This window comes from Pagrus major, chromosome 18 (genome assembly GCF_040436345.1).
Source record: "Pagrus major chromosome 18, Pma_NU_1.0".
NCBI classification, from domain to species: Eukaryota; Metazoa; Chordata; class Actinopteri; order Spariformes; family Sparidae; genus Pagrus; species Pagrus major.
The window spans coordinates 11,366,110-11,510,288 of NC_133232.1; the positions used below are offsets into that span (position 1 = coordinate 11,366,110).

Here is a 144,179-nt window from a genome sequence, read left to right on the forward strand (position 1 = left end):
CACCAAAATCTTCCATTCCATACATACAGTACAGTTTTATATTTTTACATTACACTTTACACATTTACAGCTGCTTTGGTATCCAATCCAATATATACTTACACATATAAAAGAGACAAAGTAAATTAATAAAAAAAATAAATTAAAAAAAAGGGTAAAACTAAATAAGACAAAAGTACACCATTCTTATTGCATTAACAGACTCAATACAGGGCTCCATCTCTTTATAAATATGTGTCTTTGTAGCCTTATTGCATATGTCATTTGTTCCATCTCATACAGTTCCCATACTTTTTTAAGCCATATATTATATGTTGGTGGTTCCGGTTTCAGCCATCTTATTGTGATGCACTTAATAGCAGCCCCCAATAGTTTTTGTAAGAGATAGATTTTGGCTCTTCCCTCAAAACCTTCTGGGATTGAACCAAGGAGGACTACCCTCGGGTCATTAGGGATATTTTGGTGAAATACTTCTCTCAGGGCGTCTAACACTTCATTCCAAAAAATACTCAACTTCGGACAAGACCAGAAAATGTGAGTGTGGTTTCCACTTTGTGGCCCACAGTTTCTCCAACATTTGTCTGAGGTGGTCAGGACCCACTTTGCGGTTATATGTGGTGTCCGGAAATATCTCATTATGACTTTCCATCTAAACTCCCTCCAGATATTTGCATTAGTCATCTGATGCGCCTCTCTGCAAATCTCTGTCCAGGTATCTATTGAGATAACTGCATTCATTTCAGCCTCCCATTTCTCCTTTATTTGAAAAGTGTTGTCTGGAGTCATTAACAAAAAAGTCGAATATAACTTAGAGATCACTTTTCCAACCTCATTTCCAGCTTGTAATTTTAAAAAAAATTCTTCAATTGGACTGGGATTTTTCACTTTTTCCCATCCCTTATGTGTTGTAAGAAAATGCCTCAGTTGCAGATATCTAAAAAAGTCAGTCCTTGGAAGAGTAAACTCCTGCCTTAATTGTTCGAATGACTTAAGCTCTCCATTATGAATGAGTTGATACACATAACACAGTCCATATTCAGACCACTTTTTGAAGCCTGCATCCATATGTGCTGGTATAAAACCTTTTAAGTAACTTATACCGCCTGCTGATGAGATTTGCTTTGATAGGTTAAAGGCAGTCTGTATAGCTTTCCAAATTTTTAGGGTTACTCTAGTCCACTCCCCCATTTGGGCATTTTTAAGATTAACATCTAGGAAGGGAAGTGCTTTGAGGGGTTTTGGGCTGAGGTCCTTTTCAATATCAAGCCATTGTGTATATGGCAAATCCTTAATCCAAGAAATTAGGGGTCTCAGTTGTGCGGCCCAGAAGTAGTATCTAAAATTTGGAAGTCCCACACCCCCATTTGGTTTAGCTAACTGCAATGTTTTTAATCTTACTCTTGGTCGTTTTCCTTGCCAAATAAATTTTGAGACCATTTTGTTTAATTTATCAAACGTTAATTTAGGAACTTCTATGGGCAGCATCTGGAATAGATACAACAACCTGGGTAAGACGTTCATCTGTATACTCTCTACACGACCTATTAGGGATAGAGGAAGTGTTGACCATCTCTCTAGATCCTCGCTGATGTGTTTGAGTATTTTTTTATAATTAGCTTCATAGAGTTTTTCTGTAGATGGGGGGATAAGAATACCCAAGTATTTGAAACCATCCCTAGTCCATTTAAACCCACTGTTAAGTTTAACCGATATTGAAATTTGGCCATTAACATCCATAGCTTCAGTCTTATCCATATTAACCTTGTATCCTGAATAGTATCCATATTGGGAAAGAAGATCTTTTAAACACGGTATTGTCGTTGCAGGTTCCGTTAAGAACATCATTGGCGTACAATGATAATTTATGCTCTTCACCATTGATAGAGATGCCTTTAATATTGCAATCATCTCGGATAAGTTGGGCTAGGGGTTCAATACTGATAGCAAATAACAAGGGTGAAAGAGGACATCCTTGTCTACAACCCTGCTCTAATGCAAAGCTTGCCGATATATGACCATTAACTTTGACTGAGGCCAGTGGACGTGAATAGAGTATTTGTATCCATTTTATGAAACCTGAACCAAATCTGAACCGTTTAAGGGTTTGGAGTAGGTACTGCCAAGACACCCGATCAAATGCTTTATAAGCGTCCAGTGATAATAATAACGCCTCCCCTCCTTTGGATTGTGAATAGCTCATTATATTTAATAATCTGCGAATATTGTCACCATAATATCTCCCTGTGATAAAACCTGTTTGGTCTGGATTTATAATTTGTGCAATGATCTTATTCAATCTCTTTGCTAATATGGCTGTTGAAATACGTATATCGCCATTCAATAGAGAGATGGGCCTGTATGACTGGCATTCAGTAGGGTCTTTACCTTCTTTGTGTATTACTACCACAGTTGCTTCTCTCCAAGACGGTGCCAATGTGCCAAATTGTAGAGCATGGTGATATGCTTTTAATAGAAGGGGGGACAATATTTCTTTAAAGCTTTTATAGAATTCATTAACGTAGCCATCGGGTCCTGGACTTTTATTATTTTTCAGGGATGCGATTGTCTCTTTAATCTCCCACTCCTCAATGGGTTCATCCATGTCCTTTGCCATTGTCTCCGATAACTCAGTTAATTTGATATTTTCCAAGAATGATGTTAGGGCGTTACCATCAGAGCAGGTGTCGGTATTTTCGTACAATGATTTATAGAATCCAGCAAAACATTCAGCTATTTCCACTGGTTTTGTAATGGGATTAGGCGAGTTATTACTTTTTAGCTTTTTCACTACGTTTGACGACCGCTGCTTTCTCAGTCTAAATGCTAATAGTCGACTAGCTCGATTACCATGCTCATAATACTTCTGATTGGTAAACCTTAGATTGCCTTCAATTTTCTCAGTGACCAGACTATCATATTCCCTTCGTGCATCTCTAAGATTAGTTAAGAGTGTAGGAGTTGAGCTTTGCTTATGTTGTTGTTCCAATTTTATAATCGTTTGTTCTAGTTCCTGTCTTCTAGCGTCCCTCTTTTTCTTTCTGGCACTTGTGAAAAAGATAATACGACCCCTAAGGTAAGCTTTTGCACAGTCCCATAATATAAGTGGTGATATTTCTGGGGAGGTGTTGGTGTCCAGATAAAACTTAAGTTCTGTTGTAATAAGGTTGATGAACTCTTTATCATTAAGGAGAGATGCATTTAACCTCCATTGTTTAGGTGTTGACTTATGTCCTATGTTCCATGAGAGTTCAATAGGTGAATGGTCAGAAATTGTCATTGGTAAAATCTTCAAGTCAGCTATTCTGTATAGTTCAGCCTTGGGGGTAAAAAAATAATCGATTCTAGAATAGGATGCATGCCTATGCGAATAAAATGTAAAATCTCTACAATTGGGGTATTTGCCTCTCCATGCATCGACAAGTCCCAGTTCTGTAGATTGATATTTTTATGTTTTACTCATTCGAGAGAGCGGAGTAGTGGAGACTGGCTGTTTATCCATGAATTGTGACATAACACAATTGAAATCTCCACCCATTAGCAGGATCCCAGAACTATGCTGTGTTATCACGTTGAAAACTTTTCTAATGAAATCTGGGTTGTTCTCATTTGGAGCGTATACATTCATAAAAGACACATCTATGCCATCAATGGAACCATTTAACAAAATAAATCTCCCTTCTGCATCCTTATGGATTGTGACCAAACTGAAATTAACTTGTTTATGGATCAAGATAGATACACCTTTCTTTCTCCCCGACGGATGAGAAGAGAAGTACACTTTATCAGCCCAAGATTTCTTTAATTTTTCGTGCTCCATGTCAGACAAATGCGTTTCTTGTAGAAATGCTACCTGACACTGAGATTGCTTCAGCTGACGTAGGATCTTTTTCCTTTTAAGAGGGCTGTGAAGTCCTTTAACTTTATAACTTATTATCTTTAGTAACCCCATTCAAAATTTTGTGTGGTTGTAATAGGAGTGAGGGATGGGGCAGGGGAGGGGCGAAAAACTGGGAGGGAGAAAAATAAAAAATAAATGAATAAATAAAAAAATAAAAAAATACATAAAGAATAATTAAATAACCAGCAGCTGTGTGACAAAGCCATAATATCAATACTAGGCATTAGGATATTGGTGAGTCTGTATTCAGGAACGATCTGCCTCTCTTACCGCTTTTCTTAACGTACAAAGATCCCAAGGGGAACACTGGGATCAAAACAAACAGAGCAACGGGGAACTCTCTTGGACTCAAGAACATGAGTGTCGAGTTAGTTCTTTGGGACCTAGTCCCAAGCTGCACAAGACGAACAAGCAGCTATGTAAGCTGTTCTTTATACTAAAGTAAATACCTATTAGGCTACAGTATGAACTAGTAATTGTCTGTGCTTACAGATCCAGATATGGACAGGGGTTGTCAGGTGTGCACTACACAGGCTCCTACAGGACCACAATGTAAGATAAAAGTAAGGTATAACAACGGCACCACAAATTATACAGATCCCAGACTGTTTCCTGTGTGTGAGGGAAAGGCATGTTCAGAGTATCTAAACTTAAGGCCACACAGGTTATAAGATAACATTTTACCTGAGGACACTGTGGGCCTACAAAAACAAATAAAATAAAAGTGTTGAAGAAATCAGGCCGTCTTAATTTGGCGCAAAATAATCAGATTACTGTCAATAAAATGCACTCATTACAACACTTTGATCAGACGTGTGCACCTGCAACGGCAACTCACACACAAGCGTGTGCACATACACACACACTAGTTACATTCTCAATGTGCCGCTACAGTCACTCTACTTTTCCTACATGATAGAGTGATCATAACTGTATATGAATACGAAACGGAGAGTCAGTATTTCAGAAATGGAGTACATCTTACTTTGAACTGTCCCTTTTGATGAGCTTTGGTCACAAATACTTTACCTCCGCAACAGTAAGTCAGTCAAGTCTGAGAACATCCTTACTAAGGGTATCAAACATAAGCTATAAACATTGTTAGTTATTGCCGTATTGGCACAAAGTTAACTGGAAATATCAGCACAGAACTGAAAACAGGTTTGAGAGGATTTAGAATCAGTGACTTCTGTTCATAGTTTGTCCAGCAGAGAGCACTGACAAGTTTAGTTTACTGTAAGAAGTTTTTGTTTTTAACAATATTTCATGACCAAATATGTATGTATCACATATGTAATATATGCTTTTTCTTACATTTTATAAAATTAATGATGAATTGATGAATTAATTAAAGAAAATCATCAGATAAATCAGTAATGTAGAATTTTTTTTAATTCTGCCCAAATCAAACAGTACTGTCATCAACATATTAGTAGTACTAGTATCAGTATTGCTGATGAAGGTTCTCAGTCATCCAGGTCATGGTAAAAGTGCTATATCGTAGGCAACTGGGGTTTTATGAACTGAAGAAGCCTCTTGGATGAGAGATGACACATCTTCAAGAAACTGAAACAAGTCAGGTTGCCTATGATATAGCACTTAGTAGTGTCAGTATTGGATATGCTGGTGTACATATACACAGATCACCACAACATTAAAACCACTGACAGGTGACGTGAATAACATTGATCATCTCATCACAATGCGATGTTCTGCTGGGAAACCTTGGGTGCTGGCATTCATGTGAATGCCACTTGACATGCACCACCCATCCAAACACTGTTGTGGACCAAGTACACCCCCTCATCACAACAACACTAACCAGATGGCAGTGGCCCCCCAGCAGGACAATGTGCCCTGACACACCGCAAACACTGCTCAGGAACAGCTTGAGGAACACAATAAAAGGCCCGAGGTGTTGACCGGGCCTCCAAATTCCCCAGATCCCAATCTGATCGAGCATCTGTAGGACGTGCTGGAGCAGGTCTGATCCGTGGAGGCCCCACCCCCCAACACACAGGACCCAGAGGATCCACTATAAAACGCCCTGGTGCCAGACACCACAGGACACCCTCAGAGGTCTTAAGTCCATGTCTTGACAGGTCAGAGCTGTTTTGGCTGCACAAGGGGAACCTTCACAATATTAGGCAGGTGGTCATAATGTTATGCCTGATCGGTGTATAAGGTATATTCATGCACTTGAGCAAAGAATATAGTTTGTATTAGTGCATCAAATCCAGCATGAAGTGAAACTATGACAAAGCTACCATTCAGCAGAGAGGTAGAGTTTTCACAGCGGTCGCAGCAGTTCGTAGCAGCTGTGTGCAGAGATGTGCATGTTCAAGATGTTCATAAGCTGTTGATTTAAACTTATCACTTCTTCCACCTGCTTCACAGTAAAAGACTTGCATCAAGCTGATAAAGTTTTTTTTTGTTGTGAAGCAGTTATTTTTGTTGTCAACTGTCAGCTGTATTTCAGTTTGTTAATCTAAATGAGGTGTGTTGTGGTGTGAAGATAATGAAGCGCATGCTGGAGCAGCTGAACAGCAGCAAGTTGTCTACAGAGCAGAGGCTTAACGTCCTGCTGGAGCTGGAGTACCTGGTGCATCAGGTAACACGGAACACATCCGTTCATCCACTTTCAAACTTCTCTGAAGATGTAAGCTTATAGATGTGGTTCTAACTTTGTGTGTGTGTGTGTGTGTGTGTGTGTGTGTGTGTGTGTGTCTGTGTCTGTGTGTGTTAGGTGGATAACGCTCAGACCCTGTGTTCGATGGGGGGTCTCCAGTTCATTCTACAGGGTCTGAACAGCTCTGACTTCAGATTACAGGAGAGCTCTGCTTTTGTCCTGGGATCTGCTGTGGCTAGGTACGAACAGCAACATGTTCTTTTAGCTAAGACATATCTGCAAGGTAAATCAACACTTGAAGTGATGGATGTTAGGTTTTCACTTTCACGTTCACTGGTGTTTGCAGTGAATAGATAAACATTTCAGTATTTGGATAGAGAAAGAAGAGTTTTCAAGGTGTGAACAGATAAACATAGAAAACCTTAAAAAATCTAAAAGTAATAGAAAATTCATGATTGTCTCAGCACTGGTCAGACCACCTGACTAATGAATTAGGTTTAAATGGTTAAAGTTGTAAAGCACTTAAAGGAGTTGTTCAGAAACAAACACACTTGCTCACCCATGTTCATCAGGCTGAAGATACTCCACAGGGGGGAGCAGTTAAGTAATGTTCAGACCGGTTTTACGTACACCGATTAGCCACAACATTAAAACCACTGATGGGTGAAATGAATAACATTGATCATCTTACAATCCCCCTGTGGAATGTGTGGCAGGCAGCGGGTGAGGGCCGGGACCTGGATGTCCTGGACTAGCCCTTGGTATGTGGAATGTCAACTCTCTGGCGGGGAAGGAGCTGGTGTGGGAGGTAGAGATGTACCAAATAGATATAGCTGGGCTCACCGCCACGCATAGCACTGGTTCTGGAACTAAACTCCCAGAGAGGGACTCTTTCCTCTTAATCCCCTGGCTGATAGGGGAGTTCTCCCCGAGGAACATGAGGGTCACCTCTGAGGTACTGAAGTCACCAGGGGAAGGGCTCTGTTTGTGCTTATCCACTGAACGGCAGCTCAGAATACTCTGCCTTCTTGGTGTCCTTGGGTAGCGACCTGTAAGGGGTGTCATCTTGGCCCCATATTTCTTCTGTACGACTTCAACCCTCACATGGAGAAACCTTGAGGGGGGTGATTGGGAAGAACGGCCTCCCTGATCTTAACCTCGTTAGTGCTTTGTTATTGGACTTTAATGCTAGTCACGGACTGGTCATAACAATCACCATGTCTGAGCATGAGGTAGTCCATAAGTGTACTTGGTACCAGGCTACCTTAGGCCAAAGAACGATGATCGACTTCGTGGTCAGAGCTGTCAACTGATCACTACCTGGTGATGAGTTAAATCAGGTGGCAGGGTAGGCTGCCGGCCAGACCTGGTAAACCCAAACAAGTTGTGAGGGTAAATTGGGAATGTCTGGCAGAGGACCCGGTCCGTTAGGTCTTCAACTCTGTTGGGTACACTGGTAAGGCAGGTTTGGTTATTAGAAATTCATAATTATTAATAGTAATTATTAAACATAATAGAATAATTCTCAGTGTTAATAAATAATTACTGGGCACCACCCTGGAATCAGGGATAACAAAAAGAGGGATGTTCACTTTAAAATGCGTATACTGCTTTTACTACAACACACATGCACAAATAATCACAGACGACTGCTCTGTACAGTATTATAATGTTTGTTTAACATTAGCCAAATTGATAAATAATCAGTAATACTTAAATTAATTAATAACTAGTAACAGTAACTACAACTAAAAACTGCAGTTAACTCAAGCACCAATTATCAAACATGTGGTGGTGGCAAAACTAAATCTTTGATCAACAAAATGGAGAAGTACAAATCAACTTGTGATGAGCACAAAGAAAGGCAATCTGCAAGTACACCAGTATTCAGAAGTAGCACATATACAGGACACGGTGGTCCACAAAACTCATAATACCTGCAGCCAGTGTTTCCCCTATATACAAATAGCAACAGTGGTGTGCCGCTGCTGAGGAGAGGAGAGTAGAGGAGAAGGAGAGAACACTGAAGTTGTATTTTTTTCTCTCTACTGATGCTTCATTTCTAGATCAAATCTCACATGAGCAAAGCATTAATCATATAAACGAGTAATTTTACACTCATCTGAATATGACAGCTCAAAGATTGTAACAACAATGTAAATGTTACGCTGAAATAAGCAATGCAGAACACGGAGTCAGGATCATTTTTCCCGCAGAATATTGCTGCCTCACATGAGCATCGCACAGTGACATTACAGCAAACGCAGTCATTTGTTAAGAATACGTGAGTAAACACTAATGTTGATATAAAGACCGTAGGTATTGCACATGAACAGTTTTCTTTACCCTGGCTTACTGGGCACCATGATGTGGCAGCTGTCAATCAAGAACAGTTGACGGGTTCAGAGATATTAATGACTATCAGCGGGCTGATGGTGGTTCTCTGCGTTTAGCGAAGGAAGCAACTGAGTCAAAGCGGGTTAAATAAAACTGGGCTCAACAGCAGTCTTCTTCTCTCTGAGAGAAATTCCTCACTTCTGCAGGAATGAGAGGCTGGGTTGTGCAGCATCTCCACTGGATCCAGAACGTGTTTAATCAACACAAAAACAGTCTGTTGCTTGTCTTGCGAAGTTGAAGACTGACCCTTCTGGTCACTGCTGCACAGAGGTGAAGCGAGTCACAGAAGACTTTAGTGACATCATGGCTGACATCATGGCTGTCCCACCGGAACCAAGGTGTGTTCAGGTACAGCTCAGACAATGGGAGATAAGAGTTTTTAATCTGGAACAACCTAATAACCTGGTGTGATTGACCCCTGGGGTTTGGTGGTGAGGATCCAACAACTCCCATCTCTGGAGGATTTCTCACTCAAACCAGGGGAGGTTGGGGATATGGAAATCCAAGGGGGCCATGTTCAAAGCCTCCAGTGTGGAGACGGCTGCTATGAGCTGTGACATCTGCATTCCACAACAACAACAGGATTTCAAAACATGAAACGATAACAACCACAGCTCATGAGATTAAGTGTTTGTGTTTATCTGTGTTGAGTAAATTTATTAAGTTGATTTTAGCCATGATTTCATCTTAGATTTAAAATCAGTGAAGCTACAGCACTCTTTGATGTAACTTTGTACTGAGATCCAAAAATTGGTTGCTCTAACAGAGAGGGCTGATTCGCCAAACTCAGAAGATCTGCACTGTATTGCACGGTCACTTCTGTTTGTCATCCTAGTTGTCCTCCCATTATCTGAGCGTAATGTTATGAACTCATTTATAGATGGAGGACCCAGTTCATCACTTTGCACACTCAACAAGTATCATTAAGACACACAATTTTAGGTTAGGTTAGGAGGTTATAGGTTTGAATGATGTTACAATAGTTGTTACTTGATGGCTTTTTGTCCAGTGTCTCGAATGTGTGCTTGTAAAGTGTTACATTTGTAATTACTTTGAAATTCAGATTGTTGGTCTGCTTTTTTATATAGCTTTTGTACTTCTGATGCTATAGAATGCAGATATTTTATTTTTTTTACACACGCGGCATCAAAAAATGATCAAAGTAATGATACTTTGGAGTGTGTCCCTGTGTGTCACTGTTATCTTTCTAACAGTTGTGCTTCTGTTCTCCAGTAACCCTGTGGTTCAGGTGAAGGTTGTGGAGAGTGGTGCTCTGCAAATGCTCTTAACCATACTGGCCACTACACAACCAGTTAGAGTAAAGAAGAAGGTACTTATACATTTGCCCATTACAGTGTCAGAAGAGTACATACAAGCAAATGCACTTCAGCAGTAATGTTTTCTGTGTCTGTCTCTTGTCAGGTTTTGTTTGCAGTGGCCTCCCTCTTACGTCACTTCCCCTATGCACAGCATTACTTCCTGTCACATGGAGGTCTGCAGGTCCTGTCAGAGCTGTTCAGGGCAGATGGAGGTGGAGTTCTGCGTACACGCATCGTCACCATGTTGTATGATATGATCAGCGAGAAGGTACAACAAACAAACAATATTTTAGGTTAATCTAGGAGCTAAAATCTCATGAATAATAATTTTCATTTTCTGCCATGGACTGTCAGGGTTCTACTGGCCCTACTGGGGATGCAGAATATGACTTCTCAGATGATACTGATGATGCTTGTCTCTCCTGCTCCACCAGGAGCGCATAACTCAGGCAGGTCTGGATCCGATGCTAGATGCCTCCCATGAAGAGCGGGTGCACCAGTCCTCTAAGGTGACCCTACAGGGGGAGCTGCTGGAGAAGGGCTGGTGTAGTCTGGTCCCGCAGCTGCTGGAGTCTACGGAGCATGACTGCAGAGAGAAGGTGGACTATATTGAAGATGAAAAGCAAATCAAATGTTGATAATTAACATATATTTTAAGCAGTTTTAATACCAAGTTGAAGCAGAATTAACCTTCCAAGGTCCCAAATGGTTGAAAATAAGATTGCCTGTCTTTTTTACACTGCTCAAAAAAAATAAGGAAACACTTAATCGTCACAGTATAACACCAAGTCAGTTAAACTTCCTGACTGATTCTTCTCTATTTTTGTGTTCTGCTAGTGTCCTTATCACTACTGGTAGCATTAGGTGGTACCTGCAGCCCAGTCAGGTTGCACAGGTAGTCTAGCTCCTCCAGGATGGCACATCCATAGGTGCAGTCGCAAGAAGGTTTGCTGTGTCTCCCATAACAGTCTCAAGAACATGGAGGAGATACCAGGAGACCGGTCATTACACGAGGAGAGCTGGACAGGGCTGTAGAAGGACATCGACCCAGCAGCAGAAAGGGTCTGGGGACTCCGTGGTGAACGTTTTGCTCCCTGTAACATCATCCAGCATGACCTGTTTGGTGGTGGGTCAGTGACGGTCTGGGAAGGATCGCAAAGACCTCCATGTCATAGCCAACTGTACCTTGACTGCTGTTAGGTACTGGGCTGAAATCCTCAGAGCAATGTCAGACCTTATGCTGGTGCATTGGGCACTGGGTTCCTCCCGGTGCAGGACAATGTCTGGCCTCATGTGGCCAGAGTGTATAGGCAGTTCCTGGATGACGAAGGCATTGCTGGCCCTCTCATTCCCCTGACCTAAATCCAATTAAGCACCCATGGGACATTATGTATCGGTGCATCCGACGCCTTCAAATACCGCCACAGACTGTCCAGGAGCTCACTGATGCCCTGATCCAGGTCTGGGAGGAGATCCCCCAGGACACCATCCACTGACTCATCACGAGCATGCCCAGACATTGTCGGGGGTGCGTACAGGCACGCAGGGGCCATACACACTACTGAGTCACATTAAGAGTTGCTGTGATAAAATTCACGAAAGTTGGATCAGCCTGTGATTTAAATTTTTACTTAGATTTTCAGTGTGATTTTGAATCCAGCCCTCAGTGGGTTGATGATTTTGGATTCCATTTGACCATTGTTATGTCATTTTGCTCTCAACAAATTATACAATGTACATCAGTCAAGATTTTCAACCTGAATAATTTATTCATCAAAATCTCGCGTGATTAAAGTGTTCCCTTAGTTTTTTTGAGCAGTGTATTATAAAGCAGTTCTAGTTACTACATAAATACTGTGAAAGTATTAAAAAACCGATAGAGATGCACACAACCCATATTTAAAAAAAAAAAATTGCCTTCAAATAAGCTGTCAGGATGGCTGTGGGTGCATCGGCAGAGCTGATGTGGAAGCAAGGTGGGCAGTGCCTGCTCAGGCCTATGATAGTTGACCATTCAGAGAATACTGGGCTTTTCCGATAGGGGACCTTAAAGAGACACTACAACGAAGCCTTTAGAAGCTTCCATTTGGTGACGTATGTCTGAATGAAACAAGAAAGGCAGGCGGGACGTAATTTTGGGAAGAATTTATTTTGATGGTATACACTGGTTGGATAGCAGTAGCTATCAGGGAGAGAGAGACGAAGCCCATTGTATGCTCCATAAGCATGTGTAAGCACATGTCATATTTAGCTTTACAGGATGAAAACATGACTGGATTTTGACATCAGAATACAACTTTATTTTTGCACAGTAACATCAGGAATGTGATCTACAATTGTTAAAAAGGCATTTTTTTCATTTCAGCTTGACTGTCTTCCTAAACTAATGAACATATAAAATGAACCTTGTTCTAAGTGTTTGTGTCACTTTTCTTTCAGGCTCTGCAAGCTTTGTTGGCGATGGCCAATGTGTGTTTGGAACAGTACCATTCAGACAGCTTTCTGCTGGGCTCTCTGCTCTCTCTTAGAGACCAGTACGAGGAAATGATCCTGTCAGAAATGATTCCCGGAGAAGAGAACAGCTACTTTGCAGAAATCGTAGAACTTATAGATGCTCTGCAAATCAAAATAAAATGATGAGACAATTGTACAGTGTGGTGTTTTGTATCGCCATATACTGCCAAGAGGAGTACACTGACTTATAGACTGGGGATGAAACAAGTGCACCAACCGCAGAAGAGCAAAGTTCTTAAGACAGGAGTCAGTTGCATGCAAGACATGGATACACTTTTTACACAGCTGTTGGACTGAGCCTGTAGATGCTGGATCCATGGGTTGGTCAGTTTGAGCTTGGGCAACTATGATTTCATTTGTGGCTTTTGAACATTTGTGGAGATTGGTGAAGCTTTTTTTATTTGTATTATTTTATTTGAAGAATAAATACATTATTTTAAAATCATTGTGTTTGTATGTATTTTGGAGCAAATGGGTTTGGGGTTCTTCTGTAGGGTTATCTTGCAATTAAACTAGAAATTATGGTGTTGGAGGCTGACAATGTAGTAGGTGTAATTACACTGTATGTACAGTGCATTCAGAAAGTATTCACACCCCTCCACTTTTTTCACATTTTGTTATGTTGCAGCCTTATGCTAAAAGTGTTAAATTAATTTAATCCATAATGACAAAACGGGAACAGAATTTAAGAAATTTAAATTTATTGAAAAGAAAAACTGAAATATCACATTGACATAAGTATTCAGACCCGTTACTCAGTACCTAGTTGAGGCATTTTTGACAGCGATTACAGCATAGAGTCTTCTTGGGTATGACGCAACAAGCTTTGCACACCTGGATTTGAGGATTTTCTGCCATTCTTCTCTGCAGATCCTCCTCAGCTCGCTTGGGTTCAAGTCAGGGCTCTGGCTGGCCCACTCAAGGACATTCACAGAGTTGGGTCATTGTCCTGTTGGGAGGTGAACCCTGGCCCAATCTGAGGTCCTGAGCGCTCTGGACCAGGTTTTCATCAAGGATATCTCTTTACTTTGCTCCGTTCAGCTTTCCCTAAACCCTGACCAGTCGCCCAGTCCCTGCTGCTGTAAAACACCCCCAAAGCACGATGATGCCACCACCATGCGTCACCGTTGGGATGGTATTGGGCAGGTGATGAGCGGTGCCTGGTTTTCTCCAGACATGATGCTTGGAACAATCTTGGTTTCTTCAGACCAAAGAATCTTGTTTCTCACAGTGTCCTTACGGTGCTTTTTTGCTAACTCCAAGTGGGCTTTCATGTGTCTTTCACTGAGAGGCTTCTGTCTGGCCACTCTGCCATAAAGCCCAGATCAGTGGAGTGTTGCAGTGATGGTTGTCCTTCTTGAAGTTTCTCCCATCGCCACACAGGATCTCTGGAACTCAGCCAGAGTGACCATTGGGTTCTTGGTCATTGCTCTTACCAAAGCCCGTCTCCCCTAATTGCTCAGTGTTGCCGAGGGGCCAGCTCTAGGAAGAGTCCTGGTTGTTCCAAACTTGTTCAATTTAAGAATTGTGGAGGCCACTGTGCTCTAAAGGGGCCTTTGATGCAGCAGATTTTTTTTATAGCCTTCCCCAGCTCTGTGCCTAGACTCAATCCAGTCTTTGAGCTCTGCAGGCATTTCCTTCAACCTCATGGCTGGGTTTGTGCAAAATAATGGAAATCACAATATGACAAAGTGCAATATCCAAATCGCAAGAACTGCAATTATTTTATAATTATTAAGTAAAATGTGTCTCAAAACAGTGTTTTAATGAAATTTAGTAGTGCTGCAGAGATGCTCTGGCCTACAAAGTTTGTTCTCCAGCTGTAATAAAACATGTTTGTTTGGCAGAGACTGGGAGAAATGCCACATCATCATGATTTTACTAGTTTTTCAATGACAGTGAAAATTGTGATGTAAAAATGTAATCATCAATTAAAACTGCAAGCAGTGATGAACGGGCCCTCGACCCACGTACGTCAGGCTGTGGCGCCGTCGGAGGGCGCATGCATCCTACCTAAATAGGAAACGTGTCACCCAAACCTTAACAGTGAAATTTGCAGTGACTTCCTGTGTCCAGTGGGTAGCGCTATGGAAATTGATGCATAATCGTACTCAGGGCAAACCCCTCTAAATGTGTGACGAATTTGGTGTAGCTGGGAAATTGTATATTAGAAACAAGAAAATGGCCACACGGAATCCAAGATGGCCGACTTCCTGTTGGGCCGAGAAAGATCGGAGAAAGTTGTTGTTCACATGACCCGGCGTTTGGGGGCACTATAGATATGACACAGTATTGATGCATAGACGTATTCAGGGTGAACCCCTCTACATGTGTGAGCAATTTGGTGTAGATGAGAAATTGTATGTCGAAGTTATAAGGACTTCCTGCTTTATGGCGAAGGATCAACTTTGAATAAAAATGGCCGACTTCCTGTTGGACTGAGGGTTTCGGTGCCTGGAGGTATTTTGTGCGTCTGGTCATGATACATATGTATACCGAATTGCGAAATGCGAAACGCAACAGTGCAACCTAGGGGACAATTTGTGTCCAACACACACCATACATGACGATGCCTCTTACAATGGGCAAGCATCGAAATTGACTGCACTGCCATGCCCACCAGGTATATCGGAGGTGAAAGCTTTTAATAAGTTTTCATCTTCAAGGTCTGAGGATGATCCTGAGTGAATGTGAAGTCAGTTAGTTAAAGTACGAGTCATGGGCCAAGTACAGAATGGGAAAAGGCCATAAGGGGGGCATTAGGGGGCGCTACTGAGCTATCGTGCCGCACCTGAGGGAAGTTGTGGTATCGAATTAACGTACTCATGGGTTAGAAGCTATGGGCCAAATTTTGTGAGTCTGCGAACATCCTAAAGTCTCGAAAACAGTGTCGGAAAAATGCAAATCGCCGCACGTCATTCAAGATGGCTGACTTCCTGTTGCAGCAAAAATTCCAACAAAAATAATTCCTGGCTAAATCCTTGAGACCCATGAGTCCTGTAAATTTCATGACAATGCATTACAGATACAATAGGTCCTCGCGCTGACAAGTACTCGGGCCCTAATAATAACCATGAATTATATCGCAATCTCTGACAAAATAATCGCATCATTTTTAAGCATATTGTGCAGCCCTAATGTCGGATCAATTGAATTTACCATAGGTGGACTCCAGTCAAGGTGGAGAAACATCTCAAAGATGATCAAGAGAAATGGGAGGCACCTGAGCAAAATTTCAAGCGTCATATCAAAGGGTCTGAATACTTATGTCACTGTGATTTTTTTCACATTTTACTTTTTAATAACTTTGCAAAAAATTCTAAAATTCTGTTTCTGCTTTGTCACCATGGTGTATTGAGTGTAGATTGATGAGGGAAAAAAATAATTTGAACGATTTTAGCATAAGGCTGCAACATGACAAAATGTGCAATGAATGCACTGTAGATGTGCACAAACACAAACTTTCTTTTGGTAAATGGTAAATGGACTTGCATTTCTAGAGCGCTTTTCTAGTCTACAAGATTTTAGATTGTGTTTTGTTTCTCCCACCTTGATGGTCATCTGTTAATGATAGGACTAAAATTTAAGGTGATACAGCAAATATTTATCACCCCTGAACCACCATCAAACACATCATAAGAATGTGATCTAAGAGTGTGCCTCTAAGAGACAGTTAGAGCAAGAAGTGTATTGTATCATTAATTTTTTTACACTACAGACTTGAGGTTAAGAGCAAGTAGATTCATAAACAGTAAGGATAGTGTGGCGTATCGATGCTTTTATTCTGAAACGTCGAAGCGGTAGTACATGCAGCCAACGGAAATAGCGTGTGTAGCCTACTGCAGTGAGAGGGAGCTAACATTATCTAGCTACAAACTATGAGAGGATGTTAATATGGAAACGGAATAAAACAGCGGCCGTACATCTAATAGCTTGTGTAGTACGTGGACTTCGAGTTACTTTGGTCACTTCGAGCTAACAACTGGATAGTTTCAGTATTTTAAAAAGCAAGCTGCCAGCTGGTAAGAGGTTAAAGGGACAGGCTGTGTTTACATTTGTTAGCATTGAAGCAGCTAGTAGAGTGTTACCCTTTAAATTGATTTCAGTGATTCCTTTCCAACGCAAACTGGACTTTAGTACACTGCGGATAGGATTTATATAATAATACTTAATTTTGTTTTTTAAATTTCATATGAATGTGGAAATATGTAAATTGTAAAAACTAATTCACTTGAAATTAGCATTTTAAATTTGAGTAATGTGATAAATGTAGCTAGTAGGTAGAGGACAAGGATAGAAAACCTTTCAATATCAGTACCATCGCACTCTAACTTAGTAATATACTAAATATGGTAAAGTATAAATGTAGTACAGTTGCTTTTTAAGCATCACCATCAACACTTTTATGGTTAACAATAGGGGTACACCTTCTGTAACACCTTAAGAATAAAGTACTTGTTTTAATAATCCAAGACAGCCTTTAATTACCAGAGATCTTGACATGGTATACAATCTCACCGTGTGATCCAGTATTTTATTAAGATAGCAATACTTCCATATCATTTTGTCTTTCTGTTGTGATTCAGACTCCACTTTTTAGATTTATAGGTGTTTAAACATGTCTGCCTAATGTCTTGTATGGTTGGCTGGAGTTCAGGTAAACTTCTTGTTGTAAATAGCGTATTACTGTTGACAGGTGTGTTAATGAATAGTGATGGAGTCGTCTCAGAGGGACAGACTGTCGGTGCTGGTGGAGGAGCTGACCACATCAGGACAGCCACAGCTCAACCAGGACAAGATGAAGGAAATCAAAAAGATCTGCAAGTATGTCACTAATTGAAAGACACCTGCCTCCTCAGAAAGATACTTCTGGCACACGTAACTGTGTACCATGGAGGGCTGAGAGTAAGCTGATTTACAGGTTATTTCACATACTAATTCCTTGTCTAAAAGAAGCCAAAACTTAGAAAAATAAACCAAAACAATAATATTTGGTTAGGGTTAGACACTGCTGCACAGTTGCCATTTAGTGGTGATTGAATGCAGTTCTGAATCCTCTTCAAATAATTCTCAGAAAAAGACAATTTACTGTCACAGCAAAGCACTCAACTACCCATTGTCTAAGAGACTAAGGGTCCCAGGTTCACTGTGTGGTAACTTAATTTATTCTAAATTTGTTTAGTAATATGTAGGACTGCACAATTAATCAAAACATTATCAAAATTGCAATCTGGTCAAGTGCAATATTCATATTGCAGAAACTGCAACTTTTTGATGAGGGCTAAATTTGTGACAAAACAGCATTATAATGAAGTACTGTAGAGCTGGAGATATGTCCTGACCTACAAATTCTGTTTTCCAGATGTAAGACAACAGGTTTGTTTGAAATTTGTGATCCAAAAGGGATCATACCCGACTAATCATAAATTATATCACAATCAGAAAATCCGTCAAAAATAATCTCAATATGATTTCTTTTATTTACCATATTGTGCAGCCTTACGTATTACTAAAGCACACTAAAAACAAAATGGTTAGGACCCTCAGACTTGAGGCCATGTCTTGATCCCAATATACTTAATTAATTTCTTCATTTCCTTCCATTCAACTGGATGGAATTTTCATTCTAGCTGGTGGTTTTAATCAAACAGACCTCAGAACGATTTTACCTAAATTCAGCATGTTCAGATCACCACCAGAGGAAATATATCCTGGACAATGTGTATACAAGTATTCTAAGTAGCGACAAAGCCCTCCCATGTCCTCACTTTGGCCTATCAGATCATATTTCTCTGCTTCTTCTGCCTACTTACTCACAGTTGATTAAAAAAGGGTCAACCCATCATTTAAAACTGTTAAAAGTGTGGACAGATGAAGCTACAGCAACCTTTAAAGGACTGTTTTTGAGTGTACAGACTGACAAATGTTCAGAGATGTTGCCACTCATGATAACAACAGCATCAACATCAGAGGATTATACATCTGACAGTGACATCATATATCATCAATGTGTTGATGACGTGGTGAACACAGGGACCGTAAGATCATTCCCCAACCAGAAGGCCTGGATGAATGGAGAGGTGAGGGCTCAATCCAGAGCAACAGCACTAAAGATATAAGATAAGATGTACCTTTATTGATCCCTCGTAGGAAAAAATCGATTTGGCACAGCAGCAAAAGGGAACAAACTGTCAAACTGTCAGTAACCATAGCGGATGTGAGAAAAATCCTGCTGAGAGTGAATATAAATAAGGCTGCTGGTCTAGATAATATCCCTGGCTGTGCACTAAAAACACGTGCAGATCAGCTAGCTGATGTTATTACTGACATTTATAACATCCCACTCACACATGAGACTGTTCGTATACCTAGAAGTCAGCTGTGCTTAGTCTTGACAAGTTCCACCCTGTGGCTCTCACCCCAATCCTGATGAAATGTTTTGAGAAACTGGTTCTCCAGCACATCAAAGATATCATCCCTACCAGCCTGGACCCTCACCAGTTTTCTTTCAGAACCAACAGATCAACAAAGGATGCTATATCTTCTGCCCTTCAATCGGTCTTCACACACCTGGAGAAGAAGGGCTTGAGCACAACACTTTGCAGCTAGATATTGGACTTGTTCACAAGCAAACCCCAGAGAGTACAGATTGGCAGTCGCACCTCCTCACCATTAGTGCTCAGAACCGGAGCCCCCCAGGACTGTGTGCTTATCCCCCTCCTGTTTACATGGTAGACCCATGACTGCACACTAGAGGGTGACACGGGAGTGGATTTTCACTCCTGTCCCATCCCACTCCCACAGAAAAAAATCTTGTCCCGGGCCAGAGTAAAAAAAAAATTCCTGTCCCATCCCACTCCTGGTGAAATGACTCCCACTCCCATCCCACTCCCATTCAGAATGACTCCCACTCCTGTACCGCTCCCATTTTTTTTTTTCTTCTAGTCTTTAGGCAATACATTGAATTCAATTTGATCTTCTCCCCATTCTTTTTAGATTACTTTCTGCAGTGTTATTTCAAAAGATATGGCAACAGGAACAGTTCATCTGTGGTAATATAGGGAGGCATTTATTGCCTTAATCCAAACAAAAAACCTTCACTAAAGGGCACAAAACATACTCCTGAGAGTACACCGAGTAGGACAGTTGATATTCCGACGGAAAGTGGTGGAAAGCGGCGGCCGGAAGCACTGTTGGCTTCTGGGCCGTGTAGTTCTTTTGACTTGCGTAACAGTGTAGGCTTATGGAAAGAAAACTACAAAGTGGCGGCGCGCCTGTCCTATGTTTTTTTGTTGTTGTTGTCCTATTGGTTGGTTCCCGCTCCCGTCTGCTCCCGTTAACTTTTTTATCCTGTACCGTCCCAATCACGTGATTAATAGTAAGGTTGACTCCCATCCCGCGGGAATCCCGTGGGAATCCCATGACCCGTGGGATTCCCGAACAAATGTCAGCCTCTACTGCACACCCAGACGTCAAGAGAGCTCTCTTGTAGAGTATGCAGATGACACCAGCAAAGACTGGTCAACTTTTACAGGGGAGCAATAGAAAGCATCCTGACTGGAAACTTAATAAACTGACATGGGTCATGCACAGCCTAGGACAGGAAGGCTCTGCAGCGGATTATTAAAACTGCCCAGAAAATCACTGGTACCCATCTACAGAGCATCAGTGACATCGGTCAATTAGCGATGTCTGCACAGAGCCCAACGGATACTAAAAGACAACACCCAGCCCAGCCACATTCTGTTCACCCTGCTGCCATCTGGCAAAAGATACAGAAGTATCCGCTGCCATACCACCAGACTACGGAGCAGCTTCATTCCCCAGGCTGTGAGACTCCTCAATTCATCATCAACACCCCCTTTTCTAAAATAGATAGCTCTGTTTTTGTGAACATTGTGTTTTAAAAAATGACAATAACAATAATTTGCCTTGTAACCTTGTAATTTACCTTGTTTTTTTGTCATATTATTACCCAAATAACTGTCGGTTCTGAATTGAGCTTGAGTCTCAATTTTGCTGTGGGGCCTCTCTGCAGTTTACTCAAACCATGAAAATGTTTCAGTACATCTCTGATGTTGCAAAGTATGCTCTGTAGTCATTGTAATATGTCACAGCATTGTTTTATTTTGGTATTTGTTTTTTTTTCTTGATTACTTAATCAAAAAGGTTGAGTGTACACATGTCACTCAACTACAAGAGAAACATTTCTAGTGGGTCATACCCCTGGTTTTGTCTTTTGGAAGATGAAATTAAAACATGCATATTGTTAGCACTCAGTGGCAAAAAGTGATCTATACTTGTACAAAGCACTTGCGAGCAAGGTGAAATGAAGCAAAAAGTGGTAAAGAAATAATCATACATACTGTTATATGGAATTGAATGAAAAAAATCACTGATACGTCTTCACTCGATGTCTCTCATTCCTCCCAGAGTGTCGAATGACTGCATAGACCATGTGTACCACTCAATGATGTCACAGCTTAGCCAAGAACATGCTGAGGTCCGACTGTCTGCCTTCCAGATAGCCAGTGAGCTCTTTACCAGATCGCATCACTTCAGAATGCTGCTGGTGGACAATTTCCAGGTACTGGCATTACGTAGACATGTAGTTCATCTCAGATATTTCTTTATACTATGTACAAAATTACATCACCTAATTGTACTGCGTTAAAAGAATTTGGAGCATAGTTTTCATTTTGTTTCCTTGGGAGTGTAAGTTTTCAAAGTTTAAATGAATTTTAGAATTTTCATTTATAAAGTTTAATAGTGTATGTTTCTGTAAGGGATGGTGTTGACAGGACAGCTCTTGCTGACAGTATGTCATGTTCCAATCCCTTTTCGTTTCTCTCCCTGTCCCTCTCAATCCTTCCTCTCCTGCAGGAGTTTTTGGAGTTGACTGTAGAGACTGACTCAGAGCAGCCCCTCCCCCCCCCTAAACAAGTAGCCAGGAAACTGAGGTCACTGGCCATCCAGACTGTCCAATCATGGCAGGCCTCGTATGGGATGGCCTATAAGAAGTTAGCTCTGGGCTACCACTTTCTCAAACAGGTCAAGAAGGTGAGAGGATGGTAAACCAGTACAATACATTTTTTCTTTCATTTTGTGAATACCCATGAAATACATTTGTAAGAATAATTTATTTTTGAGTCTCATTCCCAATGATGATGATGGTGATCAATGATGATTGTAATACTGAAGATTAGACAATTTTCTGTGGAAACAGGAAGGTCCTATTTGTTAGAAAACTTGATTTTTGAGTCCTATTCCCAACTTGTCAAAAACTGGGCTTTGGGACGGCAACCGACACGACCTACAATCCCAAAGTGTCAGTATTTGATGAGTTGTAGGATGAGTAGGACCTTTTAAGGCCCTGTCGGTGGTGCCCTACTTGTTTCCACAAGTAATTTGTCTAATATCTTCAGTTTTACAATCATGTTACATTGTTGTTATTACAGAAAATCAATTTACACAATAGCCTGGCTGCTTTGTTTACACTCCAATCCGATCAGCTGACCAATCATAAACAGATTTAGCGGTTGTTGGCATCTGGGAAAAAAACAACTTCTGCCTAGGTAACACCAGTGGTTCCTCTGTCCTCTCTCTGAGCTTCTCATCTCCTCTGAGACACAGTTAAGGGACTGGAACATCCTCCATGATGGTAGAGCTTGAGCAGTTTCCTGGTCACAAGATGGAGGGAGAATGGTCTAGACTCTATAAACCACACCCCCTACAAAACACAGCCATTTCCTAGCAACTGAGAAAGTGAGGCCACGGTCACACATATGCAAAATTAATATCAGCCTCTCGTTCACTTCCATTCCACCTCAAGAAAAGGGACAAAAACACAAATAAACCCAAAGATACTAGAAATGGTAGTAGTAGTTATAGTAAGCGCAGTAGTACAAGAAGTAGTAGTAGTAGAAGTAGTGGTAAAGTAGTAGTAGTAGTAGTAGTAGTAGTATGATTTTTTCAGAAGTTTTTCCAACTGCTCTCCACTCTAGGGGTCACGTGACCCACTCCACACACCCATTGTAAAATCTGAAGAGGGGCGAAAAAACCTTAAAACTAAAACTGTCATAATTTCAAAACTGTAAAAGATTTTAAAAAGCTGAAAACAGGCTGAGTAGTTCAAAGTCTTGTTACTTTTTAAAAGCTGGAATGATGTCTGTAGGTCAAACTATGAAGGAGAAGAAGAGGTTGAAAGTCAGGTGGGTTTGACAAGGATTTGAAGATTTTTCCATTTACTTCCAATCTGAATCTTTTTTTGAAAAAGCTGAGTATTTGAATAAGCTGAAAAGGCAGAAAGGTTGAAAAGTACAAGGCTGAAAGAGCTTAAAAAGCTGAACATTTTGATGGGGTCAGGGTTCCGAGTTAGGATTAGTAAAAGCTGGAAGAAAAACATACAGAAGAAAAATAATAATATGAATAAATTCTAGAATAGTCACAGCACACTTAAAAATAAAGAATACTGTGCATAGAAGAACATATGTGGTGAATGCCTCCAGCATTCACAACATATGGGAGAGGGATAGTTCTGAAGAACTTGCGGTTGTGAATGCTGCCTGTTGAGAAGCTGAAGCCCAATGCACATTGCTGGCTGTGAAAACTTTGTCCAGAATAATGTCCAGAATATCTAAAAACTGTGGGAATTTAGGGTTTGTGGAAAAACTAAGGCCAAACTGAATTGGTGGTGTTAATTTATTTGAAGTCTCGTCTGAAGACAATGAAGCTTCCTAGTAGTTGGATGAGAATGAAGGATTAAAAATAAAAGCTAGCTAATAAGCTGCGAGCCAGACTGCAATGCTTGCTAGAATTTGTGTGGAAAAGCAGCTGATGGAGTATGAAGAGATGTTCAAGTGAGAATGAATCAAATACTGTGAATGGGACCGAAAAATTAAATAAATCTCAAAGTATCAATGATTGGGAACATTTAAGTATTTAAATGGAGTTTCTGTCTGTATGTGCTGTTGTGACCAAAATATAAGTTTGCTGTGTTCATTCGGACTACAGAGTCCCTATTCATTATTTTATTTACTTCATAAGTGTAGGTGCAACTTTCAACCCTCGGCTACAATATATATGAACATGAAAATTTTGTTTTTGGCATCTTCAGTCCACAAGCCATATTTGGAAGTTCAACTTCCTTCACGTTCATGCTGTGCCTGCAGCTGGATATACTTGGAGGGCAGAGTGAGGACAAGAGTAAGCAGAATTGGCAGAATGGAATGCAACCAATGTTTACCATGCTCACCATCTTAGTTTAGCGTGTTAGCATGCTGACATTTACTAGGTATTTGGTCATAAACTAAACTATTAGACACATTTTGACTTAATGAGGCCACTAGTTGATATAAATCTGCTATGTTAACTATTAGTCATTCCCCTGCTACTATTACTGTTCATCACTTGTGAGTGATGTCTCCATGTTATCAGGTGGACTTCCAGGATGCTGAGGCCAGGACAGTAGCAGAAAGGAGGAGGGAGGAGGAGAGACAGAGGAGAATGGAGACAATTTACAAAGAGAGAGTGGAGGCAGCCTCAACAGACATGGAGGGTAAATATTACATCTTCAACAACACTCCTGCTAGTCATAATAATAACAGCAGTAATAAGGACAAGTGATTTTGTTGATGAAGGTTCTCAGTCATCACGGTCATGGTAATTCTAAGTGCTATATCTTAGGCAACTGAACTTGTTTCATTTTCTTGAAGATATTTCACCTCTCATCCAAGAGGCTTCTTCAGTTCTCACTAACTGGAGGGTAGTCTCAGGCTTTTAAACTCTGTGTGGGAGTGTCCGTACAGAGTTGTTCAGGACATGTGTGAGCTCTGAGTTTCAGAGTCTTTAGGGCCACTTGTGGGTTGCTAGGGCTAGGTGAGCCCAGGTGTGCCCCGGTGTGAATGGTTGTCAAGCTGTCTGGGGAGGGAATTAAGTACTGTATTTTAGGTGGGTGATAGGTAGTGTTGTAGGCCACCTCCTCTGTTCAAAGAAGGTCGTTCCAGTTTGACATGGATGGATTCTTTGCTGAAAACAATGTCAACATCTTGGCCAGAGGAGACAGGTGGTTTGAAAGAGGAGTAAAAGAATCCATCTATGTCAAACTGGAATGACTGTCTTCGAACAGAGGAGGTGGCCTACCACACTACCTATTACCCACCTGCAATGCAGTACTTAGTTCCCTCCCCAGACAGCTTAACAACCATTCATACCTGGGCTCACATAGCCCTAGCAACCCACATGAAAGCCGGTTGGGTCAACGACCTACTAGTGGCCCTAACGACTCTGAAACTCAGAGCTCACACGTGTTCTTAACAGCTCTGTAAGGACACACCCACACAGAGTTTAAAAGCCTGCAACTCCCCTCAAGTTAGTTAGAACTGAAGAAGCCTCTTGGATGAGAGGTGAAACGTCTTTAAGAAACTGAAACAAGTCCAGTTGCCTACAATACAGCACTAAGGACAAATTATTTTGTTATTGTGAAGAACTGGACTGGACCAAATATTCTAGTTTTGACTCATTTTGTCCCAGTGTGACAGTCCAGCATTCTCCTTTAAGTCAAAGTTTTTTTGTTTGGCAGTTTCCTGAGCAAAAAAAGCAAAAAAAATCATATTTTTGTAAATCTAATTTTATGAAAATCTACCTAAATTTTGTGTGTTTGTTTTAAATTTCAGTTCAGTTCAGTTCACTTTTATTAGTACCCGTAGGTAGATTTGTTGTGCAGTGTTGGGAGAGAGAGAGGGCATCTCACAAACATTGATGACAGGACAAGTTAACACAGTACGGGACAGACAAGACATGAGTAGAGCCGTTCACTAAAAGAACATAAGATAAAATACAATGCAATGCAAGGGACAATAAATATATTTTAAAAACCATACCAAATAAATTGGTCGGAATAAATAAATAAATAAAATAAACCTCAAGGTGCATTAGGACTGATTCAAGAGGGAAACAGCAGCAAGCCACAGCAGGGCAAAATAAAACAGATCCATGGCAGATCGGCGTTGGCTGCTTACTCAATTTGGTAGCATAGAAAGATTTGTATATAAACAACTTTAAATCGGGAGCAGAAAAACAAAAACTGGCATTAAAATGTGTCTTTTTTATGAAATATGCAGAGTATAACTTGTTATTTCTTTGTCAGAGTCATACCAGGAAATTAAGGCAACACTAACAGAGATGGAATCCTGCATGAGGCTGCTTTTCCCAGAGTTTGACCAGACAGACATCCTGACCACCAATAGTAGCCCTTCAAACATCCAACCAGCCAATGATTGTCCATCAGTTGGTGAACAGCCCTGCTGCAGCAAAGATGTGAGGGATGACAGGAGAGAAGAAATGATACAAGAGAGAGTGGAGGGCTGGGAAGAAAAGAAAGGCAATTGTGAGGAAAAGAGAGGGAAAGAAGAAAAGGGAATGACAGGGGAGAAGAGGAACCACGGTGAGGAGATAAAAGAGAAGGAAGAGAAGGAGAGGTCTGAGGATGAGGTGAGGGAGGATAAAGAGAGGAGAGAGGAGAAAGGGAAGAAGAAGATGACACAAAAGGGGGAAGAAAAGAAGGTAGAGATGGAGACAGCACAAAGGGAGGGAGAGGAGGAGGAAGACAATGAAGAAGAAGAGGAGGAAAATAGTGAAGAGGAGGAAGATGCTGATGATGAAGACTTGTTTATTCGTAACTCTGGACTCATCTCTCACTCCTACAGTCTGGACCTGAACATCAGTCCTGGTGGGTGCAACTCACTGAATTGACACTTCATCTAGTGCACCCACACATTATAATACTATTAATACTGTAACGCAACATATTTTAGCTTTGTGAAGCCTATAATGTTCAGTTATATTGATGGCATGCTAGATGTGTTGATTCCATTTTCCATTCCGTTGGGGACGCACAAAATATAAGAGACACATTTCAGCAGAATGTAATACAGATACAGCACTACAAACTATGTACCTCTTATTACTCAAACAGCCCCTCTGACATGCTCATTATCTCATAATGGAACATTACAAATGTACAACGTTTCTCCTTTTATTTATTTTATTTTATTTTATACATTTAGCTAGGTATTCCTAATAAACTGGCATCTTAGGGCACAAAGTTTCAGAAACTGGCGAGTGCTGTCAATGGGGACAGAATGTTATGTCAGATTCAGAATCTTGATTAGGAGGAGAATAATCTTTATCTGATCACATATCATACAATGTACAACTTAGTGAAACTGGTACTCTGCATTTGACCAATCTTGATGGATCAGTAGGCACAGGTTAATCCCTGCACCCGGGGGCCACCTCCAGATCTTAGCCAGTGCCTTTGGTCAAGGGCTGGAGAATTAACCTGGTGTGCATGTTTTGATGGTGGGGGAAACCGGAGTAACTAGTGTGTAACCCATGTAAGCATGGGGAGAACGTGCAAACTCCGCACAGAAAGGCCCTGCCCCATCAGGATTCAAACCCAGAACTTCCTTGCTGTTTGGAACAGTTCTAACCACTGCACCAGCATACTGCCTATGTATTATGATTATTTATTCTCTGCTCAGATAGTTCCTCATTTTAATGATTTTTAGACTATTTATTTAGGCTGAGTCCTTTTGTCTCCAACTGTCTGCTTGTGTTTAAACAAAATTTATGGGACCTACTGGTGGCTGAGAAGTTTAAAGCTAATAAAAGGGGAAAAAGGCCCCCAAAATTGTAATAAGAATAATAACATTTGAGAACTTTTGCTTAAACATACTACAAGCAATGTTAAACTGGTCATGAAACGGTCTAAGTTTAATACTGATGCTGCTTTATGACCTACATAAGCAAACAAGACTCAATGAGAAGGTTGGCTATTTCAGAGGTTTAAAAAGTTAAATGGTTCATTGAATTATCATTTTACAACACAGAGTTATAGAACGACATGTAGGTTGCATGCTACAAAAGAAAAAATAAACATTTTTTCATGGTGGAGTGCTGAGGATAAATTGAGGAGGCTCACAACCTGAGGAAAGAAGCTGCTCTGTAGTCAGGTGGTACGGCACTAAAACACAGTTGACTTTGTGTTGCATTTGATTACAGGTACTGCCAAAATCAACAAAAAATGAAAATTCCTTGTTGCTGCTTTAACATAAAAAAAGGCTTTTGTAGAAAAAGTCATTTACATTTCTCCCCTAAAGGTATTGAACAAGTACCGTTCTGATACTGGGATAGAAACTCAAACAATCAAACATTACCCATGAATACACTCATGGGTCAGTCTGTTTAGGTACCCCTGCTTGACATGTAATATAGTATTTTACTATACAACGCATGCAGACAGTATCAGGACAACTAAGACTACTTTTACACAAGGTAGGGGTTTGGTAATAAAGATGATTCAAATCTAAATGTACCCTTTGATTCTTTTCATGGTGATTTCATTGAGGCCTATAAAGATCAGTTTAAACCAGAAATGTAATCACATATTTTGAATGAGTATAATAAATGAGAAGCTTACAGCACGAATGTATGACCCAACACATCTACTGGAAATTCATGAGACTGTTTAATCAACAGAAAGTAAAATCAGTGAGAATGTTTCCAGGGTCTTCATGACACCAGGCTGTTCTTAAGGCTTGTTAATGTGCAAGCTTGCTAATTAAGTGGCATCAGTGTATAAATTCTATGTAATCAGGAATTATTCACTAGGAATTAAATGCTTAATTGCTGTATGGTAAAGTGTTCTATTTTAATTTATTTTCCTTCTCCCTTACAGGTCTTCAAGTTCAGGAGACAGAGGATAACGAGGCAGTTGTTTCCACAGTAATAGACCTCCATAAACTGATAAAAACCAAACACCTTCCAGCTGTGCATGGCTGGATTCAGGTTGGTACAAACACACAGGCCTCAAATATGTAGACATGTCATTGGTTATCACATTAAAGAGGCTCTTTGGAACTTCTGTGTTGTGCTGGAAGCCGGTAATTAGTTTGTGTTAGTGGACCCCATTTCTAAACTAAAGTTAGCTACTGTTGCTCTCTGTTAGCTGAGCAGAGAGAGGCACTGAGACGAGGCACTCCAGAACATGCATAAAGTCACATCCTTTGGACTGTTGCTGAAAATCCTTCATAAAGAAATCCACAGTCAAGCAGCATTAAACAACTTAAACAAATCATCCACAGGCTTGTGTAGACAACTGAGAGAGGCAAATCCCATTTTTTACATCATGCACAAGTGCATCTAAAAAATTTTTAATATCATGGAAGAGTTAATTTTTTTCTGTAATTTAATACAATAAGTGAAACTTTCATATGTTCTAGATTTATTACACATAAAGTGAAATATTTCAAGCCTATTTTTGTTTTTTTTTAAATCTCAAAATATTAGAATATTACATAAGACCAATCAAGAAAAGGATTTATAATACAGAAATGTGGACCTTCTGAAAAGTATGTTCATTTATGCACTCAATACTTGGTTAGGGCTCCTTTTGCACAAATAACTTCCTTAATGTGGTGTGGCATGGAGGCGATCAACCATTTACACTTCTGAGGTGTTATGGAAGCCCAGGTTGCTTTGATAGTGGCCTTCATCTTGTTTGTAATGTTGGGTCTGGTGTCTCTCTTCTTCCTCTTGACAATACCCCATAGATTCTCTATGGTCAGGCAGGTGGCTGGCCAATCAAGCACAGTAATACCATGGTCAGCAAACCAGCCAACTTGCCTGACCTGAGTATTCAGACCCCATCACTTCTTCCACATTTTGTTATGTTGCAGCCTTATGCTAAAATCGTTTAAATTATGCCCAATTACTGCACAACTGTCACAGTAACAGGTTTGTCTGTCTGTCTGTCTGTAGGTCTTCACCAAGTCAGGTGCTGAGCAGCAGCTGCTAAGGAGAGCGCTGGATCTGAAGCAGTCTTTGGAAGCTGCCCTGCAGAAGCACAAAGAACTTCACATCAATTACAGAACCAGGGTCCGCAAAGTGGTGAGTTATTGACTGTCTGAAACAATGAGTATTTATATGTAAAAAAAAAAGAAATTAGGATTATCTCTGTTATTCAATTCAATTCAATTAAAAACTTTATTTGTCCCCGGGGGGCAATTAAAGGCACGTGGAGTAATTGTACACAGACACAAACAAGTCAGCACGTTCAGGAGTTTAGGCACTGAACAGCCTTGGGAACAAAGGTTGCTCTTCTCCTCTGTGTCCTGCAGCCCGGGCAGCGGAGCCGGCGTCCCGAGGGGAGCCACTCAAAGGCTGGGAACAGAGCGTGGGAGGGGTCCTGAAGGATCCTGCGCGCTGTTCTCAGTGTTTGCTGCTTGCACACAGTGGAAAGTGCTCTGACCGGCAGTCCAATGATTTTAGAGCAGATTTTGACTGTGCTCTGCAGGCGTGTCCTGTTTTGCAGGCTTATGGAGTGGAACCAGCAGGTGATGGAGAATGTGATGACACTCTCTATGAAGGAGTAATAAAATGTCCGAAGAATGTTCTTATTGACCCCAAAAGTGTTGAGCTTCCCCAGGAGATACTGCTGCTGCTGGCATCTCCTGAGGATCTCCTCAGTGTTGGAGGCAAATTTAAACGTACTGTCAAAAATTGTGCCCAGGTATTTGTACTCCTCCACAATCTCTACATTCCTCCTGTGGATTGTGCTGATAACAGCTGCAGCCAGCTCCCTCTGCTTGCTGGAAAAGGTCACCACCATCTCTTTGGTCTTCTCCGTGTTTAACTCCAGGGCCGATTTATCACACCACTCCACAAACTCATGCAGCACTGAGCTGTGGTGATGTGAGGGGCCTGAGAGCAGGGACACGAGAACTGTGTCATCCACGTACTTTACCAGTCTGGATGGCTGGACCTGCAGTCATCGGTGTAAAGGATGAAGAGCAGAGGTGAGAGGACACAGCCCTGAGGGGAGCCTGTAGAGGTGACTGAGATGTCGGAGAAGGTGTTATTAACCAGCACAATCCACAGGGTCAGCTGGTCGTCCAGGTGGAAGCGGGTGGAGAGTTTCTCTGCCAGCATGTGTGGCTGTAGGGTGTTGAATGCAGAGGAGAAGTCTGCAAACAGGAGTCTGGCTGTGGTGTTGGGGTGTTCCAGGTGTTTGTGTACCGTGTCCATGATGAGTGTTTTGGCATCATCAACCCCTCTGCCTGCACGGTATGCGAACTGGAGGGGTCCATCAGTGGGTCAGTTACCATGAGTTACCATCTCTTTATGACTGTTAGAGGTGAGAGCCACAGGTCTGAGGTCGTTCAGAGCTTTGACTGAGCTCTTCTTGGGAATGGGGACCACTGTGGAGTGCTTCCATAGCTGGGGAACTGTGCCGCTGTCCATGGATCGTTGAAACAGGAGCTGAAACACGCCCCCCAGCTGCTCTGCACAGCACCGCAGGACATGGCCACTGATGTTGTTTGGGCCATGTGTTGTGTTCTCCTTGGTTCTCCTGAGGGCTCTCACCACCTCCTCCGTGTTGAAGGAGAGTTCAGCTGCTGCAGGCTTGAGGGAGGAGATGATTGCTTCTAGCTGGGTGGTGTTGTCTGTCTCGAATCTTGAAAAAAAAGAGTTGAGGTCGTTGGCGAGGGATGCTGGGCTGCTGCCGGCCACCTGGATTGTCCTGTAGGTAGAGGGAGCAGTGTTCACAGCGGCCATGTTCTTAATCCCCTGCCAAGCTGAGCGGAGGCTCCCTTGTGTAAAATTTTCCTCCACCTTGTTCTTATACTTCAGCTGATGATGTTATCCACACAAAAGGAGATGTATGAAGACACTGTGTCCACTTGCTAACTGATGTTGCTGGAGGGGGCAAGAAGGTTATCTCAGTCTGTGGATTCGAAGCATCCCTGCAGAGTTACAATGCTGTCGCTGGTCCACTGCTTGATGTGTTTGGTCACCTTCTCTGTCCTCCTAATGACTGGGGTGTAGGCTAGTGCCAGCAGGATGGTGTTGTGGTCAGCAAGGCCAAGGGGGGGGGGAAGAGCAACTGATCTATATGCATCTGGAACGGATACATAGCATTTATCCGGAGTCTTTTCCAAGCGGGTGGTACTGGTGACATATTGGTGAAATCCTTTCAATGACTTGTCAGCTGAGCAGTGGTTGAAGTCTCCCAGGATGAATTTGGGAGAGTCAGGGCATGTAGTAATATGTAGTATCATGTAGTAATAGTTAATTCCCTCCATTATGGAGGGAATTAACTGATGGTTAGTATTCTAGGAAAATATGAAACAAAAAAACAACACTTTTTATCATAGACACTGTTTACAAAACAACAGTCAGGTTGGTATAGTGCAGTGCCAGCAGATGGCAGCATCCTACTACAAATCATGTAGGGCAACAGCCTCGCTGTAGTCTGTGGTACATATAGGAGTGATTTATTTAAAGAAGAAAGACATTTCTTCCTTTTTAGCATCTTGTGAGCTCTATTCCTTAATAAGCTTGTACCATTTTCATGTTCTTCATTTAAAAAAAATGTTATATCACATTGGGAACATTTCAAGTCCAAGTTGGGACTTTGTGAGGATCAGAGGAATCAAGCAGACTTAGGTGTGTGTCATTGAAAAATGATCTTTATCATCTCTGTAGGTGTGCCTCTAACCAATTGGGTGTCTGAACACCTCCAAGTCTGGGTCTTTAAGTCTTTTCTAGTTCCAGTATTACTCCAAGTTGGACCCATGTTTTCATTCACACCATCTAGTGGTGATTTAAAGCACTGCTGCTTGAGATGCTTGCCTCTAATGAAGCATCGTGTTTGCTGCTTCAGGCCATCTTTAAGCTGTGGAAAACTTGACGGTAACAAGTCTGCTCACATTACAGTCCACTTAAGATGTCACTGAGCTACAACAATTCATAGTTCACTCACATAAAGGGTTCTGGCTGAAATTGTTAAAATATTAAATAAATAAATAAATAAATAATCCTTTATTGATCTCTGGCAGGGAAATTCAAGTGTTGCAGCAGCACAAAGACAAAGTAGCAAGTAGAAAATGTAAGCACAAAAATTTTTTTTTTAAATAGGATAGATAAGATAAAAATATACGTAAAATAAAATAAAAATAGGAGGTAACTACAATTGTTAAAAATGGCAAGTTAAAGTGGCAAGTAATGATATAAAGTGACATGGTGTGATTGGTAGCAGCAAGTTGTGTAAACAGCAGGGTACAGTATAGTGTACCCTGTACCTAAGCATAAGGCATGGAAGTTAAATGACCATTACAAATTGATTTGTCTCTTTCCATGATGTGCTATACACCTGAGACTTATCGACACATCCCATTGTTATTATTGTGTATTAGTTTGCATGGCTTTAAAGAGTGTCCTCTTCTTGTTTTCTTTTTTTCTGTGGGCTTCCAGAAGGAAGTACCATAATAGAGACAGAGAGAGGCCGGATGGAAATATTAATAGTAAAGGCATTTGGGAGAGGTGAGATAGCAAGGCACAGCCATAATGCATCATGCATCAGAGACAGAGAGAAGAAATTGGGGAGCAAGGGGGAGAATTTACCCATTCATTCGCTTCACTGGCACTAATGTGCCCCATGGCTTGACAGCTGATATCTCTATCTGGCTGCCTTTATATCTAGCTTAGCATCATCATTCTGCTGTTGTTTGAGCCAGCCCAAAACAGAGGCACAAACTAACCAGACCTGTCTCGTCATAAAGGTTGTCATTTGGAAACTCTCTTTTTCAAATTATAGCTTATTTGAGAAGGTTTAATTAGTGCTGAATTGTCTGTTTTAGAGATGGGTTGCCTCTGCATAATTACAGTTCTGAGAATAAAGACAAGATGAAGAAAATCCAAGAGCCATGGACAGCAGCATGCAGTTGTAGGTGTTTAAGGACCAATGAAAGCAAACTGCTGTATGCCTTTGAAGAAAAAAAGACATAAAAGTTGTAGGGTGTGAATCCATCTTTAGCCGAACAGAGCGGCAGAGTGACAGTGACAGAGCGCCGGGCGTCTCGCTCTGCCTGGTTATCACTGTCAGGGACCAGTCTGCTGCACCAGCAGGCCCAGCACTGTGATAACCACACAACTTACAGCCCCTTTATCATAATTAGCTTTTCCTTTTTAGCCTTAAAAGGCCTTCCATTACTGGGTCCTTCTCTATCGGGCCGCTTACAAACCACACGATTGGTTTCTCTCTCAGCGGGCCTCTCAATATAGTCTCCCATAACGGGGGAGCTACAGAGAGGAGAGGAGTGTTTTAGAGGCAGATAGAGAGGTGTGTTTATTGAATGAGAGAATAAGATAGAGGGAGGGTTGATTGAAAAAGCATTTCCATGAAGTTGGAAGACTTTGGAAAATAAAAAAATGCACAAGGCCTTTTTTTTCATAGCTGGCTGGTGAGAGCATTGACTCATGGACTAATATTTGATTGTTTGGTGTTAGATAAATTCATTTTCCAACAGCAAGCCAATAAGGCTTTTCATAGTCTTAGTTTCAATCAGGTGTTGTCATGCAAATCACCAGCCATGTAGCTGGTAGAACTAGCTAGATAAAAAACAGCTACTTTACATTGAGACTCCTACTTTGTAAATTTGCTTTCCTCAGCCATAGGATTAGGCCAACATGATGACAGGAGAATTTTTTAAATTACACCATCTAGTGGCTGATCTAAACTGTAACTGTAAGTGATGGCTGTGCCTAAATGAAGGACACAGTTCTGACACCCTTAGATGGGGCTACTCTGAGCAACCTCTCAGACGTCTGTACAAAGTGCAGCTGGCCAACATCTGCCAGCTCCAGATGCTCTGGAGTCTGACTAGTTTGGATCTTTTTTAAGTCCATTATTTCTGTAAGTGTTGTTTTACCTCCAGGGCATTTCAAGTCTCTTACTATGTAGGGATGAACCAATTTGAGTCTTTATGCCTCCACACCAGCAATAGCAGTGACTGGAGGCATTATGTTTTCAGTTTGCCATCCATCCCATTCTTGTGAAGGCTATGTCTCAAGAACACCTTGAGGAAATTTCTTTAAATTTGGCACAAACATCCACTTGGACTCAAAGATGAACTGATTAGATTTTGGTTGTCAAAGGTCAAGCTCACATTGACCTGAGGTCCTTCCCATTCTCGTGAACACATTATTTCAGAAATGTCTGGAAGGAATTTCTTCAAACTTGGGACAAAACTTTTGGCTGATATTGAGCTCCAGGAGATTGTTGTTGCTGCATGTGACAAAGCTATCAGTCCTCTGTACTTCTCTGTAAAAATAGTCTCTAGGGGGGTGATCACACAGAGACTTGTCACTACAGTTGCAGTCACTTTAAAAACACCTTGGAAAAGCGTGGTGCACCTGTGGAGCGGGGCTACATGCGCATATGGCCATCAAATGTATTTAATGTAAAAAGTGTTTTAGTGCGTAAAAAATTTCACCAACGACTACATTTACCTTTGATTAAATGTCTTTATAGTCTTCACAACACAGGCTTTAATATATGAGTCCGTACAGACATTGATGTAAACTGCAACTTGACTGGTACGTGGCGGCATACAACCACAAGGCTGAAAATTTAGCTGTCTCTGATGATTCCAGTTTTAGAGTATCTGTTGATACCAATACAGAGTAGTAATTTGTTCCCAATTTTAAAACGTTTTTTTTTTAATATATATATTCTCTCTGTGTTCCACTCATTGGGATGATTCCTATGTAAGACAACATTGGATTGCTGTGGCACTTACTGTAGAAGGTTGGCTGCCCACTGTGACTAAACAAACAGCTGACACAGATTGACAAAGAGGCTGTGTTTAATGTGGATCATTTTGCTGTGATGCCAATCTGGCAGATTGGATTGTGCATCCCTACTTTCCAGGTCAATGCCTACTGTTGGCAACCGACCTGTAGACCTATGGGTGCTGCTGAGCTGTAGTACATGGCAGCTTTGTCAACACTTTTGCATTTAGACATGGTCAGACTACCCATGGTCCAACCTTTTTTGTTTGAAACATACTAACAGCTTAATTGATTAAAATAATTGTGTATCTTTCTGTTAAGCTTCCCTTTAAATCAGGAATTGGACAGCTTTCACAGTGTCTTGTCTTTCGAACTTTTAGGAATGGTGAACATGTTTGAAAGGAGTTTTCAGTGAGAGCCTTGACCAGGAGAATCCCATATGCATCCGCTGAGTGTTGCTACCTGAAAACATGGGCTTGTGTTTAGGAAAGGATAAGACATGCAGACTCATTTGAACATATCTGTTTTTAAGAGTGTATTCAGTCACTCCTGGCTCCATTCATACGGCCCAGGTCTTGTTTACTGCTGATAACCCATCTTATCACAGCACAATGGATGTGGCCGCCTGTTTCTCACTGGAGATAAACAAAGAAAGACTATCCCTCTATTTCTCTCCGCCAACCCTCCCTCCTTTTCATTAGTACATTCATTCTCTGAATGTGTCTCCTTCTGTACACAAGATATATGTTTTCCTCTTGCTCTCTTTGCCTCTATTTCCCTCTCACTACACATTATGTTCTCAGGGAGTCATGGCTTTGTGTTTTTGCACCGCAGTAATTCAGCTGGAAGTGTGGAAATACATATAGTGACTAACACTTGAACGGTAATTGCAAGGAGGAAAGCATTTTAGTGAAGAATAAGACAGTGGGTGAAAAAAGGTAGCTAAAGTGAGCCTAGTTAGTTAAACAAGCCCATTTAACTGGAAGCTACTAAGCTAGCTAAGGCTAACAAGCGATCTGTGTTCACAAGTAAAGCTTAGTGAATTACACTTTTTTATCATAGAAAAAACAACAACTTTGTGCTGTCTCTTGCTGCAGCTATTGACCACTTTAATAATCAAGTATTCCTCCGATTATTCCAGCAAGTAATCAGATAATAAATATTGTGCGCTCAGCAATTTTTTCTATTAAATCACTTTTGCTCTATTTAAGAGCAATAGTAACATACAAAAGATGAAACAAGACCGGTCTCTTAAATGAACAATTAATTGGTTTCCTTTTTAGTTAGATTGACATTTTATTGCTGGAATTGCAATAATATCTGTATCTCCAGTTTACCACTAAAACTGTCGACAAATCAAATGATGCACCTGAAGTTGCATGTGTCTTTATTGTTTCTAAAGCAGCAACATCATATTTATAACAGCAAAATCACTATTAACTCATCAACATGTCTGTGGAAACAGGGTTTGGTTTCCCATTATTAGTCTCATATCATACCAAACTGGGTTACTTGGCTCCTCAAACTCCCAGGGGTCTTTCACGCACCATTGAGGACATTCCAGATGTCGTCCCAGAGATTTCACAGGTCCCCAATAAAATGAAGAATAGCACTATGTAATTTCACTTTGGTACTAGGTGAGAGTGTATCATAATGACTGTTTTGATCACAGATTGAGACAGGCTGGAGGAGGAACTAAACTAGGCAGCTGAGAATAAGCTTGTTGACAGCGAAAGGTTAGGGAAGCTCTGGGCTGGCTAATAGACCTGCCAGGCTAGGTTAGTGACATAAAGATGTCACCCTATACATCATATAAGCTGACTGCTCCCCAGAGACAAAGGGTGCGCCTATGCTTGTGTTTGGGAGTGTTGGGGGTGGGGGAGTATAATGGGATAAAACAGTGGAAAAGAAGCTATAGAGGGAGAGCGAGGGGAGTGGAAAGCCTTCTTTCTCATTAGTGAAGGATCCCCTGGGATCCTTTCAAGGTAGTAATGAATAGGAGTGCAAGGTGGTCATAGAGATGTGGGATGTTCTGGCAAATCAAGGCCTGAACAGGTCAGACTATGTGGAAGCTTTAGTCCTAATTACTTTGTAAATATGTTGAAATCAATCAGTGACAGTGGACTTCCAGTCACTGTAACACAACAGAGAATAGTATAGTAATAATATCACAATGGTAATGATGAAAACAGAGTCACAAATTGATTTGCCATTGGATACAATAAATAATTTAAATTTGATAAATTTTTTAAGATAAATTTGTAAAAATTAGTAATGATTATAAAAGGGCAGGAAGTTGTTAGCTTGTACCACATTTGCTGAGGCCTTGATCAGAAGATGATCACCAAATATTTTCATCAGTCCTGGCTGGTGCAATAGCTAAAATGTAACCTGCATTTAAGAGCACTGGTTATTATTTGAAAGTAATTTATAATAGTACTGATAGTTTTTGTACTGAAATACTCTATACCTGACTTTATTTTTTTGTGTTTTTTAAGAAAACAAAGCATCACCTAATGCCACATATCACAGCATTTGTAGCATAAACTAGTGTGCAGCACCCATCCCTAGATTTACATTACAAACACACATAACAGGAAAATACAGAAGCCAAACATCAATACAATAAAAATAGTTAGAACTCAATGAAAACAACAACAAGAATTCCCAATAGATGACCCTTAAGTTACTGAGCCAGAAAGGGTTTGACCCCCAAGATTTAATCGTGCTAAACCCATTAGTGATCAAAAAGGTGTATATTTAGTTTTCTGAGAACATTACAGTGGTGAGATTGAGCTTGTTTCCAAAGGTTTAATTTCGTGATTCTGGATTGTCCTGAGAGGCCTGGTTAGTGTAGATGCTAGTGACACAGTAGTTTAAATGTGAAACTTGTCAACTCTTGTTTCTTGATAGTTTTAAGTCCTGCATACATATTTTGGCCGTTTTTACCTTTAAAGTTTTGAGGCACGTGACATGCAGTAAATTCTGCACACAGGTTCTTTACCCGGTCCAAATCAACTGCAGTATTGTCAAGTCCCTGCTGCTTTCTGATGTTCCATGTTTTGCTGGTGCGATTGTGATGAAGAACATGATACACAAGAAAAAAAAAAGAGAAGAAGAAAAAAAAGGGCCAACTTGTCCACTGGCAATGGGAACAAAGTCAAATGCTTACTTTGAACAGGTAAAAAAACAGATATATGCAATAATTTTGGTGTAAAAGTGATATTAGTCATCTGTTGCATGCAGCCACTAAGATCAGGATTGACCTTTGACCCTCGCCACCAACACCTTTCCAGTCAGGTTAGGTATTTGAACTCCTTAGCAATCAGTGGATGCTGATTTTTCAAGATGCATACAAGATCAGGAAGTTACGCCTTAACTTCTCATATCTGTGTGTGTGTGTGTGTGTGTGTGTGTGTGTGTGTGTGTGTGTGTGTGTGTGTAATTTATGTATAGTATTCTCAGTAAGATTACTGTATGTTTTATACATTTGTGTATAATGTGTTGATTAAGCGTTTTTCACTTTCTGTCTCTTAAGGAAAATGTCTTGAGATAATGGTGGCATTAGAGACACTTGGTATTCCCAAAAGACATTTTTCAATTTTAACTCTAAATGTAGAATGAAATAATCTAGTCACTGTGTGTGTGTGTGTGTGTGTGTGTGTGTGTGTGTGTGTGTGTGTGTGTGTGTGTCTGTGTGTGTGTGTGTGTGTGTGTGTCTGTGTGTGTGTGTGTGTGTGTGTGTGTGTAGCCAGCTGTAGAGCTTTATTAACTTGTCAGGGAGACAATGGAGACATCTCTTAAGGCTTTTTCACCTCCTCATGTTCTCCTCTCCTCTCCTTCATTCCCCCTTATCCCTCTGCTTTCACTTCCTCCTCCTCACTCTTTTTCTCCTCCTATGTGTGACTGTGTGTGATGGTTAACCTCCCCTCTCTGCCATACACCTGACTTATGGCTGTGCAGTAATAATTTGCCAGACCTTGGCAGGCTGAGTGTACATTAGCATATAAATAGCAGATGCACTGAGTGCCCATCACAGTCGACTACATTTAATTTTTGGTTTATAAGATTGAATGGGTTTTTAAATGCAGCACCATCAAACTTGCCAAGAGACAAATGAAGTCAGGAGAGCAGTTGTCCCAGGCAGCGCCCTGACATCATTTTTATAAAGGATAAGAATCTTATTTAGGGGCCAGGAGGGGAGAGGAGGGAGCGTGAGATGTTATAGTAGCTGAATAAGCAAGACACCTGTGGAAGCAGCAACAAACTTCAGTTTCTAATCATGTTCAGACATTGCTTTTTTTTATCCAGGTGTCAATCTTTCTCCCTGCTCAAGATACATTCTATGACTAAAAGTATGTGGACACCAGGGGCGGGCTGCCATAGGGAGGTTCGAGAGTATTCCCAAACGGCCGGTCTGTTCCAGGCCGAACCGGACTGGGACCCAGACTGGGTCAATCTAATATTTTGCATATTAGGGGGGGATACGAGCGGCCCCTCCCAACTTGAGCTGATCCTTGTTTCTATTGAAATGTGATTGGCTCAGACGCTCAGTCAGTCATTAAACCGTTATTTTCCTGTTTAAAAAAAAGAAAAAAAAGAAAGAGGAGCGGGATAAATTCAAATTAGCAAACATGCTAAAAAGAAAGAAGCCGGAGAAAGAGATGGGTGGAGCAGAAAATTTAAGGACAAAAAAGAAAAAAAGGTTAATATAGGATGCAGCCAAATGCGCCAAATTAACAGAGCTTTTCCGTGGTGGAGGGGCCAAGGTCAGCGCGGCTAGTGTCAGCCAGGCCAGTGGCGACACAGGACCCAGCAGCTTCGGGCAGACAATTAATGCCGGTATGTCGGGCTGCGTCAGGTCGGGTTGTAATTTTCAGGCCCATTGAGAACTCTAGTTTGTGTTAAACAAACAAACAAACAAACAAAGCACAGTACACACACAGTAGTTTTGATTGTTGAAAAAACATAGTGTGTGAGTATAAGTATGCATAGTATGTGTGAGCATATGTACTTCAATACACTCTACTGACTGACTAATCTGTGTGTGTTGTGTTTAATATCATTAGATTGTTTTTATACTGCAAATAAAGTATTTGTGTTAAAATTACGGTTCCACTTGTGCCCGTCATGCGATTGGATAAAAGGCCTCTCCAAACCAAGCTCCCGGGCTGAATTTCAACCCCAGCCCGCCCCTGGTGGACACCCAGACCATTGCACCCATATGTTAACATGAACATACAAAACCATGAACATGAATCTGCTTCTATAATGTCCAACACTGATGTTGGGCAATAAGGTCTGGCTGAGGGTGTTGGACAGGGTAGGGGTCAGGGCCTCCACACAAACTGGGAAACACTTTCCCAAGACTTTTGGTGAGTTTTATTTGATTTATCTTGAGTTTGAATGAAGTAGTTTTTACAATTAGTTATTGAGGCGATTAAGTTCACCTTAGTTCAGTAAAAGAAAGAAACTTGAATTCAGAAAGGGTAAGGTTGTATTTCTGTTCTGTGAGTTTAAAAGTTAAGAGAGCTTGTGAAAAGTAATAAGCATCCTGCTTGCATATAACACTGTTTCCCAGCTGAAACTTTGGCGGGCTGTGCTACTAAGACTATGGCCTCTTGCAGTACAAAGTGGCATTTTATGGCAGGATTCATTGTAATCCTTGTGTTCAACATTGACCGTCAAAGTAAATCCACTAAAAGTGCTTGTTTTTGCCACTGACAAGCTGATTTTGTTATTCTGGCTGGTGTCTGACAACATTAAAGGATCTTTACAGAGATACAAAGACACAGAGTCCGATCCTTTTTTAACCAAAAACTGCCACTACATGACTCTCACCAAATCCATCAGACTCCATTTACAGAAAGAGTAATATAATAATAATATAATATGTATGTTGATGAATGGTCTCAGTCATCCAGGTCATGGTAATTCTAAGTTCTATACTGTAGGCAACTGGACTTGTTTCAGTTTCTTGAAGACCTTTCACTTCTCATCCGAGAGGCTTCTTCAGTTCTTCTGTCGATCTGATGGTGCTCACTGTCTGATAACTAAACAGGTCCATCACTCAACAAAATATAGAGAAATGTCCCACAAAGCAACGTTACAGGACCAAACAACAGTAACGTAGTAACTGGTTGTGTCTTTGGCAACTTATATGAGGAAAAAAATACCGCAGTTATACGTGGAGAAGCGTCCGTCACCCTGTCGGTCCTACCAACTCTTTGTCACATTTCTGCCCGAAAAACAGCATCTGTCCCCGGCAAAAAACTTTAACTCACCAACTGTTTGTCGCAGTGAAAAAAATCACCGCGACGGTCAGCCCTCCACCAAGACTTCAGTGAACTTTCCCCCAGAAAACAGCCTCCCTCCCCGCGAGTGACAGAGTCAGACAGCATCCAGTTTACTGATGGCGATTATGTAATTATGTAATTTAGAGAAAAACGTAACTTTGTCAATTTCCAGGATGTTTGGTGGGTCAGGATCCCAATCACAACACATTATAACAGCATCCATATAATTATAAACAGTCAGTGTGTACATGTTTAGATTAACAGGTAAACACCGGGGAAACACGTTGAAAAAAACACACTTCATCACCATGACGCGTATCGTCACGCCTCTTTTGGAGCCACGGTGCCGGCTTGCTGTGTAAATTACACTCTGGTTCGTCTTTTACGCCGGAGCTGCTCGGCTCTGTGTGAACAACCAACAGCGGAGAATTGGCGAACCGCCGCTGCGGCGATAATGCGGCGTCTCTGTGTGAAAAGGGCTACTGACTGGAGGGGAGTTGCAGGCATTAAACCCTTTGTAGGTATGTCATTACAGAGTTGTTAAGGTGTGAAAAGGTGATACTACTACCTACGAGACACTGAGGTGATTTCTGGTTCTGCTGGACAGATATCTGTCCAGCAGAACCAGCTTCTCCCCAGGCCGCATTTGTTCCTTACTAGGTCTCTGCCTGACGACCACATACTTCAATTACGGTGAAGGATTCTACAGACAGGAGCAAGGCTGTGCCATCGGCTCACCGGTGTCCCCAGTAGTGGTCAACCTCTACATGGAAGAAGTTGAGAGCAGAGCCTTGATTACTTTCACAGGAACTGCTCCTAGCCACTGGTTCAGGTATGTGGACGACACCTGGGTCAAAATCAGAACAAGGGAAGTGGAAGCCTTCACAGAACATGTAAATGCTGTGGACAATAACATCAAGTTCACACAGGAAGATGTCAGATGAGACAGTCTGCTCTTCTTGGACTGTGCAGTACACACTGAAGAAGACAGAAGCCTCAACATTAAGGTGTACAGAAAACCTACACACAGATCAGTACTTGCTGTTCTACTCTCACCACCCCACTGGAGCACAAGCTGGGGGTCATCAGAACACTAAAACCATTGGGCTGAGACCGTGCCCACTAAGACAGAGGGGAAGGAGAAGGAACAGAAGCACATCAGGGGAGCAATTAAAACCTGCTACCCAAACTGGGTCTTTGTCAAAACCTCTAAAAGATCCATAGCAGACAGAGAGGAAGAGATGAAAAAACTGAACAACATCGTCATTCCTTTTGTCGTGGGAATATCTGAGAAACTCAGGAGGATCTTCATTAAACATCATATCCTGGTTCACTTCAAACCTAGCAACACGCTGAGGAAGAAACTTGCCCAACCTAAGAACAAAACACCCGACATAAGCAAAGTAATGTAGTTTATGCTGTTCAGATTGGTATATTGGGGAAACAAAACAACTTCTCCATAAGCGAATGGCACAACACGGGGGGCAACTCCTCAGGTCAAGACTCTGGTTTGAAAGAGTAAAAGAACCCATCTACATCAAACTGGAACGAATATCTTTGAACAGAGGAGGTGGCCTACGACACTACTTAGCAGCCACTTACAATGCTGTCCTGAGTTCCCTCCCCAGACAGCTTAACAACCATTCACACTTGGACCCACCTAGCCCTTACAACCCACAGGAAGGCCGGTTCATGACTCTCAAGTGGCCCTAACAACTCTGAAACTCAAGAGTTCTCACGTCACCTTATTGACTCAGTAAGGACACACCCACACAGGGTTTAAAGCCTGCAACTCCTCTCCAGTTAGTTAGAACTGAAGAAGCTTCTCAGGTGAGAGGTGAAATGTCTTCAAGAAACTGAAACAACTCCAGTTGCCTATGATATAGCACTTAGAATTATCATATTTAAGGCACTTTTCATACCACAATTCCACGTAAGTCTTTTTCAAGCAAATACCAAAAATGGCTCTAAAATGTCAGGCTGTGCTGCTTTTCTAAATAATCTTAGTAAAGTAGTTCTCGTGACTGTTACGTTGGATGAAACAAGTACTTAAAGATGTCAACCAGTGCTGTTGTTGGCATTTTCACTTTTTGATCACATTTTGTAGGCGTGAAGATTAATTGCGGGAAAAGTTGCAGTCTAAATCCACAACCATTTCTGTGTTTTCGCTGATGTAAGGTGAAGATGGTTGTTGTTTCACCACCCGTTAAAGCTGTATTGTTACAACGCATCTCTTCTTTATAAGGTTGTTGTAGTCTTCTTATTTTTCCTTCCTTCTACTCTTCCCTTTTGGAACCTGCATTATTTTATCTTTGAGTAAACATTGCGATTACAGTAACACATAGCCCTGCTTTACTTAAACAGCTTTTTAATTTCAGTTTTTCCAGGAACTGTTTTTATTTATATCTGGGTATCTGGTTTTTAGTCTTGCCAAGTTACCAATATTTGTTTTGTCTTTTTTCCTATTACAGTGACACATGGCCCTGCTTTACCTGAACAATCACTGCTAATTTGTCTGGTAAATCTTGAGTTTCAGTTAGAGAAGCAGTTTTTATCTCCTCTGGAGGACTCCTTGATGCTGTGTGATTTTCTTCCCATGTGTGTCCAGCAGAATAAACTAAAGCTCTGTTAAAATGCAAAGCAGCCCCCCATGCAGCCATGTGGGGGAATAGAGGCCATATTTTAGCCGTGCTCCTCGTCAGCAAAATGTTTCTGGAGGAAAGCTTCTTCTACTGTGAGACTTACAGCTCTGCCAGGCTGGCCGACAGCACTCGATGCTATCAGGATTAAATTAAGGTGAATTAGAGACAAAGAGGCAGAAAGAGGAGGAAAAGGGATGATGTTAGGGCAAGATTTTCCTCCAGCTGGGTGATCACTTCTTAGTCTTTGGTCATTGATCAGAGTAGAATAAACCAGCCGGGATTAAAGTAGACAAGCACAAAACCTATAGAGACTATATTTGTATGTGTGTGTGTACGTGTGCTGTGTGTGAATGTATTGTGCCGTGAGGATGAATAAGAGTAGAAGTGGAGTGGAGTAATGGAGAAAGTTTGCTTTGGTGTTTAAAATGTTCCACTTCTGTTTAACAGCATCCTCTCAGCTTTTCGTTGGGAAATAAATAAGATCAAGTGTCAGTATCTTACTTGAGCTCTGCTCTGTACAACTTCCTTTCTTATATTAAAATGATCATTTAAAGTAATAACAGCTGTTTTTATCAGAGTCGGGAATTTTACATCACTGCCTTTTATTTTCAACAGCATTACATTTCAAAGAATGACTCAAAGACTTCATTGAAGGTAATAATTAACTAAAATTCCCTTTTTTACTTTGTGATAACACGTGTATATACAACATACCCAGGTCATGGTAATTCTAAGTGCATTATCGTAGGCAACTTGGACTTGTTTCAGTTTCTTGAAGAAGTTTCACCGCTCAATCCAATAGGCTTCTTCTTTTCTAACTAACTGGATAGGAGTTGCAGACTTTAAACCCTGTCTGGCTGTGTCCTTACAGAGTCATTAAGGTCACATGTGAACTCTGAGTTTCAGAGTTGTTAGGGCTACATTGACCCAACCGTCCTCCATGTGGGTCGGGTGTAGGTGGGTTCCAGGTGTGAATGGGTCTTAAGCTATCTGGGGAGCAGAGTCAGAATAGCGTGATAACTACTATTACAACTACACTATGAAAAGGGAGAAATTTGTGAAACTATACACAGAGACATATGAATTGCACAAATATTTATTCCACCTTCTAACAGCACAGCACCTCTGTCATTTACAATCATATATAGGTGGACGTGCAGGTCTAACTGTGTCTTAATGTGATATCAGTCGTTGGCTATGTTTAGGTTATTGCTTCTCACTTGATCACATTAAGGTGACCAGATTTCTGAAATGAAAACCGGGGACGTTTACAGTTTGGCAGTCATTATATTATGAATCATCATCCAATATTATTATCTATGAATAAAAAGGGGGCAATGACTGTTTAGTGTTTTTTGACCATAATAACTGTTGACAGAAAAAAAATACTGCAAGTTGAGTTAATTTTAACTACTTTATATATTGTTGGCTCAGAACCACAGAGCTAAAAAAACAACATGTCAACTTTACATGGTGTTAGAAAAAAGGCTGTTTTCAGCTTTGTGGTGAGGGATTTTAGTCCAAGTGGGTTGTTAAATGGTTTATTGCTTTAGCTAAAGAAGCAGGGTCATTTTCTCGCAAAGGAACTTTTCATCCTTCAGTTTATCACAAACACCCAAATCAACACATCTGGAGATGCATGGTTTTCTCTGGACAGGAAGGAGATTAAACATAACAAACACTGATGACCCGCAGTCATCACAGCCTGTCACTTCAGGTCATATTTCAACAACACTAAATGAAACAAGGCGAAATGTGCATAAGTGTGGGATCACCACCTGACCGCTCTGTGTATTATCTTGTGGTATTAATAATGATTTAAAATAACAATCAAAAGAACGGGACTCACAGGTCCGTCTGCTGAGAAGAAATTTCCAGTGCCTCATGGAAATTATATTTAAAATATCTGCATTGTATAAACAAATGAAATTCATTAAAGCAAGTCATTTGGTGTTTTCAAAGTCACTCTATGAAGCTGAGGCGGATTATTCTGTTAGCGCTCAGAGGCTGCTGGCGTGAGGCTATGAGCCTTCTGTAATTCTTTGGTTACAGTTTTCATCAGGTCGATTACTCTCCTCTCCTCCTCTGGAGCAGGTTCAGTGTCCAGAGGAGGTGCTGCAGGTTTATCACCAGGTTGAAGTCACTGTCGCCTGTTGGAGTTGCAGCCCTGTGCGCTCTCAGAGATACTGCTTGGCTCTGTACGCTCTCAATGTGCCTCTTTGTGTTCCACTCTTGACGTGCCGTCTCCGACCACTACACTTGGCTAAGGAACAGACATTGAACACTTCCTTTCGGGGTCCTTAGTGTTTTTTATTAGGTGACTTTGTGTTTAGTAATTACAATAAGCTTTAGTGTGTGATTTCCACAGTCCCTTGCACGAACAGTTGTTGCATATGTTTTGAGATGGTAAACTGTATGCCTACATATTTTCTAAATATATTTAAAACATTGCGTTAGACGTCAAAATATTGACTCAGTGTTCATATTTCCTCTCGGCCCTGCTGGTCTTGTTTTTTTTCAGTTTATCTTTAGGATCCTGAAGAAGGTCTCCGGCTCACCTCTATGCAAACCAGAAGTGAACTTTCATGTAATGCACTGCATCAGGCTGGTTGTCCGCAACAGTATCCAACAAAAACTGCCCACGCCAAAATTCACTGCAGCAGAAATAATCCGTTTCTGTTGGCACCTGTAGTTCTTCCAAATACCAGGGACATCACTGGTACTTGGAAGTAGGCCAGATTTTACGGCGCCCCCGAGCGACACAGAGAACATTGAGGGGGCTCATTAGTGTGTCCCTCAGCATGAACTAAATTCCAATAGATAGAAATTGGTGAAGTTATCCTTTAAGGCTACACAGCTGTTTAGTCCCAAGCCCTTAACTTCTCTTCGCATTGTGCGTGTGGAAATGCTCTTACTTGCACTATTAAACATAGCCACGAGTTCTACTGTTGATTTTTTACCATTTGATTTCACCAAACATTTAAGTGATCTCCGATCATGATCATCAAGATTTTTTTCCGAACATATTTCTGTCCCAACTGTCGTGTGTATCCAACAGACGACTCTCTTTGTGAAGTTTGCATGTTCCAGGTAAAGCTACAATGATAAGTAGATCAAAAGAAAATTTAGTTGCAAATCATTTCGATTAATCATATAAGTCAGTTTATTTTCAAGCAAAATACTCTTTACTAATTTACTGGTTCCAGCTTTTAAAATATAAGGATTTGCTGGTTTTCTTCGCATTTATGACAGTAAATGAAGAGTCTTTGGGTTTTGGACTTCTGATTAGACAAAAGAAGCAATCTGAAGGTGTTGCTTTGAGCTTTTAGACATTTTATAGACTAAACGATTAATCAATGAATCAAAAAATTGTTATCGTTAATTGCATCCCTAGGTCTAGGGCAACACAGTCATGCAGTAGTCAGCTCTGTCATCTCTCGCCAAATGAGTCCAAGGACATTCTACAAGTGTCTTATAAATACTTGACCTTGTCTTGACCTTGTATTAATGTCTCTGCACTCGCTGCAGCCAAGCAGCATCTCATTCAATCAGTATTTTAGTACTTTTTTAGGCATTCATTTTCACACCGGTACATTCAGTGTTGGCAGTCCATGCAATCATAAGCTTTGGACTATGTGTAGTTAAAGATGTATGTGTGGACCCTCACAGACGATAATAAAATATACCCCACATGGACCTGCACGGCTAAGCAGAAGCAGAAGGTTTGTTTTAAGCTTCAGGTGACTTGAATTGAGAGTTGGGTGAACTACAGTCTCTACATTGTCTGTAGGTGTAAATATGAGTGCAAAGAGCTCTCACTGGGCAAGTCTGCACAGGATAAGTGGTTATATAAAATGGATGGATGGACGCATTGGCTTCAAGTGTCCTAGATCCCCATCAGGGCTGGTTCAAGCACAAGGACAAAGGACAAGCATTCAAGCCAATATTACACATGTGTATAAGTTGTAATAGTTAAGTAACATAATGGGTAATTTCTTTTTTTTTAAATTGGTCTCTGTGTGCTGGATTACAAGGGGTGATCAGGGTTGTGACATGGTAAACTGACTCTTTCCTATGGCTCAGTTGTGGGTGTTTCAGTAATCATTTAAGGGCTCATCATTTGTAAAGCATTTCTAACTTTGTACACTATCAGAAGTAGAACATCCTCGAGGAACCTTTTGGGGTTCCTCACCACTGCAGCTGTTGAGGAACCTTTTCAGTTCATAAAGGTTTCTTAAGGAACGCCTAAGAAATGTTCTTCAAGGAACCACTCTGTGAAGTTTGGGGTTCAATTTTGAAGTTTGAAATTGTTATTATTATGTATTCCTATTATACATTTTATTTAACCACAGTGTAATTATTTATGATACATACAATTCATTGAAACAAGTTTATATGCAGAATATTACAAATAAAAAAATGAAATAACATATTATACAATAATACAAATCACAAATCAAGAAAGTAAATATGATATACTGTATAATATAAAAGAGGTATTCATAAACATATTTAATAATGATATTAGAACTGGAAGTAGCTGTAGTCGTTATATAAATATGATTTGCATAAATATGTAGTTCACAATCATACACAATGTCTTAAATATCACATGAAGCACAAAAAAGTACAGTATTTGCTTCTGAATTGTAATGGAGTATAAGATAAAGTAGCATGAAATGGAAATACTTCAATACAAGTATCCTGAAAATTCAATTAAGTACAATACTTTAATGTAGGCTAGGATAGCCCAAATATAAATAGCTTTAAATCAATAAAGACTGTACATATCAACACAAATACAAGTGTGGATTTTATTTGATGCTTTCAGGCTGGCCACACTGGATGCATAACAACGCATGTGCATGGTGTAACTTCTTGTTTTTGATTTCATGTCAACAGGTTAGAGCAGCCACACTGGCTGTGTGAGTCGCACTTCTCATGCGTTTGTCAATTCGTCTTGCCTATTTATTTTTGTGCCACATGCGCGGTTCTAGGCAAAAATAGACTGAAAATGACCTGAAGACAGTCATATTGACCTCATTACCAGCTTTTCACTACAGTTTTATGTCTATATCTGTAGAATATGTCACACGCATGAAGAGAATACACAAAACAGGTGAAGGTAGTTTTTTCCTCTGCACTCTTTTTTTCTCTCTCTCCCTACCTCCCTATCTTTCCCCATCCCGCATTCTCTCTCTTTCAACGAGGGTAAAGGAAAGGCACATCATCATATGGTGTAAAACTCCCTGTAAATAGATAGGCATGCAGGAGCCGTGCTGACAATAAAATGGAAGTATGTTTGTGTGTGAGAGAGGGGTTCAGAGAGGAGACTCCTGAAGAAAACATCTAGTTAACTTTCTTGAATACAATGGCGGAGATCTTTCCTTCAAGTGCAGTTGATGTGTGAGAATGTTTCTCGCCCCTCTTTTGGTGCTGAATGTTAAAAACAAAATAAACAGACATCAAGGTCCCCAGTCCCACTGTGATGTCATCAGGCTGAGGACATCTGTGTAGTCCAGATGCATGCCAAAACTAGCCTCTAAGAAGGGGTTTTCTGTATGTACAAAGAAAGGCGTTGGGACCTCCGGATTCTTCCAAAAAACAAAAAAACAAAAACAAAAACAAAAAACCTTTTTATATGTTATTTCACCAGTACAGGCCAAAAGACAATAACCCATGTATCATTGTAACTACAGGCATACTTTGTTGTTGATCATATTGGTCATCTTTGAATAAATGTGAGAGGAATAAAGCAGCCAGGATCCCTTGTGATACAGATAAACATAAATAGAAATGTACACATAAAAATGACATGTAAAGAGATTGTAGCCAGGTAATTGCTTCTAATATTATTGATAGGTTGATAGGTATCAATATTATCTCTGTACATGGAGAAGAGGTCTACTCAAGTTGCTCACTGCTGACATTTGTCCATGATGTTATTCACCTTTTTTGGCCCCTTTCTGTCATGATGCTACAAATCAGTGGAACACACATACACACACGCATACATACATGCATACATACATGCATACATACATACAGTGCCTGACAAAAGTCTTGTCGCTTATCCAAGTTGTAGGAACAACAAATAATAACTTGACTTGTAGCTGATCAATTGGTATCAGAAATGGCTTATATGAAAGGCAAAGGCCTCTAGATTATGCTTATTATACCAAAATAAAGTCGTGTATCATTCATTGGGTTTTATCATTTAATTAGGACAGAAAGGTCAGATTTTGCTTGGGCAAAAGTCATGTCGCATACAAAAATAATGTACGGTAGAAATTATACTTTATTTTGAATACATAAACATGCTACAATAACATCAGAACATAAAGTCATGGTGCCTTGGGAAAAAGAATTAATATCGTGTATGATTCCCATGAGCTTGGAGGACTGCATCCATACGTCTCGGCAATGACTCAAATAACTTATTGATGAAGTCATCTGGAATGGCAAAGAAAGCAGTCTTGCAGGACTCCCAGAGTTCATCAAGATTCTTTGGTTTCATCTTCCAAGCCTCCTCCTTCATCTTACCCCAGACATGCTCAATAATGTTCATGTCTGGTGACTAGGCTGGCCAATCCTGGAGCACCTTGACCTTCTTCGCTTTCAGGAACTTTGATGTGGAGGCTGAAGTATGAGAAGGAGCGCCATCCTGCTGAAGAATTTGCCCTCTCTTGTGGTTTGGAATGTAATGGGTAGCAAGAATTTCTTGATACTTCAGGCTGTTGATGTTGCCATCCACTCTGCAGATCTCTCACACACCGACATACTGGATGTAACCCCAAACCATGATTATTCCTCGACCAAACTTGAGTGTTTTCTGGGTGAATCTTGGGTCCATGCGGGTTCCAACAGGTCTTCTGCAGTATTTGCGGCGATTGTGATGCAGTTCAATGGATGATTCATCAGAAAAACCAACCTTCTGCCACTTTTCCACTGTCCATCCTTTCCGCAAGCTGTGGGCCTTGGCAAATGCAACATGATTCTTTTGTTGTCTTCTGTTTAATGCTGGTTTGTGAGCAGTAATTCAGCCATGGAGACCACTGCGTGAGCGAATTCGACAAACTGTTCTTGTAGATACAGGGGTTTCTGGTGACCAGTTCTCATGTAGCTCTGCTGCAGTTGAAAAAGGACTGGCCCTGGACTGCCAACGCAACAAACGGTCCTCTCGAAACAATTGTCTTACAGGGTCTGTCTGACCTGGGCTTGTCATGAACATCACCAGTTTCTTCAAATCTTTTTTTTTATCTTCTCCACTTGATGTTTGGATACCTTGAAGATGTCTGCCACATCAGCAGCAGACTTGATGATCAGCACTTTGGTCTGTGGTTGAATCTTTGGCATGTTGTCAGAGGTCAGTTTGCACTTAACATGAAGGTCTGGTGTGCTGGGGTTCTTTTTATACACACCTGGGAATGTGTTAATCACAGTATTTGTCACAGGTGGAGCTCTAATCTGTGATTGGTTGAATCGTTTAAAGACACAACAAGACTTTTGTCCAAGCAAAATCTGACCTTTCTGTCCTAATTAAATGATAAAACTCAATGAATGATACATGACTTTATTTTGGTATAATAAGCATAATCTAGAGGCCTTTGCCTTTCATGTAAGCCATTTCTGATTCCAATCGATCAACTACAAGTCAAGTTATTATTTGTTGTTCCTACAACTTGGATAAGCGACAAGAATTTTGTCAGGGACTGTACACACAGATTAACAAAAATTCACAGAATCTTGACAGTATACAGCTATCAGCTAACTATTGCCAGTTACAAAGACTGCTCAGTATAACATTAATGACATTTACAGCAGAAAAACAGCTTTATTTACCATATCTGGCTTCATGCTGCCTAAAAGCTAAATGCAAGTGAAAAATAAAGACAGACACAAACATTGGAGTCACAGAGTTAAGATAAACGCCTTTAAAAAAAAATGAGGATATAAGGATTGATGCTAACTTGTATCTATTGTTAGCTGATAGCGGGTCGCTGTTCATAACATGACACGTTAATTACATGTTTCAGCTTTACAATGATGTTACTGAGAGTGAAAAAGAAACATTTATTATTAAGTGGGGAAAAAACTCTCCTTTTTGACAGCTAACATAGCTAAAGCTAGCTTTAGCTACTATCTGGTCTTTTGCATCGTTGCTACCATTAGCTGACACTGTAGAAATAGTAAAGCTACATATTTTACCCTTTAATGTGCAAACTCATCAGTTATCACACTAATTTAACACACATCACACACATCTGCGTTCTGGAAATTACCCCTGTGTCTGTGGGAGTATTGTGTTCTGCATTGTAGACCAGCCAATGGCTAACAACCTCACCAGGAAATTAAAAAACATACATTTTGCTTAGCGCTGATACCTCACACATAGACAGACATGCATACACATACGCAATTGTTGCCATCCCTTTTCCCCCCAAGCCAAATAGATCACAGAAGCCTGAGGAGAGTGAAGGAATGAGAGAGACACTGTAAGTAACTATTCGCCATTTCAACATGTGTAGTTAGGTTGATCTTCTGCACCTCACTGACAGTTGATTGGTTGCATTTAGTGTATCAGCGAGTGTAGTTTAATTTGAAAAAGTGGTCTTATTTAGGAAACAATGGTTTGTGCAGGTTTTGGCTTATAGGATAAGGCTGTTGTGTATTGAATATTTTCCTATATTCAACAAACCTTATGGACAGACCCAAACCAACAATGAATGAATGTATGCTTGTGAATGCATTGAATTAAAGGGGATTGCAATCACTTGGCAACAGAGCTAAGTGAATTTGGGTGTTAAAGATGAATGGTGAATTATGATAGATGATTTTATGGAATGGCAGTAGGTAAATGTTAAAGTAAATAGAGGCCTTAGGATTAAGCTTTGGTGGCTTCCACTCATGATGTTGGTCTGCACGGATGCACTGTTGCAAAGTGAGATAAAATAGCTCCTGTCTATAGTGCGCAGCCGCTGCTGTGCTTATTACACTGTTATTGCAGTGTTTTTGGCCCAGCTGAGGTTTTCAGAAATATGAAAACCTAGTAACTAGTAGTCGTCTGCCCACTTCACCTCCAACCCCTTGATGGTGAGAGGCTTCAGAGGAGGACCTCTTCTCCTAAAATCCAGGATCAGTTCTTTGGTTTTATTTATGTTGAGAAAAAGGTCATTGTTCTCTCCGTAGACTATTATCTTATGAAGATGTAAGGGTCTCATGAAAATAATCAGACGTATTTTGATGGCTGGTTGAGTACAATTTGAGGCGGATCTAAATCAAAATCCGGATCTAGCTGAGGGAAATCTATTATTGGATTAGGCTTAATTGAAATAAGGGTGACTGTTGGGCCTTGGCGGTGGTATGGTACTGAGTGCCATATCGGCAAACTGATATATCGGTTGCACTTGGTGTTTAAACTCTGGTTGCTGTCTTTCATTTAAATATATTTTTTGGGAAATGGGCTGCTTTGCCATCTGGTTAATATCCTTTACACATGCACATATACTCACACATTTGTCGCCTCATGAGAGTAAGGACGGCTAAGCTCAGTACAAGTAGGTGATGGATGACTAAGGTTAGTAAAACTTGCTGCCTCACATTATGCAAAGACTACTTAGTGGGCAGCTGCTGCCCTGAAGCCTTGGCAGCTCAGAGGTAAAAGTGAAAAAAGTAGCAGTAAAACTAATATTAACTCAAGATTCTTAGTAGCTTTTTCTTGATTTTTCGACTGCATGTCAGGGACTACATTAGCAGCTGGAGTTTGCTGGGAAATGCAAGCACCCTTATGTTAGTAGTATTTTGTCATACTGCCCTTGTTAAGGTGTAAAAACCTCAATTAGACAGCTAGCCAAACTCCTTCTACAAAAGATATGAGAGTCAGGATATAGCCTTCTAGCTCTGAATATTTATTGCAGACTCAAGGTGCATGAAGATAAGAAAAATGGAGTGAAGCTGTAAAGACAGAATACAATATAATCACTAAAATATTCCTAAACAGAGGTAAATATTCAAGTGTAAAGCATGGTCAGCACTGTATTAATCCAAAGTTATAATAAACAATAAAGCCCAACCAAACCAACATTTCTTAGATAAATGCTAACAGAGAAATGATGCATTCAAAAGTAATTTTTACAGCATAATTATCACAAAATATGTCTTAATATACTTAGTTCAGACTCAGAATCAGAATCCGCTTTATTGGCCAAGTATGTGAAACATATACAAGGAATTTGATTTCGTTTTTTTCTAAGCACCCGATGTACATAGACGTGAACATGAACATAACATAACAAACATTCAACTAGAAAGAACAAGAACAACAAAGAACAGTAAGTTAAAAAGTGTTCAGCGGTCCGGTCTATTATAAATATATATTTAAGTATATATATATATGTTATATTATTTACAGTGAGGATTTATGTACATATAAAGTGCAATTTAGTCTGTAAATGTAAAGACTGTGAGTGGATGATTTTGGAGTCAGGGGGTTACTGACACTGGGTGACTGATCAAGTGTTCATCAGTGTGATGGCCTGGGGGAAGAAACTGTTCTTGTGTCTGGTTGTTTTGGCGTACAGTGTTCTGAAGCGCCTGCTGGAGGGGAGAAGTTCAAACAGATTGTGTCCAGGGTGTGATGGGTTTTTTCTGCAGTCCTGATTGACCGTGTCAGTCTGTTCCTGTCCTGTTTGGTGGCTGATCCAAACCAGACGATGATGGAGGTGCAGAGAACAGACTGGACTATTGCCATGAAGAACTGGATCAGCAGCTCCTGGGGTAGGTTGAACTTCCTTGCAAGAAGTACATCCTCTGCTGGGCCTTTCTGATTATGGAGTCTACATTGGGAGTCCACTTTAGGTCCTGGGTGATGGAAGATCCCAGAAACCTGAAGGTTTCCACAGCAGACACGGAGTTTTTGAAAATGGTGATGGGGGGCAGTGTAGGGGGGCTACTCCTGAAGTCCACTGTCATCTCCACAGTTTTGAGCATGTTCAGCTCCAAATTGTTCTGACCACACCAGAGGGCCAGCTGTTCCACCTCCCGTCTGTAAGCAGACTCGTCACCGTCCCGGATGAGGCCGATGACCGTTGTGTCGTCTGCAAACTTCAGGAGTTTGACAGATGGGTCTCTCGAGGTGCAGTCGTTGGTGTATAGGGAGAAGAGCAGTGGGGAGAGCACACATCCCTTGGGGGCGCCTGTGCTGATTGACCAGGTGCTGGATGTGATTTGCCCCAGCCTCACCTGCTGCCTCCTGTCTGTCAGGAAGTTTGTGATCCATTGACAGGTGGAGGCTGGGACGGTGAGCTGGGTGAGTTTGGAGTGGAGGATGTCTGGGATGATGGTGTTTAAGGCTGAGCTGAAGTCCACAAACAGGATCCTAGCATATGTCCCTGGGGAGTCGAGGTGTTGCAGGATGTAGTGCAGTCCCATGTTGATTGCATCATCCGCTGACCTGTTTGCCTGGTATGCAAACTGCAGGGGGTCCAGCAGGGGGCCTGTGATATCCTTCAGGTGGCTCAACACCAGTCTCAAAGGACCTCATGACCACAGACGTCAGGGCCACGGGCCTGTAGTCATTTAGTCCTGAGATTGCTGGTTTCTTGGGGACTGGGATTATTGTGGAGCTTTTGAAGCAGAAGGGGACTTCACACAGCTCCAGTGATCTGTTGAAGATCTGGGTGAAGATGGGAGCCAGCTGGTCAGCACAGACCTTCAGACAGGAGGGTGACATGCCGTCTGGGCCTGGAGCTTTCCTGGTCTTCTGTTGCCTGAAGAGCTGACACACATCCTCTTCACAGATCCTGAGTGATGGTGGGGGGTCAGTAGGGAGGGATGGGGGGGGTGCAGGGGGTGATGAGGGTTGTTTGATGCTGGAGTGGGTGATGGGTGTGAATGTTGGCTTCTCAAACCTGCAGTAGAAGACATTCAGGTCGTCAGCCAGTTCACGGTTCACTGCAATGTGGGGGGATGGTCTCCTGTAGTTGTTGATCTCCTGTAGACCTCTCCACACTGATGCAGGCTTGTTAGCTGAGAAACTGTTTTTCAGCTTCTCAGTGTAACACCTCTTTGCCACTTTGATCTCCTTTGTCAGCGTGTTCCTGGTCGTGTTGTACAGGACTCTGTCCCCACTTCTGTAGGCCTCCTCCTTGGCCTGACGAAGCATCCTGAGTTTTGCAGTGAACCAAGGTTTATTGTTGCTGTATGTGCAGAAGATTTTGGTAGGCACACACATGTCCTCACAAAAGCTGGTGTAGGATGTCACAGTGTCAGTGAGTTCGTCCAGATCTGTAGCAGCAACCTCAAAAACCCTCCAATCTGTGCAGTCAAAGCAGGCCTGTAACTCCAGCTTTGACTCTGTGGTCCATCTTTTAACAGTCTTCACTACAGGCTTATCAGATTTGAATTTCTGCCTGTAATTTGGGAGAAGATGAACCATGAAGTGGTCAGAGAGCCCCAAAGCTGCACGGGGGACAAAGCAATATGCGTCCTTTAAAATAGTGTAGCAGTGGTCCAGAGTGTTTTTGTCCCTGGTGGGACATTTAACATGCTGTCTATATTTTGGCAGTTCACGACTGAGGTTTGCTCTGTTAAAGTCCCCAAGAACAATGAGTGAATAAAGCGGCTTACAGTTTATGAAAAGTGTCTCCAAGTGGGGGCTGCATGATTTGTTTAACACTGTGACATCTGTACACCAACCTTCGTTAATATAAAAGCAGATTCCACCTCCCCTCCTCTTCCCTGAGAGCTCCGTTACGCGGTCTGCTCGGAGAATTGCTTATTAGTTGAATTGCTTATTGATATTTTTCAACTTACAGGCGATGCTTTCCATGGCAAAACAATAAGATGGCAACAGACGTCCTGTGCTCTGTAGGGCTGAATCTAACCTCCTGGGCCCACATGCAATGTTTGTGTTCCTGTCCAGACAGGAAGTTGCATCTTTGGACTGTACCATTAAACAGAAACACTATAGGGGGGTTCTCTAAACTAAAACTCTCTCCTCTCCACTCTGGCAGAACTTGGCATTGCTGACTCTGCTCTAACCTGGTTCACATCATACCCGACAAATCACACCTTTCAGGTCACGTGGAATGGCTCCTTGTCCAAACACTGCTCTCTTGAAACTGGTGTCCCTCAAGGCTCAGTACTTAGACCACTTGTGTTTTCACTATACGCTAGATCACTAGGCTCTGCAATCACATCACATGGATTCTCTTATTACTGTTATGCTGAAGACACCCAGCTGTTCCTCTCTTTTCCCCCATCCCCCACGTTGCAACGCGCATCTCGGAATGTCTGGCAGACATCTCCGCTTGGACAACTGCGCATCACCTCAACCTCGACCTTAGTAAGACTGAACTCCTCTTCATCCCGGGGAAAGACTGCCCTCACATGGACCTGTCAGTCACTGTCGAGGATGTCACAGTATCGCCTTCATCGACTGCGAGGAACCTGGGCGTAATCCTCGAAGACGGACTATCCTGCACCCCCAACATCACCGTGTTGGCCCGATCCTGCAGATTTGCCATCTACAACATCCGCAGGATCCAGTCTTTCCTCACAAAGGACGCAGCACAACTCCTGGTCCAAACGCTGGTCATCCCCTGCCTGGATTACTGCAACTCGCTCTTGGCTGGACTCACAGCCTCCACAACTAAACCATTGTAACGTATCCAGAATGCTGCAGCACGCCTCGTTTTCAATCTACCCAAATTCTCCCATGTGACCCCCCTCCTCCGTGACCTCCACTGGCTTCCTGCTGCGGCCCGCATCCGATTCAAGAGGATGGTGCTGGCCTTCAAGGCCGTCAACGGAACTGCACCCATCTACCTCCAAACACTGGTCAGACCACACGCCCCAGCGTGAGCACCTTGCTCTACTACATCCACTGGCCGGCTGGTACCGCCATCGCTGAGAGCAAACAAAGGTCGCTCAGCGAAGTCGTGACTCTGTTCTGGCACCTCAGTGGTGGGAAGAACTCCCGACCAATGTCAGGACAGCAGAGTCACTCGCCATCTTCCGCGAAAGACTCAAGACTCACTTGTTCAGACTTCACCTGCACAACAATGGAAGTATATGCACTTGTATTTTCTTACCCTTAGCACTTAAACCATAGCACTTATGTACTTAAGGTATCCTTGATAAATAGCAGCTACCCTGCTCAGATGAGGGCTTGAAAATTGTTTCTGTTTTTTCTTTTCTACTTTATCAACGGTGATATGTTGTGGTTTCTTTCTTTTGACAAAATGTATTTATTGTAAGTCGCTTTGGACAAAAGTGTCTGCTAAATGCCCTAAATGTAAATATAAAAACTAAGGGACATAAATGCCTAAAAGAACAGTCATGTAAGTACCAGCTTGACAATTAATTGGCATTGCACACAACACATAATACATGAGTAATATGCACAGAAATGGTTAACTTTCTATATGAAATTAATTGTTGTACATTTCTTCGTGAATAAAACTTTTTTTTTCTCTAATTTTGATATTATTAAAAGCTAAACTTGACCTACTCATCCTCAGATAAAGGCTTCTTCAGAAGGAGAGGAGGACAACAGTGATGATGATGATGACTTCGATGAGGTTCCAGAAAAAGAGGGATATGAGCCGCACATTCCAGAGCATCTACGAGCCGAGTATGGTGAGTCCAGCACACACACACACACACACACACACACACACACACACACACACACACACACACACACACACAAAACATGCACCTCAAAATCTAAAGACACGTAGTATAAATAGTGAGGCTAAGCTACAAAGAAGACCTGCTGCTGCTCTAATCTTATAAGATTCACACAGACACTCTACAAACAAACACACACACACACACACACACTTCAGAGAACCAGCTGGTTATATGCAGGTAAAGTGCTTCTTAATTGGGTTTAAGACAAGTGTGTACATGGAAGTGTGTGTGTGTGTGTGTGTGTGTGTGTCTGTCTGTCTGTCTGTCTGTCTGTCTGTCTGTGTCTGTAGCCCCTTTTAGTTAGAAAATGCGCCACATTTGCAGCCAGATAAAGGCTGCAATCTGCCATCTTGTCTATGTGAAACGGAGGTGTAATATTCCTCCTTTTCAAAAAAGCCGCCACTGGGGTAGGCATAAACATGTGACGTGACATGAAGCACAATGTTGGGCGTGAACAGTGATGAGTGATCTGGTTATTGACGATTCTCTCGGCTGTGATGGTTAGCATCTCCCGGATCTCAGCGGCTTTCCAGTTACTCATCTTGAGCCTTTTTAGTAACTTTACAGCTGCATTCATTGGATTTTGGCCACTTGGGGGAAGTAGAACAAGCTATAAACACAAGATTGACATGTTGTAAGCTTTTATGATTGTTTATTTACACATTGAGCAGTCTCAGCGCAACACCTGAATTAATTTGGAGTCGTGTTTCCTGCTGGAAAGATTTAATCAGGGAATTTAGACTGGTATTAACATCCATCCTGAGTGATCTGATCACAAATGGACAGCTTTAAGTCCATCAGTTCACACCTGGCATTAAAATACATCTCGAGGGACCACACTACTGTTGTTTTGGGGAATGATAAACTATAGGCCTATATGCTGTACATCCAAACGTTACCCCCTCACTTTAAGTGCAAGCTGGACTTTTTTGTTTAAGAAATGAATTAACTGCTGATATAGCCAAGCCTGATGTCTATTAACAGCACCGTTTTCTGTTGCTTTGGGGAGATTTTTTGTTGAATGTTGCGTTATTAGATCTGTACATAAATAATAGATGCTGCTCTTTATGCTTTCCCTAGCTTATACATCAAGGCCCCCCTCCTCAAGAGACTTGATAGGGACTATCAACACTAACACTAAAAAGTTAAAACAGTGTAAACAATGTTGATAACAAGACAAGATTAGACAAATGAATGTACAAGTGTTAAAATAATTCTGCGTTAATTTAAAACTAGAGGAAGGAGATCGGAGTCAGCTCAAAGTTCAAACAAGGTTTTAATCTTGTACAAGAGGAGCATTCACAGAGGAACACTCAGGTCAGTTACAAAGTGAAGACTCAATTTCTAGGGAGGAAATCTTGGTATTTATCTCTCTCTCTCTCTCTCTCTCTCTCTCTCTCTCTCTTGGTGTGTTTAACCTCTAACAGCTACTAATCAATGCCCTCCTGCAGAGAAGAGAGTGTTTACCTTCAGTGATTACTCAGTACCTTACATGGGTCATAAAACAACATAAAACAAGTCATAAAACAAAGTCATAAAACAAGGTCACAGGTTACAGGTCACAGTTCACATTAAACAGACTCTTTGAATAGGACTGTGTAAAACTTCAATTCACATACCTCTACATGAAGTACAAAATTCTCATCACAACAAGAAAAACAAATTGGTATAATGCATTGTATGTTGAGGGTATTGAAGGGAGTTTTGTGTGTGTGCATGTATGTATGAGTGTGTTTGTGTATGTGTGTGAGTGTGTGTGTGTGTGTGTGTGTGTGTGTGTGTGTGTGTGTGTTCAGATGCAGAAAAGGGAAGTATAGTTTGGATGTAACAGGGATTGCTGAAAGGGAAAGTGTAGCAATAGTAAGTAGATTAGGGTAAGTGCATATATACACACACACATATATATATATATATGTATATATATATATATATATATATATATATGTATATATACATATATATATACACATACATGCATATACACTGCCCTGCCCAAAAAAAGTCACACACTCTCATATTTCGTTGGACCGCCTTTAGCTTTGAGTACAGCATGCATTCGCCGTGGCATAATTTTGAAAAGCTTATGCAATGTCACAACATTTATTTCCGTCCAGAGTTGCATACATTTTTTGCCAAGATCTTTTATTGATGATGGTAGAGTGTGGTCGCTGTGTAAAATTTTTTCCAGCACATGCCAAAGATTCTCAGAAAACCTGATCATTCAGTATATTCGGGTAGTCAGCTGACCTAATTTTTTGGGCACATAACGTTGCTGAACCTAGACCTGACCAACTGAATCAACCCCAGATCATAACACTGCCCCCACAGGCTTGTACATATGTATATATGTATGTATATATACATGTATATATGTATGTGTATATCTATATATATATATATATATATATATATATATATACATATATATGTACATATATATATATATATATATATATATATATATACATATATATATGTACATATATATATATATATATATATATATATACATATATATATATATATATATATATATATATATATATATATATATATATATATATATATGTACATATATATATATATATATAGATATATGTACATATATATTTATATTAATATCAGACAAAGATGACCTGAGAAAATACAAAATGCAGTTTTTCCATGGATATATGATCTGTTAGAAGATTCTTCCATTGTGTGATGAGTACACACACGTATTTACTTCTCACAGAGACAATCACAACAACAATGCAGCAAGCAAAGAGTTTTGATATTTCAAATCTTTTCTTTCACTCATAGTTAGTGGTTGGGTGATACCATTTATTATCAAACAATTGTGTTTGCTCTTTTTAAAAAGATCAAAGATGGCGTCGCGTGAGTGGCAGCCTGTTACAGCAGCTCTCGCTCACCTTTGAGCTTTTTCTTCTTTTTTTTTTCTTCTATAACTTTTAGTGCTTTTTAACTTTTTAAATTTACTTCTTTTTGGAGCTCTTTCTCCGGGCAGTATGGAGACCAGAATTGTTTTTATCGCTCTGGTCTTAATTCTGCTTTTTTCGCTGCTTTCCACCGTGTCCGGGTGGTGTAAATACTATGTATATACGAGTTAAATTCTATTTCTTATCTCTTTCTCTTATTATATTGTTTATTTTTTACTTTTTATTATTGTTTAAGTGTGATACTGTCCTTTGGCTGCTGTGACTAAGAAATTTCCCCATTTGCAGGACAAATAAAGGAATTCTGATTCTGATTCTGATTAAATCATAATGACAACAGAAACTACCCAAATGACCCTGATCAAAAGTTTACATACCCTGGAGGTACACACAAGTTGAGACACACGGTTCTAAATGGCTAATAAAGGTAACCATCCTAACCTGTGATCTGTTTGCTTGTAATCAGTGTGTGTGTATAAAAAGTCAGTGAGTTTCTGGGCTCCTGACACACCCCTGCATGTTTCATCCAGTGCTGCACTGAGGTTGCTGGATTCCGAGCCATGGGGAAAGCAAAATAATTATCAAAGGATCAAACTCTAATTAAGAAATGGAAAATGAGGCATTCTGTTGAAACCAAGCCATGGTCAGGTAGACCAACAAAAATTTCAGCCTGAACTGCCAGGAAAATTGTTCGGGATGCAACGAAAAACCCACAAATAACTTCAGCTGACATACAGGACTCTCTGAAAAAAAGTGGTGTGGCTGTTTCAAGATGCACAATAAGGAGCCACTTGAAGAAAAGGGGGCTGCATGGTCGAATCGCCATTACAACGCCAATGCCACAAAGCAGCCCACTTACAATATGCCAAACAGCACAGAGACAAGCCTCAAAACTTCTGGAACAAAGTTATTTGGAGTGATGAGACCAAAATTGAACTTTTTGGCCACAACCATAAACGCTACCTTTGGAGAGGAGTCAACAAGGCCTATGATGAAAAGTACACCATTCCTACTGTGAAACACGGCGGTGGATCGCTGATGTTTTGGGGATGTGTGAGCTACAAAGGCACAGGGAACTTGGTCAAAATTGATGGCAAGATGAATGCAGCATGTTAAAATACTGGAGGAAAATTTGCACTCATCAGCCTGGAAGCTGCACATGGGACGTACTTGGACGTTCCAACACGACAGTGATCCAAAACACAAGGCCAAGCCGACCTGTCATTGACTACAGCAAGTTCTGGAGTGGCCATCTCAGTCTCCTGGCCTAAATATCATTGAGCCACAGAATTTACCGGAACTGGAGGCTTTTTGCCAAGAAGAATGGGAAGCTTTACCATCTGAGAAAATAAAGTGCCTCATCCACAACTACCACAAAAGACTTCAAGCTTCCATTGATGTTAAAGGGGGCAATACATGGTATTAAGAGCTAGGGTATGTAAACTTTTGATCGGGGTCATTTCTGCAAACACAATTGTTTGATAATAAATGGCTTCACCCAACCACTAACCATGAGTGAAAGAAAAGTTTTTGTATTATCATTCATATTCTCTGTAAAATGCCCAAAAAAATCACAAATTCTGCCAGGTTATGTAAACTTATGAGCACAACTGTATACAGTGGAAAAGCTGGGGTTTATTCACATGCTGAAAACTTTTGACCCCAGGTATGTGCTACCAAGCTGCAAGTATTTTGCCGAAGTTGCCTTGCCTCACCTGTGCGAATGTACACATGAAAAGATCGCTAGAGAGCTGGAGGGGGTGTCGTTTTATTCCACTACAACAGACCTATGGTCCAGCCGAACCATGCAGCCCTACATGAGTTTGACGTTGCATTTTATCAATGACGACTGGGCTCTGCAAAGTGTCTGCTTCCAAACAGCTTACTTCCCCAAAGACTACAGAGTGACGTAATTGCCCAGGGGCTAAAAGATGCTCTGAGCTCTTGGAACCTTGCTGAAGACCAACACATCTGTATGACAACAGACAGCAGCACCAACATGATCAAAGCTCTGAAAGACAATGGGTGGCCTAACCTCCGGTGCTTTGGACACAGACTGCACAACGCTATAGGTAAGAGTCTAAATGGCTAATGCTGCATTCAAGTGATGTCGGAATGACGAGTTCCCCGCTGGGAAAATCCACATTAACGGCCCCCTTAATGTATGATGCAATTAATGCATTTTAATCAAATTAATACATTATGTTCATGCATGATTCATCATAATGGTACACATGCCCTGTGTATTATTATGATGAATCATAATAATGGTACACATGCCCTGTGTGCGTGTCCATCCTGTGTATGAATTCGAAGGTGCACTGTTTACAATGGCAGGGCCATTTTGTTTACAATAAAAGCATTCAAATAAAAGCAATACCTTGAATAATTTCTTTGTCATTTGTAGTTTGTTTTTAAGAAGGAAAAAAAAATGATTAAAATCGTAAATTGAGTTGTGTGTGAAAAAATCGGAGATTCAATTTTCAGGCCATATCGCCCAGCCCTAGTGTATTTCTAGATTTCCAGGTTAGTAGGATGGTCTTCTTGACTATAGTTAGGGTTGTGAGGAGAGTACTGGGAAAACTGTTGTGTAATTGTATTCCTGATATGTCGCCTAGGATGCAGATCTCGGGGGATAAAGGGATGTGGAAGCCCAAGAGTCCTCTATTTATCCAGGAAGGGAAGTTTACTGCTTTGTTATTGATACAAAAGTCAAGGTTCCAAATGGCTGAGAGGAGTGAGTGAGTGAGTGAGTGAGTCCTACAAGTGAATTGTGTGAGTGAATCCTAAGCAAACAAGATACACATGGAGGAGAGGAAATCAGGCAAGCAGAATAGATTATCTTTTAACATCTTTTTCATTGACTCCAACAATTAATAAAACTGTGATTAAAGAGAGGTTTAGGTCAACTTATTATCTTACAATGCTGAGTACCAAAACCACAGATTTTCTGTGGGGCCCTGGATATTGGAAACTGAATCAGCACCTACTAAATGATAAAGAATTTATACATATAAAACACAGACATTAATTAAAAATGTCTTTGTGTTAAATAATGTTGCATCCTTTCCATTCATTATATGGGATGCTTTTTAATGTACTTTGAGAGGACACTGTAATCAATATAACTCGAATAAATTAAAGTATCATCTGGAGAAAGATATTTTAACTTTGGTGATTCTGTAACTAAGGGGATAAAAGTAATGTATAATAAACCCTAGGCGTAAAATAATAAACAATGTTTTCAAAAGTTGCTTCTCTTTCAGCATTAGTTGAAGACCTAGATAACGTCTCTATTATTTCCAGACTCAAACTTAATTATGATACAGTATTAATAAGTATTCATCCCCTTAATTGTTTTCCCCTTTTATTGATTTTATAAATGGAATCATGTTCAATATACAAAAAATGTACTAAACAGAAAATGTACCAAAAAAAACTATTGTTAAAGTGAAAAGAGATTTCTTCAAAGTAATGTGAATTACTTAAAAATGTATAATGTAAAATAAGTGATTGCATAAGTATTCACCTCCTTTAAAGTTTCTGACCTAATTCAACAGAGGTCCAGCCAATTGGTGCTAGTAGCCTCACAATGAATGAAATGGAGATAACAGTGACTGTGTCTCAAGTGATGTAGTATAAAGGCACCTGTGTCTGAAGGTCTAATCACTGGTTAATCAGTATTCCTGGCTACAATTACACCATGAAGACAAAACAACACTCCAAGCAACTCTGTTGAAAAGGTTATTGAAAAGTATAAGTCAGGGGATTGATACAAAAACAAATAACTGACCATCCCCCGGAGTTCAGTAAAATCCATCATTAAGAAATGGAAGGAATATGGCACATATGTAGTCTGCATAGAGCAGGCTGTCCTTACAAACTGAGTGACCATGCAAGAAGGAGACCAGTGATGGAGGCCACCAAGACACCTATGACTACTCTGAAGGAGTTAAAAGCTTCAGCAGCTGAGATGGGAGAGACTATGCATACAACAACTGTTGCCGGGTTCTTCACCAGTCAAAGATTTATGGGAGAGTGGCAAAGAGAAAGCCACTGTTGAAGAAAGATCATTAAATCTCAATTAGAGTTCATCCAAAGGCATGTGGGAGACTCCAAGGTCAACTGGAAGAAGGTTCTTTGGTCTGATGAGACCAAAATTAAGCTTTTTGGCCATCAGACTAGACGCTATGTTTGGTGCATCGTCTGAAGTGGCGTCAAAGCCCAGACCTCAATCCAATAGAGAATTTGTGGCTGGACATAAAAAGGGCTGTTAACGCGCCATCCCCGTGCAGCCTTACAGAGCTTGAGCAGTTTTGCAAAGAGGAACGAAGTAAAATTGCAGTGTCGAGATGTGCAGGCCTGATTGAGACCTATCCACATAGACTCAGTGCTGTGATTGCGTCCAAAGGTGCATCTACTAAATACTGACTTGAAGGGGGTGAATACTTGTGCACTCACTTACCATTACGTTTTTTTAATTAATTGACATTACTTTGTAGAAATCTGTTTTCACTTTAACATGAAAGAGTTTGTGTAAGAGCTGTCACCCTGTGATCGGATCACACTGCAAACTGCAGAAATTATGATTATTTTCTGTGGATTTGTCAGCATGAGTCAACTATTTCACATTACACACAGTCATTTAGGGTTGTTAATGTAAAAATATTATATATAATTATTAAATATAAGTTATTCTTTAAAAGTCTGAAGCAAAAACCAAGCACAGCCTTACAACTTGCTTCTTCGTCCACTCAGGTTGATGTTACAATGAAGGGATGCTGTTGATGGTCACCTGCAAAGTAATTCTGGTGTATACCCAGGAATGACATGACCATAAATGCCTATTGAGCCTTATCAGCGCACAATGAGTGAGTTAGTGGTCTAGCCAAGTCTCAAATGCTGGGTTCTGACTGTTAAGTATGTGTTTTTGTCTGATTTGGAATGCAGCACAACCTTGTAATGGAGACAGATAATTTCTTTTCCACAAGCATTTTCCCTGCGTATCTTTGATGGATATAGTCCTGTCAACATATCCATTTACCTTTACACGCAGAGTCGTCACTACCTACATATGAATGGCTGTAATTGTATTGTTCCTTCTTGCACTGTGGTTGCATTGGACTTGTATGGCTCATGTCTCGCCTCCAGGCGGCACGCTAGGTTAGAGGTCAAATGTTCAGGTCATTAACCAACTGCTTGCTCATCTTATTGCTTTGTCAGCTACATAACAACATGTTTTTCTAAATATTAAATGGTATTTGAATGCTGGTAACATCATTAACAGCAGCCATGTGCGAGCTCCAGGCAACAATAAACACTTGAAGTCTCCCGGTGCGGCTCTGTCAGTCATATTCAGGTTTCTCACATCATTCATATAGATTAAAATGTGATATTTAGTGTGTTTATGTTTTTGTCTGTATTTATGTGTCCATGTTATTGACACAATAGAAGAACATGTTGTTGACAGTGCTGTAATTGCTAGGTCAGCCATGTTGTTGTCGCTGTGAGCTGACCTCTGACCCCTGGCAAGTACTCCCCACCAACCTCCTGAGTCATTAGATTCACACTGAGCCTCTTCTTTACCTGTGAGCCCGTCCCTCTCTACTCCCATCTCCCTCCATTACTAATCAATTAGACGTTAAAGTAATAAGATTGTATCTGATGTGCCCAAAACAGTTGTGTGTGTGTGTGTCTGAGTGTGTGTGTGTTTGTGTCTGTGTCTGTGTCTGTGTGTGTCAGGGTGATTAGTGGGCTAGGTAATGATTTACAGGGGCCATACCAAATTAACAATGCAACCTTTTTAATGAGTCCCTATTAGCCCTGCACCCAGATTTTACCACCCACCCACCCACCCACACACATATACATGCAAACACCCACACACACACCAGCCTGCCTTCTTGTTTGGATATAGAGAAATATATAGAGAAACCCCTGAACTGACAAAGTGATATTTTGTTGTTGCTGCTTGGTTCATTGAATCATACTACCACTACCACTACAGTGTCAAGCCAATCAGGTTGCACTACATTTGTGTTCTGCCTCGGTCGCCACATGTTAGTATAAAGATAGGTTTAGCATTTCTTTGGCTTTAGCTGCCCTCATTGACATAAGCAAAAGCATCCCTCATGTGTATCTAGGAGTGTCACGAAATACTCATATTAACGATAATCCCGATATTTAAAAATGAAATATGGATATTGCAGCCAACTACCTAGCTAGTTACTTCAACAGTGTGCGGTGACTACTGCCGTGCAAAATCATGTCCAGGAGAAAATTATGGTGGATGTGGGAGGGCTTTGTAGCTGCTAGGAATATGTGTATAGACACAGTCTGTTTGATCAAAATCAATAGCCAAAATGAAAATTCCATCCAGTTGTTTCGTCATGTTGCTGTTGATGACATCATACAATTCCTGCAGTGCATTTTTTGAGTTTGCATCTGGGCGAATGAACACAGCAACAATAAAAACACTGGTGAATTCTCTGGGCAGATAATATGGTAGACATCTTAGAAACAGAAATTTGACATCTGGTAAACAATGTCCATCCACTTTAACTGAGTATGAGTACCAAGCATTATTTGTGCAGACACAGAGCCCTCCTCCTCTCTTCTTCTACCAGAGTCCTGTGTCCTGTCGGCTCTGGGTTTGCCCATCCAGTGCAATAGCTTGATCCAGGATGTTAGGGGTTAACCATGTTTCTGTGATGATGTGGCAAGCTAATAAGTGGCAGTATTTTACTAGACTTTTTCTGGTTAGCTATTACCTATTTTATCATGCTGTGATGTTTCCTGCAAACAGTTAGAGTTGTTCATAACAACAGGCTAATTTGGTCAACATGAGTAAAAATAATACATATTTTTATCTAAATATTAAACAATAAAAACTAGAATAGCACTCAGTAGAGCGCATACCTCAGCCAAGGCCAAAAATCCCCATTAATTTAATCAAGCCTATTCCAATATCAAATAAAATGTATTTATATCTGTTGTCAAATTGTACTCACTCATAGTGTGACCAGTCTATGAGTGATTTTTTTTATATAAGATCCATGCATTATTCCCTGTGAATGTAATTTAAATGTTGAAATGCTCTATCTCACATTGTCAAAGAAAGTGAGAAAAAAATCACCAGGATCCGTCCCTTTATCCAGATCTGCAAGTTAATATGATCTATTTTGTGCCTAGACCCATCCTCTATATATTAAGTTTTGTGGAAATTCATTTAGTAGTTTTTGTGTAATCCTGCTAACAAACCAACCAACCAACCAACACACAGACACGGGTGAAAAAACACAACCTCCTTGGAGGAGGAAATAACAAGTAATTGTTAGGATTTCAAAGGTCTGAATAGTGAGCATTTGAGGTTTAATATTTTTCTGTAGTCCTCTTGTGTCATTGTTCCTCTTCCTATCACATTCATTTTTTTTCTGATTACAATAGTCTTTCTATTGCTTTCTGTCTTCCTCTGACTCTTTTCATCTCAGCCAATAGATCACATTTGTCATTTCTTCTCCTCTTTCTTCTCTTCTAATTTCTTCCAGTGTTCATTCATTCAGAGACAGCTTGGCTCTGCTCTGATCTCTCCACCTTCTATTTCCTCTTTCTCCATCTATATCTCCTTCTCTCTCCTCTCGTTCTCTCTTCCCCTCTGTCCTGTTTTGTCATTCTGATTATCTTATCCCTGTCTGTGCTGTCAGGACACTATCTCTCTCTTTCTCAAATTAACATTTTAATTACAGGCCCTGCTTAACCCGAAAAAATCAATACCTTTTGCCGCCTTTCATCTCTCGCTTTCTCTTTCTCCTCAAACCCCCTTAACCCCCATTTTCTCTCTCTTTCTCTAACACCCCCCTCACACACACACCACACACACACACACACACACACACACACACACACACACACACACACAAACATCAAACACACAACTATACACAGTTCCCTACATTTGATCTGTGCGTTTTAACATCCACAACATCTGGACAAACCTTGGCCATTTGGCAGTTTAGAGCAGATAGAGTCTGCATTCCACCATTGGAAGCAGAGTGAGGCTTTACTTTGAAAATTGAACAGTGCCAAAATGACTGAATTATGTATGACAAACATTTCCCAATCCCAAACCTGGCAAGGTTTGCAACTAATGATTTAAAACTATATTACAGATTCAAGGTCCAGATAAAAGACAAGACATTCCATAAAATAAATCACAATTAAAGACCATAGTTTGTAAATAATATACATTAGTGACTCCTGCAGCAACAGAAATTTCACTTGCACTATTCCATCTAAGTCCCTTAAGGAATATTGTCAAGGTATAAGCTACAGGAAGTCTCCGTAAGCTTGCTTTTCTGTAGTTTGAACACAAGTGTGCAGTATAAAGTGGTGTACAGTATGCTCTGAACAGAGACATATTCACTCCATCTGTACACAAACTAAACTTTCGCTAAAGTATATTTGCTTGTGCGTACATGTTGCTTGCCTGGACAGGTCATCAATATATACATTTAAAAGAAGTGGAGGCAAATTTTCCCTTGTCTTACACCATTACTAAATACCTAATGGGGCTGAGACGATATCCCTCATTTTACTTGCATAGTTTGGTGGGAATACTAGTAAGCCAGGATTCTCCCAATGTATTTGGACACCCCTCACTGACTCAATTTAACAACTTTTTATGGGTAACACAATCAAAAGCTTTGGATGCATCTGAAACACATAAGGACTGATGAGTTTTGGCCTCTATATTTGTTTACTATTTATTTCAAGACATATATACACATACAAGTACCATCTGTAGCTTTAAAACCATATATAAAAAATCTGAAAATGGTGAAAAATTCCCTTCAGGTACCTTGGCGCAAAACAAGATGTCACTAATTGTGTTTTTTTGTCCAACCAACATCCCCAAACCACAAAATATTAAATTTGCTATAATAATAATAAGACCAAGATAAGCAGCAAATTCTCACATTTGAGAACCTGGAACCATTGAATATTTGGCATTTTTGCTTGAAAATTATGCCCACGTCAATTGTCAAGTGTTTACAAAATAGTCTCCCGTTTATTTTCTTTGACACAACTAATCAGTGAACTGACTAATCATTGCAGCTCTACACCCTCAAGTCCCCTGAACACACCCCATACGAGTCCAAGAGAATTTTTACCAAAAATAAGAGCGCAAACACATTTTAATTATTTGGATTTTACAGTAAACAGTAACCAATATAGGCTACTTCTTTGAGTCCCCAGTCTCCCTTAAAAAAATACTCAATTTTGTGAGTTGTGGAGTTAGGAGACACACTGTCTTCAGCAAATTCTAAACTATTAGGACCTTCTTATTAATTTGGCAAATGTTATAGGTCTGAATTCCCTCTAAGGTATAGACCAGGGGCCAAATGTATAAACCATGCTTACACACGAAAAGTGTATTTACCCAGAGCCTAGTTTTTTTACTTTAAAATCAAAACAAGCCTTGTACATAATACATGGTTTCTAAGATATTTGAGTCTTTATTATAGTTTGTTTTTCCTTCTACATTGTTATTAGGGCTGTCAAAATGATGCGTTAATTTCAACTAATTAATTACAGAAAAAAATAATGCGTTAAAAAAAAAAACCATCGTCTACAACCACCTATCCTTTGCAGGGTCACGGGGGGCGGGGCGCTGGAGCCGATCCCAGCCGACATTGGGCCAGCGGCAGGTTACACCCTGGACAAGTCGCCAGTTCATCACAGGGCTGACATTTAGGGACAAACAACCATTCACACTCACATTTACACCTGTGGGCAATTTAGAGTGACCGATTAACCTAACTTGCATGTCTTTGGATTGTGGGAGGAAGCCAGAGTACCCAGAGAGAACCCACACAGACATGGGGAGAACATTCAAACACAGAGAGAGGCCCAGCCGGGTCTCGAACTGTGTCACCGTCCTGCCCTTGAAAAAAGACATAACGCTGATTAATTACGCTCTATGACGCCCCTTGGCCTTGCGTCACTGAACATGTTCTACAGTAGCTTTGTAAACATGATGGAGGCAGATGACTAAATGCTGCTAAGCATACTGAATGGAAAAGTCCCACTCCAGCCAGTGTTTTTAACGGTTAAACGATTAACATTCTTTCTCAAACTGAGAATAGGCTGTGTTTAATAGTCAGATGTTATACCAGCTACCAGGCGCTGTCGGTTCAGCATGATTAACATAATTAACACCAGGGCTGCCAAGTTTCACCAAAGGTTTGGAGTGAGACTTTTGGGGAAAGGACCTTTGGTCACTGGCGAAAAAAATGGGGCCGTTTGAAGCCAGATCAAGAGTAATATCTCATTTTAAATTAACATTAGGATTAGACTGTTGTGATGTCATTATTTGGTCTTAACCATCAATATTTGTTCATTTTCTCATCCACTCCATGCCAGCTACTCTCCCTGCCCTGTTGGCCTATGCGTGCTCTCTGCCTCTCTGTCTTTACTCTGAATATAGCAGTGAACATGCAAGAAATATTATCAGTAAATTAGTGACTAGAAAGATGTTCATACACATAGTCTACATTAAGATTAGACTGTTGTGATATCATTATTCAGTCTTATTCTTCTATTATTCAGGCAGCCCCTCTCCCCCACCCAATTATTTTTGCAACTTTCCTGTTTCCTGCAATTTTACATACTGTTCATAATGGACCAGCATAAGTAGAAATGAAAATAATTATAAAATCTGATAAAGAAAGAAAAATTCAGGCAAATTATGACTGCCCAGAATGAAAGCAGGACTTTCTGCTTCTTCCCTGACATCTTTGAAACAGATTAAAAAAAAATAATAATAAGGTCTAATGTGTATGACCCACACAGTCTCTAGCTAATGTCTTGTAAATCCCCTTAGCTCATAGTATCAATTTGCTCTCAAGCAAATTAGTGGTTTCTTTTTTTAAAATCAAATGTGACACTCTAGACTAAAATGAAAAATAACTAACCCTTTAAATAATTGTCACTGGTGGATCAGGGATTTTTTCCGCCAAGTTTGGTCCAACACTCACAAAAAAAAGTATTAAAGCTATTTACCACATCGTCCATATTATAGTTTTCATTATCATTATCAATAAAATACTGAGATTAACTTATTTGTTTAGAACCATTTCTAATAATACTATTTAATATATTCCATATTCCTGTAACATTATTTTTATTATCATCTAATATTTTACTGTAGTAGTCCTTCCTACATCTCCTTATAATAATAGTAAACTTATTCTTCTAATTTTTGTATTTATTTTCTGCCCCTTTAGTTCTCTGTCTTGTGAAATCTTTGTATCGTGAGCTCTATATTTGTGTTTTCTACAATAATGTTTTATGCAACAATTTGAATCATATAATGAAATGAATATTCTTAAGAATGTTTCATATCCACTGTCAATATCCTTATCCTTATATAATATTTCCCAATTTTGTGCCTCTAAGTTGTGTTTTAGTGCGTTCATTAATTCCTCTGTCCTCATTTGTCTGTATTCTGGTTTCTTGTCCAGGTGATCTTTTTTGTGTTAAATGATATAGACTGTAAAAACTGTTAGATGGTCACTAATATCATTGATTAATAGTCCCCTCAGTGTATGGTTATCTATTAAAGTGGCACAGTGGGATGTTACTTTGGAAATAGGCCCATACTGTACATTGTGTTGATGAGTTCTTCAGTCATTTTTTATTTATTTGGATTCAACAGATCAATATTGAAGTACTTTCCGACTTATTTTTGAAAACATTTCCTCCATCCAAGATTCAATACTAGACCCTGGTGTCCTGTATACACAGCTAATTATTATATTTTTGTTTTTCTCTATGCAGATTTCAATTGTTATATTCTCTAATAAGTTGTCCACCACAGTTCTCACTCAATCTAACACTGAATAATTAAAGTTTTTGTCTACATTCATAGCCACTCCTCCTCCACTCATAAGTCAAAGTCTCTTCCTTTATCATGGTTGATCCAAGTTTCAGATATGGCAATTAAGTGGAACGTTTGTGTAAATTGACTTCAGTATTCCTTGATGTTGTTGAAGTTTGATTATTGATAATCTGTAAACTGTCTTAATGGTTTGATTATACTGTTCCTCTGTGTAGTAGCAGCTATTATCATTTATGTTACTGAAGAAATTATTGTCTGGATTTGAAGAAGTCCCAATGGCCAGCTCTGTGCAATTTGTTCCATATTAGTTTAGAATTCATAATAATAGGGTGATCTTCCTATTACAAAGAGGTAACTCCACTCCACACAGTCAAAGACCTTGGCAGCATCCAATGGCAAGGCGATTGTTGGGTGAGTAGAGTCATATGTAAGCTATTATAAGTTAACCAGTCTTCTGATGTTGTCAGAACTGTAGCGATTTGGGATAAAGCCAGTCCATATGAATTATGCTGCCAATGACCTTTGACAGGTGGTTTGTAAGAGTTTTTGCTAGAATTTTCTTGGTCACAATTGAGGAGGGAGATAGGTCGGTACCAGCTAGGGTCCAAAACATCTTTCCCTTTTTTGTGGATGAGAGATATAACTGCAGTGTGCATAGATTGTGGTAGGGATCCTGTAGGCATCTGTATAAACATCAAGTAATAAAGGACAGATGATATCTTCAAAGGTTCTGTAAAAATCGGTGGGGAGGCCATCTGTCCGGGGAGATTTATTGAGTGGCACATTACTTGTTGCCTGAGAGATCTCCTCTATTCTCAGTGGAGCACCCAGAAAGTCTCTGTCACTATCAGAGTTGTGGGAGGTTAAGGCCAGTAAAAAAATCATCGAACTTTTGCTTGTCTAACTCACCTTGAAAAGAGAGGTGTAAAATTGTGTAAAATGGTGTAAAATGATCTAAAACATTTATCTGTTTTGAAGAAGTAGAAATGGCTCATTAGTCATAATATTAAACTTTGCGAGTTTGTACTATTACAGTGTATCTGTGTATCAATGTATATTTTGCCTTACTTTTAAGCACTGGAGTCAGTTCTTCCTGGCTCCCTGGCTCACATCGGTCTCTTGATAAACTCTGATGCTTCCTTGGGCGTGTTGAATCGGTGGCGTCCTCCATTGCGTTTAATCTCCAAAGTAGCGGAGAAACGAAGTTTATACTCCACTCCCGTTTCTCATATCCAGCTTCAGCTGTTTGGAGGAGATCCTCCGGTCAATGACTTGCTTGGAGTAATCAGGGAAGATCATGATCTTGGCTCCTTGCCATGAGATCTGTCCTTTCTCTGGAGCTGCACGAAGTATCTCCTCTTTGACCTGGTAGCGAAGCATGATGGGCCGGGGCCGTTCTCCTTCCCGTTTGTCTCGTCTTGGCGGGCCGGCAGGTGTCTACAGGTGTCGGGAACTGGCACTCCAGCATGGTGGGGATCTCACGTTGTAGAAATTGAATCATGTCGTTTCCCTCTTTCAGCTCCAGTATGCCCAGGATTTTAATGTTGCAGCGCCGTCCTCTATTGTCCAGGTCATCTACGTGGTCTCGCAGTTTTTGTTATTCTCCTTGCATGGCCTCAATTTGATGTTTAGTTGTATCCGCATTGTTCTCCAGAGCAGCAACTCGTCCTTCTGCTTCATCCATACGGGAAGTCAGCGTATTCATTTTCCCCTCTATGTCTTCCACAGCCACCTTGATTTTTTTTGTGTCTTGTTCAATATCTGTGTAGACACATGAATTGCCCTCATTTCTGAGGCCAGGAAAGGCTTATCGGTGGCCGCATGTTGTGGGACATCTTCTGATGGTCTACTAAAGAAGGCATCCATGTGACACGACGCAACGCCTCCTTACCTGATGAGCTTAACCAATTCTACGACGTGCGTGCGGCACTGAGCAGGGTTAATGCATGGAAGGCTGCTGGTCCTGATGGTGTCCCTGGATGTGTCCTCAGGGCCTGTGCTGTGCAACTGACTGAGGTCTGGACTGACATATTCAACCTGTCACTAGCCCAAGCAGCTGTCCCCGCGTGCTTCAAAACCACCTCCATCGTGCCAGTGCCAAATCACTCCACTGCAGCGAACCTTAATGACTTCCGCCCATTTGCACTCACCCCCATCATCACAAAGTGCTTCGAGAGGCTGGTCCTGGCTCACCTCAAAACCAGTTTACCACCCACACTGGACCCCTTCCAATTTGCCTACCTCCAGAACAGGAGTATGGAAGATGCCATCACCACGGCACTTCACTCCGCCCTCTCCCACCTAGACAAATGTAACACCTATGTGAGAATGCTGTTCATCAACTTCAGTTCAGCATTCAACACCATCATCCCCTCCAAACTGATCACCAAACTCAGTGACCTGGGCATCAATACCTCCCTCTGAAACTGGATTCTGGACTTCCTAACCAACAGACCACAGTCTGTTAGGTTAGATAACCACACCTCCTCAACCCTCACCCTGAGTACTGGCGTTCCATAAGGATGTGTGCTGAGCCCCCTCCTTTACTCCCTCTTCACCTACGACTGCACACCTGCACATGGTTCAAACACCATCGTTAAGTTTGCAGACGACACAACGGTGATTAGTCTCATCAGCAACAATGATGAGTCGGCCTACAGGGAGGAGGTCCAGCACCTAACAGCGTGGTGCGCCAACAACAACTTGGCTCTCAACACCAAGAAGACCAAAGAGCTCATTGTGGACTACAGAAAGTCAAATGATGGCACACACACCCCCATCCGTATCAACGGGACGGAGGTTGAGCGTGTCAACAGCTTCAAGTTTCTAGGTGTTCACATCTCCGAGGACCTCTCTTGGACCCTCAACACCTCCACCCTGATCAAGAAGGCTCACCAGCGTCTCCTTCTTCCTGAGGAGACTAAAGAAGATCCATCTGTCTCCTCAGATTCTGGTGAACTTCTACCGTTGCACCATCGAGAGCATCCTTACCAACTGTGTCACAGTATGGTATGGCAACTGCTCTGTCTCCGACTGGAAAGCACTGCAGAGGGTGGTGAAAGCTGCCCAACGCATCACCAGTTCCTCACTCCCCTCCATCGAGGGTCTCCAGAGCAAACGATGTCTGCGAAAGGCGCGCAGCGTCGTCAAGGACTGTTCCCACCCCAACCACAGACTGTTCATCCTCCTCCCCTCCGGGAGGCGCTACAGGTCTCTCCGCACCCGGACCAGTAGGTTCAGAGGAAGCTTTTTCCCTGCGTCTGCCACCCTACTGAACTCCACACCCCGGTGACGACCAACTGCACCCCATTCCCCCACACTCCTTCCCCCAGACTATTCTATACTTCATCTAAACCCCACCTTTATTACTGCTATAACACTTGTATACTGTACACAACACTTATATACCGTACAAACTATCTTCCCTTAGTAGTGCCAGTGATATTTATACACTGTACATACTGTACCTAGTCCTACTACACTCTATTTATTTATATACTGTACATATTGTAATATCTGTCTTTGCTGCACTATTTATACTGTACACACTTTGCAATTCTGGTTAGACGCTAACTGCATTTCGTTGTCTCTACCTGTACTGTGCACAATGACAATAAAGTTTAATCTAATCTAATCTAATCTAATGTCTTTGCTAGCTTTAGCTGGCTGCATTGGAGGCAAATCTTTGGGACACTGGGGCTTCCGAGGTTCTTGATTAGGCATTGACAATTAAGTTGTAGGGAGCTGACCAGTTATTTTTGTTGCTAACCACTGTTCTGCGTGTGAAGAGGTTGGAGTTATTATCAATACTCTATTATCTAGTGCCGAGTTTACGGAGCAACTTCCTCAAACTGCCATCTCCATCGAGAGCCCACATGATCCCCCAATTGCCCTGTTCTTAAAGGAGCCACACCACTCTTTAACACCAGAGGCCAAGCTTGGTGGATGATATAAAAGTCCAAGATTCCACTGTAGTCCATTCTATTTTAGCAACAGTTTACATTTTTTTTATTTGTTTTTTTAAGTATAAGCACAAAATTAAGTTTTTTGACAAATTTGTCAAAAATTATAAAACACTGTCAGGAAAGATCGTAAAAATACTAAAACACACTTGGGGCTTCAAAAAAACGAATGTCCATTTATTCACTGATTCATTCATCTACCAAAATCCCTTTACACTGATATATTTTTAATTGCTTACGGTATATACTGGTATGTGCGATTAATTTCGATTAATTAATCACAAAGCTAGATTTCTGTAATTGCTTGACAGTCCTAATTGTTATACTACCATGACAACACAAATTTCCATCCAAGCAGTAGAGAGAATGAGCAAATATAGTCCTACTGTTGAAACAGGAGAAGAAGAGGCCCACTGTACAGGGCAGATCATTTGCATAGTGTTTCACCGCTCACTGCTGAAGATCTCTCTTTATTCCTGTTGGCACTATAAATCTATGAACTAACAGCCAAATCAGTAATGACAAACCACCAAAAATACAATATATAGTAACCTTTGCAGAAAATTTTATATTGATCTATGAATGTATGGATTAGATGAGACAAACAGTTTCCTGTATGCTGCCAGTGGGACTTCAGGTTTTTAAAAGCAGCAGAGAAACAACAGGCCAGGTAGGTGTGTTACATAATACTCAAGCATTCAGTATGATCTTAACATCCCCTTTTCTCTGTTCACAGGTTTGGATCCGTCTCCTTCCACCTCAACAGCAACAGTCACAAAAAAAATTCCTGCTAAAAGACCTACAGCTCCCCCTGTGTCCTCCTCCTCCACCTCCTCAGCCAGACGGTTGAAACGACTGGCAGAGGAGGTGCAGGATCCAACATGTGCAGCTGCCACACTGCTCCTCCTCAGACAGAACTTTCCTCCGCCCACAGAACCCAGGTACACCCACTGACAAGTCCTGTCACTTTTCCTCTCACCTCCTCTCTCAATTTCCTTCACCTTCTCTGACCTCTTTTCTCATGTTCTCAGCTCACCTCCACCTGCACCCACTCAGTGTGTCATGTCAGCCCCCTGGTCTAGCTTTCCACTTCACATCTCATAAGTCCATTCTGAACCCTAGGACCGATAATGAACCAAAAGCTGAGGCCAGGAAGAGAAAATAAGTGTTACTGTTGTTTATAGCCCATATAGATGTACTCTCACAACACTGAGAGGGACAGTACAGTGTCCTCTCCTGACCTGCTTTCTGTTATTTTAATAAATCACCTCAGTGACAGAAGTACAAGGCTGTGGCTAATACAATTTTGGTTTTCCCAAGTCTTTGAAAATTGTATTTCCAGTCAAACCCATTTTGTGAAGCTATCACTGCATGTAGTTAAAACTGTATGGCTTTTATTAGATAGATATATTAGGCACAGTTACAATGGCACAGTGAGCAGTAATGTTTTAAGGCCTGATTTAAACAAACTCACAGTTTTAGTGGACCTCAAGTATTCAGGAAGCTTGTCCCACAGCTGAGGAGCATAGAATCTAAAAGCTGCTTCACCAATTGACACAAAGTATTCCCTAGCTCTTGAACCTATCAATCTTGAACCAATGCAGCACTGACATATTGTAATACCAAAACTGAATTTTTTGATGTAGTTGATTATGTAGACTCATGTAGAATAAGTTATGTATAATTCCAAGATACTTACATTTCAGCTTGCTGAAGTTTCCTTCCCAGGGAAAAAGTCAATTTAATTGTGAAATTCATTGTGAGAGTGCTTGATATTTATCATACAAATCTCTACAGCATCATTAGAGATAGGATAGATAGATAGATAAACTTAATTTTGGTGTCAGAGGCAATATAAAAATACAGTATTCATTACAAAATACCCCCCTCCCCCTTGACAAAATTAAAAATGTTGGGGACCTCTCAAAAAAAGAGTTGTGAGACACCAACTAAAAAAAATCATGAAAAAGATAAAAAAAACGTACATTATGGTACCATACAGACAAAACACAAAACAGTTGTTTTATAAACTGGAGCTCATGAAAAACAATCTTCTATTAAGGATGAGGTGGCAGGCTTTGGCACATTCGTTGATGCAATGTTTACCAGCTAAAATTACACACAATTTATTTGTATCATCAAGATCATTAAAATTAACACACTTAGAAAGTGTACTAAATAGTTCAGTGCAAATGTCCATATAAATAACACTGTAATTGGCTGTCAGGCATACCACAGAGTCTTTGCCAGTTTTTAAAGATGCAAGACCACTGATGTTGCCATGGAGTTTTCCAACCCATATCACCCTGTATAGCAGCATTTGGGGTGTATATACCCACACCTAGATAAAATCTACATGCCCGATTAAACACAGCATTAACAGGAGAATAACTTTTGTAACCCCAGACAGCAGCAGCATAGGTCAAAATAGGCAGGACCAGAGATTCAAACAATTTAGTATAACATTTAAAAGGAAAACCACCCATACATTTACATTTTGCTATGATTGCACCTAGAGCTCTATTCGTGTGCATTGATAAATTCTTGACAGTTTCATTATAATCTAGAAATTCTGTTAACATCAAACCCAGGTATTTATTCTCTTTAACTGTTTCCATGGAGAATGAGCCACAGGAGAAACTAAACTCAGACAGGGGCATTGATGGATTTCTAAAAGGCACCACTTTGGTTTTATCAGGATTTACGTTCAATTTCCAGTCCTGACACCAGCTATGAACAAGATTGAGCATCTCCTGAAGCTCAGTTTCTGAAATCAAAACAATGTCATCTGCATATAACAGTATGGATATTTTTTCATCACCAATAGAGACACCTTTACCTGAGGCCTTAATTGCTAAAGACAGATCATTTATATACATGGCAAACAGAATAGGAGATAAAATGCACCCTTGTTTAACTCCAGTCTCAACTGGGAACCAATCTGTGAGACATCCATTAACCCGAACACAACATTTGACATTTTCATACAAAGCAATAAGACAATTCAAAATATTGCCATGTAGGCCTAGTGCAGACATCTTATTCCAGAGCATGTTTCGGTCTATATGATCAAAAGCTTTAGAAAAATCAATAAAAGAACAAAAACTAGCTTTCTTCAGCTTTTTCCTTGTGTCTATGATTGTAGTTAAAGTAGCAATATGATCAAGGCAGCTCCATTTCTTTCTAAACCTATTTTGCTCGTCTGCTATAATATTGTTAGCCTCTGCCCATTCAGCAATACGATTATACAGCACAGAACAAAACAGTTTATATACAGAAGATGTCAAAGTGATTCCCCGGTAATTAAGAGGTATTCTGTTATCTTTTCCCCCAGCTTTGGGGATAGGGTTAATAATACCATATTTCCAGAACTCTGGTACCACACCATTTGAAAAACAATAATTAAAAAGCCTATATAAAATATTCAATGTGTTACCATTTTTCAATACATCAATTGGCACCCCATCATATCCATAAGCTTTACCTTTTTTAGCTGCTTGTAGAATCCTTATAATCTCATGCTCTGAAATCTGCTGGTTCATGAAGGAGCCCTGGTTATGTGCATATGCAGTAACTCTAACTGTGCTGCAAGGGTCACTGTGATTATTAAATTGGAACAGGCTGGCAAACTCACATCTCCAGGTCTCTAAAACAGCATATTTATCAGTCTGCACAGTCCCATCAGGCCTCAGGACCTCCCAGGGAATCTCTGGTTGACGTTCACTGCAAACACCAAGCTGGTTAACCTGTTGCCAGAAGGCCCTTGGGTCGTTACTCACTAGTTCTTGGATGTGTTCCTGCTGTAATCTCCAGTACTGTCTTTTAGCAGCTTGGACTGAACGGTCAAACTGCTTCTGAGTGTCCTTCATTACAGCTTTAGCCTGCGCCTTAACTGGACCAGGGGGGCAAGATGTCCATTCCTTCTCTGCTGAGCATAAAGCCTTCCATAATGAGGAATGTTGCTCTGTCCACTAAACTTTTTTACTCCTCCTCTTTTTGTTAGAACAGCCATGTTGAATAATGACATCTCTGTGAGGGATCTGTTCTCGCATCTCCTTTTTTAAAATGTCACAGAACTGTGTATACACAGCATCCTCAGCAAGCTGGCAGGCGGCAGGGTCCCCCAACTGTGCTACACAGTTCCTCAGTGCTGTTTGACATGAGACACTTGATAGAAAATGATTAGGAATGCTGGATAAATCAAAAGCAGTGAACGAGACCATATCCTCATTCCTCTGGTTGGTAGACCTGGAAGGAGATATTAGTCCAGCAGTAAGGGCCATAGAACATGTTAGGCAAGAGTGGTCAGGAATAGCTCTGGATGTGTCAATAGTGGAGACAAAGCCTGCCTGTGTAAAGAGGTCCTTACTCCTAATTACACTAAAGTCACTAAACCGGTGCAACATTTCATAAGGCACTAGTATGTAATCAACCACTGACAGCCCCTTCGATGATACACATGTAAAATCATTATTATGGTAATTTCTCCCATTTAAAATACAACAATTTGCACTGATAAGAAACTGAATAAGTAATTCCCCATATGAGTTAGATACAATATCCACTATATTTCGTTCTTCTATTGCATCCACCCCCTCAATATAATCCTGTACATTTGCACAACGGCTGTTGAAATCACCCATAATGCAAAAGGGACCAAGTTTCTGAAATCTGAATACATTTGAAAGAAGGCTCTTCATCTACCTGCCTGGCGGAATTAGCTGGTGGTAAATAGCAAACAGCAGCAGAAAACACTTGGTTTATACTGAGGTGGGGCTTAGCAGTCACTTTCAGCCACAATATACCTTCCACTGAGTCATCAACGATTTCACAGTTATAGTCTGTACACATTCTGTCACTAATAAAGAGTCCCACTCCCCCTGATCCAGAGCGAGCCTGATGATGCAGTCTGGTTCTGTTCTGCCCAAACCACCTGTATCCAGCAACAGATGGAACTTGTACACCAGTCAGATGAGTTTCTGCCACTCCCATTAGATCCAAACCCAGATGCTTAATACACTGTGAACGTGTTTTATTATTTTCTGATGATGTGTCGATGTTCCAGCTTTGTACATTCCAAAACCTGCATGAAACCTAGCGCTGGGCTGCTTCCCCCGCCGTGGTGTTGCTACGTGTTGGCCGGGTAGTATTAACAACTCACCCGCCTCGAATAGCGAGTTTGTCCGTACCGATTTCCTTTAAAATCGAATGGAAGCTGGACTCGATAGGTGATGTTACCCCTTGATGTTGCCAAAAGATAATTGACCTCTGGAAGCATGCATTAATATAGGCCCCAAGGGTCGACCCCCTAATGACCAGGCTAATTAGATCAACCTTACTGCCCTAGAGACTAGTGATGTTCAGCCACAGTCAGTTCATACATTTTTTTCCTTTTTTGGTAATTTGGAAACTACACACTACACTACAGATTAGTCTCCTGCTAACACAGAGCAGTGCCACAGTCTGGTGGAAATCTCATACAGTATCTCCTGAAGTTTTTAACAATTAATGGGTGAAATTTTACTTTTACACAAATGAAAATGTGTTGGTGGTACTTGGTAAGGAACACACACTCATTCACTCTCTCTCTCACACACAACACACACACACACACACACACACACACACACACACACACACACACACACACACACACACACACCATTTGATTGGTGCTGTCCAGGTTATCTGACTGTTCTCTTACTTTCAGTCAGTAAATATAAAGGTTTCTTGCACCCAAACTATAAGTTGAGTTTGTTCGTGCATGATGCTGGTTGAACTCTCCCTCCACATGTCTGTCCTCCAGCTGCAGCTCCTCAGCTCCCAGGTCAGAACAGCCCAGTTCAGGGCAGAAGGCTGCTGATGCTCCTGTGGTTCCTTTTGGTTTGGACCTGTACTACTGGGGCCAGGAGCAGCCCAACGCTGGCAAGATCGTCAAGTAACGCAGACACACACACACACACGCAAAGGCAATTATACACACAACTGTAAAGTTCAGTGAGTTGTATATTTTGGCATGGCATTCCTGATTTTTTTTGTTGGTGCTTTTTTCAAATGTATGAATGAATTTCAGTTCATATGTTTCAGTGTTTCATGCATGTGGAAGGAATTTACATCTGCAATTAAAGTTCCACTAGAATATGATAATAAACCCAACACCTGGAAATTAGATTTTAAGCTCTCCTTCTTTTTGTTCCATTAGTAGTTATAAACATTTTGCTATCCAGTGGTTGTTTAATCAGATATATTCTGTTTTTATAACACTATGTTTTATTTTATTAATCGGTTTTTCCAGATGGCAATAAAACCATCTTACCGATGTGGGTCTCTGAACACTGTGTAGAACGATTGTTTTTTTTTTGTTTCATTCTTTCTTGTGCAGGTTGGCCTCTCCGCATCAGTTCTGGGTTCACGCTGAGGTAGAGGAGGAGGTGGAGAACAAGGAGCTCTTGGCAGAGAGCAAGAGCAGATACATCTCCTTCCCTGGAAGATTCATTCCTGTCAGCCATTACTGCAGAGCTCCATTGGGCAACGGAAGCTTGTGTCAGAGACAGGACCGCCTCAAGGTAACAGGATAAACACAAAGTGATACTAGAGGCATGTCTGTCTCCTTCTGTTTGCCATACCGTGTGTGTGTGTGTGTGTGCGTGCGTGCGTGTGCGCGCGTGCATGCATGCGTTCGTGCGTGTGTGTGTGTGTGTGTCCTCCAGTGTCCTTTCCATGGCCCGATCGTTCCTCGAGACCAGGAGGGTCGACCCCTCAGGCAGGAGGACCAATTGAGAGAGGAGAGGAGGAAGAGGGAGGAGCAGCCTGGTAAGGGTTGAACACTCACATGCACACTGACAATTCCTGAACACCATAAACTGAAACTGAAATCTTTCTTGACCCTTTAAGACACAAAAGGCTGCATTAGAAAGGTCTTGAGTTGCATCCAAACATGCATCCTAAATATGTTGCCATGGTTCTGTGGTGGACAGTGTGTGCAAACACACATCGATAGCCAAAGGTAACTGCATGACGAGGAACGACTTTAGCTGTAGGAACCCTTTGTATTCAGAAGTACAGCATGCTAAAGCACATATATCTGCAGGGAATACTGATGCTTTTAAGTATTTGTCTTTCCATTGGATCAGATAATACTGTATCTAATGAAAGTAACTAATTATTATTACCTTGACATAATACTGAGAAATACTGGTGGAAGTTCATGTTTGACCTTGGAACAAAAAAAATCTCTGTAACTCAACTTGCTTGCTTTTTCCTGGAGATTTTATCCACATTGGCTTGTTTAGTGAACAACCTGAGGATGACCCTGAAACGTGGTGGAAAAACCAGTTGAAGAAAAGCTACTGTAGCAAGTGGACCTTGAGACAAATTTTTGTGTTTTGTTACTAGCCATTGTAATTTTCCTCAGAAATCGTGTTGATGTGAACTGGCTCTGATGGATGGATGGATGAAAAATTAAGGGAACACTTTAATTCATACATGGATCATAACTCATTACTGATGTACATTGTATAATTTGTTGAGAACAAAATGACATAACAAGGGTCAGTAGCCACCAAGATCAACACATTGAGGGCTGGATTCAAAATCACACTAAAAATCGTAAGTAAAAAATCGAAATCACAGGCTGATCCAACTTCTGTGAATTTTATCACTGCAACTCATAATGGGACTCAGTAGTGTGTATGGCCCCTGCGTACCTGTATATGCACTCCCAACAACTTCTAGGCATCCTCCTGATGAGTTGGCAGATGGTGTCCTGGGGATAACCTCCCAGACCTGGATCAGGGCATCAGTGAGCTCCTGGACAGTCTGTGGTGGTACTTGGCAGCGATGGATGCACCAATACATAATGTCCCATAGGTGCTCAATTGGATTTAGGTCAGGGGAACGAGAGGGCCAGTCAATGGCATCAATGCCTTCATCATCCGGGAACTGCCTACACATGTATTGTCCTGCACCAGGAGGAACCCAGGGCCCACTGCAGCAGCGTAAGTTCTGACAATCCCACTGAGGATTTCATACTGGTACGTAATAGCAAACAGGGTACTGTTTGCTATGACATGGAGGTCTGTTCAACCCTCCAAGGATATGCCTCCCCAGACCATCACTGACCCACCGCCACACTGGTCATGCTGGATGATGTTACAGGCAGCATAACGTTCACCACGGCGTCTCCAGACTCTTTCACGCCTGTCACATGTGCTCAGTGTGAACCTGCTCTCAAGAGACAGGGCACCAATGGTGGAACTGCCAATTCTGATGGTTCTCTCGGGAATGCCAATCGAGCTGCACGGTGCTGGGCTGTGAGCACAGGTCCCACTGGTGAATGTCGGGCCCTCATGCCACCCTCAAACTAGATAAGAATCAGTCAGAAGGATAAGGAGAGAGCAATTGTATGTGGCCACCACATGCAAAACCATTCCCTGTTTGGGGGTTGTCTTGCTTTTGCCTCTCCATTGCACCTGTTGTCACTTTCATTTGCACCAAAGCAGGTGAAATTAATTCATAATCATTTGTACTTCCTAAATGGACAGATTGATATCCTGAAGTGCAACTAACTTTGTTTTTCTAAGTGCTGCATCGTAGGCAACTGGACTTTTCAGTTTCTTGAAGGCATTGTGGTGGCTAGGTGAGCCCAAGTGTGAATGTTTGTTAAGCTGTCTGGGGAAGGTACTGCATTGTAGGTAGGTGATAAGTAATGTCTTAGGCCACCTCCTCTGTTCAAAGACGGTTGTTCCAGTTTGACATAGATGGGTTCCTTTACTCCTCTTTCAAACCATCTGTCTTCTCTGGCCAAGATGTTTACATTGTTGTCCTCAAAGGAATGATTTTTCTCCTTCAGATGTTTGTTTTATACTGTGATGATTAAGTGTTCCCTTAATTTTTTTGAGCAGTGTGTTTTCCTTTTCATAGAAGAATAATAACAGTATGTATGTCACAGCCCAGAGTGCTTCCCGGAAGGGATAGACTGATTATCGAAATTCAAGAACCTCAATATTGCACTTAAAAGGACATTAGATAAGATTCAAAAAATGGTCCGATCCTAGTGGCAGTTAAGCGATGTGTAGTCAGCATTCTGCTGTTCGCTCTCGCAGTCGTGCTCGCACTCCTTGGGCGTGAGCGAGCATCCCCCAAAACACCTACGTCACTGCACGAGATTGACCAGCATCATGTTGATAGAAGAGGTAAGTAAAGTCGCACTTTTTACTCTTTGACAAAAGATTAGATTTTGTATTTATTAACCTTAACATCGTTATTAGCTTGTTGGCTAGCACAATATAAGGTAGGGTTGTTTATGTTGAACTTATCACTTCTTGCATGATACTGTACATTTATATGAGATCTTGGTGTTGACTTGCTAACATAGTCAGCTTTATCAATGGCTGTTTTGTCTAGCTTTCAGCGTGAGCCTCAGCAGTGTCAGCACAGCTGAATTTGCTGCATGTTAACGCTAACGTTTAGTGAACTAGGTAGACGGCATATGGAAGCCTAATTATAGAGTTGCCACTCTTTATTTTCAATTACAACTCTCATTTAGCTGAATAGATGCACTAATGTTTCAGTGTAATACAATAGACTACATTTTCAACTAACTGTACTGAATTGGTCTCGAAGTTTATTGAGACAAAGACAATCCTAAACTGAGGTCAGTTATAACAGTCAGTCCATCAAATGTTATTCATATAGCCCGAATTCACAAAACAATATGTCTCAGGTGACTTTACAACCTGTGCAGGTAATGGTAGAGTTACAGGTTCTGAAAAACATGCTGTAACAAAGTCTATGTATTCACTATTTCTTGAGTAATAGTACTTTCCTTTGTTGTAGCCTATTAATATACTTACAATGTCTATTTTACTGTTACTGTAAATCAACATACATCAAATAGGGAATGTATCACAATAAAACATGTCATTTTATATACTGTCACTGTTTTTATTTCAGGATTCCAGTTCTGACGACTATGCAGCAGCCTGACAAAAGAAAGTATCCTTACAGTGCATACTGCCAGTTCATCATCTGGCAACACAGACATCTGGGAGCTGGAAACCGGGCGGCGATACCAAGCTGTCTGACGGATAAGAGACAAATGAACCCCTTTGGAAATTACATTGGCTATAAAGGGGCACCCTTTAGGTGAAATCAAAAACTGTGTTCCCGTGTGACCTCATTACCTCAAGGGAAAAGTTAAAAAGTTTTCTTATGAAAGAAAAGGAAAAGTACTGTAAGTTGTGTAAAAATGTGCTTGGTGTTCCAGTGTGAGTTCATTACCTTCAACGAAAAACTACCTTTTACTATTTTTTATACAAGCTCCTTTATTTATAAAACAAAAAAGGAAAGTTTTAACTGTTTTTTACAAGTTTGTCAAAAGTTATTTATAATAAAGAACTCTCTAAGCCATACTCTGAGGAATTATCTTGCTCCCATTGTCATGTAGCTGAAGTTGTTTCCTTTATGGAGAGAGAGCGAGAGAGAGAGAGAGAAAGTAGAAGTGTAAGTATGTGTGTCATATTGGCAGAAAAAAGAAGGCTGATGAAATTCAACGAAATGAAATTACAGTGGCATATAACCCACAAAAAAGAGACTGAGTAGAAGAGCCATTACAGGGCATGATTTGTAGCCCTGAATTCTATATTGTTGCATGAACGATAATCAAACACTGTGGCTCTTTGTGATAGACCAGATAGGGCTGTAGGCGCCTGCCAGTCCTAAACCTGTCCTCTGTGGACTCTGTGGAATTTCTAATATTGTTGTGGAAAGAAGTCCAAGAACCTGTGGTCATCTGAGACTTCTCTGTTTTTGGAGTCCCCCTGCAGAGCTTAAGCATTTACCCACGATAATATGCTGCAGCTGAGGGATGTAGCTGTAGTCCTTGGCAACTTTTACTGTGTGGACACGGTAACGTTTTGACTTCTTGCTGTACACTCTCTTTTGTCTGAAAGACAACAAGTTTAACATTAGTTGATAGTGACATTTAACTGTGTGGTTTTTAATTCATGTAGAGAGTGATTCTACCAAAGTATTTCCATGTCAGTGGTGGCACCATTCTCTAGTGAACTTGTTGAACCCCCGTTATTCCTCAGGCAAACAAACAATAAAATACGTTTTCACACGCACGACTTACGAAATTTCACCTTTCGGGTTGACATGCACATGGATGTGGTGATATAGTCCAGTGCAGCGAGGAGGGTCCTTGCTTCATACACTTGAGGAGAGAAGGCAAACTGCTTGCCATCATACTCAGAACATGGTTTTGAAAGGACTCCAGATCACATGTTGTGAAAAAAAATTGATGATTTAGATTTATAAAAAAAAATTCACTTCAGACATATGCCTGTTTCACAACCCAGTCATATAGGGGCGTCATATTGATTATATTGCTATAACATTTCTATTTCCACATTCACCTATTGTAAATAGTAAAAACTGACACATGCTTTAGTAGACAAGATAATGTTGTTTAGTCTTACCAAGAGGTCAGAAATGTCTCAACATCCTTCAGCCAGCGTCTGTTGAGAATAATCTGTGAGAGTGCCTTGTGTGCTGCAGAAGCAGATAGCATGTAGTCTTTCTTGCGACTTGCCACATCCAGAGGTGGATGTTTACATCCAAAGCTCCCTCCATGACTCGAATGCACAGCAGTTGTGTACTCTACTTTTTGCCTGACATCGGTCCAATTCCCTTTTTGCCAGACAAGCTTCACTGGATATTACTCTCTTTTTTGTGGCTTAAGTGCAGTCTGTGTTAGGGTGTGTGTTGTGGAGGATGCCAGTTGCTTGTTAGCGGACTCCATCTCTGAGCTTTTGCGACGCTCTGTTGCTAGCTGAGATATGCACTCGGGAGCAAGCACACACATCATACGCGTCACGCTGATGTCATTTTTCCGGGTATGTGCTACCTGAGGCACCACAGGCTGATAGAAGCAACCAAGTAAGAGGGGGAATGTCATTTTTTAACTTATATAACAGCCTGTTAAAAAACATTTTAAAACACAGAAAAGTTGACTAATGCCTCTTTAAGTACAGTACTCAAAGGACCTAATGGTAATTCCCAGCCACCTGCTTCAAACGAATGGGGGGTGTTATTTCATCCCTTCTCAATGTTTAGTTCAAACCCTTTTTGTTTTTCATTTTATATATTTCATTTGTTTCTATGAAAATAGATTGTTGAAATTTGTTAAAGGTGCGATATGTAAGATTTTAGTTGAAAACCAGTTCACTAAAATTATCACCAGAATGTGAAGAATTAACAGTTTTGACATTATGACATACACTGCGTGCACAATTATTAGGCAAGTTGTATTTTTGAGGATTCATTTTATTATTGAACAACTACAGTGCTCTTGGCCAATCCAAAATAAACCTCAAACCTGAATATTTAAGAAAGAAAAAGTGAGGTTTTGGCTAGGAGAATATCTATGTGTGCAGAATTATTGGGCAACTATTAGTGTGCAAAATTATTATGCAACTAAATGAAAAACGAAGTTTCCCATCTCACTTGTTTATTTTCATCTGTTAAAGTGAGAATAATAAACAAAAAACTCAAAATTTACAAATAAACATTTCTGACATTTTAAAAAAAAAAAAAATCAGTGACCAATATAGCCACTCTTCTTTTCAATAACAGTCATAAGCCTTCCATTCATGGAGTCTGTCAGTTTCTTGATCTGTTGACGATCAACTTTTGGTGCAGCAGTAACCACAGCCTCCAGACCCTGTTCAGAGAGGTGTACTGTTTTCCTTCAGCGTAAATCGACCTTTTAAGAAGGGACCACAAGTTCTCAATAGGGTTTAAGTCAGGTGAGGAAGGGGGCCATGTCATTATTCTTTCATCTTTAAGGCCTTTACTGGCTAGCCATGCAGAGGAGTACTTCGATGCATGCGATGGAGCATTGTCCTGCATAAAAATCATGGTCTTCTTGAAACATGCAGACTTTAACCTGTACCACTGCTTGAAGAAAGTGTCCTCTAAAAACTGGCAGTAGGTTTGGGAGTTGAGTTTGAGTCCATCTTCAACCCGAAAAGGTCCAACTAGCTCATCTTTAATAATACCAGCCCATACCAGTACCCCACCTCCACCTTGCTGGCGTCTGAGTCGAAGTGGAGCTCTGTGCCCGTTACTGATCCAGCCACGGGCCCATCCATCTGGTCCGTCAAGAGTCACTCTCATCTCATCAGTCCATAAAATCTTTGAAAAATCTGTCTTCAGATATTTCTTGGCCCAGTCTTGACGTTTCAACTTATGTGTCTTGTTCAGTGGTGGTTGGGTTTCAGCCTTCCTTACCTTGGCCATGTCACTGAGCACTGAACACCTTGTACTTCTGGCCACTCCAGGTAGGTTGCAGTTCTGGAATATGACAGCACTGGAGGATAATGGGTTCCTGGTAGCTTCACAATTGATTTTTCTCAAATCTTTAGCAGTTAATTTGCATCTTTTTTTCTCAAAACGTTTCTTGCGACCCTGTTGACTATTTGCAACAAAACGTTTGATGGTTCTGTGATCACGCTCCAATATCTTAGCAATTTCAAAAGTGCTGCATCCCTCTGAAAGACTTTTTACAATTTTTGACTTTTCAAAGTCAGTTAAATCTCTTTTTTGGCCCATTTTTGCCTGAGGAAAAGAAGCTACAACTGTCGCATTCCCCGTTTCAAGCCACTCCTGAACCAGAGACAACGTCAGAAGCGTCTTACCTGGGCTGAGGAGAAATAGAACTGGTCTGTCGCTCGGTGGTCCAAAATCCTCTTTTCAGATGAAAGTAAATTTTCCATTTAATTTGGAAATCAAGGTCCCAGAGATTGGAGGAAGAGTGGAGAGGCACAGAATCCAAGTTGCTTGTCTAGTCTAGTGATGATTTGGGGAGCCATATCATCTTCTGGTGTTGGTCCACTGTGTTTTATCAAGTCCAAAGTCAACGCAGCCATCTACCAGGAAATTTTAGAGCACTTCATGCTTCCTTCTGCTGACAAGCTTTATGGAGATGCTGATTTCATTTTCCAGCAGGACTTGGCACCTGCCCACACTGCCAAAAGTACCAATACCTGGTTAAGTGACCATGGGATTACTGTGCTTGATTGGCCAGCAAACTCGCCTGACCTGAACCCCATAGAAAATTTATGGGGTATTGTCAAGAGAAAGATGAGAGACACGAGACCCAACAATGCAGACGAGCTGAAGGCAGCTATCGAAGCAACCTGGGCTTCCATAACACCTCAGCAGTGCCACAGGCTGATCGACTCCATGCCATGCCGCATTGATGCAGTAATTCACGCAAAAGGAGCCCCAACCAAGTACTGAGTGCATATACAAGAACATACTTTTCAGATGGCCAACATTTCCGTATTAAAAATCCCTTTTTTACTGGTCTTATGTAATAATCTAATTTTCTGAGATACTGAATTTTGGGTTTTCATGAGCTGTAAGCCATAATCATCAAGATTAAAACAAATAAAGGCTTGAAATATTTCACTTTGTGTGTAATTAATCCACAATTTATATACGAGTTTCACTTTTTAAATTGAATTACTGAAATAAATTAACTTTTCCATGATATTTTAATTTATTGAGATGCACCTGTATATCTATACTATTGTCAGTCCTTCCAGAAAAATGCGGATTTTTTTTGTGATTGTGTGATTCTTGATTATGCGGCACGTTTTCTTAAAAAATGCGATGGAATATGCGGGGTATTTATGCAATTTTATGTGATGAAATTGCGGGAATTTGCAAAAATTGCGGGAATTTGCAAAAATTGCGGGAACTTGCAAAAACTGCGGTTTGATGAATAAGAAAAAAAAAGTGATTCCCCCAACACTCTGTTACTAGGCTCACTAGGCTACTACCTTAATGTAAAGAGTCATTTCTAATGACTTCCTATGATAAGCAAGCATACTACATCACAGAAAGTGCTGAGAATAATTAAGTTCTCATCTCGTTTTATTTCAGACCTTAATAAACACATGGCTCAAACTTACAAAACGTTGACGTCGACGATGATGATGTCACTTCATAACGTTCCCAAGGCAACAGGAGGAAAATGGCTGCTCTTGTGTGAAGTAAAGGCAACATTTTTCAACTTTCTGCGAAGATTTAAGTGACTTTTTTGCAACAAAAATGCAGGGATTATGAAATCATGCAAGCCCCGCATATTTTGCGCATTTTGCGTGGAAATCGGCGATTTATGCGGCCAAAGTGCGGCGTCTTTGAAAAAATGCAGCCCCCGCATAAATGTGCGAACTTTGGCTGATTATGCGTTGAATTATGCGATCGCATAATCGCGGTTTTCTGGAGGGACTGTATTGTGTTGCAGAGATGTCTATTCAAGTTATCATGCCATCCTAGCCTTGGCCTGTTCTTGTCCAAAGCTCCAGTGTTGGCGGTAGCTATAAACATTAACATTCAGAATCAGAATCAGAATTCCTTTATTTGTCCCGCAAATGGGGAAATTTCTTTGTCACAGCAGCCAAAGGACAGTAATTACAATACAATTGTGTTCAGAGCTCCTGGTCTGGACCACTAGATGCACAGCTAACTGACATAATTAGCTAAGGGCAGCTACAGTTAGCAGCAGTTTGTGATTACTGTAGTGACATTGTTTTAACTATGAATTCAACAGGTGGCTATCACTTACATATTGCACCTTTTAAAATAGTTAAAACCGAAATAATTACTACTCAGCATGCATTTATTTACCCATATATTCACCATTCCTCAGTTGTATTGTTGCATTTTTTTGTTATACAGTAAGTGCTAAATAAAAGCTTTGGAGGTATGCATTGATACTAAATTCTGAGAACAGCTCATTCTATTGATGTAACAAACACAAGTTTTTGGAAACAGGCATACTAAACAACCCTGGTAACCCACATTTGAGTAAAGCTGGCACAAAAGGTCCATGCATGAAGCATAATTCATTTGCACCTGTTCATGTTGTATAATGGAAAATGCCAGTTTAGGGGGTGTTTCCGAATTTCACTGTCCTACTTGTGCTAATGCAAATGTACGTTGCCGCGCGTGAGCTCGATAGCCAATGCTGCCTAAACACTGTTAACGTTTGTTCCATTATCCAATTTGTACAATGAATATTGAACACGGAAGACGTGGGCCGGAAACAGAGACAGTTCGCCTTCAAAGTAAAAGTTGTGTGTTTCGAAAACTACATTAGCCACACTACAAAGAAATTTGCCAAATATTGTCACAGCTTGACACATCACATACACAGTAATATTAGCTGCTAGGCCTTTTGGGTGAGCATATGCGTTTGGGGTCAAATGCTGAGGTCATAGTGCCAGCAGATCTAATTTTGCTCTCATAAAATTATTGCACAACTTAATTTCGCCTTTTATGTGTGCAGTGTATCTGTGTAGCCTACACTGAATCATTTAAATGTCATATAACAAGGAAGCAGTAAAATTTAATACATGACAAATGAGTGAAATAAAGTGTTATGCTCTATGGTCAATGAAAGAAATACGAGTTAGGTCAACTTGAATACCTTTATAAGTTATGTACAGATAATATAAATCCGTTGTGCTGTTACATTAAGTCACATGAATTTCATGGTTAAAACCACTGTAATACAGGCCAGTGCTGTGAGCAGATTAAACATGAGCAGCATGGAAGAGACCATCGTAGTGAAAACCCTATTTAAATAAAGGCCAATCACCAGTCTTAAAAAGGTGCTAAAGCACTTGGTGCTTGTGCTAAGTGGACGCTCAGGTGTGTGATGTATTGCTCTGTACGTTATTTTATTGTTTGGTGTCATTTTTTTCAGCACAACCTCACATGTGTGACTTCACAGTTATTTTTTCATTTTGACATACTGTATTAACACATTGGACCTAAAATCACACAAAAAGACATAAAATCCGAGTAGGAAAAGTTTGATTTTTTTACTGTGAAAACCACAAACATGTTTAACAAACCATTTTTATAACTTCGAATGCAAATATAAATTGTTGTTTATAAATTTCAAAAACCTATGTAAAAATGTAGCAAAGTTATATACAACTATTTACATTGAAATGCAGGCAATGCCTCAGGCGTTTTTTTGTACAACTATTTACAACTATTTACAAAGCAACCAGGTGTCACAATAAGATGCCACGCAAATTATTTGTGCCACTCCAAAAAACAGTTCCTGTCCACCACAAGACAGAGAGGCACATCACAGGCCTGACACTTCCAGGATGTCACCAAAACAAAAGATGGATCACCCACTTCATCGTCAAAGTCCTCACTCTGGCTCAGACTGGCTTCGCGTCTCCCTCAGCTCCTTCCAGCTAAAAGAAGCGCTGCACTGCCCGCTCCACTTTCAGTAGTCACCTCATTGTTTTGACACACAACACAAAAAAAACGACTACACTACACACACTAAACACACTAAATGTCACAAATCTCTCAAATCTCTCAAATCTCAAAACTCGCTATTGCTCGCTGCTCGCTATCGCTGTCTCTCTTTCGCCGCCATCACTCCGACAACTTTCCCCTGTTCCTCAGCAACCAAATGCCATTTTTTGATTGGTTGATATGGTGCATTTCTCCACCAATAGGAAAAATAGGGGTAGCCATGTTTTTTTGCTTGCAAGCTCTTTCTGCTTGCGAGCACTTTCCTTAGAATAGCCCGTTTTTACCGTTTCTTCCTGGCCTATCAACACAATTTAAAACTGGTATATAGTTTGAGTTGGAGAAAGTTCGCACTTTCGACACAAGTTGAAACGGAGACTCAGCGAGGCTGCGTCTTGCTGCTACGTCATCTGAAATTGGTCATGTGATTTGGACGCGCCGGCGCGTCCGTCGACTTCAGGGAGTTAAAGAAATAATCTCGAAGATTTTCATGAAAATAAATATGTTAAGTCACCATCTATCGCTGAATGAGATAACACAATGATGATTGAGCCTATGGCCCAATGATGAAAGCCTTTGCATTTGCTGTAATACCAAAGATGTACACTGGGTGTAGGTGGCAACTTTCCCAGAAAACAGTTAGTGACACCCAGCAGTGGTTGGTCTGCCAGAGAGAGTAGGTGGTTGGCACGCGACATAACAGCCGAACAAACAAAGAAAAGACTGATAACAGCGGACGATGAAACTTTTAAAAAAGGTGTAAATCGCTTTCATGTGGTGTTGTTATGGAGGCGTGGCAAAGCTGCCAACTGACATCACACAGGCAACACTGGATCTCTGGGAAGTAGTGAGGTCCATAAATACACCAGCAATTGCCACTTCTGGAAATCTTCGAGATTGCAACTTTAAGAGAGAGAATGGTAAATAAACTTGAGGGAATTTTACATTGGATAGCAGTGCAGTGAAGTCTTTCTACCAGTCAGACTCATCACGGTAACAACACTATTTTAGCCTTTAACGTTCACCCAAAGTCACAGATTAAGTAGCCTTAATCAAATTTATTACATTAATGAATCATTACAAACATGAATCATAGCACTCTATAATAATTACAGTGTTCTTGCCCATTGGTAATTTATTCACGATGGAACTATTGACAGGAGCTCTGTTTTGTGCAACTTATGCAGCAAGGAATTTTCTAACCATCAGAGTACTACAAGCTTCAAATATCAACTCCTTTTAAAGTTTAGAATGTTTATTAATTGATTCACTAATCTACCAAAATCCATTTGCATTGAAATGTTATTAAATGCTTACGGCAAATATTGGCATATGCGATTCATATCAATTAATTAATGACAAAGCTTGTAATTATCCATCCATCATCTGAAACCGCTTATCCTTTTCAGGGTCACGGGGGGGCTGGAGCTGATCCCAGCTTACATTGGGCAACTGCAAGATACACCCTGGATAAGTGACATATAGGGACCAACCAACCATTCATGCTCACATTCACACCTACGAACGAGTTAGAGTAACCGATGAACCTAACTTTTTTTTGCATATCTTTGGATTGTGGGAGGAAGCCAGAGTACCCGGAAACAACCCACACAGACACATGCAAACACTGCACTGAAAGGCCCTGCCCCAGCCAGGTCTCAAACCCATGTCCTTCTTGCTGTGGGACTAACAACTGCGCTGCTGTTTCTACTTTTCCCTTATATATATATACATATACATATATATGTCCGCTAACAGACATCCACTTAGCTGACGTCTGTTAGCTGACTTCTGTCTCCGTACATTACTTGTTGATCCACTTTAGCTGGGTTAGGGTTAGGGTTAGCAACAAAGGTGTGGCAGGGCAATTAGTTTAGTTCAGACATATTGTTTTTATTAGAACATGTTTGGACTGTGTTTATTATACAGTGTGAGCAATGATATGATCAGGCTTAGATAGTGTGAACACTGTAGTGTTTTGAATGTTTTTTATAAAGCCCTCTGCACATGTAAGATAGCCATCTGCCCTCTTTTAGTAAGAAAGTAAAGAACAGTTGTGTTCAAAACTAATGATTTTATTTTGTCATATAGCGGAAAACATGGAGTGCAGAGAATAATCGTGTTCATCAGACAGCCACATGGTTTTCACAGGGCACACGGTTTACAAAGTACAAATGAGCAAGTTCTTCGCCACTGTAGACTTTTAACTTAATACAGCAGGATCTTCCAGCTCTGCAGGCCCTGGTCATTTCTTCATGGGGGTAGAAGCTCGAGCTGCCCCTTGTTCATTCCTGGAGCAAAAATTGCATGATCAACTAACTGTACACGTCTAACCCTGTAATTTCTACAGTTAGACACCTGTAATAAACCTTGTAATGTCCACAAAAATGTTAAGCAAAGTTTCCCAACCTCAAATCTTGCCTCATCTCATAACTGTAATGCCAAGTAGTTACAATATGATGAATTGAATTATAATAGTCTGTCTACTACTGGGTCCATACAATCACAATTTTCAGTCATCTGTTATAAATAAAGGCAATTAATCACTTACAGCAGAGCAAGAATATCAAAAATTCAACCAAACTGCTGAACCTCCAACAGCTGGTCAAAATAAGACTGCCATCTTATGATTTTCATGATGGTAGTTTACATTATAGCTTACTTAGCTCAGTTCCACAGTAACAGGACAACAGGCACATCACACTAAGTGTTACAGTTTGTGTTGTCATTAGTTACACTAAAGACATGTTTCAACAAACAGACAACATTAGATGTTACTTACCAGTCTAAAGAAACTTTGCGACTGAAACTTTTTACTTGCCCACAGCTGTCTCCAGCATTGAAAGTCCCGCCAATACTCTCGTTTAGCTTATTTTTAAGTCGCTTCTATTCTCTTGCAGATGTGGTTTCTTTTAGAGAGTAGTTGTCTGAGATGATGATAAAAGTTGTTACCCTGCGTGTGTTTGTGTGTGTGTAGCATGGCATGCAGTTGAAATGGCATCTTTTGTTAACAACACTATTGATCCAGAAGCCAATCTCACCTAGACCAACCTAGACACTCACACTCACTCACACACACACACACACACACACACACACACACACACACACACACACACACACACACACACACACACACATTTTTAGAGATTTTTGCATTCTTAAAAAGAAAAAACTGAAATATCACATTGACATAAGTATTCAGACCCTTTCCTATGACACCTGAACTTTAGCTCAGGTGCCTCCCATTTTTTTTTCTGATCATCTTGTCAAGGTGGAGATGTTTCTCCACCTTGACTGGTGTCCACCTGTGGTAAATTAAATTTATTGGACATGATTTGAAAAGGCACACACCTGTCTGACATACATTGTCAGCTGTGAGAACTTATATTGAGTAAAAACCCAGCCATGAGGTTGAAGGAACTGCCTGCAGAGCTCAAAGACAGGATTGTGCCGAGGCACAGATCTGAACAAGGCTACAAAAAATTTCTGCTGCATTGAAGGTCCCCAAGAGCACAGTGGCTTTAATTCTTAAATGGAAGACATTTGACACAACCAGGACTCCTCCTAGAGCTGGCCACCCAGCAAAACTGAGCAATCGGGGAGAAGGGCCTTGGTAAGAGAGGTGACCAAGAACCAGATGGTCACTCTGGCTAAGCTCCAGAGATCCTGTGTGGAGATGGGAGAAACTTCCAAAAGGACAACCATCACTGAATAAACCACCACCTCCACTGATCTGGGCTTTATGGCAGAGTGGCCAGACAGAAGCCTTTCCTCAGCGAAAGACGCATGAAAGCCCACTTAGCAAAAAAACACCTTTAAGGACACTCAGACTGTGAGAAACAAGATTCTCTGGTCTGATAAAACCAAGATTTAACGGTTTGGCCTCAATTCCAAGCGTCATGTCTGGAGGAAACCAGGCACCAATCATCAAGTGCCCAACACCATCCCAACGGTGAAGCATGGTGGTGGCAGCATCATGCTTTGGGGGTGTTTTTGAGCGGCAGGGACTGGGTGACTGATCAGGGTTGAGGGAAAGCTGAATGGAGCAAAGTACAGAGATGTCCTTAATGAAAACCTGGCCCAGAGCGCTCAGGACCTCAGACTGGGCCGAAGGTTCACCTTCCAACAAAACAATGACCCTAAGCACACAGCCATGACAATGCAGGAGTGGCTTAGGGACAACTCTTTAAATGTCCTTGAGTGGCCCAGCCAGAGCCCTGACTCGAACCCAATCGAACATCTCTGGACAGACCTGAAAATGACTGTCCACCGACAGTCCCCATCCAGCCTGACCCATAGGAGGATCTGTAGAGAAGAATGGCAGAAAATCCCAAATGCCTGTATTGTTTTGATGGCTGCACATTATAAACACAGCTTTATAGCAAATGCAAAGCATCAAAACAAAAGTCCTAGCAGAGGTGCTTCAACTGTGGTTAATTGAACACAGTGAGTCGGAAGCTGGTGAGGGATCTGGTCAATGTTGCTAAGCTAGTCACTCCTACTGGAGTCAGTACTGCAGCTGGGGGATAGCATGAACCTCCTGATGAAGCTGCTCACTGACAGATGAAAAGAAGCAGGTGGTGCAATCCATCAAAGGAAGCTCATGGCTGTCTGCACCCTCCTGAAGAGAAAGTTAACAGCAACACAGACTAAAATGCAGAGGAATGTGATCATTACACTACTACTACTTAGTAGAAGGGCCACTTAGTCTATTAAGTAAAAAAACAAACAGAAATGTCAAGAAAGGTGATATTTTTACACCTATTTTCCTTACTAATAAGAATAAACAGAAACAAAAAGAGAAACGAACTTCCAAATGCAAGTTTATCAGTATCTGAAAAGTGCTACTAATCTGTCTTCTCTTGTAATAGCACGTACTAATTTGTGGTACTGAAGCAGTCAAAATGCACATAGAATCCTGGAGGTAGAAAATACTTGGGCCTCCACAATCACGATTTTTCTTGTTTACCTTTACTGCTATCTTATCTTAACTAGCATTCAGTTAAGATAAGAGCGTGCGTTGACGGATTCTGAATCAAACACACAGGCAGTAATACCAAACATAGGAGTCCAAGCAGCTCACTGACAGACTGGAATTGATGCTCCACTTCACTCTGGATTCATTCTCTCTTACACACACATTCTGGGTCCTTGTGCTTAGTGTTGCATAGCTGAGAGACGTCTGAATAACCAAAGACCCTAGATGCCTTTGTGGATCCCCCCCCCTCCACACACACACACACATCTGGAGAGGTGTTGACAGAGGAAAGAGCCCTGCTGCAACATTGATTAAATTCAGAGGACTGTCTTTTTCTCTTTGCTGTCTACTCTTTCTTCCTTTTTCTTTCCTTCCTTTTTTCTTTGTTTATAATTCTGATGAATTTATTTATTTTCTTTCATCGCTGTTTTTATTCTTAATTTTTCATTTTCCTTTTCTCTCAAAATCCTCTAAGACCGCAAGATCAAAGTAATAGAGGACACACACCCAGACACACAATGCAAATGCAGCTGCTCCTCTTTTAGCTGTAATGATTCTCCTAAATACACCAGCTGCTTTTCAATTATTTCTGTTCTGCCTGTGTGTGTGTGTGTGTGCGTGCGTGTGCGTGTGTGTGTGCGTGCACGCTTGTAATGAGGGAAAGTTGAAGGTCCAGTCAGACCCAGGGTCAGCCCTGATTACTTACCCCCCCCCCACACACACAAATACACACACTGAGCTGGGGTCAGTGTTTTGACAGAGTGCAGAGCACAGCTTCAAACCCATCATAATCACAGTGCAATTACTTTGCATTACTGCAGGTTTATCTCTCATTCCAACACACTACATCATTAACTAGAATTGTCTCTTCGTGTAGACCACAATTACTCTGCATTACAGCCACTTTTACTTTATCGCCCAGAATTATGACATTACACTTTTCATTAACACCAGAATTGGATCCAAATGAATCTATACGTCACAGTTTGTGATTTATGCTTTGTAAAACTGTGCAGGATGAGCTCATTTATGTTATCAGCTGTAATTACTTCATTACACTTATCATTAACAAGACTTTATGTTAAAAGTAAATAAAAAATCAGTTTTAGCAAACTGTTGCTTGGCTTCTGGACTTTCCTGTATTGTGTGCTTCAGTCTTAATTTTCACTTTGTCACTGCCCTGTGTTCAGTTTGGCACATAATGTAGATTTTTTTTCTCAGTATTTTTATAAAAGCACTGATTAGTTTTAATCACACAGTTACTTTAAGTAAATAAAAGTAAAAATCGTTTTGCTCCATATTTTAATTACCATCTTTGATGTTATGAGCAGCCAAAACTCAGGGAAAAATTGAAGGGGAATCCCATTACTTTTAAACCTGGGCCCTATATATTTACATGTTTTGCTACATAAATTATTCATACTTACCAAAAGTTTTGAAATTGATGCAATAGATTACCTCACCTGGCAGCAACAACATGGTGCCAATGGCTGCAAAATAATCCTTTGGGCCAAAGCCGACCATCACAGTTATGTCCACTAAAAGTGCCTGTTTTTGCCACTGACAGGCTGAGGTTATTATTCTAAGAGTCTAATAACATTACAGAAAGTAAGTGTCACGTGGTCACAAGGTAAAGTCTCGCTCTGAAATCTCGTGAGAGGTGAGTTGTTGCAGTTGTTGCCTCATGTAGATTGTCACAATCAGTTAAATATTCAGCCTTTACTTTGAAAAATATTCTTGCTGGCAGTTCCTCCAATTAAACTCCACCTCCTCTCCAGCTCTGACTCATTTTTCCACCATCGTCTTCCTGTAACAACTCACATCTCACAAGAGTTCAGAACAAGACTTCTCTTTGAGCAAGATTTCTGTTTCTGGTTCCAAAACATCTCATTATATACAAAATATAAACATACAAAATCTTAATATTTATCTCTGTAGGAATCATTTCCATTTTTTTGTTCAGTTGTTCTCGTTTTGTCCTTGTTGGTTTGTTGCTGTTTGTTGTCTAATCCAGTGGAAAAGAAGAGCAATTTAGTCTATCAGTAACTTTTTTTTAGATTTTTCTGGATGCTAGAGCTAGCAAAAAATAATGGCTTTATGAGCTTCATCTTCATGGTAACTGTATATGGCAGATTGGTGTCACCCGTCCAGGACAGCTCTGTTGCAACAGACGCTGAAAAGCTTTGGAATGTTTTCAAAGTAAAGCTAGCTAAACACAAGCTTATCCGGTATCGTAGCACATGCTCAAATATGACATTCAGGCCTGGGTATAATAGCACAGGCAGACTGGTGACTGAGCTTCCCAACATGACAACCACTGAGCTTTGACTACAGCTACAGTTTAATATGTTCTTGTGCCAATTACCGAGAGCCATAATAAGTATCTGGTATAGGACAATTTCTTCTTACTTCAACGATTCTTTTCCTTGTGTTGTAGACTGGCGTGATGCAGAGCTGATGCGAGACATTGAAGCTGCAACAGGAGAAGACCTGGGTTCTGACAGGGTGCATAAAAAAGGGAAAGGGAAGAAGAAGAAATTCCCCAATCTCAGTGATCTGAAGCAGACCGCCAACACAGCCCGCTCCAGGCTGGAGAAAAAAGTATTCAACAAGTACGTCACTTCCTACACTTCCGACTTGCGAGATATCCAGACCTTTTTAGCCCATAGACTCAGTGCCCAGAAGCACACGATCCCACAATTCCCATAATGCAACTCAGTAGCATCTTTTAATCTTTTATTTGACCCTCCCTGGCTGTGGAATGCCCTCATCTTTAAATTCTGTGTCCTCCGTTCAAAACGCAGGTTTTCTGTCCATTATTTGAAGTCTCAAACCTAACTCAAAATAATTTTGATGAGTCATCAGGTATTTTTCTAGACTTTGGAAATCTCCCTTCAAAACCACAGACATCCTAGAAATATTTTCACAGGTTGACTAGTTTTCTCCATGATGCATTAACTAACCTGTATGTGTAAAATCAGCGGAGTGCTCTTTTAAAACTGTGACAGTAACATTGTCATTGATTTGAACTTTAATCTTCACACAGTGAAGCCGACATGCTTCACTGTCCACATGAACTATACACATATTTTATCAGTACCACAGTAGTAAAGCAGTAGAATGACTATTTATGACATATATGCTATATATAGGTACATATAAAGTAGCTAAATGCCTATGCTAACTTTCAACCTTGGGTCCTGGCATTCATGTGAATGCCACTTGACACAGTATAGTACAGTCGTGGTCAAAAGTTTACATACACTTGTAAAAAACATAGGGTTAGGGTTAGCCCTAACCTACTCTTTCACAACTTGAGCCTGATGAATCGTGGCATTGTCATCTTGGAATATGCCCATGCCATGTGGGAAGAAAAAATCCATTAATCGAAAAACCTGGTCATTCAGTATATTCAGGTAGTCAGCTAAGCATTTTTTGGGCACATAACATTGCTGAACCTAGACCTGACCAACTGAATCAACCCCAGATCATCACTGCCCCTACAGGCTTGTACGGTAGGTACTAGGCACGATGGGTGCATCACTTTATTCGCCTCTCCTCTTACCCTGATGCACCCATCACTCTGGAACAGTGTAAATCTGGACTCATCAGACCTCATGACCTTTTTCCATTGCTCCAGAGTCCAATCTTTATGCTCCCTAGCAAATTGAAGCCTTTTTTTCTGATTAGCCTCACTGATAAGTGGTATTCATAAGGCTACACAGCTGTTTAGTCCCTTGAGTTCTATTCACATTGTGCTCTTACTTTCACTACTAAACATAGCCATGAGTTCTACTGTTGATTTTGTACAAATTGATTTCACCAAATGTTTAAGCGATCTCCGATCATGATCTTTCAAGATTTTTTTCCGACCACATTTTTTCTTTGAAGATGATGGTTCACCACTGTCCTTCCAGGTTTTAATAACGCTTTGGACAGTTCTTAACCCAATTTTAGTAGTTTCATCAATCTCCTTAGTTGTTTTCTTTGCTTGATGCAGGCCAATAATTTGGCCCTTCTGAAACAGAGTAACAACTTTTCCACGACCACAGGATATGTCTCCTGACATGGTTATAATAATAGAAATAAGAGGCTACTCACTGCATCAGTTAGGGTTAAATAACTTGTTGCCAGCTAAAACATATTAATCACGGCAGTAATTATCCAATGGAAGGCTCTGACCTGTTTGTTTAGTTAAATCCAGGTTGTGACCTTTTTTTTGGCCAGGCAGTGTATATCATGGCAGTCTTGAGTTCAAATTATTTTTCCTACTCCCTTTTTTTCTGTGATGAATGATTGGAACACATACTACTTTGTCACAAAAAAGTTTATGAAGTTTGGTTCAGATATGAATTTTATTATACACTGAACAAAAATATAAACGCAACACTTTTGTTTTTGCTCCCATTTTTCATAAGCTGAACTCAAAGATCTAAAACATTTTCTATATACACAAAAGACCATTTCCCTCAAATATTGTTCACAAATCTGTCTAAATCTGTGTTAGTGAGCACTTCTCCTTTGCCGAGATAATCCATCCCACCTCACAGGTGTGGCATATCAAGATGCTGATTAGACAGCATGAATATTGCACAGGTGTGCCTTAGGCTGGCCACAATAAAAGGCCACTCTGAAATGTTCAGTTTTATCACACAACACAATGCCACAGATGTCGCAAGTTTTGAGGGAGCGTGCAATTGGCATGCTGACTGCAGGAATGTCCACCAGAGCTGTTGCCCGTGAATTGAATGTTCATTTCTCTACCATAAGCCGTCTCCAAAGGTGTTTCAGACAATTTGGCAGTACATCCAACCGGCCTCACAACCGCAGACCACGTGTAACCACACCAGCCCAGGACCTCCACATCCAGCATGTTCACCTCCAAGATTGTCTGAGACCAGCCACCCGGACAGCTGCTGCAACAATCGGTTTGCATAACCAAAGAATTTCTGCACAAACTGTCAGAAACCGTCTCAGGGAAGCTCATCTGCATGCTCGTCGTCCTCATCGGGGTCTCGACCTGACTGCAGTTCGTCGTCGTAACCGACTTGAGTGGGCAAATGCTCACAATTGATGGCGTCTGGCACGTTGGAGGGGTGTTCTCTTCACGGATGAAACCCGGTTTTCACTGTTCAGGGCAGATGGCAGACAGCGTGTGTGGCGTCGTGTGGGTGAGCGGTTTGCTGATGTCAACGTTGTGGATCGAGTGGCCCATGGTGGTGGTGGGGTTATGGTATGGGCAGGCGTATGTTATGGACAAACAAACACAGGTGCATTTTATTGATGGCATTTTGAATGCACAGAGATACCGTGATGAGATCCTGAGGCCCATTGTTGTGCCATTCATCCACGACCATCACCTCATGTTGCAGCATGATAATGCATAGAGCACCAGATCCACTGGCAGCAAAACAGCCCCACATCAAAATACTACAACCACCATGCTTGACAGTAGGTATGGTGTTCTTGGGGTTAAAGGCCTCACCTTCTCTCCTCCAAACAACTCAATTTGTGTTTCATCTGACCACAGATGAAGGTTTTTTTCTTTGTCCATGTGATCAGCAGCAAACTTCAGTGGAGCTTTATGGTGTCATGTCTGGATCAAGGGCTTCTTTCTTGCACTGCAGCCTCTCAGGCCATAGCAATGCAAAACACACTTGACTGTGGACACTGTCACCTGTCTTCCAGCAGCTTCTAATTACTTCATCTTTGGTGGTTTTGGTACCTGTTTTGAAATGGCTCCAAGTGACTTTCCTGACTTGTTCAAATCAATAAAGACTCTTTCAGATCAATGCTGAGCACCTTAGACTTTCCCATTGTAGTGTTTGTGGCTAAGTCTAATGGGTGTATCAAACAAGCCCTGTTTAAATGGGCCCAGAAAAGTCATCAGCTGTTATCAATCATAATCACTCAGAAGAAGTTGAGAGGCCATGTTACAAAACTAATTTGACTCACACAACTTTCTGTAATCACCAAAATTGATCGTTTAAGTTACTGTATGTATATTTTTGACCAAGCAGATTTGACCACATTTTCAGAAGACCTATAATAAATTCATTATTAAACCAAACTTCATGAATGTTTTTGTGACAAAGTAGTATGTGCTCCACTCATTCCATCACAGAAAAAAGAGTTGTAGAAATCATTGGAACTCAAGACTGCCATGATATACAGTACATGTTATTTTAAAGTATATATAGACTTGTGACCATGACTGCATTTGCATACAGTACAGTCAGAAAGTCTGAGACCACTAGTCAAGATATTTCTATTTTGAATGTGTTTCCAAGTTCAAATTTGTCTCATTACAAATCATATGCTTCACAAATTGTGTGAGAAGACTTACTTAAAAACTGTTAAGCTGATATTATCCTTTTTATAATGAAAAAAAAACAAAAAACAGTATTACATTCAAAACAAATGTATCCTGACTAGTGTTCTCAGACTTTTGGGCCCTACTATATGCAAATACTGTATATGTTGTATTTTAAGCATAGAGGGGCACTGCCTTTACATTTACATTTAGGGCACTTAGCAGACGCTTTTGTCCAAAGCGACTTACAGTAATTCATACATTCATACACTGATGGCGGTGGCTGCCATGCAAGGTACCATGCAGCACATCAGGAGCAGTTTGGGGTTCAGTGTCTTGCCCAAGGACACATCGACATACAGACCAGGGCAATCGAACCAGCGACCTTCCGATAACAAGACGCTGGCTCTACCCCTGAGCCACAGCCTTTATCAAAAAAAAAAAAACACAATGTTATGTGAATGAACCTAAAGTCTGAGTAAAAGTTAACATAGCTATGTGAAACAAAATGATTTTATGTTCATATGTTTAATTACACATTTACAACATATTTGATTTTTAGAGATTATTTTTTTTTTACAGGAAGTCAGGCAGTTGGTCAAATCACACTGATGGTATTAGCCCAAATATTAACAAAATAAAAGATGACGATGAATCTAACTAAGCTGAAAAAAGTCAAAAGCAAAACCTGTTGGTGTACTTGGACGGCTTCCATAGCACAGTCTAAGCATGGCAGTGCACACAGCAGATGCTGAGCTGTTTGAATTACACAGAGAACACTGGGGTCTGTATGTGTTGTAGTCCACCTTGAAAATGTCCAACAGTCACATTTCTTCAATAACATAATCAGCTAATTAGCTAAATGTTTATCAACCAAATATCCTTTTAATGTATGTGCAATACAGTCTGTAATGATCTCTGTTCTGTCCTTCCTTCCAGGAGCACCATGCGCAGAGTAGCTCAGGTGATGAGTAAAGCTGACAGCAGAAAACATGAAAAGTTCTCGAACCAGTTCAACTATGCTCTTAACTGACCTCCAGCCAGCTTTATATGCCTTCAAATGAAATGAGATGGACTGTTTTTCTGTCATAATTTGTTAACTTTTCTCGCACTGAGAGCAGAAAAGATTTTAATTTATTGATTGTGCACACAGAGTAATGAAGAGATTAACATGATTGAAATAATAATCAAACATTGTTTGAACACTGATGTATTTGGAATGATGCTTGTTAAGGTGAAGCTTGTTTAAAATGTGATCATTCACCAGAGGTACACACATCCTCCTGAAAGATGTGTTCTGCTTCTTCTGACTACATGTGCAGCTTCTGACACACTATGAAAAATGATCAGCGACCAGAAAATAAAACCTTCCTTTCTTTTGATCTCATTTATCAATAAATTCTTCAGCTTAATATTGCCTTTCTATCAGCCAAATCCAGTTTTCATCATGTATTATTGACACAATATTTACTCATTTTTTCAAGCATTCTCTAGTTCAGTGTTGTGGTTTATATTTGTTTTGTGTTTCTTTCTCTGAATGAACATGATGCCAGTTAAAAAGATTTGTACCACAACTAAACTGTTAGTCTTTCCTCTCCTGTGTTTTTGTCTTTGACCTGTCCTCCACTTAATGAGTTTTATTCAGGATTCATTCACCAATCACACCTGCTGCACAATACTGTGAGAAAGTTTGGACAGGAAGACACTTAAGAAATAATTGAGAATTGGTTACGCTGGTAGGGCAGGTTTGCTTATTAGCAATTAGCAATTAATAATTACTAATAGTAATTATTGAAAATAATAATAATTATCAATATAAATTAGCAAACGAGTCAGCGGTCCACAAAACTCACGATAAATGCAGCTTTAAAGCATGTGTTCTGTGTCTCCACAAGGTAGGTACCTCAGCAACAAATTATTTTTGGTTCAGTGCTGTTCAGATTCCTGATAAACACTGGTGAAAGTCCAGAGGAATGAAGACAAACCAAAAACCAAAACATAATGCATATACATGAAACTATCCCTTGTAAATGAGTGTCCTTTTTTTGTTTAAATGTCCATCAAATTCACTATTCATGCCTTGTTTCAATAAAGTTCATTAGTATGGTTCATCTCCTTTTGCTCATTGTCAGTTTCACCACACTCTTTAAATGACCCTTTTTTGCCTTTCATCAGCAGTATAAAATTACATACCAATCCTTTAAACCCACTGACTGTAATATGAAACTGTTCTTACAAAAACATCAAACATGTCAGATAGAGAAAGCTTCTTAATTCAAAACAACAGTTTAGCTCAAATTCACAAAATTCACAGTTTGAACCTTTAGTTTTAACTTAGTGCTTTTCTGCACTTCTTCATAAATCTTAGAAACATCCGAGTAAATAACAAAATATCAACATGTATGCCAAATGTTCAGGGCCCCAGCATCAAATAAAATGGTTAGAAATGTTCACAACCATGTTAACAATGTGTTTAACGCCTATACAAATGTAAACATCGTATGCAAATTAAGTTGTCGGCAACGCGGGCACCGCCATTAACCGTGGTAAGCAGTTTTACTTTCCTACACTTTTTAAAACTCATTAAAGGTCCCATATTATACTGTTTTTCATCAATTTCACACAGCTGTCAGAGGTCCAACAACACTGTATTTGAAATGTATTGCCCCAAACCCATCCGTGGTCCTGAATTTCAGCTGTCTAAAAGTTGCTCAAGTGAGCTCTACTGAGAGCAGGCTGTTTCTGTGCCTGCACCTTTAATGCTAATGAGCTCCGTCCTGCTACACGCCCCTCTCAGGGAGAGGATGCTGCTTAGGCTAGCGGTAGCATGTGCTAATGTTTATGTGGATGTATTGCTATGGCTCGCCGAGATGCTGTCGTTCAACCATACCAGTTTGACCCAGAATCAGACCCAGAAGGAGAGGCTCAGAAAAATACAGACTCTGCGGCTGCAGCAGGACTCCCCAACACAACCATCTGGCTCCCATCCCCCACTGACCTGCAACAGGTAACGTCTAAAAACAGTTAGCGAAAGCTGTGTTTGTCTCCAACACAGTCTCCAAACTCTTGGACACTGTTCGCATAGTCTCTGTCTCCAGTCTGCACGTTTCCAGACTTTTTACTGTGACAACCAAGCTCCCTTTTTATATTAACATTAAACTCGCTTCAAATGCCATTGCATAGCGGACCGAAGCGGAGCTAACTATAGGGCTTGAAGACCTCCAGCACGGTGCTGGAAATCCGGTGTAGGAATATTTTGGTGAAGTTTTTTTTTTTTGTTTTTTTTTAATCATAAAAAAAACAAACTGTAACCAGTTGTTTAAAGTGATAGTTTCAATTACCAATGGTACTCAAGGTAACCAAGGAGTTCTTGCCAATCAGAGGCAGAGTAGGGCGGGCCTTAAGTTTTCAGGCACCTCGGACAATGTTAGCGAGCGGTGAGGAGCTGGTTTACTGTATACTGCTAGCATGGATGCCAGGTAAATTAAACCAGGTGAAGAAACCTCGAGATAGCTGGTGTCAAAAACTGAAGGAGCCAGGAGCTTGTTTTTGTGTACCGTGCTCCAGAAAACTAGTGTATGGCAGCAGCGGGAAAAAAGTATTAGCTCGTCATGCTTCAGACCCAGGTCACATAGCGTCCGTGCATGCTCTCTCCCACACATCGACCTTACTGGGAGCTAGAGCCCTGCGCTGGAGCCCGAGGCCCGAGGGGCCCGACAGCCCAAGGGCCGGGCTTTGGGCCAATTACCACATCATTACCTCGGACACGGGCCGGGCTCGGGCTTGAACGCAGCAGCCGCTCTGCCCCTCCCTCTCCGCTGCACGTCACTCACACCATATTATACTGATCCCATTCGCGCGTCCAGCCATAGGTCCCGCCACAAACATGGACAATATAAAGAAAAAGATTGAAGATGGTGAGCTTAAGACGGTGCGCAACACCAAGTAAAAAGCTCAGTATTGGACAAAGTTAGACCTGCCGCCTACAATTGCTGCGATATCAGGTCAGCTGTGACTGTGCGTGATGCAACTGCAGCAGTGCGCAGCACGCACTGGCACTGCTGCAGTTGCATCGCGCACAGTCACTTCAAAAAACAGAACTAGAAACCCCAATTAAACAATTTTAATGTCTGCAACATTAACAGCCTACAGGTTGTTATGGGAGTTTTAAAAAAAAAAAAAAAAAAGTCTGTTTTTTTTTCGGGTTCGGTCCTGAGAATTCTGAAAACCTGTCGGGCCGGGCCGGGCTGGGGCTCCACCCCCTTGGGCCAGGGCCGGGCCTGGGCCCAGATAATAGGCCCATGCAGGGCACTACCGGGAACGACGGCTACAGGTACCACAGCTACATCTATGACCGACCGTGTGTGTGAACAGAAAATTCGTATGACTGCGTTTATAGCTGAACACGATCTCTCGTTCACAATGGCCCGGCCACACAGAGTCATGGCAGGAGTCATGGTAGATGATGTTTGGGAAATATCAGATTTCTATCTCAAAAACAGAATTTTTGACAGCATTTTGAATTTTGATCTCATGTTAAAAGGATAGTTCAACATTTTGGCAAATTCGCCCATTGTCATAGTCCCTATACTATAGGGCCAGAATCCCTATACTATAGGGATTATGGCAATGGGCGAATTTGCCAAAATGTTGAACTATCCCTTTAACAATTGGAGTCAATGCAAGAATGTTAGTTTTTTAGTTATCATTGTTAAAAATGCTGCAAATCAACTACAATTTTATAGTAACTGATGATCAAATTTTCATTTTTTTGGTGAACTGCTCATATTTCATTATTAAAAACCTTGAGATTGTCATTCCAACTTCTTGATGTGATACGTGATTGATACTCTCAAAGTGCACCAGATTAATTCATTTAAATTGCAAATGTTCAAAATTTTCTTCCCCCGGACCCACCTAGTGGAGCCCAGGCACCCCCCCGGACAGACTTACACGAACCGTAGCCGGCACGTTGTCGTTAAAAATGAAACGCAACCACTGTCTCTTCTGTTCTTCTGTAGCTGGGACGGAATATAGGCACTTATGTTGATTTTTACAACCAACAACAGCGCAATTTGCGACAACATTGCGAAACACTGCTATCTTACCGCTGGACACCGAACTTCACCTCGGGGATGAACGCCCCCCCTCTCGGATATCTCTGGGGAGAGGGGGGAGTGTTTTCGCGCAGAGGGGGCCGGTCTATGAAAATCACTCCTGTCGTTACATAACGACAGGAGCTGAATCTGAACCGCCTGTAGGAGCCCCGTTTTACCAGCGGGTGGGCTGCAGAGACCATGCAGGACTCGTTTGCTTTCCTCATCCTGGGAGTTGGTAGACTCAGGGAGGACCAGTTTATATATGTAGAGACCAGAGAGAACGTGTTTTTCATAATATGGGACCTTTAAGAAGTCTTTAAGTCAACAAACCTCAATACACTCGCACTACATTTAGTTTTACTTAAAAGTTATTATTGGTGGTTTTAACTGTTTTCTTTCCAATTTTCCTCTGGGGTGAGGCGGATACCCTTGCAGTAAGGAACCTAGGCGTAACACCACCTACGCTCATTAGTTACACTCTTCTCTTTCCTCATGAGCTAAGGCTTCCTCTCACATAAATTGTGGAAAGAAGCATTTCGGTTCTTAGGCTTAATACTTCTGTTTTGTTTTTATAAATAGCAAAAAATAAAGGCTTACAATAATGATAAACAATATCACCAAAAATACAAGTTTTTACACATTTTGAGTGTACCACACACTCCTCCACAAAGAAAAAATCTGACCTGTATGACTCAAACCCCAAAAATTTAAATTTCAAGTAAATAATCTCACTCTGAACAGTGCATGTTATCAAACTAAATTGTATTTTTGTGGAGTGTTTGTATGTTTTAACCATCTTCAAAACAGGAATAAAATGTTATATATGAATGTGTATATGAAAAGTGTATATCAATGTTTACATTTGCATATTTTGTGCGTGTGAATGTAATTGTCTTTCTTTCAGTAGTTCAGAAACAAATTGGATATGTGACAGGTGGTGAGGGGTATGAGTATGGGGTGATGGCTTTGGCCGGGAAGGTTTGGGGATGGGGATGAGCCTCGACGGCATTCACTGTGTGATGTAGCTGGTAAACTGGTTGGCCAAGGAATGGATAAGTGAACACATGGCCAGGGCTGTCTTTCTTTGGTGGACTGCCTCAGGGGGACATGATGGACAGGATGAGATTCTTGAGCATCCTCCACCTGGATGGCTACCTGAGGTATCTCTTGGTCAATGTCAGACTGCGGCTGGTCTGTTCCAAGACATTTTCCATTTCTTGTTCCAGCTCAGCATGGATTGTCTCTTGAAGGTGCAACTCATTCAGTCCAGGTTTGTTTTGTAGCTCGCAAGTAACTCTAATTTGGGAGGCTACTCTCACCATGTGGGTTCTGCACTAGTATACATCGATCAGCCACAACATTAACACCACTGACAGGTGACGTGAATAAAATTGATCATCTCATCACAATGCAATGTTCTGCTGGGAAACCTTGGGTGCTGGCATTCATGTGAATGCCACTTGACATGCACCACCCATCCAAACACTGTTGTAGACCAAGTACACCCCCTCATCGCAACAACACTACCCGATGGCAGTGGCCCCCCAGCAGGACAATGTGCCCTGACACACCGCAAACACTGCTCAGGAACAGCTCGAGGAACACTATAAAGGGCCCAAGGTGTTGACCGGGCCTCAAAATTCCCCAGATCCCAATCTGATTGAGCATCTGTAAGATGCCTTCACAATATTAGGCAGGTGGTCATAATGTTATGCCTGATCGGTGTATGTAGCCAGTAATGAGAAATACCTTCCTCTTCTTCAGAGTCACTTGGATCAGAGATCTGTGGAGATCCTGTGGTCTGCAAGGTCTATGAGGACTTCTCCGTCCTTCTGTCTGACTTAGGGGTGTTAGCAACGGGGCTCTGGGGTGGCTCTACTGATAAGTCATTACCTGTAGCAGCAGGTTCTGGTGCAGGGTGCAAAGGGGGCGGCCTCCTGATTCTGGACTTTCTTTGTAAACAGGGTTGTCCCCAACCTGCTCTTTCATGATGTAGATGGCCTTCTCCCAATATGGTCTGAGCTTACCAGCCCCCCCTCATTCACTGAGGTTAAGGACAAGGACTTAGGAGTCCTTGTCCTTAAGGCGTTACCCTGCAGCCTGGGGACAGGCTGCAGGGTAACGCCTTTGCACCGCCTATCATAGTATTCCTTCCCCTTGGAACTTGACTGGTGGCTGTTCACATTCGCTATTTGATATGCCTCAATCACACATAGCCCTTAGAAGTTTGAGGTACCTCTTGATTGGGCAATTGTAGGCATGGATAATGTGGGACAAATTGTCTTTCCTATTCTCCTTTTCTTTCTCTCCAAGGGTCAGAAGTATTTGCAATAGGGTGAGATTCAGCCTCTCGGCAGGATTACCCTGGGGGTGATATGGGGAGGTTCTAGAGTGTCCAACACCAGATAGCTGTCGGAGTCTTTTGAACAACTGGTTCTCAAACTCCTGGCCCTGGTCATGGTGGAGTTTAGCTGGATAGCCGAACCTGGGGGATGAAATCATTGAAGAGCTGGTCAGCCGCTGTCTTGCCAGCTTTGTTCCATGTGGGGTAGGACTGTGTGAACCTAGAAGTGATGTACCACCACCAAGATGTACTCACAGCCACCCTGACAGGCTTCTAGGTGTAGGAAGTTATTGCACAGTAGTTCAAGGGGCAAGTTTGATGTAACACTGCCCATAGGCACTCTTTCATGGCAGGTCGTTTTTTTCTGCTGAATACAATGTCACTTCCCGGTTATGTAGTCCTCTATCTCTCCCTTCATGAACGGCCAGTCGAATTGCCCATGTTGTTATGTAGACAAGTGAGAGCCATTTGCTTGTAGGTTGCAGGAAGGACCAGTTGTCTCCTACCTGTGGTTTTCCAGTAGAGTCGGCCATTTTCCATGTGCAACCTGTTTTACTCCCTTAAGAGCCTCCTTGTACGTGGGTCGCCTTTCCATCTGTCGTTGTCTGTAGGTTGTGTGTTGTTTTCTTTTAACTCTGTAACCTTTCCAATCACAGGGTCGTTCTTTGTTCCCTTAACAGTTCGCCGTGGCCAACTGCCTGCAGAGGCTCCATGTGAGGTTGGCTTTAGGAGGCTAAGTTGAGGGCCACCTTCCAGGCAACATTTCCCTGTTGGGCCCTTCGGCTCCCTTCCAATATGGCACATACTGCTTCTTCCGATGGCCTCTCAGCACTCTGTCATGAAGGCATCAATGTTGAAAGACAGCAGGATAAGGTGTTGGCATTGACTTGCCAGGCTGATATGTGATGTCAGAGTGGAAGTCAGCAAGCTCTCCCACCCAGCGGTGGCCCGAGGCGTTGAGCTTGGCAGAGCTTACAATATAAGTCAGTGGGCTATTGTCAGGACATTGAAATGAGGTGCATAAAATAAATAGACTTTGAAATTATCGCACACACCCCATTTTAGTGCCAGGAACTCAAGCTTCCCACTGTGAAAGTGATAGTTCTGTTCTGCTGGTGTTAAAGTGCATGACCCGTAGCCTCTTACTCTCATCTTCCCATCCTGGTTCTGATGAAGAACTGCAACAAGACCTTTTTGGGAAGCATCTGTATGGAGTGTAAAAGGGCGGGTGAAATCTGGGTACGCCAGCACCGGGGGTTTAGTAAGCATGTCTATCAGATGTTCAAGGACCAGCTGGTGTTCCTCTTTCCACTCTATAGGGGTTCGAGAGGACAACTGGGGACCTTTTGTCTTTACACATGGCGGTCTGGGTTGCTCTGCGTTGGGCTTCACCTGGAGCAGGTCGTAAAGGGGCTTGACTATGCACGAGAAGTCTTGCACATATGTGTGATAACTCAAGAACCCAAGCAACTGCATGACATCACCAACTGTCTGAGGCGTTTGATGTGTTAGGAACCACACTGCCTCCTGGGGTCCACTCTCACACCCTCTGCTGACACCAACTGATCAACATATCGGACCTCTTTGCGGAAAAGCTCACACTTCTCCAGTTTCAGCTTTACCCTGTAGCGCTGCAAGGCTTGGAGGACTTCGTGCAGCACAGCACATTGTCAAGGTAGGAGATGCAACATTCATCTCTTTGCGTGTCGAACATCTCCTCCATGCTCCTTTGAAACGCTGCTGGTGCATGCGATAACCCGAACGGCTTTCTGACCCATTTGTACAACCCCCATTGGGTTGTGAATGCCATCAGGTGCCATAATCCTTTGGCTATGAAGCCCTGATGGTAGGCCTTACCCTGATCCAGGAACGAAAACCAACTGTTTCCTCCAAGTCAGTCAGAAGGATCCGGGATCCGAGGAAGAGGATTTTCCTCTGGGGAGGGGGTGGATACCCTCGCAGTAAGGAACCTGGACGCAACACCACCTACGCTCATTAGTTCTCTTCTCTTTCCTCATGAACTAAGGCTTCCCCTCACATATATTGTGGGAAGAATCATTTGGGTTCTTGGGTTCGGACCAAACGCGACGGAAATATTTTCTTCGCGTTTGGTCTGAACACGGCATAAGTGTTTTGTGTTTATAAATAGCGAAAAATAAAGACTTAAAATAAAAATAATATTAATAAACAATATTACCAAAAATACAAAAGTGTTTACACATTTTGAGTGTACCATGCATACAATAATGCTATCAATAACTAGTATCTGCCCAGACATAATTTAAGCCTCACTTGTTATCACACTGCTGGGATTAGCGTGTGTCCCTTTATGGAGCCAGATCAAGGCTAAAAGGTTTGGTGATTTGAAAAAAAAAAAAATCCATTTTTGATCTTGAATTATAAAAAATCAAAAACATTTTCAAAATAAACATAAGTGTAGGGAAAGGTTAATTTCAATTTAAATATATTTTTAATTCTGATATTTTTTTGAATAAATTATTTGTTTTTAATTTTCACTTATACAGGTACATCTCAATAAATTAGAATATCGTGGAAAAGTTAATTTATTTCAGTAACTCAATTTAAAAAGTGAAACTTGTGGTTTAATTACACACAAAGTGAAATATTTCAAGCCTTTATTTGTTTTAATCTTGATGATTATGGCTTACAGCTAATGAAAACCCAATATTCAGTATCTCAGAAAATTAGAATATTCCATAAGACCAGTAAAAAAGGATTTTTAATACAGAAATGTTGACCTTCTGAAAAGTATGTTCTTGTATATGCACTCAGTACTTGGTTGGGGCTCCTTTTGCATGAATTACTGCATCAATGCGGCGTGGCATGGAGTTGATCAACCTGTGTCACTGCTGAGGTGTTTTGGAAGCCCAGGTTGCTTCGATAGTGGCCTTCAGCTCGTCTGCATTGTTGGGTCTTGTGTCTCTCATCTTCCTCTTGACAATACCCCATACATTTTCTATGGGGTTCAGGTCAGGCGAGTTTGCTGGCCAATCAAGCACAGTAATCCCATGGTCATTAAACCAGGTATTGGTACTTTTGGCAGTGTGGGCAGGTGCCAAGTCCTGCTGGAAAATGAAATCAGCATCTCCATAAAGCTTGTCAGCAGAAGGAAGCATGAAGTGCTCTAAAATTTCCTGGTAGATGGCTGCGTTGACTTTGGACTTGATAAAACACAGTGGACCAACACCAGAAGATGATATGGCTCCCCAAATCATCACTGACTGTGGAAACTTCACACTAGACTTCAAGCAACATGAATTATGTACCTCTCAACTCTTCCTCCAGACTCCAAATTGGCGACGCCAAAGACGCCAAACCGGCAACGCGCACGACTACCAGGAGAACATACGCGAGAGGCTCAAGGAGTTTCAAAGAGTGGACAGAGAGGATGCGGTGATGGATGAGTAGTGAATCTTGGCTCAGTTCCTAAGAAACTTTGTCTTACTCCCCTCACCCTTTATTCAAACTGAGAATAATGCTCTTCATAAACAAAACTTTTATATTATTATAGTTTATGTATGGACATGAAGAGCAGGATCCTAGTAAAGCCTAATATTATTTCTGATAACCTCCCTTTAGACTTGGGCAATAACAATATTCGATGCAAACTAAATGACATCTTAGCCACCTCATTTTCTCTCTTTAGTATGTGTCATCTACCAGACACCCTTCTTTTGTTATTTTTTCTTTTTCTTTTTGGAATAGCCGAGGGGCCCCAGCTTGTGGCAGCTCCCCCCTCCTCACAGAGAGGTTACAAAGGTCCCTCTAAATTGGAAGCCCTGTTCAGTATTTTGGATGTTGTTCATTACATGTTCTGTTAATGTTCTACTGTGTTTATGTTAGTTGAGGTCTGGGTTCACATTTTTACGGGTACAGGAATACATGTTTAGACTCGCTAATGATCATGCAGTATCACAATATATAATCGTTGAATGTTAATGGTATAAACAGTCCCATCAAAAGGAGCAAAATGATAGCCAAGTTAAAACGGGAAAAAATTAGTGTTGCTTTCTGGCTTTCCATCTGACTTGGAACATGAGAAACTGAAGAAAATGGGCTTTAGAAATTCCTTTTTCTCTTCCCATAGATCTGGGAACAAAAGAGGTGTTGCTATACTGATTTCAAATTCTGTATGCTTCGAACTTGTTTCAGAACATAAAGACAAAGAAGGTAGATTCATTTTAATAAGGGGCAAACTGGGACATAAAGAAGTTACTTTGTGTAATGTATACGCCCCACCAGGTAGTAATCTTATCTTCTTCAAGAAGATATTCAGTCTGATTGCAGCAGAAACATATGGCACACTTATTTGCGCAGGAGACTTCAATATACTTTTGAATCTCAGACTAGACTTAACTAATAGAATGAGGAAAACGAGTCTCATAGAAAAACGAATAAACAAGATGCTGCAGGAATTAGGACTGATAGATATCTGGCGGCACCTACACCAATCTGATAAAGAATTCACACTTTCAACTCTGCAAGATATAATAATCACTCAAGAATCGACTACTTTTTTATGTTTAACAAAGACTATCATAAAGCGAAAGACTGCACAATTGGACAGAGGGACATTTCTGATCATTCTGGATTAAACCTGAAAATACATTTAGATGGGAAACCAAAAATTTGCTTTGTCCATAACGAACACCATGTTCAAGCATAAGGGTGTCCATCAGTGCACGTGGCACCAGGACACCCTAGGCCGGAGGTCAATGATCGACTTTGTGGTCGTGTCATCTGACCTCCGGCCGTATGTCTTGGACACTCGGGTGAAGAGAGGGGCTGAGCTGTCAACTGATCACCACCTGGTGGTGAGTTGGATCCGCTGGCAGGGGAGGAAGCTGGACAGACTTGGCAGACCCAAACGTACTGTGAGGGTCTGCTGGGAACGTCTGGTGGAACCCTCTGTCGGGGAGGTCTTCAACTCCCACCTCCGGGAGAGCTTTGACAAGATCCCGAGGGAGGCTGGGGACATTGAGTCCGAATGGACCTTGTTCTCCGCTTCCATTGTTGACGCGGCTGTTTGAAGCTGTGGCCGTAAGGTCTCCGGTGCCTGTCGTGGCGGCAATCCCCGAACCCGGTGGTGGACACCGAAAGTAAGGGATGCTGTCAAGCTGAAGAAGGAGTCCTATTGAGCCTGGTTGGCTCGGGGGACTCCTGAGGCAGCTGACGGGTACCGGCAGGCCAAGCGTGCTGCAGCGCGGGCGGTCGCGGAAGCAAAGGCTTGGGTCTGGGAAAAGTTCGGGGAGGCCATGGCCTCGAGGAAATTCTGGCAAACCATCCGGCTCCTGAGGAAGGGGAAGCAGCCCTCCACCAACACTGTTTACGGTGGAGGTGGGGAAATGCTGACCTCGACTGGGGATATCGTCGGGCGGTGGAAGGAATACTTCGAGGATCTCCTCAATCCCACTGACACGCCTTCCACAGAGGAAGCAGAGGCTGGGGACTCGGAGGTTGATCCATTCATCACCCAAGCCGAAGTCACCGAGGTAGTTCGGAAGCTGCCCGGTGGCAAAGCACTGGGGGTGGATGAGATCCGCCCTGAGTACCTCAAGTCTCTGGATGTTGTGGGGCTGTCTTGGCTGACACGTCTCTGCAACATCGCGTGGCAGTCGGGGACAGTGCCTCTGGACTGGCAGACCGGGGTGGTGGTCCCTCTATTCAAAAAGGGGGACCGGAGGGTGTGTTCCAACTATCGGGGGATCACACTCCTCAGCCTCCCTGGTAAAGTCTATTCCAGGGTACTGGAGAGGAGAATTCGGCTGATAGTCGAACCTCGGATTCAGGAGGAACAATGCAGTTTTCGTCCTGGCCGTGGAACACTGGACCAGCTCTATACCCTCCGCAGGGTGCTCGAGGGTTCATGGGAGTTTGCCCAACCAGTCCACATGTGTTTTGTGGACTTGGAGAAGGCATTCGACTGTGTCCCTCGTGGCATTCTGTGGGAGGTGCTCCGGGAGTACAGGGTCGGGGGCCCTCTACTAAGGGCTGTACGGTCCCTGTATGACCGGAGCAGGAGCCTGGTTCGCATTGCCGGCAGTAAGTCAGACCTGTTCCCGGTGCATGTTGGACTCTGGCAGGGCTGCCCTTTGTCACCGGTTCTGTTCATTATTTTTATGGACAGAATTTCTAGGCGCAGTCATGGGCTGGAGGGGATCTGGTTTGGGAGCCACTGGATTTCATCCCTGCTTTTTGCAGATGATGTTGTCTTGTTGACTCCTTCGAGCCAGGACCTCCAGCATGTCCTGGGGCGGTTTGCAGCCGAGTGTGAAGCAGCTGGGATGAGAATCAGCACCTCCAAGTCTGAGGCCATGGTTCTCGACCGGAGAAAGGTGGCTTGCTCCCTCCGGGTTGGGGGAGAGTTCCTGCCTCAAGTGGAGGAGTTCAAGTATCTTGGGGTCTTGTTCACGAGTGAGGGAAGGATGGAGCGTGAGATTGACAGGCGGATCGGTGCGGCGGCCGCAGTAATGCGGTCGTTGTATCGGTCTGTCGTGGTGAAGAGAGAGCTGAGCCGAAAGGCGAAGCTCTCGATTTACCGGTCAGTCTACGTTACTACCCTCACCTATGGTCATGAACTTTGGGTCATGACCAAAAGAATAAGATCTCGGATACAAGCGGCCGAAATGAGTTTCCTCTGCAGGGTGGCGGGGCGCTCCCTTAGAGATAGGGTGAGGAGCTCTGTCACACGGGAGGAGGAGCTGGAGGAAGTGTCCGGGGAGAGGGAAGTCTGGGTGTCCCTGCGACCGGCCCCGCGACCCGGCCCCGGACCCGGCCCCGGATAAGCGGAAGAAAATGGATGGATGGATGGATGGATGGATGGACGTTGCTAGGCCTACAAAAACAATTAAAGAACTTGGAACAAGCCCACAGTATCAGTAAAGGCGTCGATATACTTGAACAAATGAGACCAGTTAAGTCGGAGATCGACAAGATTCTTAGTGAGGAAATTGAGCAAAAACTTAGATTCGTGAAGCAAAGCTATTATGAGGCGGGTCCTAAAGCATCTAAACTACTTGCATGGAGACTTAGGAAACAACAAGTAGAAAGTACAGTTCACACAATCAGGGATTCCTTAACAAATAAGGTAACTACTAAATTGGAGGGTATTCAGAAAGCATTTGAAACATACTACAAATCATTATACACACAGTCTGATGAGACAGACGAGTCAACAATTCAAAAATTTCTGACCTCATTAGATCTCCCCTCCATCGGCAAAGAACAAAATGAAAAAGTTGTGTCTGAAATCTCAACAGAAGAAATTGATAGTGCAATTTCAGGCCTCAGGACTAACAAATCGGCGGGCTGTGATGGATTACCATCAGAATGGTATAAATGCATGAAAGAGGCATTGCTCCCCTTGTTAAAATCCTCTTTTAATTATATACTTAAGGGAGGAGCCCTCCCACCATCATGGAGGGAAGCATTTATATCAGTCATACCAAAAGAGAGAAAAGATAAAACAGAATGTAAGAGCTATAGACCAATCAGTGTTTTAAATACAGATTATAAATTATATGCAGCCATACTGGCCAGGAGATTGGATACAGTGATGCCTTTCTTGATAGATGAGGACCAGACAGGCTTTGTAAGAAACAGGCAGACACATGACAACATAAGGAGAGTCCTCCATATTATTAACCACATCTCTGATACAAAATTGAGTGCGGTTCTTCTCAGCCTTGATGTTGAGAAGGCCTTTGATTCGGTTGGATGGGACTTCTTATTTCAAGTTATGAGAAGATTTGGCTTTTGTGAAATTTTCATACAGTGTATCAGAACACTTTACTCCTCCCCATCAGCGAGGATAAAAATTAATGGGAGTCTCTCAAACTCGATAATGTTACAACGAGGATGTAGACAAGGCTGCCCACTCAGCCCATTACTTTTCAACCTTTTTATTGAACCTCTGGCCCAGGCTATCAGGGAGGAGTCAGCTCTGGAGGGTATTTCCATAGAGGGAGTAGAAAACAAAATTTGCTTATATGCGGATGACGTGCTTATAACACTAAAAAATCCTGAATATGGAGTCTCACTGCTGATGAAGATCCTCGGGAACTATGGGAGATTCTCAGGTTACAAATTAAACAAGCAGAAAACTCAAGTTTTAGCCTTTAATTTTGCCCCTTCTCCAAAGCTGATGGAGGAACATCAGTTTCATTGGCATTAGCAGCACATTAAATATCTGGGAGTCCTTCTTACGAAGGACATGTCACAGTTGTTTGAAGTTAATTATAAACAGGTTAACAGGACAGTGTATGATGACTTGGATAGGTGGGGCTTGCTCCCCCTCGTCTTCGGTGGCAGAATAAGGACAATTAAAATGAACATTCTTCTTATGGCCCTACCATATCTTTAAGATTACTACCTGTCTGCTCAGCTGAGGCCTCTTGTGTGCTGGTGTAATCCGGCATGTGAGGCTAGATGGAAAGACATTGAGCTGTCTTTAATGGACATACCTATACAGTCAGTACTGGGTTGCACCAGCAGAGGTAACAAGGCTCTCCAGCTTCAAAATCAGTCTGTTGCTTTCTCTATGAGGGTATGGTTGGAGGTGGTGAAGAGATTTCAGCTACATGGAGAGATAAGATTATTGAGCTGGCCGGCATATGATCCACAGTTCCTCCCAGCATCACAGGACCACAGGTACAGACAATGGGCTAAGCGAGGTATTACTGCCTTCTGCCGAATATTAACAAATGGAAGACTTAATAGTTTTGAGGACTTATGCCAGGTGTATGAGCTGGGCAAAGAGGACTTCTACCGGTACCTACAGATTCGAAACTTTTTCTTAAAGAATATAAGGCCCTCTGATCCTACTGAGCCCTCAAGAATAACCCAGATACTTATTGATGCTTATAATTAAAAAAACATGAAAGGTATCATAGGCAAATTATACATGGGTTTTTCCTTAATGAATAAAATTCAAGTAACTATATAAGGGAGCGCTGGGAAAAGGAAACCAATATAGTAATCTCAGAGGATGTGTGGCTTCAAATATGGGAGACTCAATCTACCTCTACTAACTCTTTGTGTTGGAGGGATTTTAGTTGGAAAAATCTCACTCGTTTTTTTATTACCCCCAACCAAAAATCCAAATTTAGTGGGTCTCAGTGCTCCTGCTGGAGGGAGTGTGGATCAGTTTCAGCAGATCATGCTCACATTTTCTGGTCATGCCCTTATGTTGTGCCTTTCTGGAAAGAAGTAGGCCGATTGGTCTCAGAGATCCTGGATCTGAGATTTGACTTCTCTTTTACCTCAATGTACCTTGGACATATCCCTAAGGATCTCAATAAGAGTGACTCATACCTTTTGAAGATCTTTCTGACTGCCAGTAAAAAGGCGATTACAAAATGTTGGCTCCAGAGGAACCCTCCTACCATCACCCTTCTTATCAATATAATCAACTCTATACGCATTATGGAGAAAATGTGTAGTGGACTTTCACTATTCGATTACAAGAGGAGAAGGGAGACAAATATTGGAAAAAATGGGACTGTTACAACCATATAGATCTATAATATATACGTATATGTGTACTGTAATTTTTTTTTTTTTTTTTTTTTTAACTAGACCTTTCAATGACCTGTACTTGTACTTTCTCTTTTGGCTTACCCTTACTTTGTATATGTAAAAAATCCAGACCTTACCCTTTCTATGTTCACATAAAAGCAAGAAAAAATAAAAGTATTAATAAAAAAAACATTTCTTAACATCCTGACAGCATTCAAAATATTAAATGATTTGAAAACAAAATGAAATAAATCCTTGGTCTCTGGCAGTGACAGGGCTGTAAAAACTTCATCCAATCAATTTTACCGGCCCAACAATTTTGTATGGACAAGACTACTTGTCAATCGATCTGCCCTCACCTGACCACCCTGCCCACCTTGTGGTGACTCCCCCCATCACTCATTGCGCGTGACCGGGTCTATTAAACACACTGGAGCTATGGCGGACTGTTTACAACAAGAATGGCAGAGAAATCACAGCCACACTCATCACCAGCGGTACCTACAGCTGCAAATGCGCAAAGCATGCGCATCGCTGCCGTGAGGCGCGCATAGAGCACCAAGTCAGCCCGAGGCAGGAGAGAAAAAAAAGACGAGTAATCTGACACCGCACACGTTGCCGCAATGATTGACAGCACGCAGCATCTGACCAATCAGCAGTCAGATGCGCCGACAGGCAGTTGAATGCAGGTGGAGAGATGGCCTCCAAACAGCAATATGAATCGGGAGAAAGCAAAAGAAAGACAAAGTCAAAACAAGAGGAGGCTCGTGCTTCACTTGAAGATGTGTATGTTGTTGAAATAAAAAAGAAAAACTTTGTGGCATAAATACCCCAGCTGCTAGCCTGCTAATCATGAGACAGAAGAGAGGATAATTCTGGACTGGAGATTAAATTTTCCAGCGGCCCTGATTATCATTTATTGAATGTCTTGTTAACTGCATATACATTCACCTCTGTTGAAAAAGGAGTGGTTAATTGACCAGTTGGTGGTCGTATGTTGGCTCAGGTTTATAGCCCATCAATCTATGCTATCAATAGAAGTTTTGGGCTATTTTTATGGAGGTAAAATGTCGCCATCTCTTGGTGAATTTAATTCATAACAGTCATATAAGATTAGATAAGATAAGATAAATTAAGGTAATCCTTTATTTGACCCACAATGGAGAAATTTAAAGCGTTGCAGCAGCAAACAGCAGAGTAGGAATATGGAACCTAAGTACAAAATGTAAAAATAAGTATATAAAAATATTTAAATATAGAAGTATCATCAAATCAAATCATAATGAATATTATTATTAGTTGTAGTCGTATTTGAATTAATTACATTTTAATCTTTGTGAGGCTAGTGTTTACATTAATTTCATTGTGTAATTTACCATTAAGACCAAAACAAATCTTAATAATCTGCTTGTATGATGGATTTCTTGTCATAACAGGGTCAATGCTTAAGTTTGTTACTAAGGGTGGCATGGAGCCAGCGCCCAGTACGTCACAAGGGCCATCAAGCACCATGTCTACTGAAGCAGCCTGCATCTTTAAAAGGCTTGTTCCATTGTTGAAAGAGGCTGTTCATTTGATTTGTTCCTACTAATAAAGGTTGTAAACCTAAATGGCCTTTCATGATACAGTCATTTTGTAATGGGGGGGGGGGGCTCAAAATAAAATTCTGCTTAGGGCCTCAATTTGGACAGGGGCGGCCCTGCTTACACTGCTGAACAAAGAAAGAAAAGAAAGACTGAACTTGAGAAGGCTACCAAAAAATAAGTTAGTTAGTGCAAGAAGTAAAACGAGAGTCAACATCGGAGTGGCTTTTCAGCAATGGTGACAACTGAAGCCGTTGAAGACCTGAACACTGACTCCATGGTAGTTGTGTCTCTGTTGGACAATCAATCAATCAAACAACTTTATTTATCCCCGCAGGGCAATTCAGGGGTTAGGGTTACTAACCCTAACCCCTAACCCTGACCCACATAGAAACAACAACAAAAAAAAAACACAAGATAAAAAAATAAAAATAAAAATAAAAAAACAACACATACAGCATCCACTCTGTCAGTACCGCAGGTTGGCATGGGCAACCGGAGCTAGCAGCAAGTAACAATAAGAAATAAATAATAAATAAATATACACATTAAGGCTCTCAGGCTTACAATGCCTGGCCTGTGTTCATTTAGCTGTCAGCAGCATTTAGAAGCCTGATGGCCGAAGGAATAAATGAATTCGCGTATCTGTTTGTCTTCCTCGGGGGGGCAAGGTAATGCCCTGAGGGCATCAAACAGAATTCTATGACTAATGACCTGTCTGGCTTTCTGGATAACACGTTTTTTCCAGATGGAGCTTAAGTCTGTTAGCTGGACTCCAATGATCTTGGAACAGACTTTGATAATGCTGCTGAGACAGTTCTTCTCCTTCACAGATAGACCATAAAACCAACAAATAAAAGAAAACGTCAACAGACTTTCAATAAAAGAATGATAAAAGTTACATAAAATGCTCCTAAACATTAAAAGAATTTAGCTTCCGCAGTAGATGGATACGTTGTTGGCCCCGTTTAACAATAGACTGTGTTTTTGTCAAACTTGAGTCCGGAGTCAAACATTGTACCTAAATACTTGTATGTCTCCATAATTTCTACATTTCCTCCATGAACAGTGCATGCAGCAGGATCAGGACGGTTCCTCCTAAAATCAATGATTAACTCCTTGGTTTTTGTCACGTTTAAGTCCAGGTAGTTATCATCGCTCCATTCCACAAATGAAGAAAAAAATCAGCAAATAAAAGCCTTGCATGTGCACTGGGTTTTTCCCAGTGCACATTTCTTATATAACCTGTCTAGGATAAAAATCTTAGCATCATCCACACCTTTCCGAAACTGACACGCAAATTGTAGTGGATCAAGTTTGCCATTTATAAGGGAGACAATTTCATCAATTTCAATATCTTCTCAAGAATCTTCATCACAAGAGACGTTAGAGCAACTGGCCTGAATTCATTGAGTTCTCATTGAGGATTACTGGCTTTAGGGACAGGAATTATGGTGGATGTCTTCCTCATAGTCGGTATCTGGCCACTCTCAGCACACATCTGGAACAATAGTGTGAACACTTCACTAAGCTGGTCAGCACAATGTCGCAAAGTGTGACCACAGATGGAGTCAGGGCCAGCAGCCTTATGTATATTTACCCTCTTAAGGAGATTTGTGACATTTTCCTGCGATATCACAATATCATTCTGTGGGGACAGAGATTCCCGCAACATGGAAATATTATTCATAAAATCAGACCTTTCAAATCGAGAGAAATATGAATTAAAACAGTTTGCCAAGTTGTTATCATCCTCACCATTTACTCGGAGGAGCTGCCTGGTCTCACAAGATGACTGATTAATTGATGCCATAGATTTTATTCCTCTCCAGGCAGCTCTAAGATCTCCACTACAATACTGACTTTCAATTTTATTCCTATACTTTATTTTGGACTTCCTTATTTCCTCCTTAACTTCTTTAGAGACTGCTTTTTTCTCCAGGAGGTCACCTGAATAGAAAATTATTTTTTTCTTGTTGATCACACCTTTAAGTTCTTTAGTCACCCAGGGCTTATTATTTGGGTAAGTGATCACTTTTTTAGTGGGAATTATTGAGTCCACACAGAATGTGATGTATGATGAGATAGTGTCTGAGAGCTCATTTACTTCATCACACACATCATAAAAGCAGTTCCAGTCTGTACATTCAAAGCATGCCTGGAGGGAGGAGATGTTGTCCTCTGACCAGACTTTCACTGTTCTCTCCTCCTGCTCCAGACGTCTGAAGGTTGGCTTGTATACAGACATGAGATACACACTGCTGTGGTAAGAAGCCCCAAAGGGAGGTAAAGGCTGGGATTTGTAAGCCCCACTAACTGATCCATAGCAAAGATCCAGTATGGTGTTCCTCTGTGTGGTGGGACAAGTAACATACTGATCATATGTCCTCAAAGTCTTTTTAAATTACAATGATTAAAATCTCCTAAGACAAACTTTGGTGTGTCAGGGCAAATAGAGTCCAGTTTGTGTGTGACGTCACTGATCAGCTGGGAAACAGCTGATGCGTTGGCTCGCCGGTGAATGTACACTAATGTAAAAAAGAGTTGTTGAAATTCGCGAGGCAGGTAAAAGGGGCAGAGAGAAATAGACAGTAATTCCACATCAGTGGTGCATATCCTCTCTCTGATCACCACGGTGTTACAGTACCTCTGGTTCACGTAGAAGCAGACTCCTCTACCTCGACTTTTGCCGGTGATCTCCGGTGAGCGGTCCGTGCGAATTGGGCTGCCAAACCCAGTTAAAATCAGGTCTGAGTCTTGATCCGTATCACCGAGCCATGTCTCTGCGAAGGCAAGAAGGCAGGTGTCTTTGACTTCCCGTTTAAACTTGGCGTACGCCTCCAGCTCATCTATTTTGTTTCTAATAGATTGAACATTTGACAACAAGACAGAAGGAAGTGGCGGTAGTTTGCGACGATTGTCAAGCCGAAGAGTTTTGAGTCTCCGTTGTACACCGCCTCTTCTTCCTCGTTTCCGATGGCTTGACTTCTTAGACTGCCTTCGGAGCTCCATCGGTATGTTTGCTGGGACCATGCCGGCTGTAGAAGTCTGTAAGGACAGGAGAAGCTCCCGGCTGAGAGCAGCTCTCCCGCTGCCATGTCCTTTGGCGTGGCTGGCGCAATCCAGCAGCAGCGTTGATATGCAAAAAAGTGCAAAAAGCTTCACCGAAGTCCCCATGATCCGCGACACTGGAGTACTGACAAATCTTCCACACACACATATTAAAACAATAACTAAACACACGCTTAAAAACAGTTTAAAAGACAATAAAACAACAGAGCGACTGAGAGATTGCTGGGTCGCACACTGCGGAGCGCCCCCCCTCCCTTGTTGTAATGAGGTACAGGTAATGAGCTGGTTTGTTTTGTTGGGGAAATGCATTATTACTCTGCATTATGTAATCAACGTAGCTAACATTAGCTCCTTATGTTGCTGTCTTATGTATTCACCCAACACTAATGTTAGCAGGTTGTAGCTGACATTAGCTAGCTAAAATAGCAGACTACTACTATATAAGACAAATTTACATGTAACGTTACCGTTTACACACAGGCCAACATTTACATGTACTACGGATCTAATCCATATAGCAGTGTTCACACATGCACTGCTACCCCTGTATGTGAGGGGCGGACTAATTCTTGTGTGCTACACGTGTGAAAGGCCAAGTCCACTGTTCGGAGGTCATGGGAAGATTGCATATATCTGTGAATATAGTTTGCATTGTATTTGTGAGCAGATGTTGTTAGATGGTATTTATCGGACGTGCATTCATATAGACTTTGAACTAAACGTTTTACAAATGTGCTGATGTTGCCTTTTTCTGTGTCCTATAGTTATTAGAGGGACGCATCAACTTCCAGCCCTCAAAGCATCAGTTCACAGCAGAACCATGCCCTGATGTTTCCACTATTTCTGGAGAGTCTCTCTCTGACAGGTGAGTGTAACATGATGCTGATAGCAACATCAATCAGACCACTGTTATTCATGTAAAATATGTCTTTGATGGATACATTTCATATATACATTTGTCCTTCTTTCATATCATGTTGGTTTGCTTTTTGTGCACGAATGCGTTCCTTAGCAGGGATACAATACAGAAAGGAATGGCTTCATCTCATTAGCTGCACCGGGAAAATGCTTCAAGTACTGGTACAGTCACGTTAGCCTACTGCTTGAGACTATTACATATTAGTAAGACATTTTTAAAAGGAAAATAGACTTTGCATTTCAATTCATGATCTGACTGTCCGCTGACCACTGTAGAATGTGGGAAACACAGAATGCACCTGACACCCTATAAATCATCGTTTGCCACCCATCACATAAGCTTCCCATGACCCACCTAAGTCCAGACTTCATTTTTTTTTTTTACATAGCAGCAGTCCTGTGTTGTCTTTGACAGAATCAATAACATTTGTATGCCCCATAAACACATTTAGATGTAACTTAATGTCCTGTAAACACATTTAGTTCTCCATCCTTATCCAGTTTTCCTTTCTCTTAGGCCAAGTACTCCTTAAGTCCAGCAAGTAGAGCTTATTCACACTACTGTCAAAAAGCATAGAAAAAATAATGAAAATGTGAAACTATGTAAATTACTCTGAAAGTGACATTTTGCTAACCCCCCAAAAAGAGGCTATTTCTGGTTGTTTTCAGGAATATTTGTCACTGCATAAAATGCAACTCAAGTTCTGGTGTTATAATAAATTGAAAGTAATTTCAAAGTCCTTGAAAAGCTGTATTTACTGTCAGATAAGTAATTGTGGCTATTGTGTGCTATTCTTTCTACAGGACAATCACTGCCAAAACAGTAAAGGATTGAGACAGCACCGACATCAACAGCATAACCAGTCAAAAAACTTCTGGATGTCCTTCCTGTATATAGTTGTTTATGCTAATTGTACTGTATATTGTCAAAACGATAAAAGGTATACTATTTTTGTAGTGTTCTTTATTTGCATGTGTTCCAAGAAATGGAATAAACAAGAGTCTTGCCTAATTTAGTTGTTATTAGTGCATCACGTAAAGTGAAAGAACTATAATGGGATGGTTGTTTATGCTGGAAGTGTAAAGAAAAGGCATTTATCATTTTCAAGACTTTATTCAAACAAGTTACAGATAATGCAAAACAAGGAGTAAATACAGAACGACAAATAAACAGGTGTCAGGCGGAGTTCCAGCACTTGATGTGATTGCGTCAAACGTAGTCCTTGAATTCTGGCCTGTTAAGCAACAGATGAGCAACATGATTAGATATTTTTATGTAACAGATCTCGACTGTCCTCAGCATACTGTGAACATATACACTTTCAATGGTAAATACTTTAGACATTCCTGGACAAAACTGTACATTTCTACTTACTGTGTTTATTGTTACCAAAACACAAATTCAAATGGTGAACAACTACTTGGCAAAAAATGTGATTCTGATTAGGGCACTTGTGTGTCCAAGTTACATGCCTGGTCAATATACTGTACAAACACAAATAGTTGTAGGTAGTATTCATCAGGAAAAAAATGTAATGTTCTATGTTAGATGCCGACCTGCTCATGTGCAATCCTTTGAGCTTGAAGATCTTCTACTCGACATATGAACATCTGCTCCTTGACCTGTCACCCTTCCACGTCCACGGCCTCTGCCTCCAGTTCCTCTCTGACGCGATGATCACTGTTGCCAACTCCTCAATAAGAAAAGTCGCTATTGGCTGTCCTAAAAGTCGCTAGAAGTCACTAAATGACGTCATCACCTAATTTGCATAACTGGCCATGTGTATTTAATTGTAATGGACGCTGTAGGAGAGAGGAATAATGTCGTGGGAGAGACAAAAAGTGAGTAAAAAACACCCTTAATATGTTTAGAACTACAAATGAACTTACATTAGTGCAGTGATTTATTTTAGACAGGGCCGCCCCTGGCCAAATTGGGGCCCTAAGCAGAGAAGGAGAGTGAGGAGAATGAGGAGAGGAGAATGAATGAAAGGGCTGCCACATGCAACGGCACCCAACGAGCAGTGTTAGGGGTCAGTGCCTTGCTCAAGGGCACCTCTGCAATGCCCAGTATGTGAACTAGTATTCTCCATTACTAGTTCACATCATACTTTTTTTTTTGTCCAAATGGGGCCACCTTTGAGTCCCCAAGCCAAGTCCCTACAGACTGAGCTATTGCCGCTATTTGATGATACTTCTATATTTAAATATTTTTATATACTTATTTTTACATTTTGTACTTAGGTTCTATATTCCTACACTGCTGTTTGCTGCTGTTATGAATTAAATTCACCAAGAGATGGCGACATTTTACCTCCATAAAAATAGCCCAAAACTTCTATTGATAGCATAGATTGATAGGCTATAAACCTGAGCCAACATACGACCACCAACTGGTCAATTAACCACTCCTTTTTCAACAGAGGTGAATGTATATGCAGTTAACAAGACATTCAATAAATGATAATCAGGGCCACTGGAAAATTTAATCTCCAGTCCAGAATTATCCTCTCTTCTGTCTCATGATTAGCAGGCTAGCAGCTGGAGTGTTTATGCCACAAAGTTTTTCTTTTTTATTTCAACAACATACCCACCTTCAAGTGAAGCACGAGCCTCCTCTTGTTTTGACTTTGTCTTTCTTTTGCTTGCTCCCGATTCATATTGCTGTTTGGAGGCCATCTCTCCACCTGCATTGTTGTTTATTGTTGATTGTTTATTAAGGATCCCCATTAGCCGACGCACAAACGCCAGGCTAGTCTTCCTGGGGTCCTTTTTTATTGAACCTGGGGTTCAATATGAAACAACAATTCACAGATCCAGTTACAAAACATACACAGATCCAGTTACAATAAAAGAGAAAGAGAAAGGAACAGAAGAAAAGAGAAAAACAGTTCACAAAATGGTAACATTAAAGACTAGTAACTCTCAAGTCTGAAAAGTGACTTTACATGTTTCTTAAATGCTTTTTTACTTGGAATAGTCCTAATATTTAAAGGAAGAGTGTTCCATAACGAAATGGCTCTATATACAACAGTGCTTTTCATTGAATTAGTTCTTGGTCGTGGTAATGCAAGTAGACCTTGAGTTGAAGCTCTGGTACCGTAGTGATGAACATCAGCATTATAACCAATCTGATTAGAAAGGGCTGTAGGATACTTGCTGTGAATAATGTTTCGAATAAATAACAATAAACTGCTGGATAACCTATGAATAACCTTCGGCCATCTAAGACAAGAATGCATTCGGTCAACACTAGATCTATAAGAACAATCTAGAGTAAGTCTAGTTGCCCTATTTTGAGCTGTTTGTAATTTTATAAGCTCAGACTTGGGTGCAGAAGCCGAAATAACTGAACAATAATCAAGATGACACAACACCAATGTTTGTACTACCTGTCTCTGAATTGCAGGTGTTAAATAGGTAGCACATTTCCTAACAGCAGCAATACTTCTACCCATCTTGGTGACAATTTGATTGATATGTTCAGACCACGAAAGTGTGTTACTAAAGGTAATGCCCAAAAGTCTTACTTTATCATCTTGTTTGATTGATTGTCCTAAAATCTGTAAGTTAAGTGTAGGATTTTTAGCTAGACTATGTCGTGGACCAAATACATACTTTTAGTTTTTAAGATATTTAAAACCAGTCTATTACTTATAACCCACTCAGACACTGCATCCATGTCATATGAGAGGACAGAGTAAAGTTCTCCTATTGTAGATGCAGAATAATATAATGTGGTGTCATCAGCATACAATACCAAACTGGATTTTTGAGTCACAAGAGGAAGATTATTTGTAAAAATAGAAAATAAAAGTGGTCCCAGACAACTGCCTTGCGGCACCCCACAGCTTAAACTTTTGCTGTTAGATAGCATGCCATTTAAATATACATGTTGAGTTCTGTCAGATAAATAGCTCTCAAACCATGAGACCGCCATAGAACCAAAACCGTAACAACTCAATTTATCAATCAACAATTTATGGTCTATAAGATCAAAAGCTGAAGTAAAATCTAATAAAATTGCACCTGATAGCAAACTTTTATCAATTCCCATTAGCCAATCATCATTCATTTTAACTAGTGCTGTACATGTGGAATGTCCATCTCTATAGCCATGTTGAGCATTATCTATCAAGTTATTTGTCGTAAAGTAATCTCGAATCTGTTTAGATACAATCTTCTCAAGCGGTTTACTAAGAATTGATAAGATTGTAATTGGTCTGCTATTCTGACCATTCAGAGGGAATTTTATTATTGGCATTATTTTTCCTTCTTTCCAAGGCTTTGGACAAATCCCACTGGACAGACAGGCATTGAATAAATGACATACAGTTGTTGATATGTGGATAGCAGCTGTTCTTAATAATTTACCATCAAGGCAGTCTGTACCAGCACAGTTGTCCTCAGATATGGAGCATAACAAATTTCTCAACCTCATCAATTTCCACCAGTTTGAACTCAAACTTACAATTTTTATTTCTCATAATGTGGTTATCAATTAGTGCACATGATTTACAGTTGTACTCCATATCCATTTTACACCTTAATTTATTAACTTTTTCTACAAAGTAGTTATTAAATAATTGGCCATATCCAATGGTTTGGTTATAAACACTCCATCAGATTCAATGTAGGATGGATTCATCTTAGACTGTCTACCCATTATATTGTTTAACACATTCCACAACTTTTTACCATCATGTTGGACCCCCCTTATTCGTTGTTGATAGTACACCCTCTTTTTCTCTCTGTTCAGCTTAGTGACTCGATTTCGTAGAGTACAATATACTTTTTTGTCACTCACTGAGCTAGAGGCCATATAAACCTTTTTAGCTTGGTCCCTTTGTTTCATTAAAGTAATTAAATCCTTATCAATCCAGGGTGCACCATTAGACCTTACTGTGAATTTCCTTAATGGTGCATGTCTATTAGCTATATTCTCAAAATATTCCATGAAAATTTTCAAAGCAATGTCAGGGTCGGATTCATCACTAACATTAGACCACTGAACCTTTTTAATGTCATCCAAGAAGGCATCCTCACAAAAATGCTTATAAGACCTAGCACTAATTATTTTCATTCTGGCTTTAGGTACTTTGGATCTTCTAGACACCCCTATCAGATTATGGTCACTGCATCCAACTGGGAGGGACGCAGCTATTGAACATATATTAGGCACATTGGTATATATGTGATCAATACAGGAAGATGATAAAACGCCTTCCTTACTAACAACCATCCTTGTAGGCACAGACACTATTTGAGTTAAATTACAAGTACTGGACATTAGCAGTAGTCTCTTCTTCATGGAGCAGTTGTCTGCAAGCCAATTTACATTAAAATCACCAAGCAGGTACATTTCTCTGTTCACGTCGGTCACTTTATCAGTCATTGTACAAATATCGTTCAGATACTCCATGTTGGTATTCGGAGGCTTATAGCAGCAGCCAACAATTATTGGTTTGATATGCGGTAAATGCACTTGTATCCACAGAGCTTCAATATTTTCATTCATTAAATCAGATCGAAGCTTTACTGGTAGGTGATCTTGTATGTAAATTGCTATGCCTCCACCAAAACAATTTCTGTCCCTACGAAATACAGAAAAAACATTGATAGATATTAAAGAATCATCAAATGAACCATCAAGGTGTGTTTCAGTTACAGCCATAATATGAATAGAGTTGTTTTTTAAAAGTGTTTCAAGTTCATATGTTTTATTCCTCAAACTACAGATATTTAAATGTGCTAGAATTAAACCCTTAGGTAAGTTCATAGTGGGACAATCACTAGTCAATAGTTTGGTACAGTCCATAATAAGCAGAAGAAGAACTGAAGTTAAAAAAAACAAACAAACAAACAAAAACTAAAACAGGCAGAACAGAGAACTAGGCTCTAACGCATCCAACTGCCTGTCGGCGCATCTGACCACTGATTGGTCAGATGCTGCGTGCTGTCAATCATTGCGGCAACACGTGCGGTGTCAGATTACTCGTCTCTTTTTTTCTCTCCTGCCTCGGGCTGACTTGGTGCTCTACGCGTGCCTCACGGCAGCGATGCGCATCCTTTGCGCATTTCCATAGAATGCGTCCCCTTGCGCAAAATGGGGCCCCCCATGGATCGTGGGGCCCTACGCACAGCGCATGTTCTGCGTGTAGGGAGGGGCGGCACTGATTTTAGACAAAGAAAATTTTACATTTACATCCCGCCCTGGCTTACAGTCAGGGCCCGATTCGCGGTCTGGACGCGGAGAGGTGAACATCTCCTGCTCTGACTGCAGCTGGGAGGGACTGCTGCACAAGGACTGGGCCGCCTGTGAGTGCTTTGAGACAGGGGAGGGGCCCACGGCAGCACCTGCTCGTTGAGAAGAGCAAGAACGATACGTGCTTTCACGTCAGAGTCTCCAAAAGTCTCCAATAACACCAGAAAAAGTCGCTAGATTTGTCGCTAGTCGCTTTTTTGAAAAAGGGTCGCTAGAGGGGTCTGAAAACTCGCTAAATATAGCAACAAAGTCGCTAAGTTGGCAACACCGGGGATGATGTGCTTCGCTCTGGCGTGTCTTCAGTCGTCAGAGTCAACGATGCTCTCGTCGTGGAAGCTCTAATGTGCAAAACATCATATCATCATGAATCCAATACAATATTCATGTTTGTCTGTGAATCACTGAGGGAAAAAAATAAATAAAACGTGTAGCAGGCCCACCACTAATCTTGATGTTTTAGCTTTGCCAAATCTAATGTTACCATAACCCTCTGCTGCTAGCTAACCAGCAATGAGTTACAATATCAAAATACACTTTCAAAACAATAAAATAAATAAATAAAGTGTGTTTTCAGGCGGGATTTAAAGGTGTAGACAGTGTCAGAAGTGTGAATGTCTGGTGGCAGAGAGTTCCAAAGGCTGGGGGCAGATCGGCTGAAAGCTCTTGACCCCATGGTAGTTAGGTTGGCAGATGGGGCAAAGAGCTGCATGGTAGAAGAGGATCGGAGAGTGCAGGAAGGTGTGTGGATATGGATAAGTTCACAGAGATATGATGGTGCCAGGTTGTGAAGGATCTTGAAAATGAGGAGTAGAATCTTAACATCAATGCAGGATTTGACAGGGAGCCAATGGAGTTGCTGCAGGGCCAGAGTGATGTGTTCAATAGAGGGAGTTCTGGTGATGATACGAGCAGCTGCGTTCTGGACCAGTTGGAGTTTATGGAGGGATTTCCGAGGAAGACCATGGAGGAGAGAATTACAATAGTCCAGAAGGGATGTAATCAGGGTGTTTACAAGGATAGCAGTGCAGGTTGGTGTAAGTGAGGGACGGAGACAATTGATGTTGCGTAGATGGAAGTATGCAGACCGGGTAACATTATTGATGTGGGCTTCGAAGGTTAAGGTGCCATTCAGGATGACACCCAGGCTCTTTACCTGAGGTGATGATGGGACAGTGGAATTGTCGATGGACATGGAGAAGGTGTTGTGTTTTGCTAGGGTGGATCTGGTACCAATGAGGAGGACCTCAGTTTTGTCGCTGTTCAGTTTAAGGAAGTTGAGTGAGAACCATGATTTAATTTCCAGTAGGCATGTTACCCTTGGTTCAAAGATGAGCCAGAACTCCAGTATAAAGTTTTAAAGCAACACTTGTTTCTTTATTTATACAAAAGTTATATTCAAATCTATTTATTTATTGGCACATGTAAAAGGAGCAATAATGATTAAAACATCTCCTCTAATGATCAGGATACAGCCGGCCTGGCTCCCTCGGGCTTACTGCGAGTGAGAGAGGGGATAGACAAAACAGTGATTTATAACATTACACACACGCACCTGGCAGTTACTATAACACGGCACCTCTATAGAGCAACCAAACACTGCACACGCTCAAATGCAACTCCTGCCGGTATACACAGCAAACCCCTAAGCCCCTCGAGTTAAGGCAGACTGAGCACGCTTGGAGATGGAAGCCGACTTAACATGGTCAATAGGTGGGAGAGTGGTAAAACAAACAAAACAAAACAAAAACAAACAAACAAACAAAATAAATGATGGCCCAGCTGAACAGCTCCGCTCTGTGTAACTTAACACGAGGCCATCAAGGAGCACAATCCTGCTCCGCGGTAGCTGCTCAACTGAACACATCAACTAAACCACAAAGAAGAGGAAAAAGGAACAGCAGTCAGGCCATGCACAGCTGTTCCTCATGCACCTACAACACAAAACAAATACTGCTCACAAACAAACATTTAGCAAGCAAGCCATGCAACATACAAGCTATAAAACATCCATCATGCAATATTACAATACAGACAACACATGGAATAAAATTAATTATGTTACCATACGACTGTCACAGGGTGCACACACACTGATCTGACCAACCCTTGTTGGCTCGCTTCCCTCCTGTAACTGTTTCAGTGACAACAAAAATGCAATATGGTCAGCATCAACATATTCACACACACATATGCTGGGGAAACAGTGGACACTTTATTATGCCTAGCAATCAACATACCTCCTGTTCACCAGCTCATTCCTACCCAGGAGCCCAACCTGCTCCGTGTTTCAGTGTATGCGTTGGGCACTTGTTGTGCAGTTTTAACATACAGGAACGGCACCTAACAACTTGAAACACACAACCACACAAATGTACTAATGTCGTGTGCCTCTACATATATTCACAATTTGCCAATTCTCAGTATGGTCTGAAAACTCTAAAAACTTACGATCGGCAGTGCCCTCACACAATCCTCCTCACCAGCCTGCAGCAAATCAGCCGGTGAGGACTTCAGACAGACAGCTGCCTTTCTGCCTGATTAGGGCCTCCTTAAATCTGCCTGTCCGAATTTATAACCCCGCCTCCCTCCAGCGGCTACATTCTACCCCCCCAAGGAAAAAAATCGTCGTCCCGACGATTTACTACACTATAATAACCTATTTGTTAGAGATTTCGCAGCCACCATACTCACACCACGGACGGTGCTCTCTGTGCGCCGGTGGATTGGGGAAGATGGTAAGGATTTGAGTGCTGTCCTGCTGTGGCACGGGTGGTACGCCTATAGGAAGGCTCGGCCACCTCCCTGCGGGGGACAATGTCCAGACCTGATGAGTCCAAGGGCGGCCCGTTTATCCGGCTTACAGTAGCGGAGTCCTGGACACTGAAATCATAGTTATCCATCATGACACATAAGGATGCTCCACTCACTGACTCCAGGTCACCATCGTCCTCCTCTGAATCCTCCGAACTTGACACCCTGGCCACTGTCTCTGGCACTCCTCCTGCACCAGCAGCCCTCATCTCGGCCCGATGTACCTGTTTAACCGGGTAGTCCTGGTCTATGGGAACAACAGAATAAACATTCCCCAAGTCCCCTGGACACCTGACTACCCGGTAAAGGCATGAGTCCCAAGTATCCTGAATCTTATTTCGCCCTCTTACTTGATGGTTTTTCAGGTACACCAGCTCACCTTCTTGGAACCCTGCATCCCGGATTACTGCATGGTGCTTGAGATTTCTGCGCTCCAGTCGTTCCTGCAGGCGTTCTCTCACTCTGCCGTACGCCTCATTCAGGGTATCCTGATGTTCTCGGATCCACTCCTCCACTGAGCCTCCACTGGGTTCTTCACTGCTGGTGCCTAGTAGAAGATCGACAGGTAACTGTGGCTGACGGCCAAACATAAGGAAGTAAGGACTCACCCCTGTAGCCTGGTGGACAGTGGTGTTATAGGCGTAGGTCAACTTCGAGAGGTACTGGGGCCACCGCCTCTTCTGGTCCGGGGGAAGCGTGCGCAGCAGATCATGCAGCGTCCTATTGAACCGTTCACATTGACCATTGCCCTCCGGATGGTATGCAGTGGTGCGACTCTTCTTGATGCCGTATAACTTACATAACTGCTGAATGATGTGACTTTCGAAGTTCCTCCCTTGGTCTGAATGCAGGCGAGCCGGCACGCCCAGCAGATGGAACCAATTTCGCACCAGCACGTCAGCCACAGTGCTAGCACGCTGGTCTCTCGTCGGGATGGCCAGGGTGTACTTGGTGAAGACATCCGTTAAAACCAGGACATTCTCCCTCCCATCACTCGACAGCTCCAACAAGGTAAAATCCATGGCTAGTATCTCATTGGGGCTGGAGGCCTGGAGTGTGCCCATGTACGTTCTCACCTTCGGTCTTACTGCTTTAGCCACAATGCAACGCTGGCATTCCTTGCACCACTGCTCCACGTCCTTCAACATCCCCGGCCAGAAACAACGGCTCCGCACTAAGTCAGTGGTCCGATCGACCCCCTGGTGACCATGGGCATCATGTAGTTGGGTGAAAACTTCCTTCTGCAGGCTCTGCGGCAACAGCAACTGGTGGACTTCCTTGTTTCCGTCCGAGGAGTAGGTAAGGCGGTACAGGCATCCCTCTTTCTCCAACAGACGATGCCACTTCTGGACCAGCTCCCTGCTCTCCTTACCCAGACTCTCCTTCTCCACAGCCTCCGGAGGGCGGCCCTTCTGCCAGAATCTCAAGACAGGTCCAATCACGGGGTCTACAGCTTGCAATGAGGCGAGGTCAGGACGAGAATGGCTGGGGAGGGTCGTCACCTCGCTGCACATGGCCTGCACTGATGCTTGTGGTACTCCAATACCTGTCACGAGCTGCCTGGGAATTGCTGTGCCAGGTGAAGCTCTCTCCAACGGCAGCCGGGACAGTGCATCAGCATTAGAGTTGGAACGCCCGGGCCGGTATTTGAGCGTAAAATTGAAGGATGCCAACTCTGATGCCCAACGCTGCTCCATGGCTCCCAACTTCGCAGTCTGCAGATGACAAAGGGGATTATTATCTGTGTACACAATGAAAGTGTTTCCCAGGAGGTATTCTCTGAATTTGTCGCAGACTGCCCACTTGAGGGCTAAAAACTCTAGCTTCATGGAACTATAATTTTCCATATTCCATTCTGTTTTCTTCAGGCTGCGACTCGCATAAGCAACTGGTCTGATCTTACCATTGTGCTCTTGTGATAGGACCGCCCCCAGTCCTTGGTGGCTGGCGTCTACCTCCAGGATAAAAGGCTTGTCAAAATCTGCAAAAGCCAATACTGGGGCTGTACAGAGCCTCTCCCGTAGGGCCTGAAATGCTTTATCACAGTTCTCGTCCCATCGGGACAACAGTGGGATTTTCGGGGTCTTACCCTTGCGGGGGCTCAATAGGCTGACCAGATGGTTAAGTGGCGCTGCCAGCTTGGAATAGCCCTTCACATACCTCCGGTAGTAGCCCGTAAAGCCGAGAAACGATCTGAGTTCATTCAGGTAAGTGGGCCTCCTCCAATCTCGCACCGCTGCAATTTTCTCAGGGTCTGTGGCAACCCCCTCTTGTGACACCACGTGCCCCAGGTATCGCACCTGTTCCTGAAAGAAATGACATTTGGACAGGTTTACTATTAAATCCTGCTCTTGTAGGCGTTTGAAGACCAACTCGAGTCTCTCCAGGTGCTGCTGAATAGTGGAAGAAAACACGATGACATCATCCAAGTACAACAGGACGGACTGGTGGCGCTGATCCCCAAACAATCGCTCCATCAGCCGTTGAAAGGTCGCCGGCGCGTTGCATAATCCAAACGGCATCCTGTTAAATTCAAACAAGCCAAAGGGAGTACAGAATGCAGTTTTCTTCCTGTCATGTTCTGCAACTTCTACCTGATTATATCCGCTGGTGAGGTCCAAGGTAGAAAACCATCGGGCTCCTGTAAGGGCATCCAAAGACTCGTCAATCCTGGGCAGCGGGAATGCGTCTTTACGGGTTTTAGCGTTAAGTTGACGATAGTCTACGCAAAGCCTGATGTTTCCGTCCTTCTTCTGCACTATCACGATTGGTGATGAATAGGGGCTGCTACTCTCCCTGACAATTTTACTATCTACCAACTGCTGAATGTGGGCTTTCACAACCTCATACTGGGCCGGAGGTATCCTACGATATGGTTGGCGGACTGGGGCTGAATCCAGCACTGGAATTTCATGTTCAATCAACTTAGAACACCCCACATCCCCCTCCCCCTTAGAAAATATGGATTGATAAGTGTACAACAGTCGTTTAGCTTGGATTACATCACCTTCTGACAGATTTGAAAAACTTGGAACAGAGAACTCTGCCTTTTGGTCAGCCATGTCGTAAGCCTCCTGTGAGGAAACCTGAGCAACATACTCGTGTGATAACTCATCAAAAGATAATTCTACTTTAGGCCTAGGACTAATGGGAGCCGTGGTGACTACTTCTACAGACCCAATTAATCTGCGTGGTGTGACCCAGACATCCCTCGTCCCCACGTTTGTGACAGGTGCATACAGTAAACCCCGTTCTGCCTGAACTAAAGCTGGGGAAACCAATAACCCATCAGGAAGGGTACCTTCCTCTTGACCAAGGGGCTCCAGTAAAAACTCCACCCTACTTGCAGATGGAATCTGGGGGCAAGTGACAGGGACCATAGTTAATGTACCTGCAGCCACCTGCACTGGTGTGTTACCCTGAACTCTGACCTTATAGACCTCGGTAGAATTGACAATTGCTTCTCTTTTTTCACAGTATCTTAGGGCAAGTTTCCATGCTGGGTGAGCTGACTCAATCTGGGGTGTATGAAAAAGTCCCAACCCATGTTGTTCAAGCAATATGTAATAAAAATCTCTAACAATGTTCATACCCAAAACTCCAGGAAGACCCTTTTTTTGTTGCTGGCCACTAGAGGTGGGGGGATCTTTTACAACTAGAACACCACAATTTGAAATCGGTGTCCCATAGACATTTACAGTTAGCGTTACATAACCTACATATGGGATATCAAGCCCATTAGCAGCTTTAAGGCCAAGCCATTGACAATTGCCCACTTTGCATTTACCAGAAGCATTAAAGTGTTCATCAAAAAAACTTTCTGTGATAGTGGACACCATTGATCCTGTATCAAGCAGGCAGGGGACTTCGACATCCCCCATATTTACCATTACCACTGGGCAGGAACCAACCAATTTGTTAAATGTCATGGTCACTCTTCCTGTTTTATTTTTGAGCCCATTGCCCCCACCTCCAGCATGTGGCTCTTCACACTGGGGGGTTCTAGTTTTTTTGTTGCTCTGTCTCCTCTCTATCAGGGACCGCTCTAACTGGTCTCTCCTGGCCATTGTTTTTACAGTAACGAGCTATATGACCTGCCTGATTACAACGAATACAGATGGGCTGCCCATCTGGAGAACGCCTGAACCGAGAGCTCTGCCTAGGCCTCTGCACCCCCCTGTTGTAATCACTGTGTGCCCCTAAGGTTTTGGCCAACATATCCAATTGTTCCTGCTGTTTCATCACAATATCCTGCTGTTTCATTACAATATCTTTAAGTTCTGAAAGCTCAGATTGTCGAGCACTAGCACCTTCACTTGTTACAATGGCTTGTGTTTCATGAGAATGAGGTGTTTGTCGAGTGTACCTCTCCCTTTGTGGCTGTCCCTCCTCAACCCAGCGAATGGCCTCCTTCCGCAGGTCAAGGAGTGACAATGTGGGGGTCTGGCGCACAAGCTTTTTCAGCTCCCTGCGCAGCATGTGGTCACGTACGCCCTCACAAAACTGGTCTCGTAGCACCTGGTCAGAATTAGGCATAGCAGCAGAGTCAGTTTTCAGTATTTTGTCCCTGATAGACAACAATCCTAATGAGTATTCTTGTAGAGATTCACTTTCTTTTTGTCTGCGGTCAAAGAACTGATATTGTAATGAAACATAAGAATTGGAACATGAATACAATTCTGTAAGAACATTGATCAATACATTTGGATTTTCTCGGTTTGTTTGTGGCCTAAATTTGATTTCAGACCGAGCCTCCCCCTCTAAATGATCATACATGAAAAGTGCCTTTTCTACTTCAGACATATGACGGCCTCTAGTGCAGCACTCCACTTCCTCCAGCCAGTCTTCAATAGACAAGGACCCAGGTCCAGTCTTTCCAGAGAAATTGGGGCATTTTCGTTCACGGGGATGTACACAACTTCCCTCCGCTGGCCACCCTCGCTGCGAGCCCCATTACCTTGATCTACTGGTTCTCTGAGTCTCTGATTTTCCAATTTCAGGTTTTGTAGCTCCTCCCTGAGTCTTGCCAGTTCCTCGTCTTGGGACATGGCTGTTGCAGGTGGTCGCTCTCAGACACGAAGCTTTGTCCTCTTCAACTGCTGTTCCTTTCCCCTTCAAAAAACATAAAACAAAACACAAAACCACCTCCCACACTTTTTTCCACTATCAATGATTAATTATTGCTCACCAAAATATTTTGTGCCAACCCTGCCAACGCCAAAATGTTACCCTTGGTTCAAAGATGAGCCAGAACTCCAGTATAAAGTTTTAAAACAACACTTGTTTCTTTATTTATACAAAAGTTATATTCAAATCTATTTATTTATTGGCACATGTAAAAGGAGCAATAATGATTAAAACATCTCCTCTAATGATCAGGATACAGCCGGCCTGGCTCCCTCGGGCTTACTGCGAGTGAGAGAGGGGATAGACAAAACAGTGATTTATAACATTACACACACGCACCTGGCAGTTACTATAACACGGCACCTCTATAGAGCAACCAAACACTGCACACGCTCAAATGCAACTCCTGCCGGTATACACAGCAAACCCCTAAGCTCCTCGAGTTAAGGCAGACTGAGCACGCTTGGAGATGGAAGCCGACTTAACATGGTCAATAGGTGGGAGAGTGGTAAAACAAACAAAACAAAACAAAAACAAACAAACAAACAAAATAAATGATGGCCCAGCTGAACAGCTCCGCTCTGTGTAACTTAACACGAGGCCATCAAGGAGCACAATCCTGCTCCGCGGTAGCTGCTCAACTGAACACATCAACTAAACCACAAAGAAGAGGAAAAAGGAACAGCAGTCAGGCCATGCACAGCTGTTCCTCATGCACCTACAACACAAAACAAATACTGCTCACAAACAAACATTTAGCAAGCAAGCCATGCAACATACAAGCTATAAAACATCCATCATGCAATATTACAATACAGACAACTCATGGAATAAAATTAATTATGTTACCATACGACTGTCACAGGGTGCACACACACTGATCTGACCGACCCTTGTTGGCTCGCTTCCCTCCTGTAACTGTTTCAGTGACAACAAAAATGCAATATGGTCAG

The 144,179-nt window shown here is 41.5% G+C and overlaps 2 protein-coding genes and 1 long non-coding RNA gene across 4 annotated transcripts in view; all 3 read left to right on the forward strand.

The window, feature by feature from the left end:
* Positions 1–12,893, forward strand: part of sil1 (SIL1 nucleotide exchange factor) — a 19,508-nt gene extending 6,615 nt beyond the window's left edge. For both annotated transcript variants that reach the window (XM_073486614.1, XM_073486615.1), the window contains 6 exons: positions 6,414–6,509; positions 6,645–6,766; positions 10,158–10,254; positions 10,347–10,511; positions 10,678–10,842; positions 12,683–12,893. In XM_073486614.1, coding sequence (XP_073342715.1) covers positions 6,414–6,509; positions 6,645–6,766; positions 10,158–10,254; positions 10,347–10,511; positions 10,678–10,842; positions 12,683–12,880 — 843 coding nt within the window. In that variant the 3' untranslated portion in view covers positions 12,881–12,893. The remainder of the gene's footprint in view (positions 1–6,413; positions 6,510–6,644; positions 6,767–10,157; positions 10,255–10,346; positions 10,512–10,677; positions 10,843–12,682) is intronic.
* Positions 12,894–16,589: 3,696 nt separating this feature from the next.
* uvssa (UV-stimulated scaffold protein A) lies at positions 16,590–108,581 on the forward strand. The gene is made up of 15 exons (XM_073486839.1): positions 16,590–16,779; positions 17,454–17,581; positions 21,191–21,344; positions 21,641–21,817; positions 24,194–24,314; positions 25,905–26,486; positions 28,497–28,606; positions 29,579–29,707; positions 58,853–58,970; positions 78,561–78,765; positions 83,631–83,762; positions 84,207–84,390; positions 84,535–84,637; positions 102,595–102,769; positions 107,410–108,581. Exons 2-15 carry the CDS (start codon positions 17,472–17,474, stop codon positions 107,501–107,503), a joined length of 2,394 nt encoding a protein of 797 aa, XP_073342940.1. The 5' UTR covers positions 16,590–16,779; positions 17,454–17,471; the 3' UTR covers positions 107,504–108,581.
* A 16,781-nt stretch (positions 108,582–125,362) lies between these two features.
* On the forward strand, positions 125,363–130,035 carry LOC141013418 (uncharacterized). The gene is made up of 2 exons (XR_012180433.1): positions 125,363–128,970; positions 129,828–130,035. It is a non-coding gene; the product is annotated as an uncharacterized lncRNA (long non-coding RNA).
* The last annotated feature ends 14,144 nt before the right edge of the window (positions 130,036–144,179 follow it).

Coding starts and splice junctions, on each gene's coding strand:
- uvssa (XM_073486839.1), top strand. CDS start 17,472: ATGGAGTCGTCTCAGAGGGACAGACTGTCGGTGCTGGTGGAGGAGCTG. Junction 26,487..28,496: donor GGACCTGAACATCAGTCCTG/GTGGGTGCAACT, acceptor TCTCCCTTACAG/GTCTTCAAGTTCAGGAGACA. Junction 78,766..83,630: donor CCTCCGCCCACAGAACCCAG/GTACACCCACTG, acceptor TCTGTCCTCCAG/CTGCAGCTCCTCAGCTCCCA.